General features: G+C 46.1%; 3 protein-coding genes across 7 annotated transcripts; 2 read left to right on the forward strand and 1 right to left on the reverse strand.

The window, feature by feature from the left end:
* The first annotated feature begins 6,165 nt into the window (after positions 1-6,165).
* Positions 6,166-74,210, forward strand: CAST (calpastatin). Of its 5 annotated transcripts, none has more exons than XM_074165849.1 (30): positions 6,166-6,312; positions 14,048-14,113; positions 24,379-24,450; positions 43,425-43,484; positions 48,396-48,446; positions 48,784-48,840; positions 49,639-49,755; positions 51,695-51,775; positions 52,292-52,393; positions 52,880-52,960; positions 53,058-53,111; positions 53,694-53,789; positions 53,937-54,032; positions 54,739-54,837; positions 56,032-56,115; positions 57,131-57,178; positions 60,109-60,213; positions 60,521-60,622; positions 61,437-61,538; positions 63,389-63,472; positions 64,271-64,318; positions 64,490-64,579; positions 65,104-65,202; positions 66,031-66,132; positions 67,229-67,321; positions 68,014-68,067; positions 68,478-68,567; positions 71,098-71,172; positions 72,685-72,747; positions 73,033-74,210. In XM_074165849.1, exons 1-29 carry the CDS (start codon positions 6,292-6,294, stop codon positions 72,733-72,735), a joined length of 2,280 nt encoding a protein of 759 aa, XP_074021950.1. In that variant the 5' UTR covers positions 6,166-6,291; the 3' UTR covers positions 72,736-72,747; positions 73,033-74,210. The 5 variants fall into 5 exon arrangements, with proteins under 5 accessions (XP_074021950.1, XP_074021948.1, XP_074021951.1 ...); XM_074165847.1 differs by having other exon boundaries at positions 71,093-71,172; positions 73,033-74,204; XM_074165850.1 differs by having other exon boundaries at positions 72,685-72,751; positions 73,033-73,437.
* Positions 74,211-75,285: 1,075 nt separating this feature from the next.
* On the reverse strand, positions 75,286-90,468 carry LOC141476914 (endoplasmic reticulum aminopeptidase 1-like). Its single transcript, XM_074165831.1, has 18 exons — positions 89,975-90,468; positions 89,263-89,401; positions 87,611-87,745; positions 86,941-87,061; positions 86,452-86,606; positions 86,098-86,211; positions 85,231-85,362; positions 84,546-84,677; positions 84,286-84,378; positions 83,715-83,872; positions 82,604-82,683; positions 82,062-82,245; positions 79,655-79,811; positions 79,380-79,564; positions 78,528-78,689; positions 77,522-77,662; positions 77,333-77,414; positions 75,286-76,154 (listed from the first exon to the last, which is right to left on the reverse strand). Exons 1-18 carry the CDS (start codon positions 90,466-90,468, stop codon positions 76,008-76,010), a joined length of 2,811 nt encoding a protein of 936 aa, XP_074021932.1. The 3' UTR covers positions 75,286-76,007.
* Positions 90,469-93,293: 2,825 nt separating this feature from the next.
* On the forward strand, positions 93,294-120,708 carry MELK (maternal embryonic leucine zipper kinase). The gene is made up of 17 exons (XM_074166217.1): positions 93,294-93,357; positions 93,604-93,689; positions 94,155-94,271; positions 94,779-94,922; positions 97,317-97,385; positions 98,467-98,559; positions 99,682-99,780; positions 102,901-102,969; positions 103,370-103,468; positions 104,448-104,534; positions 108,142-108,270; positions 113,878-114,024; positions 114,735-114,960; positions 117,311-117,404; positions 117,840-118,008; positions 118,544-118,647; positions 120,531-120,708. Exons 1-17 carry the CDS (start codon positions 93,294-93,296, stop codon positions 120,706-120,708), a joined length of 1,974 nt encoding a protein of 657 aa, XP_074022318.1.
* The last annotated feature ends 21,095 nt before the right edge of the window (positions 120,709-141,803 follow it).

The following is a 141,803-nucleotide window of genomic DNA, read 5'->3' on the forward strand; positions in this document are numbered from 1 at the left end:
GATATTTTACTTTTTTTCACCTCACACACAGCTCTACAAAGCTTTCCTTATCCGCAGTTTCTAGTTATAGATTGATCTAAGCCGACAGCTTGAGAATCTGAGAGAAATGGTATTTTCATTTTCACAGGTATAAATCTTGCATTCAGCAGAGTTCTTCCAGGTTTACAGAAATCAGCAATGTCTAGGGCATACGTTTTGCTGTAATTTGGTGTACGTGTGGGAGCTCTTTCCAGGCAAAGGCAGCAGAGAGAACGCAGCTGCAGGTCAGCCACTCCTGCATAGCTGCGATGTCTGACAGGGGCCGGGATAACGCCCAGCCCATGGCGCTGGGCTTCCTCTCCGACCTCGCCTGGCAGTCATCACCTCCTGCTGTTCACGCCTGGATCCAGGCCAGAGAAATGCCCGTGGTCTGCTAAAAGCTGTACTTATGCTGGAACAAATCAGTGACTCGAAGCACACACTCTGAACTGCTTCCAAATCACCAGCTTGAACTATTCTGGGGGTAGAGTGGTCTCACCTCTGCTGCCTTCAATCTCTGCTGACTCCCAAAGCTGATGGCATTCCTTGGCTTCCCCGGTAGAAATTGTAGAGAAAAGAGAGCAGAACATGAGGAAGTGGAACAGAGTCCTGCATGGTGAAGGCTACAACATACATACAGCATTCCGCTGATGGTTGCGTGTGATACTTTCTGCTGGAGCTTTGGGATTTGCCCTATTTCAGTGTAATGAAGTAGAACATCTAGATAAATACAAACTTGCATACATGCCACCCAAACTCAGCACCAGCAATTATCCAAAGTTAATTTAAAAGTTGGGGTGGTTTTGTTTCTGTTGTTTGTTTGGTTGGTTTTTTAATTAAGACCCAGTTCAGTATTTAGGGATGTACAAAATAACAAAAAATAACAAAAAAAAACCAAACCAAGGAAAAATGATTTTCTCTCGGTTGGTGTCAAAGCTTGGGACTTCTGTCCCTGGAAGGGAAATTTCCATTCAGCAGTGGGATGGAGTCCAACAGGAAATCTTTAAACCACACTAAACAAGCAAAAGACATATAATTTATATGATAAAAGAGAACATGTTTACATGTAAAAAAATATGGGTATCAATATATATGGAAATAAACCTTTCTTTTCAATAGCAAGGATCTGAATTATTGCTTTATAGAGCAAGGGAGGTTATCAGACCGTTTGCTGTTATCAACAAATAGGAGTTCTGTAACTGGAAATTCCAATTTCCATTTACTGAACATTTTGTGAACAAAAACAGTAGAAGAAGAAAGGAAATGTATTTGTCTGTTACTGTTGGTGTGTTAAAACTGGGTGGGACTGTAGGCATCAGGTCAAAAAAAAAAAAAAAGTAAATCCTGATGGTTTTGGTTTTGGGAGGAAGAGAACAGAACAAAAACTTGTTATGATTTTCTTGGTAGACCAGAAGAAGAGGAGGAAAGAGATTAAACAAAGAACTTGTTTGACTGGTTTTTATACTTTTAGACTTTTTTTTTGAACTACACTAGATAAAAATCCAATTACACAAGAGATTTTGTACTTTTATTTTGTAAATTTGGCGAATGACTCATAAGCCTGCAGTAGTACAATTATGCAAGTTATACTAATAAAATATGTATGCTTGGCAAAAATTTCATCCGATCCTGCCAGAATTTTGAGCACCTTTTTATTCAGAGGCATTTGACGTCAACTGGTGCCCTTTGGAGACAGAGCATGGTAGGGAAAAATGAGTCTGTGATTCTGGATTCCAATTTTAGACTCCCAATACCTTGAATTAAATGTAAATGTATCCGTGAAACGTATCTCTAAATGACTATTAGAAGCATACAACACGTTTTTTTAATACTTGTTTACATGACAGCATTATCACAGCAAAGAACCTGTGCTCCTGAGGAGGCTGCCTGCTGTTGCTCCAACCAATACTCACTGAACAAACCCTGTCTGTGGTCTATCCGTCGTCTCCAGCGCCCGTTTCCGATCAGCCCCGCGCAGAGCTCCACTGCCACGGCCACACAGACCCTCGGCCGGCTCCAGCGGGTCTGTTCCCTGGCAGAGGCTGGGAAGGAGTAAGCAGAACACGCAGCAGAAAACACAATGTGGCTTTGAAATTACACACCTGCACGCTACCGAAAGCTGCAGGAAAAAACTTGGGTTTTTCCTGATTAAAGATCGCAACTGTCAGACTGGCTTGGATAATTGCTGGCAACTCCTTCACTCAAATACCCAAATCTCTACCCGAATGAGCAGACTGCTGGGGGGGTGTTCAGGGCCTGCAGCAGCTCAGGAGCTGACTCAGGCACCCGCCGGCTGAGATCACTTGTATTAGAGGAACAAGTACCTGCTTTTCAATCCCCCCTGGTAAATGCGTGCTGTCTACATCCTTTACATACAAAAGTAATCTAAACCAGTTAAGAATAAATGTATGTAAAAGTTGCCAATAAACAATGGTTTCTTCAAGATGGCAAACCAGAGGAGCCTTCTAATAGAAACAAGTGCTAACCCCTTGGCCCCAAAGCAAGATTTCCTTGGAGCCCAGTCGGTTCCCAGAACATGGTAGCGGCTGCGGGAACTGGAGTGAGTGGCTGGATGGTGCCAGTCTGATGCCATCCACTGCTCAAACCTCACCTATATAAGCTCACTTCCGACCAGGAGAGCTTAGCGTGGATGACGTGCGATGACCAGAGGGCTGGAGCCCCTTCTGCTGTGAGGACAGGTCAGCCTGGAGAAGAGAAGGCTCCGGGGAGACCTTAGAGCCCCTTCCAGTCCCTCAAGGAGCTCCAGGAAAGCTGGGGAGGGACTCTGGATCAGGGAGGGGAGCCATAGAAGGAGGGGACAGGGTTTGACACTGGAAGAGGGGAGATGGAGATGAGATGTGGGGCAGAAGTTCTTTACTGTGAGGGTGGTGAGAGCCTGGCCCAGGTTGCCCAGAGAAGCTGTGGCTGCCCCATCCCTGGAGGGGTTCAAGGCCAGGTTGGAGGGGGCTTGGAGCAACCTGGTCTGGTGGGAGGTGTCCCTGCCCAGGGCAGGGGGTGGACGATGGAAGGACCAGAGATGGTCTTTAAGGTCCCTTCCCACCCAAACCATGCTATGACTCTACGATTCTGGGTCAGCAGAACCCTCGTCCACCCAGCATGATACAGACTGATGTCACCGAGGATTTAATGTCCTGCTGCCTTGTTACTGTGCAGCGCCGTGGTTTTAATTACCATCAGCTTGTCATCAGGCAGTCAGGCGGCAATGAGAGTGGTGAAGCAGAGCAAAGGCTTCCCACAGCAGCGTGTCAGCAGGGAGGGCCTGCCGCTGGCAGCCCAGGAATGCGGCGCAATCGGTTGGACCTGCCAGGGTGACCCCAGGTAGAACAATCCTCGTTATCAACACAGGCTGGGGGATAATGATGTGACAGAGAACAGACCTGTGGAAAAGGGCTTGGGGGTGTTGGTGGATGAGAAGCTGGACACGAGCCAACAAGGTGCACTGGCAGCCCAGAAAGCCCCCTGCATCCTGGGCTGCGTCCCCAGCAGCGTGGCCAGCAGGGCGAGAGGGGGATTCTGCCCCTCTGCTCCACTCTGGGGAGAAACCCCCTCCAGTGCTGCCTCCAGCCCTGGGGCCACCAACAGCAGAAGGACACGGAGATGTTGGAGCGGGGCCAGAGGAGGCCACGGAGATGCTGGGAGGGCTGGAGCCCCTCTGCTGTGAGGACAGGCTGAGAGAGTTGAGGTGTTCAGCCTGGAGAAGAGAAGGCTCTGGGGAGACCTTAGAGCCCCTTCCAGTCCCTCAAGGGGCTCCAGGAAAGCTGGGGAGGCACTGTTTGCAAGGGTGTGTAGCAATAGGACAAGGGGCAATGGTTTTAAACTAGAGCAGGGTAGGTTTAGATTAGACATTAGGAAGAAGTTCTTCGCAGTGAGGGTGGTGAGACACTGGAACAGGTTGCCCAGAGAGATGGTGGAGGCCCCATCACTGGAGACATTCAAGGTTAGGCTTGATGAGGCTTTGAGCAATCTGATCTAGTTAAAGATGTCCCTGCTCACTGCAGGGGGGTTGGACTAGATGACCTTTAAAGGTCCCTTCCAACCCAATACATTCTATGATTCTATGATTCTAACGGCACACAAGAGCCTCGTAGGAAGGTCAAGCATTAAGCGTGTCCCTGGCCTTCCTCTCCTCCAGAGCACTGTGCCCAGATCCACGGCCTGGTAAGCTGGTCCCATGCTCCACAATTCCATGGCCAGATGCAACACAGAGCTTGGGCAAAGGCTGGGTACGTAAGCTTTTAGGTAGGTCACCCATCAAGTGGAATGCAAAACCCATGCATGAAACACCTCAAAGGGCAGCCACACATCTGCATAGAGCTAATCAGAAAGGAAAAGCAGGGACAGCTTTAACCCGTCTTTCCTCTCTGGAGGTTAAAGCCATTCTCCAAGGCCTCGAGGAGTTCACCTTCGCCCACACGTCTCCTTCTCTCTGTCTGACAGGACAGGGCGTGAGCGCTAATTAGGTTTGTAGACTTCTCACTAAGTTACTTAGCCCTGCTGCCTCTTCCCTGGAGGAATCGGGAAGTAGATGCTTAGGTGGTGAGTGCTCCCGAAAGACTTGGACATTTTTGCTTCCTTCTGCTGACGGGCATGGCCTCCTCATACACGTCCGTGTCCAGGAACTGCTGCTGGGACCTCTTTGGAGTAACACAACCCATCCAACGGCTATTCCACCCAGCCAGCCCAGTCCGGGGATCCCCTGGCAGAAGACACCCCAAAGGCTTATTTTATTTAAGCTGTGCACAAGCGAGAGCTGGGCGAGACGAAGGTGATGAACGGCACCAGTTCTTGCACACAACCTGTGTGTGAGTGTGTGTGCACCTACACGCAGACAGGCAATGGGTGGGCTTTGAACCCCTTTCACTGCAGGTTGACTTCATGTTATTGATGACATTTTTCCTGCCATAATGCTTCAAGAAAACTCATCGCTCTACTTCTGTCACAGTTCGTTCCTTTACTGTTCCTTTACCGAGGTGGCCTCGGAGAACCGTTCTTGGTAAAAGGTGAATTTCTCATGCTAGGTGTACATCCACACGAACAGGAGGTCCTAACCAAACCATGCCTACTCATGGAGGAGTTTCCAGCTGTTGATCAGGGAGGTCTGGCCGTGCTGAACCTTCCTTCAGCTTTGACCAATCACTGTCTGTTTGGGGGTGTTTCGGAAGAGCCATCAGTCCATCCTGGGTGGCTCGTTTGTGTAAAGGCTCACACGGACGGGGAAATTCGGGACTCACTCTTAAAAAACCATTAGACCTTGAAAGCTTTCCCACTGAAGGACCCGAGCCGTGGTCAATCCTCTAGACACAAGGATTAGCACCACAGGATACGTGACTCTCTTCGAGACCGAGGGCGTTGGTGTGGCGGGATAGTGTCCCTTGCCTTCCGGGCCATTTCGGGCCCGGGTGACGGCCAAGGCCCAAGGCTGGTGGAGGACCCAGGGTCCCAGAGGAGCTGGAGAGCCAAAGGAGCTGCAGTGTTGGGGAGCTGGTGGAGTCAGGGAGCTGGAGGAGCTGGAGGCACTAGGGTCCTGGAGGAGCAAGGGATCCAGAGGAGCCAGGGAGCTGAGGGAGCAAGGATCACGGAGGAGCGGGGTTGTCAGAGGAACTGGGGTCCTGGAGGAGCTGGGATGTTGGGCTGTCAGAGGATCCGAGGTGCCAGAGGAGCTGGGGAGCTGAGGGAGCCACGGTCCCAGAGGAGCTGGGATGTCAGGGAGCCGGAGGAGTGGGGTGTTGGGGTATTGGAGGCGCCGGGGTCCCCTGAGGAGCCAGGGTGTCAGAGCAGCCGCTGCCACGGGGCTCCGTCGAGAGGGAAGCCCTGACAGGGCAGGATCCCCGGCACCACCTCCCTCAGCGCCAACCTGAGGGCCGTCCGTCCATCGCCAACACTTTTTCAAGGGGAAAGGCTCAGGGGCCGACTTCTGTGAGGAAAAGGAAAGCGTTTGTGCCTTTTTTTTCCCACAAAACTCCCTTTTTTTAAAGCAAAGCCACTCTTGTCTCGAGCGGGCGCCGTCCCGCCAGAGGCGCTGACAGGGAGAGCAGTGCCCGCCGCCTCACGCCCGGCCCCCGCCCGTCCGCCTCAGCCGGGGCCCCGCCGCCGGCCCCCCCGGCCCCGGCCCGGGCAGGAAGGGGAGGGACCGGCCGCCGAGCGGGACGGGAGGGCTGCGGCGCCGGGACCGCTGCTCGCCGCCACCGGCCGCCCCCCTCGCCCCCCTTCCTCGCAGCAGCGCCGAGGGCAGGCGGCGAGGAGCCCACCGCCATGTCGCAGCCTGGAGCGGCGGTAAGACTGGGGTGTGGGTGCGTGTGAGGGGGGGAGGGCAATGGCGGGCCGGCCCCGCCGCGCCACAGCCCCGGCGGGGAGGAGGCGGGTGCCGCCCTGGGGCGTGAGGCGGCTGCCGGGGCGCGGCCAGGCAGGGCCGGGCGGTGGCGGGCGGCGAAGAGCAGCGGGCAGCGCCATGGCCTTCGCACGGTGGTGGTACGCCATGGTAAATACGGGGGGGGGCCGCGGCCATGGGAGCGGGCCGGGGGGCGAGGCCGGGCCGGGAGGTACGGGGGGCGGCCGGGGACGGGGGGCTCCCCGGGACGGGGTGTTCCCCAGGCTCCCTCCCCGCTCCGGGGTGAGGGCTTAAGGAGGGACAAGGAATAGGATTTTGTGGTGACTGGCGGCAAATCAGCGCTTTTTTTAAACGCTGGCGCAGTAGAGTTTCGGGTCAGATGAGAACTTGGTGTTCTCTGGCTGCGCTTCCGTAATCCCTCCGCTGCCTTTTACCAGCTCTACTTGTAAAAAGCCCTGCTTTCTCGTGCTTTTGGTTGTTTTCGTAATCTTCTGAATAATGCAAGCTCGCTAGCTGACGAAACTACCGCACGGCAATTTGCGACATGAGGCAGAATTTATTTGGGATTGTTGCAGCTCCGGGAAAAACTCCGCAGTCTGCCTTTTTTTTCAGCAACATGTTTTTAACTGCAGGTGGGTGGTGGAGTTGCCAGGAATAGTCCTCGCTTGCCAGCGACTCCCTGAGTAAACCACAGCCCTCTGATGGCTCCGTGCGGTTTGGCTGGACTTAGGTCGGTCCTCGTTACTGTGACGAACCTGCAATTACCTTAAAAAGTGTTCTTTATAATTTATTAGTCATACGAGGAAATGGTTGGTCTCTCGATGGAGTGGTGAGGAAAAGTTTGCACACTGTTAAAGTTTTACAGAAAGTGTGCATTGTGTAAGGTGGCTTTCAGAGAAAGTACCACTTTAATGTGTTTCCTAAATAGATAATCAGGTAGGTTTAATCTGTTGAATTTATAACTGTACTTTTAAATGGCTCAGAGTAGCTTGGATCAGTGTTGAGTGATGTTTTCAGGTATCATTCCTTGTGTCAAGTCAGATCAGTGATAGAGTGTGGTGCAGGTGACACAAAGGTACAGGAAGGAAAGTTTAGAAACTGCTGCATTGAGTGATGACACGAACGGTAAAGGCCTCGGTAGTCCTGGTGCACCGAATCCAGGGTGAGAAAAGATGCTAAGACAACGTAACTACCTGTGATCGGCTAAGGAAACCGCTCCTCCGTGTGCTCCGTGGGAAGCCCGTTGTTGCAGTTGTTGGCAGCAGCAGAGGACCTATGGCCTCCGTGTGAGACACACATCCTCTCTTGACGCGTGCACGTGTCTCACACAGGGCAGTGTCTGCCTGGAGGACCTCACGGCCTAAAGGATGAGTAAGCAAAGCAGAAAAGGTGCAAGAGAGGAACAGACAGAAAAGAGATTCACTGCTCTACCAGGGTTTTTACTGGCTGGTGTATTTAAAGCAGAATGGGATGGCCGTAAGAAGAATCCATTTTTCAGCTTGCCATTCTTTATGTTGCTAGTTGTAGTTCCCCGGCACCTCTTTCTGCCTGGCAGTGTTCTTAGCAGCGTCAGAGAGCTCCTTCCCAATTTCAACCAAAACCAAAGGTCAGATTCCTATCCACATAAAATGACATGTCTCCTTTAATATCTGTGATGCCAAGCCGGTTGACTTCAGTGGAGAATCTCCCAAGGAGACTTCCCTCCTCACCCAGTTGCTGAGCGTGTCATCACTGCGGCCCTCCGAGGTGCTGCACAATGGCTTTGAACCAAAGGCTCATTAGTGCTGATGGGGCCCCTGAGGCTTGGAAGGAGTTTCTTGCAGCAAGACCTGTAGTTGAGGTCTGACTATTGCATGGGCAGGCTGAAAATGCAGTTGTTTGGTTGGTTGTTAGTATTTTGCTCTGTGCTTTTCACCTGGGGCAGTTACATTATGAATGCTCTTTGGCTCAGAAGTTAAAGGTGTGTCTATAAAACAATATATGAAGGACAAAGGAGTCCAGGAAAGCTGGAAATTCTTCGAGAAGGAAATCTTTAAGGCGCAGGAGCTGGCCATGCCCATGTGCTGTAGGATGAGCCAGTGGGGAAGACCAGCCTGGTTGAATCGAGAGCTCTGGCTGGAACTGGGGAAGAAAAGGAAAGTTTATAGCCTCTGGAAGACGGGGCACGGCACTCAGGAAGACTACAAAGATTGCCTGAGACTGTGCAGGGAGAACATTAGAAGGGCCAAAGCCCAACTGGAACTTAATCCAGCTGTTGCTGTAAAAGACAATAAAAAGGTTTCTATAAGGAAGACTGAGGAGAATCTCCATCATTTATCGGATGCGGAGGGAAACATAGTGACCAAAGATGAGGAAAAGGCTGACGTACTCAATGCCTTTTCTGCCTCAGACTTTAACGTAAGACCAGTTGTTCTCCAGGTACCCAGCCTGTGAGATGGGGAACAGAATGACCCCCCTAATTCAATGAGAAACGGTGAGGGGTCTGCTACGTCACTTAGACACACAAAAGCCTGTGGGGCTGGATGATATCCACCCCAGGGTGCCAAGGGAGCTGGTGGATGTGCTCACCAAGCCACTTGCCATCACTTACCAGCAGTCCTGGCCAACTGGGAAGGTCCCAGTGGACTGGAAAACAGCGAATGTGATGCCGGTCTACAAGGGGGGCCCCAAGGACGATCTGGGGACCTCCAGGCCTGTTGGTCTGACCTCAGTGCTAGGGAAGGATGTGGAGCAGATGATCTTGAGTGCCATCACGCGGCACTTGAAGGACAATCAGGCGATCAGGCCCAGTCAGCGTGGGTTTATGAAAGGCAGGTCCTGCTTGACAAACCTGATCTCCCTCTATGACGAGGTGACCCACTTGGTGGGTAAGGGAAACGCTGTGGATGTTGTCTCTCTAGACTCTAGTAAAGCTTTTAACACAATTTCCCACAGCATTCTCCTGGAGAAACTGGCTCATGGCTTGGATGGGCATGTGCTTCGCTGGGTGAAAAACTGGCTGGAGGGACGGGCTCAGAGAGTGGTGATGAATAGTCCTTCTATACCGGGCACTGGTGAGCCCCCACGTCGATGGCTGTGTCCAGTTTTGGGCCCCTCACGGCAGGAGGGACATTGAGGGGCTGGAGCGTGTCCAGAGAAAGGCAACAGAGCTGGTGAGGGGTCTGGAGCACAAGTCTTGTGAGGAGCAGCTGATGGAGCTGGGGGTGTTCAGCCTGGAGACAAGGAGGCTGAGGGGAGACCTTCTCGCTCTCTACAACTCCCTGAAAGGAGGGTGTAGCCAGGGGGGGTCGGCCTCTTCTCCCAAGGAACAGGCGATGGAACAAGAGGAAACGTCTTCAAGTTGCCCGAGGGGAGGTTTAGGATGGATATTGGGAACAATTTCTTCATGGAAAGGGTTGTGAAGCCTTGGCAGAGGCTGCCCAGGGCAGTGGTGGAGTCACCATCCCTGGAGGTATTTCAAAGCCGGGCAGACGTGGTGCTGAGGGACATGGGTCAGTGGTGGGTTTGTGTCGCGGACGGAGTGATTAACTTCACTAGTTAGAGTGAAGTAGTGAAATGTTTATTAAGGTGAAACAGTGATTTAACAAAATCAGTAGTAAGTGCGATAAAACCAGTAGTAAATGCTATAGTGTTTTACGAGATTCAATGTCAAGGCACACTCTACTATTTACTGCAGAGAGGACAGGGTCAAACAAGCTGTCAGGGAGACCCTCCCGTTAAGTCACGAGGTTCAGAAAGGACCCCCTTTCTTTCTAAATTCCTTCTCAGAGAGGAGTCTAGGTGCGGCTGGATCCAATCCTAGTCCCAGACTTGGTCAACGGTTTATGTCTAAAGGATTATATATGCACAATCAATCCTTTACATTACTTAGCTTAAGATTTCAAAGTTTAGCATGCTATTAGTCACTTACTGAGAATCTGTTGCGGCAAGGAATCTCTCAACCTTGAGGAGTAGAACCTTAAGCGAGCGTCCTCACAGAAGGGGAGATCCTGGCTTGCAGCCCGCTGCCGTACAGGAGAGTTCAGAGGGCTCTTGGGTTGTCCACTATTTATGCAGTAAGATAATTGACCTATAGTCATATTCTCATGGGAACAAAATATCTAGGTCCCCACTCCAGACAGTGTTTTGACTATGTTGCCAGCCATCCCCCAAAGTCCAAGTGCAAGTTATCACAACTGATGTTGTGATGGCCATGGTGGCCAAGGCCCGAGCCGGAGCTGGGGTGGGTGGGGAGGAAGCAAAATGGGGAGAGCACAACGCCACAGTTTGTCAGTGTTGGGTTGATGGTTGGACTTGATGACCTTAAAGGTCCCTTCCAACCTGGACAATTCTATAATTCTGTGAGTAGTGTCATCGTGTTTTTGTGCAGTGTAGAACAGGATGAAGATCTCAGGATAAACTTCCTTGTTCATGATACTTTATCTATTTTGTGAAGATGTCATTATGGGTGGGTTTGCATGTTTTGTTTTTAGTTAATAAAGTTTGAAAATTATTTGGACTGAGCTAGCAACTATAAGGAATGGTTGTTAGCTCGTTAGTTAAACTAGAAATGTAACTTCAACTGTACACCCACTGTTCATGTGACAGAGCTGGAGCTGCTCCTGTCCACTGGCTTGGTTATGGATGCGTTTCTTTGGCACTGCAAGGAAAGATGACCAGAAAAAGGAAATAGTGCCCAAAGGAAAAGTCAACTCTGTCATCCACTTGGGAATGTAAAGGAGCAGTGCACGCGTACTGCCTCAGAAAACCTGAGCTTAGTTTCTTGTGGACAGATCGATTTATTTGCTTTATTTTATTTTTATATTTAATTTTTATTTTCTAGAAGGTTCAGAGGTTGGAAATACAGAACAGAAAAGAGCTGTTGAAGGGCATGTTTGAAACAGGGTCCCTTCTCATGTCTTAAGCATCAGCTGTTCAGGGAACCAGCTTGGTCCTCTCAGGAGGTGTGTTAGGAAGTTGTGCTTTCCAAGGTCACCGCCTCAGGATGGCAGGCTTTCAAGTGAGGTAATACTTCCATAGGCTGCTTTATTATCTGAGGCCAGAGAGTATCAGCACTTGATGTGTACACACTGCATGATGCCAGCTTACTGCATCAAAAATTACTTTGGTTGGACTATATGTGCTTTGTTCTTGTGGTTAAAATAAATGTATTTGGCTTTTAAGTCCCATTATTACAGGTGCTGTTTGACAGAACCTTCTGGAGAGAAGATGGTATGCATTTAATCTCTCTGTAACTCAAGTTTAGGGGTGGAAAAATTGTGGTCCTTGGCCTGGTCCATTCCTTCTCCTCTCTGGCCAGTGAAGCCACCCTGGGATGTCCCTCAGGGACGTGGCGTTGATGTTTTGCTCGAAGGGTGGTGAGGAAATCCTGCCAGCCCTCTTATCTTTCCCTCTCCGCAAGCAGCGCAGACTCCCGTACCTGACCCCCTGCTCCGGGAAAACAGGAGCAGCGTCTGCCAAGGCTGGAGGGGACACTCTGAGCTCCGTCCTCCTGCTGGGACACCGCGTTTCCCCCTGCACAGTCCTGGGACGAGGGGCCCTATTGATGCTGTGTCCTGTCTGGTTCGGGTTTCCTTGGTGGGAAGGTGAGGAGATGGACTTAGGGAGGAAGGGTAACACCAGATCTGGCCCTGGTGAAAGCCTGGCACACTCAGTAGGAACCGAGTAAGGCTCCTGCATTCTGTGACTTGGTTTAATAAAAGAAAAAAGAAAATAAAGTCTAGGCTTTAACTGGTGTTGCTGCTCTTAAAGCGATGTCCAAATTTGAAGAATCAAATGAATATGAAGTGATATGGTTTAGTGATGTGTTTTTTCAGTGTTGGCTTGATGGTTGGACTGCATGATCTGAAAGGTCCCTTCCAACCTGGGCAATTCCATGATTCTGTGAATAAAAGCAATAAAATACATGCAGTGTACAGAAAGACATGCTTGCTTTATTAGCTGAAGTAGCTGGGGCAGCACTTGGCTTTTAGAGTGTTGTGATGCCAGGAGGATCCGTTTAGGAAGAGAGCCCGGTCTGCACAACTGAGTTTCTGGGCAGGAGCTGTATCCCCTCAGCCTTACAGCATTGCTGGCTCTGCGAGAGCATGCTCACTGACATTGCTTTTACTGGTATGTATGTGGTGTGCTTTTATGGTAGCAATATAAAGCACAGATAACTGGGTTAATTGTGTCTATACTGAAAGTGCTATTATGTGGCAGTGAGTCAATTCATCTTTTACCTGAAAAGGCAACCTTTGGGGCTTGTTTTCCCTCTGAAGAGGCACAACTGGAGTAGGAGAATAGCATTTTCAGTTTTAAAACTTGTCAAATATCTTAGTCATGCCCAGAGTCATTTTAGAAACTTGAATTATTAGAGGTTGTCCAAAACAATTTTTGAAATTTTTGTCATGTACCACCCACCATAATGGAAACAGTTTAGAGACATGCTATTTTTTTTTACATTTAGTTTTATTGTTCATTCAGCTATAGTATTTTCCCAGCCTGTCTGCTGATGTATTCGAGCACATTCCCGTTGAAGATAGTGCAGTGATACATGGATCATTACTTTCTCCCTATAGCCATGTAAAGAAAAATCTGCAGGAACTCATTACTTCCGTGAGTTAGCAAACTTTACCTCCTGCTGCTCAGTCCTCAAAACAGAAGGGAATAAATCGGTCTCAAATCATCTCCTGTCTTTACTTAACAAAACAAACCAGACGTGAATCCTCCTTCCCAGATGTCTCAGTTGCTGTGGGAAGTTACAGCAGCTGAGATATTAGCTATATTATGTTGCCATTTATATTCATGGTGAAATTTCTTGCTTTTTTAATTTTTTTTTTTTTTAAATTCTAAAAATACAGCAATATGCTTTTGAAAAAGATTTTTGAGGGACCTTATTCACCACTTCTCAGAGATACAGAGAGTAAAATGTTCTGGGTGCCAGTGTGCATGATGAACGTGTGCCTTTCTGTGTGTTGCCGCACGTGGGGAGCAAACGGGATGGCACATGAGGCTGGATGAAGGCAAGAGGTTTAAAGTCGTGGAGGGGATAAAAGAGGCATGGCGTTTGGGGAACCTGGAAGAACTGTGTTTCCTAATGTGCACCTGTGACTGAACTGTTAGAGCATTTATTTTTTTGTATATGAGCAGCAGAATTCTAGAAGTCATAGGAACAGCTCCCTCCCAGGTTAGGAGGGGTGGGCATAGTGAGCGTCTCAGTGTGTCTGAGGACAGTTGAGATGTTGGAGCGGATGCTCGTAGTTGCACACCTTGTGTTGGTTTCTCAGAGCTGTTCAGTTTCTGCTGGAGCCTGTGGGACTGACAGCATTTCTGAAGCAAGTACTGGAGAGCACTGTGGGGATGAGGAATGAGTGATAACCGTAATATCTTCTAGAACTTCTCACAAGCAGTACACATAACAGTCACGTTATGTGTACTGCCCTGGGAGTCATGACTTGCTGACTGTGATTTCACTTGAAGTTACCCAGCAGGTCATTTAGAAACCATAGAGTTGGAAGGGACTTTAAAGATCATCAAATCCTGTCCAATAGTGAGAAGGAAAACTTACAATGCTCCCTTCTGGTGTATTGTGGTAGGTGGAAGGAACCACACACGCACTAAGACTTTTGGGAAGTTCTCTACATAGAAAGTATAACTTAAGATCTTAATAACTACACATCTATTTTCTCTACTTTACAGCATGGTGACAAGAAGGCAAGTGGAGCTTCTTCCACATCAGGAGAGAATAAAGCAGAAGCAGAAGAGGTAAATTCAAGTGTTTAAACATATTAAGAAGAAAAGTTGGTAGTGAATTTCCTCCTATGCAGACTTTTGTCTTTTGATAACAAAGTGGTAGTTTTCAGATAATTAACTGGTGACAGTAGTCGCTCATTATTCCTTCCAGGAATATATAGTTTTGTCTTGTGCTGCTGAGCAGCCTGTTGAAAATATTTCTTTGCTCTACTCATCCTTTCACAAATCCTTCATGTTAGTACTGGTGGGAATGATCTCAGTGGATGCATCTGTTCTGCTGTACAGGTACACTTCGGGACACATCTGATGGTCCCAGTTTCAGAAGTATGGATGAAGTAAGTGCAGTGTGATGCTTTCCAACCTGTCTGCATCCTGGCTTTTCTTCCAAAAATATAAATCCAAATTCACACATACATGTTCCATGTCTGGGCCATCTCCTGGCACACGTGCAAATACGTAGTCAGTGCTGTATTTTAGAAAAAATACTTTTTTTTTCAAGATACTGCCTCTTCAGGAATCGGTATTTACAGTTCCAGAGTTCCTGCTGGGTTTTAACGTTGAGTTTACACAAGCAACTTAACAGCCTGATCGTAGCGGCTGTTACTAACAGTCAGAAGCCATATGGGTTGGGGGCAGCATTGAGGTCAGCACTTTGAAGGGTCTCCTCTCTCCCAGCAGCTCCAAGCGCTGTCAGCCACTCAGAGGTAGGTCCTTGTGTGTTACAGGGAGTCAGGCTGGTATCACATAGAGAAGGTGGTGTCCAAGTCAGGACCCAAGCAGGAGCAGTGATTCCCTGAGGAAGGCTAAAAGCAGATTCAGAAAGTAAGGAATTTGTAGAAACATCTGTTATTAGTTGTCTGCTTTTTGGCTTCAAACATCAATCTTTGATACAGGGATGCCAGAAATAGTTGTGCCTGATACTTAACTATTTCTAAGCTGTGGTGTGCTTAGCTGCCCTGCAGATCACCACCAGTGAACGCTGTTATTACGGTCCTCTGAAGGAGATGATTAAAGCAATTACCTTTCTTTCCTGTACATGTTCCTGTCTAGCCTGGGAACATGTTCCTCCTTTCCTCTCTATACATCTTAGAGTTCTCCTAAATAGCATTGTTCTTTTATACATTCTTATTTTTATGCCAAATTCTTTGACTGCAGGTTGTTGCTCTTGATATAGAAGTGCTGACTTCTTTGTGGGAAGGGTGGGCATTGAAGGCTGTGGTTTGGGTTGTGGAGTTAGAGTTTCTGACCTCTCACTGAGAGTATGTTTCTAGCAAAAGAAGGTTGTCACTAAGTTTATCGCCCTGATGCTTCTACCTTGTGAGTCCTTAGAATACTGCATGTGTGTCCTCTTGTGAATTTCTTTAGATATTTGACTTGTTCCATTGGCTTTATAACACTTAAAAGTGAAAGTAGATCAAAATACTTTTCCTTAGGCCCATTGAATGCCATTAGGTTCACCACGGTTCACACTGACCTCCAAAAAGCTCTGAATTTTTAAGCAGTTGAGGTAGCAACTCAAAATCTTTGTACAGATTTCCCAGGAGTCTGCAATGGTATATTCTTGTTTAAAAGTTGTAGGGTTTTCCTGTAGTCCAGTTTTTGAAGCAGAAATTCATAATCCATCTGTAGATAGCTGTGGACAGTCTTGCCTAGAATATTGAGTTTGTTCATCTCCCTGCTAGAAAAGATTTGGTAATGCATTATAAAAATGACAAGGAAATACAAAGGTCTCTGAAGAATTCATATTCATATTGAAGGGAAAATTGTAAAAGCCGCATATGCTCATTGTTTAGGTAAAAATAACAATAAATGACTGTCTCTCAGATTCTTTGGGGACATAGTCCTGAAGGAGTGACAGAAGAAGAGTAAAGCTTTTGAAAAGTAAAGGTAGGAAAGGTCTGACACAGGTTTGAATGGGAGATGCTAATTAGCCACAACATCAAGAACTCAAGATGAGTGCTGTTAAAGTGTAGAATAGGCTTCTTAGACCTTTCCTTCTTGGAGGCTTACAAGCGGATTGACAAAAACACAGCAGGTTTACTGTGAATAGAAGCCTGCTTGGTAAGACATGACTTGCACAGAGCTGCTGAGGAGATTATATGGCTCCATAAGATTTTTCCATTTCTAGTATCATCATACAATAAAATAAAATAGTACATTAAAAGAGTTAGGAGTTACCGGTGTGAAGATGACCTATTCAATGATGTGATAGTTTTGCAGTTACATGGAGTCACCGTAGGGAGTACATGCACTTTGTCTATGATGTATCAACAGACATTAATCAGTTCATAAAACTTTCAGTGGCCAGAAACGTAGACCTTACCGCAGTACTGAGGTTCCAACTGTTGCCTCTCTTCCTTCTAAAATACTAAATTTAGTCTCTTCAGTTTCTGAAAACAAAACCTAAGACGTGTCCTTAAGGCTATACACCCATTTTACTTTAACCCTTGTCCTTCACCGTAGCCTGTGGTAGTGACTTGGAAGCCCTTTGGTTGCACTAACACTTAGTGACACTGCCCCTAGCACAGGAGAGAGGTGTTGTGAAAGGGTTTTGGAAGGGGTACGACCATGATACCCTGCTTTACAGGGCCGTGCTGCTGTTGGAAAGATCTCCTCTGCTTCATTACTTAATGTGTGTTATCAAAGGAAAGATAGAATCAGTGTTTTGCCTCAATTCAGCAGTGCCTCTCAGGCTTCAGTTCTGGACAGACTGGTGGGGTCTACTTGCTACAGGAATGGTCAGCTTTAGGTTGAGATACAGATAATCTGTCAATCTAATGATGAGCAACTGGTGAGCAACAGGTTGTTTTGTAGAAATAGGTAAAAGATTTGCTGGAAGGACAGAACTGGAAACTGCATGTGTGTCAGAATATGTAATTGAAAGAAGATATAGGCAGTTCTTTATTGGCATAGTTGACAGTGATTTGTGCGTTGTTATGGTTGTATTGGGCACTACTCAAGGACAAAGGTTAGCGTCCCAGGGGATACACCTGAAATCTTCATGTCTTGGTTTTCAGAAGCTTATATTTGTTGAATTCACATTCTGAGGAGAATCAGACGCTTCTTGAGAATCGAAATCAGCTTTAATGAAATGTTTTCGTTCCTGGTGGATGTGTGTGTGGTAGATGTTGACAGAAGAGCAATGATGGTTGCTGGAATTGGTGGTTGCTCATGCACTTGAAGCTGTGGCGTGTGTTTGCAGCTGGGATGCACCTGCTGCCCATAGAAGTGGGTGATGTAAGTCAACATGTTTGCAGCACGCCATTGCAAAGTGTATGACATAGGAAATTTCCTTTTTTCTCCTTCCCTCCTGATGCTCCAAGGCTTTTAGGAATTTTGTATGTAAAACGTTAGCACGTGAGAGACAGCTGGTGTGGTTTTCCTTTACCTCGCACTTTGACATCATCTTCAGCTTACGTGTGCCCTTCCACCAATTTCAGATACATTCAGACCTTGTGTGCAATCAAGGCGTTAGTGCTCTAGACACTTTTGGATGCTAAAAGATACATCCTTTCAAGGGGAGACGGGACAAAATCACTGAAAAGAAACCCAAGACAGTTTATGAAATACACTGAAATGAAGAAGTCCCGGAGCCACAAACTGTTTGACTCTGTGAGAGTATGTGGAAGGGGTATTGGCATGTACCTGACCTACTTTTACATCACTGCTTTTGTTTTATTTTATGCCTGCTGTTGGCTGCTGCTCGGGATGGGGAAACGGGATGTGGGACGCTTTGGCGGGCCTCAGTGAGACAGGTCTGATCTTGTGATGAGTTGCATGGTCCTGTTCTTGATGGCTGTGTTCGGTATTGCCCCTTCCGAGGGCTGCCCTAGGGGGCACGGTATGCTTTAGTACATAACTGCATGTGTAATTCATAACATTGATGCAAACCAAACGCTCCCGTTCTCCTCTGAAAACCCCGCGCTCTGTTTTGAGTTGATTCATGCTTGTGTTGTTAATGGCATTCTGTAATAAGACCTGTTCTCTTTTTACTGTTGTAGAGGGAAATACCAAGGAGAGCTTCTGTATCACTCTAAAAATCTGGTCTGTGCATTGCTGGTGTCTGCATGTAAAAATGTGGTATTAAAAGGAAGATGGAGCCATATATTCTAGGAATTTGAAGCCTCAGCTTAGAGTGGGGCCGTGATTTACCAGATATGGTGTGAAACAAGGCCCTCCCTAACGAGTCCTGCTGTTTGGAGTCATACTTTACAGCTGTGTAGACAAAATATGTGCTGCTTGCTCAGCTCATTATTCTTTACTTAACAGGAAATACATTCTTTACTTTGAGATGATGATGGTGATAATTGGCACCAAAGCATTACTATCCTTTTAGAATTGATTCTTTGCTCTGACATCAGGATTTCTGTCATAGCTTTTAACCCTGATGCTTGTGCAGCGTTTCTCATCCAGAAAAAGCATTAATGTTATTCAGAGTCCAGTGGATAATGCTGAATAAAGACATCATGGCTGGTAAAAGTCGGTTGGAGTGCCCACTACTGGTCTGAAATTGCACTACAGGTGCAAAAGTAACTTTGCTTAGAGCCTTTGTGAGGTTTCTTTCTATTTTGCTACCAAATTATTTATTTTAAAGTGTATTGTTTGTTTTTTTCCCCCTGCACCGAGTGCCCGGGGTCTGAGTAGAGGGGTTCAAAGGAGTACGGCACCGGCTTGTTTGCCCGTCTTCCTTTTCTGTTTTGGTTCTTCTTTGGCTAAGATGCAACAGGTAGTTGAAAAATAACATTATTTCAGTTAAATTATGATACTTGTTGGGAGCTGTTGTGATGTGAAGCTCTTCCTGCCATAGGAAGAAATAGAGTGTGATTGCTGCTCAAGGAATTTTCAAATGAGAGATTGAAAGCTGGAGGCTGAAATGCTGCTTATGGTCGTTAAAAGCATTTACAGAACAGAGATTGCATCTTCTTTCCTCATGTGGTACTTTTTTCTTAACTGTACCATATGCATTCTCATTTCAATAGTATAATGAACACTTGAATGTTTTAGTCCAATATGAACATTTAATCCATATTTCTAGACACCACTCTTAAAGCATGTCTTCACTCGGAAAATCTTAATATCATAGGGATGTGTATTTTGTCTCCCCTTTGTTAAACATGGGGGAATTAATATTCCACTCTGAAACAGTGTTCTGGGTTTTTGTTTTGAAGCCACAGCTAATAATGGAGAGTAGATTATGAGTACCTGTGTGCCACAGCTTTTATTCCTTCACACGTGGTTCTGTACAGGCTCTTGATTCTTCTAATTAATTTCATAAAGAAGCTGTGCTATGATAATTGATTAGCTCTGTTATTACCAGGTTGGGAAGCGAGGTGTGAGTTCAGCTGTGAGGTGATTCTCCAGATGATTGTGTCTGAGACTGTCACAGAAAAAAAATGCTTATCTACTTCTTGGGGAGGAGGGGGGGAAGAATCTGTTCCCAAAGCTCTGATGGATCTGTTCATAAAGGGTGATGGAGCTGGTTTGCCTGCAGGGAGCTTTGTGTTGAGGGTGCTGGGAAGTACAAAACACCATTATTTTAATATGCTTAAAAGAAGGATGCACCCTATAGCCTGATGCGGCCAATTTTTATGCTTTTATGATTGTATTAAGGGGTAGATAGCAAAGAAGTTACTGTTGAAAGATGACCCTGGGAACTGAAAGGTATGACTCTACTTAGCCTGTCGTGGCCAGTATTTGGTAAAGAATACTGATGTGATGTTGTAGCTTAACTTTCCACGTAGCTTATCTCCGGGAAGCCTTTCTCTACTCCAGAAAAGCATTTGTTTGCTTCTTTTTATTCTCTGTCTCCTACCTATACCTGCTGTTCCACTTACTGTGAAACAGAGAAATGCTTGCATTAACATTTTTTCTTGTTTAATTGTTTAACATAAATCCTTGTTCTGAGCATGGACTTATTTCACTCTATTAGTTTTTTGTTCTAGTTCTTACGGGGAGGGGAGGTGGGTGGGAAGGCTAGTCTTGTGCCTGAAATTTTTGAATGTGTTGGTAGGTGTCATAAAAACTCCTACACAACAGTAGGTTATTTGTGGGTTTTCAGAGCTTCATAGTTATCTTAGACATAGTTTAGGTGCCAAGGGTGAGTCCTGAACACCGTGAGGTCCTGAACCAAGGGCTGAGCCTGGGGTGGAAATGGAGAGCTGTGATACTGAGGGCAGATCCAGAATACTGGTTGCTCTTTGGATGTCTGCTCGCTCTTGATAATTTTTTTTTCCTTTTCTTTTTGAAAATGGAAAGGTAGCACTTAAAATTTTGTGTTCCTTCAACAACCTAATAATTTATTTGTTAGTTATAAAGTTGAAGCATTTGTGGATAATGCCTACTACCGAGTCTTTAATACACTACATTCTTTAATGCACTGCGTCAGAGACAAAACCCAAAGTGTTCTGCATCTTGACATTGTCCCTACAAAACTGTAACAAGTCACACCTTTGTCACCTACCCTCAGGAGCATTGTCACCTGGGGCTGGAGACCATTGCTTGAATGAAAAATGTTCATTGTAATGGGGGTTGCGGGGTGTGCGAAAGGAGAGCGTCAGCTCTTTTAAGGGTGTCTGGTCAAAGGAGCCATAAGAAGAAACTACAGAGGCAGACCTGACCGATGTAGGATGAGGGAGGCTGTGAAAGGAGCACATCTGGTTGGTGGCACGAGTTGGACATGTGGAGCGTGAGGATGTTTATCATTTCAGCTGGGAGGGTAAGGAAAGGGAGGGAGACAGATGTGCAGAGACATAAAACCTGAGCAATTACTGTCAACAAAGGCAACAACCAGAAACAAACCTGGTTAGCCCCAGTAGTGGTCGTGCTCTCTGGAAGCTGCAGCAAACCAGAACCTTGCAGCTGGTGAGGCTGGAACCAAGGGTCCGGGGTGTTGGAGAGGGTCGATGGGATGGTGCCAGCTGATGGGACAATGTGCAGGGTCACAGGATGCCTGGTGCTGGCGGGGGCGAGTGTCTGTGTCCTCTCCAAACTGTATGTGTGTGTGTGTATTCACTGGCAAACCTGAAGCTGGACCAGCGAGACCTTGGTCTGGGCAGGGGTGTCAGGCGGGCAGAGGGTCTGTGCAGGTTTTGGGGGGACCCAGGAGTGTGGGGTGCCCGTGGGACATATATGCGAGCGCCGTGTGTTGGCATTGAGCAGCGAGTTGGGCCAGCCAGCGAGCAGGGGGCTCTGGGGTCCAGATGTTGTCCCAAATCTGGGCTCTTCATCTGGGGTGCAAAGAGCTTATCCCCCCCAGAGCCAAGAGGTGTGTTTATTGATGCCTGCGCAGAGCTGGGCGCTGGGTGGGAACTCCCCAAAGGCAGCTCACCTCGGCTTGTACACTGTAAGCTTTGAGACTGGAAAAAACCCACTCACTGCCACACTGCACTGCTCACTGGCGGCTCATCTTGTCACAAGAAGCTCCTCTTGGCTACTCGTATTCTCGTTTCGAATTAAAGATACAGAACATTCCTAAATCACTGCGCATGCTCTGTGAGTAGGGTCTCATTTAGGACGTGACTAGCCCAAGATGTGGAGGTGGGGCTTTCTCATCATAATGAGCTCTGTTCACCTACAGGACGCATACTTTTTATTTTCACCACTTTGTAACCGCCAGCAACCTTGCAGTTTTAAGGGATTGCTCCATTTTCCCTGAGTTTGGTTCCTTGTGCCTTTTTGCTGCTACAGCCTGGTACAGCTCAGCCGCTCCCTCTGATTGCAGGGTCCTGCACCTGGGACGTGGCAACCCCAGGCACAAATACAAGTTGGGTGGAGAATGGCTGGAGAGCAGCCCCGAGGAGAAGGACTTGGGAGTGCTTATGGATGAGAAGCTCAACATGAGCAGGCAGTGTGCACTGGCAGCCCAGAGAGCCAACCGTGTCCTGGGCTGCATCAGGAGAAGTGTGGCCAGCAGGTCTCGCGAGGTGATTCTGCCCCTCTACTCTGCGCTCGTGAGACCCCTCCTGGAGTAGTGTGTCCAGCTTTGGAGTCCTCAACACAGGAAGGACATGGACCTGTTGGAACGGGTCCAGCGGAGGGCCACGAGGATGATCAGAGGGATGGAGCACCTCTCCTATGAAGACAGACTGAGAGAGCTGGGGTTGTTCAGCCTGGAGAAGAGAAGGTTCCGGGGAGACCTTATAACAGCCTATCAATACCTGAAGGGAGCCTACAGAAGAGCTGAAGAGGGACTCTTTGTCAGGAAGAGCGGTGACAGGACAAGGGGCAATGGTTTTAAATTGGAAGAGAAGAGATTTAGATTAGATATAAGGAAGAAATTCTTTACAGTGAGGGTGGTGAGGCACTGGAACAGGTTGCCCAGGGAAGTTGTGGATGCCCCATCCCTGGAAGTGTTCAAGGCCAGGCTGGATGGGGCTTTAAGCAACCTGCTCTAGTGAGAGGTGTCCCTGCCCATGGCAGGGGGGTTGGAACTAGATGATCTTTAAGGTCCTTTCCAACTCTAGCCATTCTATGATTCTATGATTCTATGATTGCCCAAGGTCTTGTCTTCCTCAGCCACATCCCTTCTGCTCTGCCTTCACCACGGGCAGGGGTGCCGCGGGGACAGCGGGACCGTGCCGGTGCTGGGGGACCTGTGACTCTGCATCCACAGAGGAGGGGATGGGGCTGGGGGTGCTGCTCTGTGATGAGGGTCCTGCCTGTGGGTGCTGCTGTCAGCACAGGTGTCCATGTCCAGTCTGCCTGTCTGTCTGCCTCTGGAATATTGGCTTGGCTTTGCTGCTGGCTGAACCTGCAACCACATCCCTCAGCCTGGGCAGAGACCCCCTGGGCGATGGGCTGGGCTCCCGCAGCTGGGCAGGTCCCTACTGGGCAGTACTGGTCTGTATTGGGCAGCAATGGACTTGAGCAGCCATGCAGGAGGGTCCTGGGCCAGAGCGGCTGGAGGAGACAGCCACATTCCTAGCATCCCTTTAACAGGAAAAGTCACTAATACACTTTGGTTTTGCATCATACTGTGAAGTCTTAACTGGACATTTCCAGGGTGGCCAATGCTAAGTGGAAATCCTCGATGTAAATATCCCACTTTGTGTCATTCTGTGCCATAGGGCCACGTTTTTGTGACGTTAATCTTAGGTAAATGGCCACAGAGAGGGGATCCGATGCCCCAGAATCTGCCCAGGTGCTATACAGTTGTAAGTCCTATTTATTTTCCAAGCCACAGATTAAGCTGTATTGAGTGTAAGGATCCTTTTTGGAGTTCGTCCTTTTGGGAAGAAGAAACAGCCTGATTGTTTTTGGGGAGGGAGGCCAAGATGCCTCTTCAGTGAATTGTTTTTTTTTTAGGAAACCAACTGGGGGTTGGCTGTTGAATGTGCAGCTTTATTCTTGGGAGATACTCTCCTGGTGTTTGGAGATGAATCTGGAAGAGAACTGGAGGTGGGAATTACCTGAATGCCAGAGGTCTCCCAGTCTGTTCAGCAGCCAGTGTCCCGTCAGTTGGAAACTGGTGCTTCTGAGTTTGTGTCCAAGTGTGCTGGTTGTGTCTCTGATCATTCCCTGCTTGTGGAGAGTAATTAAAGTGTGAACACTTTAGTAGAGCTGTGAGTCTTGAGCTTCCACTTATTAGAGAAAATTAATAAGTCTTAAACATCTGCTGCCTCCAAAAATCTGATGCTTTTTGCTGTGTTCATTAATAATGGCTTATTTTCCCAGCATTCATTAGATGAGATTTCAGATATCGCTGCGGTACTTAGTGGTACTTGCTAATAATTACATTGCATTGGCTGAAAATTGGAAGTTCAACGGGGATGTCATGGTTTTGTTTCAGTTGCAAGGATATTTACTAACTAGAAAAGCCATCTTCTTGCCCTTAGCTTTGTATGTTTGCTTCCTTAACTGAGCTGTGATGTTACCTTCTGTGTTGTCATTCCCGTTATGTCTGTACATCCATCGCTCACCCATTTATTTTCATTGATACTTTTCATTAAAGTATATATGGTTACTGTTGCTTTAACTGTTGATTAAAACAGAGCCGTTCTGCCACAGGAAATAGCACAGATTTATATATCACGCATAAAACAGTACGAGAGAACTCAGCCTAGTCTGGGAGGGGCAAAACTGTCTGAAATGAGCCTGTGTGAATTAAAGTTACATAGGAGAATTTATTTTGTGGATGATTTGCCTTGTATAAAATGTCCTAATGGACTTTTTGGTGTACTTTTTTTTTTTTTTAGACTATTTTTTTGTTTACATTTTTACTTAGCTTTTCTTTTTCTTCATCAATATTTCTGATGTTTATTATGTTTTGTATTTTGTAGAAGAAACCAGGAGGTGCTAATGTCAGCCAGCCCCCCAAAACACAGACAAGTGGAGCACCTTCTGCTGTTAAGGTAATGCACGCTTAAGCACATGGTCTCTTTTAAAAGTGAAGAGAATATGGTATGACTTCATCCCCTGCAGTGGGACAGAATACGGTTTGTTTGCCAGCATTCAGCAGCACTGTGATGCTCTGGAATCATAGTGAATCGAAGTGAAAGAGGAACACACGTCTGCAGAATGCTTGCCTTGATTTATTGAGGAAATAGACTTGGTAACATTCTCCCCTGTCATGTGCTCTGTGTTAGTCTCCTAGATATTTTAAAAACCCTGGTCCCACTGATACCAGTGGCAAACTTCATTTGACTTAGGGGACTATGGTCCTTTTTTCACCTTTAGTTTTTATTTGTATGTTTGGATTGTGTTTACTTGGTGGGACCCGATGAGAGCGAAGCACTGGTGACTCTCTTTGCTTTCGTAGCCCCTGGAGCAGTTCAGTCGCTCAGGAATTTAGTGTAAGAGGCATTACAAAGATGGCTCGCACAGGAGTGCAGCTGATACCCCCTGAAGAGAAGCAGGGATCACATTAAGTGTGCTCAGGTCTTGCAGAATATTGAAAAAGGACATTGAAAATACCGTTTGTGATGGTGGTCACCCATGAACTGATGCCTGCAGTTGGTAATCGCTGTTTGGTACATATTTGCCATGGATGAGTGGAATGCACCTCACTCAAAAAGAGAGAAGCCACAATATGTTTTATTGAGGTAAAATAGTAATTTGACAGTTCAATAAGTTTGATGGAATTAAAAAAGTTTTAACAGTGTTTTGACAATGTTCAATAGGATTGATGGCTAGATTCACTTTATAATTACTGCATGGAAGGAACATAAAAAGGAAGATTGAGTTAGAGTCAAGGTAGAATGGCTCACACGTAGACCAGAGATGCAGAGTAAAGAGGGCCCACGAGGTTCAGGGTGGACTCCCCCTGCTTTCTAAACTCTTTTTGGAGCCTCGGTGCAACTGGATCCAGTCTTAATCTCAGACTTGAACAGCGGTTTATGTCCAGTGGAATTATCTGTACAATGCTTAATAATAATATTAACTATACGGATTAGTAATGTTTCATAGTGTTAATAGTCACTGATGGAGGACCTGTTGCAGGCGGGGGATCCCTTGTGGGTAAGGAAGGATCTCTGAGTCTCAAATCAGGAATCTCAAGCCTTGAGAGGATCCCTGTTCCAGGGGAGTCCCTTGGCCTGCAGAACTGCTGCCCTTCAGGGAGAGCTGCAACTCGGCCCATCCCCATGGCAATATTTGGAGTGAAATAGTTGGTTGCTGGTCAATAGTATAGACAAGATATATGTCTTGGAATCAGGGAATCACAGAATGGTTTGGGTGGGAAGGGACCTTAAAGCCCCCTCAGTGCCACCCCCTGCCCTGGGCAGGGACACCTCCCACCAGAGCAGGTTGCTCCAAGCCCCCTCCAACCTGGCCTTGAACCCCTCCAGGGATGGGGCAGCCACAGCTTCTCTGGGCAACCTGGGCCAGGCTCTCACCACTCTCACAGCAAAGAACTTCTTCCCCACATCTCATCTCCATCTCGCCTCTTTCAGTGTCAAACCCTTCCCCCTCCTCCTAGGGCTCCCCTCCCTCATCCAGAGTCCCTCCCCAGCTTTCCTGGAGCCCCTTGAGGGACTGAAGGGGCTCTAAGGTCTCCCTGAAGCCTTCTCTTCTCCAGGCTGAACCCCCCAACTCTCTCAGCCTGTCCTCCTAGCAGAGGGGCTCCAGCCCTCCCAGCATCTCCGTGGCCTCCTCTGGCCCCACTCCAACAGGTCCATGTCCCTCTGATGTTTGTGGCCCCAGAGCTGGAGGCAGCACTGGAGGGGGGTTCTCCCCAGAGCGGAGCAGAGGGGCAGAATCCCCCCCTTGCCCTGCTGGCCACACTGCTGGGGATGCAGCCCAGGATGCGGGGGGTTTCTGGGCTGCCAGCACACGTTGATGGGTCATGTTGAGCTTCTCACCTATCAACACCCCCAAGTCCTTCTCCTCAGGGCTGCCCTTTCTTTCTTTCAATGCTTTTGTCCATCATTAAAGACAGCCCAGCGTTTTTCTTGCTTTTCTCTCCATTCCTTGCAGTTTGCCAGGGCCTTTCACCTGCTGGTTTAGCTGGATGTAGTTGTCCATATGTAGTTCCTGTGACACCTGTACAGCGCGGTATGGTCTGGAGTATAATATTGCTGCATATCTGTCACCAGCTGCATAGTCCCAGGGAAGTTCACGTCTAATTTCCTAACTAAGACATCTTTAAGGCTTTTTTCTGTGTGGGCAAGATCCAATTTCTGCAGATGCTGTCAAGCATAAGAGCTGGAAGGTGGGGTCATGAAAATAATGCGAAGTAATGTAATCACCAGGAATTGCTTTCTATTAGGTTATGGCAACCTTGGCTACATATTTCATTCAGTACTTGGTGCTTCTCCAGCTTCTGTGACATTGCAAAATATTTGTTGGTAAAGATTACGTACTATGAAAATACTTACCTCATGCTGGCTGATTTTGACTCTTTATTAATAGCTATTTTAAGTTTAACCTTCTTACTTCTCACTTGGTCATGACTACCTTTCTTCAATTAGACTAAACTTTCTGTTAATTATATCTTCTAGTTTTAACAATCTCTTGCAATCCTGTAACGTTATTTAAAATAGAGCGAAACTTGGAGATTATTGTTCTGTTCTTGTAGTTTTTGCCACCTGTGCTTTTTTAAGCCGTTTGGCTATCTGTGTTCATTTCTGCCTTCCTTTTTGTCTCTAAACATACCTATTCAAAAGAAAACATTATCAGGGATTATTTTTTTTTTACAGCAATTTTACAGGAGAGGAAGTATTTCTTGAAAAGGCAAGGCAGACTTTTCTCTTTTGCTGCAAAAATAGACAAAAATCTTTTAATGAAGTCAAAAATATTCAACGAGTTTTTAGAGAACTTTGGAACTGCTGTTTCTTCCTCTATTTTTTCCCCTGCTGTAGCTTTAATGTCTGGTGTGAAAAATAACTTCTGATTCCTTAATCGTTTTGTTGACCGATGATACTTTTCATTAATGTACCTTATCCCCAATAAATTTCTAACCTCTTTGAGGAGTCGGGTGAGGTGGGGGCAGTTGAGCTGGGGCAGTTAGGCTGCCCAGCTGGAGCTGTTCCATTTTTTAACCTACTCTTACCCTATGGTGAAACCACTTACCCTAAATTGAAAGGCCAGAGGGGGTTTTGCTGCCCCCTATATTATGGCCTAAATAATTTTTTCTTCATTTAGCAAGTAATATGAACTGATGGTGTGTGCTCTGGTTGGGTTGCCTGTATTTCTGAGTTTAAGAGGCATGACCTTGTGTGTGATGAATGCTCCTCGTTGCCTCATGCCTGGCTAATGGGTGGGTAGTTTAATTTTCCCATGATGGTATCCTGCAGCGTGGGCTGCTCCTGGGAGCAAGCACTTACACAGTGCCAGGCAGGTATCCGAGATGCCCTTCTCTGCGCCTGAATTTTATCCCTGCGCTCTTTATGGTTTCTCTCCGAAGTTCCTGGTGTTGCAGCCAGCATTCACTCACCGCTGCTGCTCAGCGCTGTCTTACAGGCATTTTATCCAGCTGCACATGCGTCCCTATGGTATAAGGAGTAAGTGCCGCCTCTCCTGTCCCCTCGCTTTCGTATCTGTACGGCTTCTGCGTTCTCTGCGTTAAGGGAGTTTAATCAGCAATCTCAATGTGCCCGGTTTCTGCATGACTCAAATCCAAATGAGTAATTTAAAGATATTTAGCTGAAACAGATGTTCTGGCTTCTTTGTATCTATCTATCACAAGGTTGACTTTCCTTTTTTGATGTGAAATCCTGTTCAACTATTATTTTGTACCGGCGTCTTTTCAGTAAGCATGTGCCTTGAAGCCTGTTGGATAAACGGGTTGAGCAGTTAAGATTCGAGTAAGGTTATAATTAGCAGGAATATATAGTGGTTGCTCATGAGCAGCCTCTTCGGTGTATACGTTAACTGCACAAACACACACTTAATGTATACATTCAGGTGCACAGACCAGAAGGCGGTTGCTACTGTGACGCGCAGGCAGCAGCGAGGAGGAAAAGCTGAATTAACCTCCTTCCTCTGCAGGAGGTGTCCCAACAGCCCCGCTATGTTTTTTTTCACAGCCTTTTAAGTTGTTTTTGCCAGTTCCATGGCCAACAGGAAGGCCAATTTCTAGCTCAGTGTTCAATCATAGCTATTAATAGAAGGCACTAATACTTGGACACAGCTGGATGCAGCTATCTTCCTTGCATCTTTGTGTTCTTATATGGTAATTCTGTTGATACCAAATGAAGTTTTGCTGCTTTTTATGTAACAGGTTTTTTGACATTGCTCTTAATGTGTTCTTAATGAGTAATAATTTTCTTTTTGTTGCTGGCTGCTATAGCTTAGTGAAGTCAGAATGTTTGTCCATATTATTTTGATGGACAATTTATTGGAGCAGTGCTGGAAGAATTCAACAACAGTGGAAATTCAGTAAGAACTATTTTTATTCCAGACTTGGCTAGTTGCAAATATTTTCAGAGAAAACTGCTCGATCTTAATGATTTAAGAAATTTAAGGTTAGTTACTTTCAGCTGTTTCAACTGGCATCCAAATTAACAGTTTTAAAGGTGGATTTGATCTGCTTGAGCAGCAGACAGGAAAACAAGAAGGAAAAAAAAAAAAGACCAATTACTAAATATCTTTGAGTAAAGTCCCTACTATTTCTGCAGCAGGCTGGGAATTCTGTCACAAGTTTATCGAGAGTGTCATGAGGAGTAATTCCTGCTGTGAGTATATTTGCTGGGATGTTTTTTTCTGCTACATACCTTACTTTAGTTGTCCCTAAATTTTTATTTTGTGAGCTTTGCATTGACCCCTTACTGTGAAGGAAGGCATTTTTGAGTAGAAGGCATCTGAAGTCACAGTAATGATTGGGAATGTCCACGGAAATGCATAAATTTATTTCTGTGTTGCCAGTCATGTTGTGAAGGCTGGAAAGGCTATCTCTAGTTTTTGAGGTTATTCAGAAAAAATATTTAAATGAGCTGTCTGATAACCTCCTTTTCGTGCTCTCCTTAGAGTTAGTGTCTCTCTTGGTGCACAGATCCTCAATGTATCGGTGTTTTGCAACGAGACTGCAGCAAAGGACGGGGCTGTTCCTGCAAGTTGCCCCCAGAGCTGCTGCCAGCACGTGAAAACCACGAGAGCTGTGTCTGTGTGCAGAACAGTGTGGTTTTCTTGGTAGCCCAGGCATGCTAAAAATAGACCAAAACATGGGAAATTGGAAGCTGCAGGAGCATAGAAGCTGCCTCCTGGCCCCATCCTCTCGTTTGAAAAGTGGGGCTGTAGAAGAAGCCTCTGACCTGGAGCCCATTGCAAAAGTTAAAACTTATAAAGATATGCATCGGTCAAAATTACACGATCATTTAAAAAAAAGATAATTCTGTGCTTCACTCAAAAAATGGGATATTTTCCTCTTCAGTCTGTGTTGTATTTTTGGGTGTTTTCCCCTTTCTACTTCCCTTCTAGGGCCGCCTTTTGTTTCTTGTTCCCTGGAGATAAAGGGCGATCTGGAGGCTGTTACGAAAAAATGGCTGAAGGGTTTGTTAGTGCCATGGGGCTTTTCCTTAAAAAAGTAAAACATACTAACCCCCCTCCATACTGCAGCTTTTGATAATTTGATTCTATAGTAAAAAAAAAAATAAAAAATTTAGGATCAGGTCACTATTGGTATTTCAAGAAGCACCTTTTAATTTCTGAATTAATATGAAATATTTGGATTTGTTATGCTTCAAAATAGGCCTAATCAGTCAAGTTCCAGTGGCCTTGACTGGTCCAACCATCTCAATTTCTTCTGATTCATAACATTTATGTACTCGGGGAGCCTGGATGATCAGTCCAGATTCAGGGAGGGGGTGTCCCATGAACTTCTAATGAAAATGTCAGCCTTGTTGAGGGGAAATGGGCAGGTTCCTTCTACCCTACCAGTGCTCCCGACTGGAGAGGTGGGAGAGGAGCCGGAGGTGGGGCGTCCTTGCTGCCGGCTGGGGAGCGCCCAGGGCTGGGCCAGCACCTCCCCAAAGCCAAAACCGGGGCCAGGAACAGGCGCCTCCCGGCATTCCTGCTGGAAACAGGAGGCACACCTCTACCAAGTAAGTGATCTATTCCTGCTGGCTTTGCTTCCCTACTGCCTCTGCTTTGGGGTAATTTGCAGTGAGTTCAGTTTCTTTTTTCTCTCCCCCACCCCCCCGTCTCTCTTCCGGGAGTTTTGTGGGCTGAAATACCACAAGCTGCTGACTTCCGATGTGATCCTGTCATCGGCAGGCTCGGAGCATGCCAGAGCTAGCTGTGTGTAGTGAACTGGCTTTTAAAATTAATGTAACGTGGTGGGAACAGTCTCTTTGGGCACCGTGTAAGGCTGCGTGTTTTGCGCGTTACACAACGAGTGGTTTACATGACAAAAGCCGCCTTGAAGAAGAGAGGAATGAGGAAGAGCGGATTTTTAAAGTACTGTCTAAGTTGTTCTGTATTTATATTTTTTGTTTAAGTTTTTTGGGTTTTTTTTTTTTTTGTTTTGTTTTTGTTTTGTGTTGGTTTGGTTCTTTTTCCATTGCTCACAGCCCACGCTGTTCTTGCTTCAGAAACTCATGGAATATTTTTGGCAAACAAATGCAGAGCTTGTTATGCCTGTGTCACGTACAGAATATTGCGCAGTCAGGGTGTGGGGATCTGTAGGAGCGGTTTCGTGGTTGAAGTGTGCTTAGGTATCAATACCTTACCAACAGCAAGAGTTTATTATACCTGATACCTAAAATATGCTGAAATACCAGTTACACTAAACATATGGGAAAAGAATAATGCTTTTCAATAAATTGTATATTACTGTTCTTTCTGTAGTAGTAGAAACCAGATAGGTAGGTGTTGCTTAGGTTAGGCCACTGTTTGATTTTTGTTACTGGTATACTTACTCCTTCTCTTTTCTTCTCTGGAGAAAGTGGGAATAGTGTGTTAAATAACACAGAGTCCTTGGACTTTGCAGCGACCTCTGACGAGTTCTTGATCTGTTATCTTCTTTTGACAACTAATTTTCTCAATGTTTTATTTTTTTTAATTGACATAAAACACGCTGTGTAAAACAGTGCTTTCTTCTGCATAAGGCATTTTCTTTTGTGCACTAATATACTTGTTACTGTCAGCCTCTTGTATAAAACAGTGCTTTTTTTTTTTTTAATGGGAGCGATTAGATACATGAGGTATGTGGAGCTTGCAGAAAATTCTGCTGCTGGTCCGGGAGTGTCACAGACACATCCCTCGGCCTGTGTTTCTCACAGCTCTGGTTCTGCACCTTCAGAGGACGCTCCCAGCTTGAAATCCAGGCAAAGTTGTGTTTCCCCGAAGGTGGTGGCTCTTGGGGGACTGGGAACGGGGCTGGGGGAGAAATGTCCCTCCAGAAAGGAAAGAAATAGCTTTTTCCAGTGAGTTGGTCTTCCGTGTATTCATTCTCATTGTTTCCACGCCTGTTTTCTTTGGAGGGGGGGAGGAACCTGCACTCACGAAAGCTTGGGGCTTTGTCCAGAGTCTCTTCTCCCAAAGTAAGAACCTCGTAGCGAGGCAGGGAGGCCGGTGGCCTTGTGGGCTCCTCGGGAGCTCTTTCAGACTCGGAAACCTTCCCTCTTCTTGAGCCCTGTGCCTGCCCTTATCCCTTGCTTAGGAGAAGTGCTTGAACTGACTAGAAAACTCACATTTTTGATCCCCAGGAAGGAAGCCTCTGTGAGGCAGGACAAGGCCTCAGGAAGGTGGAGATTTTATATTTTTTAGTTGAACAATGATGTGCTTATTCCCCCAGAGCATGCAGAGGGCCCTTATGAATCAATTTTGAGAGATCCTGAGTTAAGAGTCAATGCCAAAGCAAGAAGTGTCCCAATCTGGCTCTTTTTAAGTGGGAATAGTAAAACAATGTTGGCTTTTCTAAAATTATCTAAGAAAAGGTTCCCACCACCCCTAGGTTATGCAGTGTTATGCCTAATTGAATTTTAACAGTAGAGTTCTGTTAAGATTCCTTGATTTGGTGATTCTTGTTTATCCTCCCATCTTATTTTCCATTCATTTTGGTAGCCAACACCCCTGTGACAATGTGTGTGCATCAAGTCATGTGGCTTCACGCATAATATTTTGTTTCTGTATCCTGGGGGTGAAAAATCCAATTTCTAATCCAGAGTATCACTCGTTAGCTCTTGTGGCTGCCAGCTGTCCATTTTCACTATTTTTTAGTTTGATTATTATCAGAAAAATAACCGAGCTCATAACTTTGGAGATCATTTGTCGCGGGGCGAAGTCCCCTCTTACAGAACATTTCTATCTTTTTAAACCCCTCTCTAAAGAGCACAGGTTCTGTTTTAGTTCGCTGTTGCGGTCCCAGCCCTGCCGGGGAGGGCTACGGGCTGTCCCCGCAGAGGAGGTGACACGAGTCCTGGCTGGGGGTGGCTCTGGGTGGCTGGCACCTAATCGCCCGTTTTCCTGGTGTTTCCTTATCAGCTGGCAGTTTGCTGCTGCAGAGAGCGCTTTGGAACCTTCTGGTGTTTAAAACAACAGGCAGTCAGCTGTAGTAATGACAGCTTAATACTGACCGTCTGCAGGGCGCGGGGCAGAAAAAGAGGATTTTGGAGCTATCTATAAAAAAAAAAGGAGAGCTGTGCTGCAGCCACCAGCTCGGGCTCCGCTGGGCAGAGTGGGAACCCGAGAAGAGTGGTGACAGCGCCGATGCCCCGCTGCTAATATTTGAACATGACTGAATGAAAATGAAATCCCAGCCTGTGCCAGCTCATAGGATTTATTGTTGGTGAAAGCAGAGCAGACGAGGTGTCTCTGAGGAAGACAAGACCTCGGGCAATCAGAGAAACCCGGGGTGAAGAGCCAGATTTGGGACAACGCAGTGAGGGGAACAGGAAGTTTCCAAAAGCAGGTAATCAAAGAGCCCATTTTTAGAAGAAATAAGAATGGAGAGTTTAAACAATTTATGAAGTCGGAACTCCTTTCGTGACACTTCTGTGCACCCAGTGAGGGGTTTTACCTGGTGCTCAAAAGTATGTTTTTTCTGAGTATTTTAGCTGAGGGAACTTTTACATTAGGTAACCCATTCTGTGCTCAAGAGGAAATACTGCCATGAATCCTTGTCAAAATGACAATAAAATTAACATTTTTGACAATAAAAAGTATGTTTGAAAATTAAATGGTTTTAATTGCCTAATGCTGTGAGTTGAAAAACTTTTTCCAGTGAAACAGAGCCTGCATTTGGTGCTGGAGAGGTGTAATCTGGACACAAAACTAGAGCTTTCTTACAGTCTTTTCTTTTAACTCCATTTAAAAGAAAGGAGTGTTTTGCCTGTGATACTGCAGTGTTGGTCTGTTTGCAAACAGGCAGGATCTGACAGCAGCAGATGAGCTCTGTTACCCTGCTCGGCGTGGCCTGGCTTTCTTTCCAGATCACTTGCAATATTCCCGAAAGGACATTAAAGAAGAGTTGTCCTTGTGTAGCAAAGGTTATAGAGCGGCAGTTGTGCTACATACTTTAATATAAATAATTTATTTGGCCCACAAATTGAACTGTGTGTATGTAAAGGCTCTTCGTGTTTGAGTATTTGCACGCTGTGTGGCCACCTAGCAACTCTTTTCCTCTGCTTCCAAATGAAGTAAAGAACCATAAAACCCCGCAGAAGCATTGGAGGTATTAACAAATGAATGCACAGCGCTTCTTACTGTCAGCTAGGGGATAGTCCTAAATATTTCTGCATATCCCTAACTTCCTGCGTATAAGTAAGCATAAACTCAGGTGTTGGAAGGTTAAGAAAAGAGTCAAGTGGTACAAAAACTATTTAAAGTCAGTTACAGTCACTGCCATTGGTTCCTTCTTGTTCAAGCATAAAGCTGTTTCAGAGTCTTAATTGTGATTTAATAGTTATTAAAATATAGAAGAATGAACACCAATATTAAGCTTTGGACTTGACGTAGGTTGCTGAAATCAGAAATCTTAAACCAGCCATCTAACCTAAAGGTGGTTTGACAGAGCAATTAGTTTCTAGGTGGTGTGAAGCCTTTCCTACACTGTGCTAAATAAAATACTGATCTTATTCACAGATTGTGCTTGATAACACATGATTTAGTGTGACCCAATTCAAATGCAAATAGGTTATCTCAAAAAACACTGCTTAAAAACCTGTTACTTTACATTTGAGTAGTATGGTTGGTCAGCTTTAGCTGATAGAAAAAAAAGTGCTGATGAGTTTCTTTTCTGTGCCAAAGTGGCAGAAATTTTATTTTAGTAATCAAACCAGAAGAAAACAGGAAGTGTGAGTCTGTGCTATGAAAGTTGCCTGGCTCGATATCCTGCTATCCTCAATAAATTCAGCAGCACTCGAGGCTGTGAGAACGGTTCGCAAGCTAATGAGCTTTTAGGTTTCATGGTTCAAACCTGTCTCTTTAAAAAAAGTCATGTTTTTGTTTCACGAGGAAATGGATTTGTTTATTTCCTGTGTGCTCTTTTAGCATCTCTAAATGATGGCTGATCTTGCTCCTGGGCACAGATTAATCTTTGTTGCAAATACTTATTCTGTGTGATGAGAAAATTGCAGAAGAATAAAATCTGAGGGTTAATCTTTTCCACAGCAGTAACCTTAATCATCTTCTGAGTTGGGTTTTGTCTCTCTGACTTATTGCCATTGACTTTCTGGTCTGGAAGAGAAGCACCAGCGCAGTCCTACTATTTGTTATTAGTTCTACTGTTGATGATAATACTTTAGCTCTACTTCAGTTTATTCTTCACATTTTCTCCGAACTGTGGATGCATATTTGAACACACAATATCTATTTCTAAGTTTCGTAGGTCTAAGGGGGGATGAGTTTATCCCTAAAATTGTTTTCCATATTACCATTGTCAAGTTGTGGGAATTTAAACTAGAATAATAGCAATAGTATTTACATATTTTTAGGCTATATTCACACCTGCTGAGTTCAAGAACAGTAAAAGCACAGGAAGCATCCCTAGAGACAGGGGTTTTGTTTGTTGTTTTTAATGGGTATTTAAAACCACATATATTGAAGAATTGAACCACAAAAGCATGAATTCAACAAACTGCCTCAAATGAATCTTAATACTTACATATTAAATCCCATTTGGTTTGGGTTTGTTTGCTTTATGGCAATCAGTGCAAAGTTGGGGCTTCGCTGAGTGAGGGCTCTAAGGATCTCTGTGCCATCACAACAACAATATTAGCAAAAATTTTACATTTAATTAGAATTTAGCTACAGAAAAGTAGCTGCCCCCCAAGGATTTTTTTCCCCCAGCCCCCTCAGTTGCTCTCATGGGCGTTGGGCTTTGTTTATAACTTGCAAAGTCTGTGAATTTCAATGCTGATAATAGGCTTTAGAAAGGAAAGAGGCAGCCAGTAGTCACATGTGGGAAGGTCACCCATCGGAATCATAGAATCATAGAATCGTCTAGGTTGGAAAAGACCCTTGGGATCATCGAGTCCAACCATCTACCCTACTCTACAAAGTTCTTCCCTACACCATATCCCCCAACACCACATCTAAGCGACTCTTAAACTCATCCAAGGATGGTGACTCAACCACCTCCCTGTGCAGCCCGTTCCAGTGTCTGACCACTCTTTCTGTGAAGAATTTCTTCCTAATGTCCAGTCTAAACCTACCCTGTCGCTATCTCATTCTTTCGCTATTTGCTTGTGAGAAGAGACCAGCACCAACCTCTCTACAATGTCCTTTCAAGTAGTTATAGAGGGTGATGAGGTCTTCCCTCAGTCTCCTCTTCCTCAAACTGAACAGTCCCAGCTCCCTCACTCATTCTTCGTACAATTTATTCTCCAGGCCCTTCACCAGCTTCGTTGCCCTCCTCTGCACTCGCTCCAGCACCTCGATATCTCTCTTGGATTGAGGTGCCCAAAACTGGACACAGTAGTCCAGGTGTGGCCTCACCAGTGCTGGGTACAGGGGCACAATCACCTCCCTACTTCTGCTGGTCACGCTATTTCTAATACAAGCCAGGATGCCGTTGGCTTTCGTGGCCACTTGGGCACACTGCCGGCTCATATGCAGCCGCTTGTCAATTAGAACCCCCAAGTCCTTTTCCGCCAGGCAGCTTTCCAGCCACACTTCCCCAAGCCTGTACCCATGTATGGGGTTGTTGTGGCCCAGGTGCAGGACCTGGCACTTGCCCTTGTTGAAGCTCATACCATTGATTTTGGCCCAATGATCCAACCTGTCTAGGTCTCTCTGTGGAGCCTCCCTGTCCTCATGCAGATCAACACTCCTGCTTAACTTGGTGTCATCTGCGAACTTACAGATGATACGCTCTGTGTCATTATCAAGATCATCAATGAAGATGTTAAACAGAAATGGTCCCAACACTGAGCCCTGGGGAACACCACTTGTGACCGGCCGCCAGCTGGATTTAAATCCATTGAGCACCACTTTTTGGGACCATCCGTACAGCCAGTGCTTGATCCAGCAGATCGTATGCTTGCCCAGGCCATGAGCAGCTAGTTTTTCCACTAGAATTCTATGGGGAACAGTGTCGAATGCTTTTTGAAAGTCCAGGTAGATAATATCCACAGCCTTTCACTCATCCAATATTGAGGATGGTTTAGGAAAGAAATCACGCTGATAACTTCTACAGAGAGATTAACCACAACAGGACAACGCAGCGGCATGCATAGCAGAAATGTTTTATGTAAATATGCCAGTGGCTGAATAATACACAGGTCCTAAGTGAAAACAGTTATTCTGCTATTCCATCTCATTACGTTTTTAATAATAAGCCTCCACAAAATTAACTGAAAGTCTGAAATCTTGGGAAAAAATACTGTTCTCTTGGTTGTGTGTGGTTTCTTTATCTTCCTCTTAAAAACCTGTTGTTTTTTTAACAACTTAATAGAGGAACTATGTATAAGAACAGTAATTATGAAGTAATAGGCTATTTCCAGAATTACTTGGGATGGAAAATGGCACAGAAGCACTCAAATTAGTAATTTTTAACTCAGCTATTACAGATACCATAATAGTAAAATTTATATAGAGAGGCAGTTTCAGTTGTACGTTTTTTTCCAGTTTTAAATTGCTGCATATCTTAGGTGCTGTGTAGCTTTAAATATAGATGTCTGTATATTTATATATCCCAATTTGCACACGCACACACACACACACACACACACACGTGGATATTGACTCAGAGGTGCTGGGGTGGCCTCTGTCTGTCTTCTCTGAGGGCTGCCAGGCCCTTACCAGAGATTTTACCTGCAACAGCTTGAGTGGTGTTTTACACTGAAGTGAAATAACCCGTTATTTTCCACCGTACTCCCCTAAAGAGCATTTGTTGCCCACATCTTACAAACATTGTTAATTAAAGCTTAGTAGCAGAGCCGTTCGTGTAACGAAGGCACCATTTGTAGTCAGGTAGGTTAGGTTTTGCCTTGCGTTACGCAGCTGTGTGGAAGTAACCCTGTAAATTAACAATACTGAAATAATGAAATTGCTGTTTGCTTTCAGGCTGAGAAGCAGCCTCAGCCCATTCGTGTGTGAGGTGTGTAAGCCCAAAAGAGCATGGAGGTGGCTCTTCAGTCCCCTGTTCTAGATCAGCACAGGTAGATCACTCAAAATATTTACCTAAACTGGCCCGAAGGCTACTGGGGCTGGAAGTGCCTGGTTCATCTGGGCACCCTCTGCCATGGAGCAGCTCTTCTCCCAGAAGAAAGGTCTTTGAGCTCTGACTTAAGGGATTTTTTGCTGTAGAATAAGCCAGTTTCTTCTTCTTTTGTCATTATCCTGGCTCAAAACATCAAGAGCCCCCTTGCTTTTCCTGCCACTAAGTCAGTTTTTCTTCCCTTTTTTTCCCCACCTAAAGCTGTCCTCAGATCTTCCTTTATCAACTCTATTGCAGTGTGATGGCCAGACCTGTCCTAGCACTTGACCTAGAGAGGCTCAAGCCAAAAAGATGAAAAGTTATTCCCATATTTTACATTTGTATTTATGTTCTCATGGTAACAAATTTTTTATCTTGAATTCCTCTTTCCTTGGTTGTTTTTGGCAAGAGTATCTCAGCCTGTGGCTTTGTAACCTTACATACTTCTCCCAGTACTGCTGCCTGCCTAGCTTTTGGGTTCTTACGGTGTTACATCCTTCAGCCTACCACCAGCCTGTTGGAAATGCCTTCAGGAGCTCCCTGACACGTTTAGGCTGGAAGCAGGCTGAAAGCAAGCTTTTAACCTAGTGTTAACTCCTAACTTCCCCATTTCATTCAAGAAACTGTCACCTCCAGTACGCTGAGAAGTTGTGATGACAGCACATCCTCCTTTGGGCGTTCACTTGTCCTTGCCCACCAGGCTTATTTCCATGTTTGAGTGCATTGAGTGTTGTGTTGCCTTTATGTGCTTTATTCTTGACCAGTCTGTGGATTCTTACTTATTCTTTTGTCATCTTCTAAGTGTTTCTGTATTGGTTGCTGGTTAAATGTTTTCAGCTTCTATTCTGGCTTTGAAGGAGACCAGCTGGTGTGTTGTGCTCCTTCTAAGGCTGGACAATAACCTTCCTCGCTCTGAAGAATCTTCTCCATGAACTTCCAAAATGTGTAGATTTTGTTGACAATAAGTTGCATATGGGGTAGTTTCAATGATTTCCAGCTTTCTGTAACTGAGAACTCTCATGGATTTCTTCATGAGCTGTTTTACTTTTCCAAATATGCATTTGCATCTAGTTCCCTGAATTGTTAAAATTATTTTCTTTTCATGTTTGTCACATTTACTTTATTTTTCTTTTCCTGTTGCACTTTTCCTTTTACTTCCACATTTCTGGTGTACGCACAGTGAGACCAGATAACCTATTTTTGATAGGCTTTTTTGTTTTGTTTTGTTTTACTAACCCACTTTTTGGCTTTTGTGACTGTTCTGTTTCAACAGCAGTGTGAGGACTGTCCCCCTAATTTGACAAATGAGTTTCTAAGGGTATTCCTTCTCTTACCAAGTTCGATCCTGTGGGGGTGTAACCCCCTTCCCACCCTGGGGCCTCTTGGTACTTGGCACAATTTCCTCCTCGTATAATAATACAATGGACCAGAGCGATCCATAATGGTCTAACGTGAAAGAAAGGTGGAGAGCAACGGACTAGAACACTGCGGCAGCCCCTTGGTGTGCCTGGTTCCCGTGGCTCCTACCCTTTGGAAATAATAACTCATCAATCACTCCTGACAACACATGGATCGTGGCCACGGAGTGCGGGATACCAGGACCTCAGGACCCAGCAAGTTCTGGGCTTGTGTAACCAGTGGAAAGTACCAGAATATTCCATTGTCCGAGCTGGAACAATAGTGGAAAGGTAGCTGGAGAAAGTTGGTGATCTTGGATGCTGTAAGTAGTGGTTCTAGTAAAGACCCTTTGATCTGTTCTGGACCGCAGTGGGCTGTGGCCAGTATCTCCGCTGGGTTGGGACGCTGCTCAGGCTGACGTCTTGAGGATTAGAAGGCCAGGGCAAGTCAACCCCTCTTGAGTCTCAGTCATCGCCTATTGAGGAATGCCAGTGCTGTGTGAATATTTACTCTAAATTTGGCAAAAGGGAAATTTTGACTATAGGCTCTCTTTGATCTGCCTCTCCGTCTATGTGTTTATGATACACACGTCAGCTTCATGGATGTGGATGTTCTTCCATTTGTCCGTTAAAAGGGGCACCTGCTGGCTCCTTAGAGTGGTGCTGTTACAGACCACGGGGGGTATGGGGGTGTGTGTGCTCACTTACAGTCTTTGCCCTTAGGTATAAGCGTTATTTTGAGATCTGTGCTTTTGGTCGCGTATATGTGTATTGATCTGGGATACCTTGTCGTAAGTTAGTGTGAATCTTGTAATCTTCGAACCAGTAGTTAAGTGGCTGTTCAGTTATTTTGTTGAATCAATTTGTAAGACTTTAAATCAGTTAATTATCAAGTGCTGCTAAAATTCAGCCTCTTGATCTACCTCAAATAAATATATTTTGAATCGCTGCTAAATCGTAACCATGTCAAGAATTTCCATCCGCAGCAGATCCTCAGTCTCTTCATCAGCCCATCCTGGAAGGGCATCTTCTAACCGGTGGCTAAGAGCCTTTGAGATCTGTGGGTGGGTTCCTGTGTCTGTCTGTCTGTCCATGCCTGTCCTCCCTGCTGGGTGGGCTGGTGAGAGCATGGGCTGTGATGCTGCTCTCACCCGTCAGCTCTGCGACAGGGTGAGGTAATTACCAGCTACTGATAATTACCTGCGCTTAATCACTGTCAACCTGTAACTCCTTCTCTGGTCTGCTGAGCTCCTTCTGTGGTTGTCATGGAGGATCCCATGCTGCTGATGGGTTCTTTCCTCTGCAGGGACCATCTCCATGTTAACCTGAAAGAGGGGAGATGGAGATGAGATGTGGGGAAGAACTTCTTTGCTGTGAGGGTGGTGAGAGCCTGGCCCAGGTTGCCCCGAGAAGCTGTGGCTGCCCCATCCCTGGAGGGGTTCAAGGCCAGGTTGGAGGGGGCTTGGAGCAACCTGGTCTGGTGGGAGGTGTCCCTGCCCAGGGCAGGGGGTGGCACTGGGGGAGCTTTAAGGTCCCTTCCAACCCAAACCATTCCATGATTCTAAGATTCTATGATTCTGTGTCTTCCCTGCTGTGGTCATAGAGTCATTTCAACTCTTAAACTGACACCGGTACATGAAAAATGCTTTGCCTCTTCTCCCAGCTTGCAGAGCCATGCAGCAGCTGTCCCCCGACCTGGACCCCTGGCTGCTCCCAGGGGAGCTTCCCTGTGGGCCAGGTCAGGACTGGGGCCATCCAGCACCCTCTGTCTGGGCAGGACCCGGGGTGCAGCCATAGGAGGAGCAGTCACTGCCCACGATGCTTGTTTTTCCATCCCGTGTTGTCTCTGCCCTTCGGGACGTCCCTGACAACACAACAAAACCTTCCCTCTCTCTGTGGGGGCACCTTCTCTGCCCACCCCCAGCCACTGGGGCAGGTCAGACTGTGCCCGTCCTGGCCGTTCTCCTTGCCAGGGGGTGTTTCACCACCCCGGGTGCCAGCAGGGTGTGCCGGCCCCGGTGCCTCATCATGCCGGTTGCTAAGCAGCCTTTTAATATTTACCGCCTGACACACGTCCGGGTGTTGCTTTGCCCCTCCTGCAGCCCGACGGTCGGAAGAGGAAAAACACAATGACCCGCAGTAAAAATGAGCCCCTGGAGCCAGGCTGGTGTTGCCCGGCTGCCTGGTGGCCACCAAACCAGGGGTTGGACCCTGGCAGCTTCGTGCAAAGCTCAGACCCTGGGCAGTAAAGGGCTGAAAAGGACAAGGACCCCCTTCCTCCTGGGGGAGGAAGTGGAAAACTCTTTTTGGGGAGAGAGTGGAAAATTGGAGGCCCTGAATAGTGGGGAATTCAGGCAAAATGAGAAGTGAGGCACCAGAGTAGAAGGAAGCATCGGTTGGTTTATTTGGGTGGTTTTCACTAATCTCTGCAAGTTGTAGCGGTGCTGCTCTGCTGGAACTTGGGAAAGAATTTTTCAGTGTAAGAAAAAGGCTTGGTGGGAGTTTTCAGAGGGGCAGAAGGGAGAAGGGCTCAGATAAATGTATTTTTATTAAATGGACAGGGACTGGGGTGACTAACGTGAAGGTGTAGAACAGGCACTTACTTCTTGGTCATGTAGAAGGAATTCAGATTAATTTCACAGAAAAGAAAGAAAAGGGAGGAAAAAACAATGGAAGGGCCCAAATGGAAGGGCCAGTGTGTTACGTACAGATTCCCTGATGGTGGCAGCGGCAATATATAAAAAGGTTGTTTAAAACCTTTTGTTCCCTGTCCTGAAGTAGGAGGCTCTGTACATTCCTGCGCACGCCTCCACCCGTACAGAAGTTCCCTTCTAGTATGTAGTCAGTCTATAGGTACATACGTATAAGGAAAAAGCAGATACTGTGTGCTTACGTTTCTGTAGTGTGACAATCACAGATCCTCCCTAGTATATATTTAGAACAGTCAAAGCTCTTACCAAGCTGTGCAAGGTACCAGGTATGCTGGCGGGGAGAGCACGCTGTCATCGCCACACGTACCTTCTAAATTGTCCACAACTTCTGTTGAGAGATGCTTGTGGTGTGAAAAGCTCTGGAAATAAGAGAATTTTCCAGGTGGAAGTAAGAAGTCACCCCAGGTATGGAACAGTGATACAGCTTCTGAGCTCATTCAGACAAGGCGTGTTTTCATACAGCAAGTGGCATGGAAAACATGAAGAAATCTAGAAAAAATGGATAACTTGTGGTGTTCATTTAAATATAAACTCTTAAGTTTGTTGCTGTGATCAAGGTGGCGAATACAGCCTTAGGGCAGAGGAACGTGGAGCAGGAGTAGAGAGGTGGTATTGCATCGGCATATTATCTCAACATATTTGAGTTTTCTAATTTAGTATTAAATATTTTGTGTGGAAAACTAGTAAAGCCAAAAAGTACAATTTTTGTTAAAAAAAGAAATGTGGAAGAATACTGCACAGTAAGTAAATATGGTTCAGTGTCAGACCAGGGTCTGAGTTTCTTTTGATGCTTGATTTGAAATTTGCCTTCAGTACATGTTAGAGGAAGAAAAATGCTCTAGGCATCTACATGCTCTGGGCAATCCTGCTTCAGCAGGGGAGTTGGACTAGATGATCTCTATGGTCTCTTCCAACTCTAAAAAATTCAGTGAAATTCAGTGAAAAAATGTTGTGAGAAGATCTATGGGCATCACACTATTGAAATCCTACATAGAATTCCATGAATTCTATGACTTCTATACACGTATTGTAGAAATATGGGCAAGAGAGAAGATCTGAAATGATAACTAATTTTCAGTAATAACTTCTTCTTAATTTTTAGCTGGATATCTAATGAATTCAGGTTGCTTATGCTTGCTTAGTAGTACTATATGTAACAAAGGTGAAATTAATCAATTTCCCTTTTTTTTTTTTTCTCTCAGAAGCAGTCCCCCTCTGCGGATGCACCAAAAACACAAATTATGAAGCCATCTGAGACAAAGGTATGAATTCTTGAGAAACTCAAGCTTGCAGTTAAGCACAAACATATGAAGCAATGGAGTTTCTTTTTTTAGTACTGATACTGAGTAATTTTATTGCATATTTCTTCTCTGCAGCTTAATTTCCTCTTCAAAAAATATCTAAAAAACGCTATACAAAGTGCTCGGAGGACTTTATGACAGCAGTACTAATTTTAATTTTAGCTCAGTCACACTTTGCAACATGTGTATGGCTCCCCCCAGTGTAGTTACGGGGTTATTTACCTCAGGATAATTTTTCACGTATTCAGAGAATTCAGGACAAATTTCAGCTTTTAGCATACGTAGGGTTGCGCCGTCTCGTTGATCTCCTGTCTCTGTCCGTCTGGCAGCTCCCTTGCCTTTGTCCTTTGTGCTTGTTGTGTCTTGCCTAATGACTTGCACCGCCTCAGCGTGGAAGCTGTGTCATCCCTCATGTTCTTCACTTGCCAGCTGAGAGTCATCATCCTCACCTACGCCTCTGTTGCCTAAGAGAATATATGTGTGTTATTTAAACAAATGATTAACAATTCTCTCCCTCCTTCATTTTCCGTAATTGTTAACATTGAAACTCAACAAAAATGCTGAAAACCAAACTGGACCAGCAGAGACTTGTGCAGTGGTAAAACCTGGGTCTGCCTGAACCTTGTGTAAATACAAATAAAGGAACACTGAAGAGTAGTGAGGTCAGGAGAAGACACTTAGTCCTGAGGCTCTGGAGGTCCTCCGGTCCAGTCCAGCCAGCTGGACAACAATTAAACCATCTCCATTTGTGCACCGTCACCGTCATCACTCGTGAATGAAGGTGTCCACAAGTCTCCATTTTCACCTTCCTGTTAAACTGATTAGTGCCACGTTCGTTACTGATGCTGTTCTCTGTATGGTCGCACCCAGCCAACGATTTACCTAAAAATGGTTATGGTCTCCCCCAGCTTGAAGCTTGAAATAACTTTAGAAGAACATGGTAAATTTCTGATCAGATCTTTAAGACTGGTGTTGCAAGGTGAGGCAAAAATAGAGTCTGAGAGGGATGTTTCAGTGCTGTGAGGCTGGTGAACAGCCCCCCCTTCCAACCAGCGCCCCGTACTTGCACAGACACATGTGCTGGTTGAGCCCCAGCCAGCAGCCCAGCACCCCACGGCTCACTGACCCTCTCCGTGGAGGATCAGGAGAGTGAGAGCGAGAAAAGTCGTGGGTTGACATGGGAACAGCTTAATAATTGAATTAAAATATAATAAAATAGAAATAGAAATAGAAATAGAAATAGAAATAGAAATAGAAATAGAAATAGAAATATAATAACAACAACAATAATAATTGGAAGAGTGAAAGTGAGAAAACCCATGGGTTGAGGTAAGAACAGTTTAATAATTGAATTAAAATATAATAACAATAATCAGAAGAGTGAAAGTGGGAGAACTCATGGGTTGAGATAAGAATAGTTTAATAATTATTAAATTAAAAATTAAATTAAATTAATAATTAAAATATAATATTAATAATTGGAAGACTGAAAGTGAGAAAACTCACAGGTTAAGGCCAGTTTAATAATGGAATCAAAATACGATGATGATGATAATAATAGTAGTAATGGAATGGAAAGGAAAACAAAACAACAAGAGAGAGAAATAAAGCCCACGGAAGAGGAGTGATGCAAATGAAACACAACTGCTTCCCACCACCCAGCCGATGCCCAGCCTGTTCCTGAGCAGGGGCAGCCGCCCCCCAGCCAAATCCCCCCAAATTGATACGCTGAACATGATGTCACATGTTACAGAATACGCCCTTGGCCGGTTTTGAGTAGGTGTCCTGGCTGTACCCCCTCCCATCTCCTTCTGCCCCCCAGACCCTGCGCTGGCAGGGCATGAGAAGCTGCAAAGTCCTTGGGAACAGCCAAGACATCAATCTGTGACCAATATCCTCATGCTACACCCAGGACGCAGCGCTGTACCAGCTGCCGAGAGGAAAATGGACTCCGTCCCAGCTGAAACCAGGGCAGTTCGCAAGACAATTAATTCTTTATTTCAGTGTCTGTTGCGTTATTAATGCCTTCCTCCCGCTGGATGCAGCAGAGTCATCTGTGTTTTGACAGCAGACTCCTTTGAAAAGAAATAAGGTTGCTGAGTCACTTTAATTTCTAGTCCTAAATTTCTTGCAAATTAACACCTCTTTTCTAATTGCCTGCTATAACCACGTCTCATTTGTTCGTTCTTGGAGTCTCCCTACTCTTGGACGCTCTTAACCCTCCTTTAGCTTTCAGGTCTGTGTACCTGAGTCCTTGGTCTCCCATTAACCATGGGTCTGGGAGAGCTGTGAGTTACTGCAGCGGAGGAGAAGGAATGTGGAACTTCTCGTTTGGTCAAGAAGCCCCAGGGCTGGGTGGGAGGTTGGAGAAGCTGGTGGAGAAGCAGGAGCCCTGTGGCTGATGCGGCCACTGCCACCACAATCACGTCCCATCTTTCTTCCTCTTGCACACATTTGTGCAACTGGGGAATGAGTTAAAAAGTACTCCTTTTCTAGATTATTATTCAGTGTGTTATGAGGAGTGACCAAGGGAGCTGGGGGGGTTCAGCCTGGAGACAAGGAGGCTGAGGGGAGACGTTCTTGCTCTCTCCAACTCCCTGAAAGGAGGGTGTAGCCAGGGGGGGTCAGTCTCTTCTCCCAAGGAACAGGCGATGGGACAAGAGGAAACAGCCTCAAGTTGCGTCAGGTAAGGTTTAGGATGGAGATTGGGAACAATTTCTTCATGGAAAGGGTTGTGAAGCCTTGGCAGAGGCTGCCCAGGGCAGTGGTGGAGTCACCATCCCTGGAGGTATTTAAAAGCTGGGCAGACGTGGGTTTGGGTCAGTGGTGGGTTTGTCAGTGTTGGGTTGGTGGTCGGCCTGGATGATCTGAAAGGTCCCTTCCAACCTTGACAATTCCATGACTCTGTGATGCCCGAGTGTTTCAGATGCAGCTCTGGGGTGGTGGCACAGTCGGGTGGGATCAGGCAGCAGAAGGGGAGGTGGGACATCTCTTTCCCTGCAGGAGCTCAGTGCTGGCTTTAAATGTGCCCTGGGTCCAGGCTGTAACTCCTCACGGCCAACTCTCTTTAAGGATGGCCAACTACTTGCCTTTGGAAGTATGGTCTCACACTAAAATGGATGGTTTGACTTGCCTGGTAATAATATTATTATTTTTTTTAAATTGTATTTGAACTTTGTTATTGCTGCAGGTGTATCTAAATAGATGTGTCTGCGTGCGTGTGAGAGCACGTGTGTGCTCGTGATCATGTATTTTAACGTGGCCTTATCATCCTCATGTGTGTTTAAGTCTTGAATGACAGCATTGCCCCATGAGTCCATACATTCCTCAGCATTGTCATAGAAAAACTTGTACTGTGAGCAATCAAAAGATACACGAGGATAATAAATAATGCATACACCGAAAAAAAGGCATTAAGCATTTAGTAAAACAATATTTACAATGTATAAAAAAGGCAAGCAGTTGGTAATAACTGGTTTGGCCAGCTGAGAATTTGAATTTATATTGCTGGGTGTTGACAGGAATGCAAGTAAATACATCTTATTGTCCTGCAAAAAAAGAAGGTGTGTTTACTTTTCTTCTGAAAAGCACATAAGAAAAACCTGGATTTGTATTCTCAACAGCAGGGTACTTAGCGTCCTGAGCAGGCGGCAGTCCTGCAGCAGGAAAAGTCAAATTTTGTGTTCCTTGAACCTCATGCCTGCACTTGTGTTACTTTTCTTTGCAGCCAAAGGACGTCTCGAGTCTGGTTGACACTTTGCTTTAGCTGTTACATAAATACGTTGAACCTTTTTTTAGCTTAAAAACTGTGAAACTGTGAAAAGGATTACCTTTTCAATGTAGGATTATTTAGTGTAGAGGTACACAAATGGATGTGTGTGTCTTTGAGTTCACTGTGTGGTAGTCATGTAACAGGGAGGTACAAGTGGGAGCGTGTAAAGTATGACTGAACCAGAGAAGTACTGTGATTTAATCAGGTTAGACGTCAAGAGAAAATACAAAGGGGGGAATCTGAGAGGCTAAGTGATTGTTTTGATTTTTTTTTTTTCTTTTAATTTTTGTCCCCACTTTGGAGTTTAGGAAATTTTTTTCACCCTCTATCTATAATTTTACCTTTTGTGGCGGACTTGATTGTTGTGTTGTGTTCTTCACTGTCATCTACAGATTCGTGGCCTTTGCCAAGCTTACTCCTGGGCATCTACGTTTTTATGCATGTTCAGGATTTCCCAGCCAAGTGTCTGTGGTTGAGTGTGTGGGTGTGAATAATTGCATAACAAATGGTAAAAAAAGGTAGCAAATTTCTCTGTGTGGTTGGCTAGCAAACAGAAGCTGGATATATCTAAATGGTAATTAATGTTTGGCAGCTAAAATGAATGGAAATACGGTCACAAGGCTGGCATTTTCATTTTTCTTTCTTCTTACCAGACATAAACTATTCCTTAATTTTTCAGTGTGTGTCCTTACATGTTTCTACTGGTAGTAATTTATTGCTTACTGCACTTTGTCTTGAGGTGAATCACAGAAGTCATTTTTGTGGCATGGTTGCAGAAAATTTTTAAGTGTAAATTGAATTGTTCATTGTATTTGTTTAATTTCTTCTTTCCCCCTCTTTTGAGTCCTTCATATGAGGAGTGCGTGTGTGTTGTGTGTGTGTTTGCAAACATTTGAGTGCTCTTCAATTGCTGGAATTAAGATCTGTGCCAGGACTTTGCAGCTGTTGTAAACCGCAAGATCAAAGCACTGTATATTAGTTAAATCGCATGTGTGCTCATGAGTGAAAACCTGTCTGATGTTCTTCTTTAAATGAGCTGACCCCTTAGAAATAGCCCCGCAGATTAATCTCTCTCTGAATGTCTGTTGCTTCTGTTCCAGCCCGCACCAACAACCAAAGCAGAACCTGGAATACCTGCAGAGTCAGCCAAGGTAAATACGTGTATTTCACCTTTGGGTAGTTGTTGTGCTTTGGTCTTTGACTAACTTTGGAAAAAGTCTTTGCTGCCGCTGTGCCAATGGAACTGCCGTGTGAATAGTGACATACCTGCATGCAAAAGAGCGAGGAGCTGGCAGGTGTGGGAATGCAGTGTTTTCGGGGAATGGGGTGCTTTACTACTTCACAGCAGCTCAAGAATTGTTCTGGTACCACCTTTAAATTCATCTTGTGCTGATTTGAACTGCTGTAGACCGTGTTCCATACCCATATGGTTCCAATTAATTGAATTAGCATAAGGTTGAATGATCTCCATTTTTTATTTTACGACAGCCAGCAGACTCTCAAAATAAACAGCTGTCTGAAGAGAGGCAGAAGGAGCCCGGTGATGTAAGTTGTGTGATTTCTCTCCCTCCCCCTCTTTCTCTCCTCCCTTTCCCCCCTGCCTGGGGCTTTTTTGCCCGAAAAGTCAGATCTGTTCCCTGGTGAGCGATCGCAGATCTCACACGCCAGGACGAGACAGGGATTATTTATTTCAGAATTGCACACAAGGCCGGGTGCTTGGTGGTTTCCACAAATCACACACTCCCATCAGAACTCTCTGCGCGATTTTTATACGCATTTTACATCATTATAATATTAGTACCTCCTAGTACTAGTATTTGATCAGTTATTAATTTACATACTATTACGCCATCAAGTTGTAGCTCCCACGCATGCTCAAGGGAAGGTCTTCACCTGGGCAAGGGTCTCCTTGACCAATGGGTGCCATTTTTACTCTTATAATGAAGGTAGTTCAGCTCAGGGCACTAAGAATTTTCACTTTCCTGCCAAGTTGGCAGAACTTCTGAAAACCTGTAGATTAGCACCATCCTCAAGGCCCTTGTGCTCAATGGGCCTCCTCGAGAATGATACAATACTCATCTCCCTTGATTAGGAGTTATTTTCATTAACTCATGCTTGATAAATTCAAGGACAGAATCCTCGCTATTCGTAAGAATACACATAAGTTGTATCACTTTCAACACTAGTCACTAATAATATTTCAAAGGTGTGCTTTGGTAACAATTATTTGTGTTATTTCTCTCTTTCATGTTTTTTTTTTAAATAAATTAAAAAAACACAAACCAAACAAAAGCAGCCCATATGTATTTCCTTATCGAATGATAATAGTTTATCTCTACGCAGGCAAAAAGCGAAACCTCACCTTCTGTGTCAACACCTTCTAAACCAAATAATGCAGGAAAAGAAACTACAACTCAGGCTGGCCAGCATCCACCAGCCTCCTCCACGGAGACAGCAAAGGTATAGTAGAAGTAGCCATCCAATTTTTATTACTTATGTTATTGTAGGGGTGAGAAATTCACATCAAGGTGGTATAGCAGCCTTCCAGTCCCCAAAGCAGCTCCAGGAAAGCTGGGGAGGGACTCTTGATGAGGGGGGGGAGCCATAGGAGGAGGGGGAAGGGTTTGACACTGAAAGAGGGGAGATGGAGATGAGCTGTGGGGAAGAAGTTCTTTGCTGTGAGGGTGGTGAGAGCCTGGCCCAGGTTGCCCCGAGAAGCTGTGGCTGCCCCATCCCTGGAGGGGTTCAAGGCCAGGTTGGAGGGGGCTTGGAGCAACCTGGTCTGGTGGGACTGGATGGGCTCTAATGTCCCTTCCAGCCCAAACCATTCTGTGATTTTATGATTCTTACACTGAATATTGTAAAGCAAGACTGGGCCCCCCAAAATCACAATGTAGAAAAGCTCAAAGGCTGTCTTGTGTCTAAAGATTTGTATGAAAAATGTCCTACTTTAAAAGCTGGGACTCAGAAACTGCACACTTTACCCACAAATTAATTTAAACAGCATCCTGAGTATAGCACTTCCAGCTAACCCATGACAGCGTTCATGGATAAGCACCAGCTGCTGATAGAGCGGCCCAGCCAGATGGTGTGGGTGGTTTGTACTGCTCCTTTGGTGACCCCGATGTGCCTCCACCTTTAGGTGTCCTCTTCATACATGCGTTTTCATTGTCCCCAGACTCTGTTGCTGTTACCTAAGCAAGAGGCATGAAGATTGTCACAATTGTAGGCCTGTTCCCACCTGTTAGGTGTTTGTCTGTCATTCGTGCAAGCTTTTTGCAAGTTCCTTGTGGCTATGTTGGGTGTAATTAGTTTTTTCTCAGTCTCTTCCCTTGTCCCTTCACTGCAGAAGGTGAACAGAAGGGGCTGTCTGGGCAGTCAAAAAAATGCCTTGTTCATTTGGCACGGGGGTTGGAATTTGATGATGTTTAAGGTCCCTGCCAACCTGTACCATTCTGTTATTCTATGAGCAGTGCCATCATGGAGCTCCTTCACCTGTGGACTTTGAGGTGTGTTGGCTCCAAAAGCAGCAGGTCAGCAGGTGACACATTCTCAGTAGAGCAGCCTGTATGCCCCGGTGGCAAGACTCCAAAAAGACCTAGGACGAGAAAGGTTGGGGAAAAAGCTGGGGAAGGGTCATTTCAGAGGGACAAGTGGAGAAAGAGCTGGAGCAAATGCGTGTAGTAGAGTCAGGGTCTGGATCTTTTTGGTCTCCTGGTCTGCACGTATCTGGGTGACAGGGCCAGAGTGACACGAAGGACTCCTGCAGCTCTACCACAACCCACTTTTTTTTTGCAGTAAGTGAGAATGTCAGCAGTGCAGAAGTCTGCATTTTTGTGTTGGTGTTGCTCCTGCACCAAACTCCCTGAAGCAGTTTCCACCCTGCCTGTTTGAGCAGCGTTTGCTGCTGATGCCGATAATGTATCGAGAATATGGGGTGCAAATTAAAGACTTGGAAGGGGCCTCGTAGTCTTTGTGCTCTGCAGATTTCTTTTACTGGCAAAGTAAAAGAAAGAGGTAAAGTACTTACAATGGCACACTTGCTTTCTCCCAGCAAAGTCACGCTGGCGTAGCGTTGCAGGTCGGTGGTATCTTGCTCTGCCCAGGTGTCTGGATGCTCTGCAGGTGTCTTAGCCATTTGCCAAGTCCAAAAGAACACGGGCAGCCTCAGAGTTGGGTGTTTTAGGCTTAGTACCATGCCAGCTGCAGCTGCTCTGCTCCCAGAGCACTCGGCCAGTGGGTAGAACCAGCTTTGCTTTTTTATTCAAAGCGTAGATGAAGAGGGACAATAAATGTGCATGCCTGAGTGGAACGTCTCTGTTTTTGTTCTGTCTCTAGAATTTTTAACATAGGGCCATATAATAAAGCTATCTCTTTAATTTTTCCCTTATTTCTCCAGCCAAAGACCGAGAAGATGTCCATAGTGGCTGGTCCAGCTGGTGCAAGTGTGGTTACTGTCGCTGATAAGTCAAGTACTGAGGTTGGTAAATACAGTCCCAGACAAATTCTGCCCTTGCAAAAATGTCTCAGAGAGTGTTTCTCTCACAGAAACACTTCAGTTTCAGAAAAAATTATTGGGTAACTGCTGAAGTATTGCTGTTGAGTAGTTACGTGTGGTGGTGAAGGACTCTCTGAAAGAATAGGCCACGAACTAGTGGTGTGTCATTGTGTGTTTTGTCAAGTAGGATTTAGAATCACTTTCCTACCTCAGCTAGCATAAAATTAATCACTCTTTATCTTCAGTTATGTTCATATGTGTATGCGTTATTACCAGCTGGTATATAAATGCAAATGATCTTGTTACTGATTTTGGGGAACGAGTTTAAGAGCAGTTCTCACTGAAAAATTTGGCAAGTGCAGGACCTACTGAAAGGAAGGTTTTGGTTTGGTTTCCAGGAGTTTTCTGCAGATTCACCACGTGATTCAGATGTTGGTGTTTTTTTTTTTTTTTCCCTTTAGACAGCGTGATAACTTTAATTGTCTGCTTAATTTTTAGGCTGCTATGGATGAGTCAGCACTGGATAGCCTAATAGACACCCTAGGGGGACCTGAAGAAGATGTGCCTCCTAGTCCTGTTTACACTGGTCCAGAAGTTACGGTATTTTACATTTTTTATTTTCACTTTTTAGAAGATTAATCTCTAAGTTGTTCATTACTGTATTGATTCTGTAATTGTGTCACTTGGATCTGCTAAGAGGTTAAATACAGTTTGTGCAGTTGCATTTTAGTGTTGTTTTCAGTGGTACAGAGATGATACAGTTCTGTATGTATTGCAGTAGAGAAAACAGTGAATTGTCAACAAAGAAGGTTTGCTGCTTTTTGAACTGATTTCCAAGCGTGGTTTGCACTGGATTTACAAAAGGCAGTAATGGAGCTGTAAGAGAGCGTAAACAACCTGGGAGACTTCATTTCTACTCGAGAAAGAGTAAAACATTGAGAATTTGGGGAAGAATGCGTACTTTTCTGAGCTAGAATGAGCCCTCACATTTTCTTTCCACAAGTGTCACTGTAGATAGCTCTACATTAGAGATTTATTTCAATAAACAGTAGTACAGAAACATTAATGTGTGCATTCTTTTCACAGGAAGATATATCTTCAAGATACTTGGAAGAAATGGGTAAACGGGAAGGTAGTCTCCCTCCAGAGTACGTCAAGTTGTTGAAGGTTAGTGAGTTTAAAAAAAGGTACTCTTCCTGCATGTTTTCTTTCATATTGTGTGGTTTCTGCTTCCCATTTACTACAAAATTAATTCTCATTTTAGAGCAAAGGGGATGGCAAAGATGGAGTCCCACCAAAAGTAGATGAACGAGATGAAGTAAGACTTTTTTTTTTTTTTTTATATTGAAAGGTGAAAATGACCCAGCTGGGGTCCAAGGAAAATTTAAGTGTTGCCCATCTTCCAAAAATCCCAGAAAGTGGGAGAGGGCGGTGGGGTACCAGATAACATAGATACTGATAAAAATAAATAGGACTTTGCACAGACGTTTTTAATTACGAAGTAGGAATTTTCGTGACACTGGCTGAAGCTGAAACAAGTCAAATAAATGCTCATAGAGACACTGTGGGTAATAATACCAATAGGAGGAAAGAGCAGCTGTGCATGCAGGAGTCTCTTCGCGATGCTTTTAGCAAAGATTACTTGAATTTCTATACTTAGCAAGAGAATTCTGTAAGCCAGCTTAATTTTACTGTTTAGCATATGAAAACATAAGTTTATCTGAAAAGTGAATCAACCAGTGAGGAGAAATACCGTTTTTTCTAACAGCAGCATGTGCTTCTGAGGTCATTGTGTGAGTAAGCGTGGAGCACACTCAGATTTCAAACCGAGTTTGACAGCACTGATATTTGAACTCTAATGATCTAATGATTGTAAACTCATTTGCAATGTCTTGCTCAGAAACCCATGACGGAGGATGAGCTTGCAGAGGCCCTGTCGTCTGACTTCACCTGCGCTGCTGCCTCTGCTGACAAAAAGAAGGCAAGCGCAACAGAGGTATTGATATCTTCCTTGCCATTGCATGCCTTCATTGCAATGAAATACTGCCATTATTATCTTAATATTTCACTTTAAAATTATCTTGACATTTTTCCCCTTCTTTTTGTTTTTTCAAACTTGCCTGTAATTCCATATTTCTCGCAGAAACCAAGCAAGGAAGGAGAAGTCGTGCAGGCACAAGCAGTGAGTGCAGTCAAGACCTCAGTTCCTCCAAAAGAGAAGAAAACAAAATCAAAGGAGGTATGTATACACAGTTGTTCTTTGACTAGTTAACTTCTAATTAAAACTCAATAGCACGTGTTGTATTTTATGTGTGCCTGATCTTGTAATGGTGCTCATCATCATCATTTTCTGTTGTAAATCCTGTTTATCTTAGAAATTATGGGAATAGTATGAATTGCCATTGCACAGACTTTGCTGTACCTTAAAGATCTGGCATTACTAGGTTGTATGATTTTCCTTTTGGATTCTTCTACAAAATAACTGTGGTTATTCTGGCTAGAGGCAAGAGAGTAGAAAAATGGATGTATTTTCTTAGCTATGTGAGGTGTGTTTAAAACTTCAATACCATGTAATTTTCTCATGTTTTACAAACTTTTTTCCTCTGTAGAGAGCAAGTGTGACCTTACACTTTCTGGGTTTGCCATGTCAAAGCATATGGCAATTGTGTTATGTGATACTGGCTTTTTTTTTTTTTTTTCTCTTTTTTTTTTTCCCAATTTTCCCCTCTCCTTAAGAGGAGACGTGTTGATGAAGCTGGGCTAATCTTTCGACATAATTTGCCGTATCCTCCAATGTGATGTTAAGGAAACCAGATAAAGCCAAACAAAAATGAGCAGTCTGGTGCTGGCTGTTTGCTTTATAAACAGCATAAAAGATGTGTAAGGTAAAATCTGTGTCAGTTTAAAGAAATAATGAAATTGCTTGCATATTTTCTTAAATGCAGGAAATTAAAGAAGATGCGGTGGAAGCTCTTCTTGATACTCTTGGTGGGCCTGAACCTGAGCCTGAAAAAGATCTTACCCCTGTTGTGGAGGTGTCTGAGGTACGATCTTACTTGGTTTTACAGCAGTTTTTGGACCCTCCTGTGGAGTCTTGAGTCCTCTTTGTTAGGTACTGTACAACCGTGTGAAAAAATGGTGTAAAACCATGTCAAAAAAAAAAAAGGAAAAAAAAAAAGGCAACAAAACGAGTTTCATATCAAAGGCGTAAGGAATGTCTGAGTCTTATATAATTAAGAAAAGTAAGAAATGATGAAATTCTGAGTGAATTCAGGTAGAACAGAATACAGTAAGGTGGTTTGCAAAATGATGAGCATTTCATTTGGCTGTAGAACCCTCCATACACACACCTTTCCCTGCATTAGCTGTAGCTGCTCTGTTTCTTTCCCCAAGCACTGGGTACAATTTATAGCAAGCTTTTGTTTTGCATTTGCTGTTTGATTTTTAATTAACTTTTTGGGTTTTGGTGCCTGTACTCCTTTTTTCCATCAGTCCCCATTATCTTTCTAATTTGGGTCTTGCCTTTCACTGCATCTTCTAAGTCTTTTGTTTTTCTTCAACAGTTAGATTTTAACAGTAGCCTGGTGTTTACATGTTAAGCTTTGACTTTTTAGTTTAGTTTTGCAAACTCTGCCTATAACCCCACTAATATCAGTTGTTTTCCCCTGACTTTGCTTACAGCTCAGAGCAAACAAATGACAGGGAAATATCAGAAAATCACTTGTTGCTGAGAGAAGATGCTGGAGCTCAATTTTGGCAATAAAAGAGCACCCTGTATTGCAGATCCACTCAGATAGCTTAGTGGATGCGTTGCTTCATGAGGGAGGTCCAGAGAAGTAAAAGCTGTGTTGCAGTAGCAGTGATGAAAAAGATACAGAATACAGCTTGTATAATCAGAGTATTGAAATCCAAGGAAACATGAGGATTTTGTACACCCCAAAAATTAAAAATTCTAAAATTTGAAAAGTGATGGCTCTGTATACTGTCTGAAGTTTTTTAGGATTTAAAATATTACAGCCATATTCACACATTACATTGATTCTTAAGCTGTGACAATTTTACCACAGAAATTTGATAGGAATAAATTGAGGAACTTTAATCTTGATATATGGAATAATTTTATCTGATGCTAGTACTTCTTCAAACAGGAGGCTGAAGAATCTTGATAGCGAAGTTGAGTGTACATTGGGTTTTTTTATTAATTTCTCTAATTGATATTTTTGTTCTTTCTTTTTAAGGTAAAAGCTAAGGAGAAAAAAGAAGAAAAGACTGGAGAACGTGATGATACCATACCTCCAGAATACAGGTTAACACCAGAGCTGGTAAGTTTTTCATCTCTCTATTGCTTTGTAAACAGGGCCCTGCCTCTGACACTTCCTTTCATCACAGACAGGCAAAGAACATGAGGAAAACAAGCAATAATAGTTATTCAGTCAGTGGCTTTCTCCCATTGGTGATTTCTGTATCTCTAGTTCCCTTCCTTTGCCGGCATGGCTTTTGCCAGTTTTTCAGGCATTCCAGGCAAAGATATGATTTTCCCAGGTCACTTTTTCCTTCTCCAAGGGTGGTGTTACTTTTAAAAATATATTTAATATGTTTAATATATTAAAACATATTTAATATACATAAATATTTAATATATTTAATGATATTAAATCTCAGTGCTGCTAAATCCATCCCTTTACAGAAGTGCTCGTGGGTGTCCTCCTGTAATGTAACCATGAAAACTTTATTATAAAATGGTATGAAAATTAACACGTTCTTTCAGATTTTTGCTTCAATTGATGGGGATTTGTCCAAGGTTAAGCAAAACAACAATAGAACTGAGATGTGTTTTCCATAAAGTTCAGAATTTAAAGTTTTTGCAATGGTTATTAGTACAACTGATGTTAATGAGGTTGCTACATAAACTGGCCTTGCTGGAGCTGAATGTTAACATTCTGTTCTGGAAAGAGTGGTTTTACCCTTCTTTTTAGAGATTTCAAGAGTGCTTGACTGCAGACCTGGGATTTAACCCCTCTTTGTTGAAGTGCAAAAGTTTGTCTTTTGAGGTCAAAGCTTGTTTTGCTAGTGGATGAATTCCTGCTGTTTTACTGTGGAATTAATTCCTGCAGCATATTGATACTGATAGGAATGGGCACTTTTCAGTCTCTGCCCATTTGCTTGTTTTATCCACTTACCTGGCCATGTAAGAATTCCCCCTGTCTATGGAAATTCCCATTACTGTGTCACTGATTTCATCTTGTGTGTATCATTTATATTATTTTGCTGGTGATTATGGAGTATGACACTTGTTATAACAATGGAAAATGTCAATAATACTTACTTTACTTTTAGGATAAAGATGGAAAACCGATATTGCCAAAGCCTGAAGAGAAACCTAAGGTTAGAAAACTGACAGTTTTGTAGGAGTGTGACTAGATACCCCGTTTTCTCCCCCTCTGTCATCACTTCTCTCTGTGCCGCTATGTAAGTCTCCTGGTCTGCTTGCCTGTTTACTTCCCTGCACAAAACCTGCTGATCTGAAGTGTCAAGTGAATGTTGATTTTATTGAAATTCACTGGCTCTGAATGTAGAGCTCACAGTAAGGAAAAGGTTTAGAGATGATGAAGGTAGGAGAGAATTACAGAAATAACCGCTGGCCCAAAGAAAAGCTGTCTGGGGAGTTAGTGTAAGGTATTCGGAGAAGGCTGTCGGAGCTGCTGAATGGCAGAGAGGGGCGAGGCAGGAAAACCTCTTTGTTCTCTTGGACAGTTTCCTCTCATTAGTCATCAAATATAAAGGAACACGACTGGGAAGAAGGAAAAAGCTGCTGTGGACATTTTCCTAATCACAAAAGAACAACTTGGACTTCACAAAAAGTATCCACCATGGCCTGGAGAGTGCAAGACAGAAAGAAAACATTGAAAGAGAAAGTTACAAACGGCACGGGAAGAAAGGAAAAAATTGGAAAAGGAAAGGAGCTGTGCACTGAAGAAACGGAGGGCTTCACTTTGGAAATACTGTGAGTTGAGGAGCGCTGCCAAAATTGAGAAAGTACAGGAAACCTCCATTCTTCTGAAACGAGTGTGAAAGTCAGGGCCAATTTGAGTGAGGACAACGCTGTGCCTTTTTAGCAGAAATGTGAAGTCATTTGTACCATTCAAGCCTGAATTATGGAGGAATGCAAAGCCGGCGATGAAAAGACTTTTATGTCTGCAAAAATCTGTGTGTCAGACCTTAGACATGAGAGGGAGCTGTGCGAGGGCTGCACAGAAGGGACACCCACCGAGATGCCACGAGGGAGAGAAGAGAGGAGCTATTGCTCTGCAGGAAGTAGGCACCAGTGGTGGGAGACGAGCCCTCCTGACTCACGGGGCGCACAAATGAGATGGAACACACATGGAAAAAAAATAGGAAAACTCCAGAAGTGGAATGTGGCGTGAGTTAAGGGAGGTTGGTTCATAGTTTGTCTAAAGTCCAGTACAAAACCAAAGCAGAAGATGAGCTCAGAACCATGAGGTCTTACGCCAAAAGGATCAAGTGGTTGGTAGAAGGGTAGGTGGTCCTGTCCTCTTCCACCCCTGTCAGTCAGAGACACGGATATGACTGAGTAGCTGTTCTGTAAGGGAATCACACCGGTGTTGAAGTCACACGTTGCAGCATTTTTCTGGGCATTACTTCACTCTTTATAATTTAAAGAAGGCGATTTTGAGCAACATGTGTTCACCAGTATTCACAGAATCACAGAATGTTATGGGGTTGGAAGGGACCTCTGGAGATCATCCAGTCCAGGCGGGTCTGAATGTCTCCAGAGAAGGAGACTCCACCACCTCCCTGGGCAGCCTCTTCCAGGGCTCTGCCACCCTCACAGCAAAGAAGTTCCTCCTCATGTTTAGATGGGACTTCTTATGTTCAAGTTTGTGCCCGTTCCCTCTTGTCCTGTCCCTGAGCACCACCGAAAAAAGACTGGCCCCATCCTCCTGACACCCACCCTTTGAGTATTTATAGGTGTTGATGAGATCCCGCCTCAGCCTTCTCTTCTCCAGACTAAACAGACCCAAGTCCCTCAGCCTTTCATCGTAAGAGAGATGTTCCAGTCCCTCATCATCTTTGTGGGGCCTGGAGCGTCTCTCTTAGGAGGAAAGGCTGAGGGACTTGGCTGGTATTATCAGTAACTTAGATATGGGAAACCAAAACCAGCAAAACAAAAAAGTTATGTCAGTAGCTGAAAAACCGTCAGTCACTTACAGTCCTTCAACAGTTCCTGCTGAATGCAAAGTTCTTCTTCCTTCATGATTCCAGCGAGGGCTTCTATTACTTTGGGCATTACTCTGTTCTGCATACCCTTAGGCACACGCAGTGGCATTGCTTGTGTGAAAAAAGTTGTTATTGCCCAAGTGCTTTTTTGATTTAGTGGCTGAAAGAGGAATTCGGTCGTTATGAAAAGTGGAGCCTTATGTGATGAGAGATTTTATAAAGACTTAGGGGCACTGATCTACAAAGGAGGGAAAGTGGGAGGGAAAATAAGAGACTCTTCCTTAGAAATGTTGTTTTACATATTATGAATTTGACCAAATGAGCTCTAACCAATAAAGTTCCACGGGGTGATCACTGCTAGCAAAGATTTAAACATTTAGGGGTAAACAGTAGTTTGAAGGATCCCAGGAGCATTAGTAATAGTTCACAGAAGTATGTAGGTCACATAGTACTAGATCACATTGTAGGGATTGTAATAGATCACACAGTAGGGAAATAAAAGTGCAGTTTATTCACTTTTCGCTAAAACGTGAGAGTGAAAACCACTGTGTGTCAGCAGTCAGTGCCCAAGCTGAGAGAGGTCCCAGGTGACGTTGCCTCTGAGGGAGCTCTCCTTCTGCTGGGAAAAAAAGAAAAAAGATTAAAATGGAAGAATCATAGTTGGATGGTGCTGCTTTCCACTACCTGTATGTAATTTATGCTTGAAGTATTACAACAACATGATGCTGTTATGTTAAATACCACCTAGTAAATATCAGCATTCTTTTTTTTTTCTTTCTAATTAAGAGGTTGCATTTTCCTTTCCAGTAGCCCTGTGAGCAGCATTGAACATAGTGTTCTCTACATTATATTGGCTTTTGATAACAAAGCAACTGATGCATTCTGAAAAGTGGTTTTCTTAATTTTAGGTACTGTGAAATTCACGCTGTTTTGTTGGATGTGAATGTGAAAGGTTGTTTTGGTGTAGACTACAAAAGTTTCTCTGCTTTCTGAGTAGCTGAAATACAATTCTTGAAAAAATAAATAAAAAACAGGCAGTGAGTCACCTGTAGCAATTATGTCTTTGTGTTTTGCAGCCTTTGAGTGAATTTGATCTTGTTGATGAATTTTCCAAGGACTTTGCCTGCCCGGCACAGCCTGTGGTACAGTCCAAACCGTCAAAGCCCAGCAGCACATCCAAAGTACGTCTGTCTTTCCAGCTCATCTGAGATGCTGACACTGGTGGCTTTGCTAAGACTGGATAGTGCTACTGTTCTTTCAAGAAAAATATTCTCCTCTGTTTCTGTTCCCCCCCCCTTCCAACCCCGTTGCCCTCAGTGGAACATGCAGTATGGGCACTGAGTCCTTAACTGAGGGGTTTCTGCCTTTAAATTTAGACTTTTCTTTCTTGTTTTGTGCTGCATTTGAAAAAAAAAAAGGCCACTTAACAGGTATGTTTGGGGTTTCTGAGCATCTTGGGTGAAATGTGGTGGAATTGTTCTGTTTCAGAAGCCTTCAGCTCCTGTGGCCACAAAACCCACTGCAGATGAAGCGGTCCCTCGGGCAGCAGCTTGCACCGTGCAGTCTGCGGCTCCCTCAGCTGCATCCTCGGTGAGTAGCCCCAGCTGGAGGTAAAGCAAAGCTTGGTGCTTCGTTGGGTCAGTGCTATGGCATATTTTCCAGACGCCTACTGCAGTATGGCATATGCTTCCTCCGCAGAGGCAAGCCACAAAGGCTGAGCGCTTCCCAAAACCAAAATCAAGTGAAGGACAAGCTGAACGGGGAAGGTCAGGGACCTTCTTAGTGGAGGAAAGTCAAACTGACAGTTCTTGGGGTCTGCTTCATCTCTGAATGCCCAAAAAAGGGTTCTGTTTGTGAATTTAACAGACACCGCAGGAAAAGACAAATTCTACAAAAAGTTATAACCGTCCTGCTGAATATTTGGGAGGATTTGCATTAATGGCTGATGTTCTTGCATCTCTTCAAGACCAGGTTGGACGGGGCTTTGAGCAACGTGCTCTAGTGGAGGTGTCCCTGCGCAGGGCAGGGGGGTTGGAACTGGATGATCTTTAAGGTCCCTTCCAACTCTAACCATTCTGTGATTCTGTGATTCTCAGAATACTTGTGCTTCTGCAAAAAAACAAACAGAGCAGCCCCCCTCTGGGACATTTTAGCAGTGACTAAGTCTTTGGGAAGGAGAAGCAGAGCAATCTCAATCAAAGTTTCCTTGTGCCCTGAGCGCAGCAGATTAAAGTGTGGGAAGACAATTAGGGAGAGAAGCATTACAGGTTTTTTAGTTTACTTCTCAATTTTTACCTTAAGTTTTGTGTGGCTGCTGGTGATAGTGTATGAGCAGGTTTCTTCAGCTGCAGCTGCACTCCAGAGTGAGAATTGTGGTTTTCTGTGTTTCTCAATACCCTTACAGGTGGGTCACGCAGCAGATGAAGCACTGGAAGCCTTGTCCAGTAGCCTGGGCAAGAGGGAGCCTGATCCAGTGGAAAAGAAACCTGTGGTGGACAAAGTTAAGGTAGAGAAACAACCAGACCTCAAAAAATAGACTGCTGATGGAAGTATCTTCGGCGTTGCTGTATGTCCTCAGGCTAGAAGCAATTTTGAAACAATAGTTTCACTTTTTTTAAAAACAAAATTTATATGTGAAACCGGTTACATTCTGCTTAGGAAGCAGTGGTAGGATTTCAACACAGTAAGTCCACTTTCCTAACCATTTTGCCTGTTGCAGTCCAGTAGTTCCCTCAGCTCTCTCTGTGTCTGACTGCTGAAGCAAAGCTGAATTAACATCCACATCAGAGGTGGCATCCAGTACCATCCTTTTCCAAAAGCAACCAAATTTGTGATGAGTTGTTCAAATTAGGAATGACACATAAAACTTGGGGTTTTATCACTATCTTATTTTAACAAGGAGCCTTAATTAAGTCACAGAAATGGGTGTATTCTCTCTAAGGGAACACCGTTCACAGTCACAGTCTGAATGTCCCCATTGGCCACCCCAACCCCAAACCGTGGACCAGATGGTGGTGACTGTTGACTGGGGCCAAAAATAGCACAGCCATGCAGCAGACCTGGACAGGCTGGAGAGCTGGGGAACTCAGATGAAGTTCAGCAAGGGCAAGTGTAGGGTGCTGCACCTGGGGAGGAATAACCCCCTGCACCAGTACAGGTTGGAGGTGACCTGCTGGAGAGCAGCTCTGAGGAGAAAGACCTGGGAGTCCTGGTGGACAACAGGATGACCATGAGCCAGCAATGTGCCCTTGTGGCCAAGAAGGCCAATGGCATCCTGGGGTGCATCAGGAAGAACGTGACCAGCAGGTGGAGGGAGGTCATCCTCCCCCTCTGCTCTGTCCTGGTGAGGCCCCATCTGGAGCACTGGGTCCAGTTCTGGGCTCCCCAGTTCCAGAAGGACAGGGAACTGCTGGAGAGGGTCCAGCAGAGGGCTACAAAGATGATGAGGGACTGGAACATCACTTATGAGGAGAGGCTGAGGGACTTGGGTCTGTTTAGTCTGGAGAAGAGAAGGCTGAGGGGGGATCTGATCAACACCTATAAATACTCAAAGGATGGGTGTCAGGAGGATGGGGCCAGTCTTTTTTCGGTGGTGCTCAGGGACAGGACAAAAGAAATGGGCACAAACTGGAACATAAGAAGTCCCATCTAAACATGAGGAGGAACTTCTTTGCTGTGAGGGTGTCAGAGCCCTGGAAGAGGCTGCCCAGGGAGGTGGTGGAGTCTCCTTCTCTGGAGATACTCAGACCCCGCCTGGACACGTTCCTATGGGACCTGCTCTGGGTGGACCTGCTCTGGCAGGGGGTCGGACTAGATGATCTCCAGAGGTCCTTTCCAACCCCTGCCAGCCTGGGATTCTGTGACAGCTCTTCTGGTAGTGCTGGAGCTCTCATCAAACAAAACTTCCCAAAGTTGGCTTTACTGCCTTTTCTTAGTTGTCATCTTCCAACATAACTTGTATGGGGGGAGGTCCTTTTTGAAGTTGGCCACCGATTTCTGTGTTCCCCCTTCCTCTGTGTGCAGCCCAGACGGCTGTTGGGTGGATTTCAAGGAAAAGTCAGGAATTAAGACCTGGAGGTATAATTCTCTTTTGTTATTGGTCCATGGTTGTCTCTGGATCTTCACTGAAACAGGTAGACCTACTTATGGTACACACAGGAAGAAACAGGCTGAGAAATTCAGGCTTTCTTAAGAGGAAAGGCTTTCTTTTAATCTGCATGAGATTTTTATCTGGTAGTTGGATTGAAAGACTAATTTGAATCAGTAGAGTGAAGACTTGAAAGCTTGCTCATATGCGTTTCTGTTGGGATGTAGTTATTTGGTGTCATTAATACTATTTTTATTTTGCCTTTGTAGGAGAAAACCAAACAAGAAGAACGTAAAAAACTGGGTGAAGATGAAGAGACGATTCCTCCAGAGTACAGATTAACAGGAGCAAAAGTAATTTATTTAATGTGCTGTTTCAGGCCTACTTTTCTTTCATTCCTCAGAATATATGGCTGCAACTGAAACTCCATTTCATTTTGAAATGTTGATGTTTAGTTTAGCCATTTTTATAGTATATAAAAATTCCAGTTAGAGTATATAAAAGTTCAGTTCCTGAATATGGGAGATCTCTCACCAGATGCCCACGTGGGCACAGACGTGGTTTGGAGAAAAGTACCTACACATGAGTAATTTGGGCTGAGATCAGTGCACTGGAGTCTTCCATTAGCTTTTTGAATTTTAGAACTTTATAAATTGTTACTGGTCACAGCTGTTAAAAAAACCCAGCATGTTAAGATGGTATTTTTCCAAACACGGCCAGAGAACTCCCTTGACATAAACGGGTTGCTCAGGTATGGCAGGATGTGAAGGACACCCCCCAGAGCTGCTAGTGCGAAGAGATACGGCCTCTCTGCGTCCAGGAGTACTGTTACCCCTCCGGAACTTCTTGGGGTTTTATTTCTTAATTGTGCAGTTTCCGTGGAAACCGAACCACAAAATAGGGAAGCTCAGAATCCCACATGCTGAGTCACTTCTCAGCACTCGGGTGTTTCTGAGTTACAGGAGCTGGATTTTTTAGATGACGCTTTGAGTGGCAGCAGAAGGTGCCGGAAGTGACCAGTTGGGTCATTTTCACGTGTGAGAGTTGCTGCCGCTCAGTGGACGCTCTCAGGGCGCTTGTATCGCACCGATGTTGAAGGACAGCTTGGTTTAATGCAAGGATAAAAAAGGAAAACTGCTTTTCTTTTGTAGGATAAAGATGGAAAACCACTCTTACCAAAACCTGAAGAAAAGTCTCAGGTAAAAAAGTCAATATTCAGATAAATGTTCCATTCGTTAATTAATTGCTCAAATGTCAGTAAGGTTTCCCATTCTTCAGTTTAAAAATGCAGACAGACTGTATTTCCTGCTCACTTTTTAATAGATGAAAAGGCTTACAAAAGCCTCTTTTTTTTTTCTTTTTGATGATAGCCTATGAGCGAAAATGAACTGCTAGAGGGTTTGACAGAAGGATTTTCCTGTTCCCCATCCACACCATTGCCTACACCAACTGTATCAAAGGTGATTATATTTGATTTCTGAAAATCCATTCTGTTTTCAAATTGTTTCAATAATCTTGATATTGATTTTGTTTCCCTTAAAGTTTATGTAAACTTTCTTAAAGTTCAAGAATTAAAAATTTAAACTATTTTTTGCAATAAGTTTATAACACAGCAGGACTTTAATAATAAGAAAAAAACTAAGTTAGTTGTCATATATTTTATCAACTGCTTGCGTAAGTAATGCTTTACAGTTGAGAATTTTAAGTGTTACTGGGGAACTTAGATGGGCTTGGTGAAATCTCAGCTCCTCTGAAGTCACACTGAACCCGCCTCTGACTTGAGATGTGCCAGGGCTTAACCCAGGAGTTGAGGGGGAAGAGTGAACGTGAACAAACTGCGATGCGGAGGGGTTTCAGTCTGAGATAAGTAGAGATTCTAAGAAAAGCAATAAACTCTGTGGATGTTTCTTTCAGATGGGTGGAATTTGATGCAGGTTCTTCCCTTGGTCCTCTGTGTTTTTAATGATGCTGTGTCTCGTTTCAGAAAACCAAGGAGGGCGGAAAGCCCCTGGATTCCTCAGAGGTTATCTCTGCTGCTACGGTTTCTTCGGTGCACTCATCGGCTCCTGCGGCGGCTGCCTCGGTAAGAACCTCCTCTGTGCGTCCTTTCCTCAAACTAAGGACTGACGATGGGGGGAGAGGGGGGCACCATCCAGTTTTACCAGTATGGGCTGTTGCAAAGTTAAATAATGTGTTGCCAATACTGGCTACTGGGGGGAAGGAGAATGTTCCCGAGCAGCAGTTGAGGTTAGTGGAGGAACGGGCAGTGCCACGACCCCCTTTTAATACCAGGAGAACTTCCCTTCCTGTCATTCCTGGTAGTGTTCCTGCCGCCTCCTTTCTCCCATCTGATCCGTGCAGCGGGAGCTCCCTCTAATGTTTCCAGCCTAATTTGAAAGGGGAATATAAAGCTCCTCCCACTTGGGTTCTAGCTGGTTTTAAGGACTTTTTTTTTTCTCAGCAGTGTCTGAATAAAATTGGCATGAATTAGCCCAAGGCCATACGTATTGTGACGATAAAGCGTTAGTAAGTTTTAATTCGGATTGACGCTTCCTTAGCAGCTGATCTGCAGCAATCGTGATGTTTGCAAAATGAATGGCATTGCCAAAACCCAATCTTTTCATAGAGCTGTTCTCATTACATCCAGTAGTATTATTTTTTGTTATGTGTAACAAAAAAAAGCTGTCAAAATAAATTGCATAACCCCTTCTTGAAATTATGTTTACTGTAGGTCTAAATACTCCATAATCTTTTCCCCCAGCTATTGCACTATGTTATAATTACAGAGGGAGAGCTGATTGTTCATTGTTCACTGAGGTTGACGGTTCATTAGTCAGTACTTACTTCAGCTTGATGAATTAAATTATTTTCAAGCTAGTTTGTGTTCACGAATGTGTTTATACTTTGTCAGGGAGGAAAAGAGATGGACGAGGCCTTGGATCTCCTCTCGGATTCCCTGGGACAGAGGGAGCCGGACCCTGATGAGAACAAACCAATGGTGGATAAAGTAAAGGTGAGAAAAGACATTCTGAAACTTGTGCCATCTGGGGGGAAAAACAAACAAAACACCAAAACCCCAAAATTGAGATACTTAACTTACTCCTCACAGATTTCTTTAAAATGGCATACTGCAACACTTCTTATGTTCTTATAGAAGCACATGGCTCGTGATTTTCAGATGTAGGTTTAAGATTACTAGAAAATTAGACTAAAAACTAGACTACTTGTCCTACACATAAGGCATATCAACCAGTTCACTTTTGCTTCTAAGGGCGTACCCGTCAATCAGCTGGATTACTTGTGGTTTCGGTGAAAAATGTGCAATTAGTTAATATACTTTAGCCATTTGAGGGTGTTGAAATACTACAGGAAATTTGCAATACTTTGATTTCAGTGCCTTTTATTGTCATTATTCTAATTATTTTTCAGGTGCCTTCTCTGGCCTCTTTCTAAAATTAATTTTGTGGCCTTCTTTTTGTTAAACTTTGACTTTTATAAACCCCACAGGTACCGAGTTCATCAGAAGACCTGTTCATTTAATCAGTCCCATTTTTGTACTTGCTTGTTTCTGTTTGTTTTGACTTCATTCAGTCTTTCTTCCTATGATTGTATGAAGACCTTTCTACTAATAAGAAAATCAGACGCATTTTTGCATAACGATAGTAGTAATAGCAAATTGTAAACTGAAATATTTAAGGTAAAGGACATTACCGGGGAAAAAAAACCCACCATAAACTGCCTGTGAATAAATTCAGGCTGGAATGTAGAAGGAGATCACAGTGGATGCATGAGATTTGGTGCAGAAGCATGGAGTGACTCCTTTCAGTCATATCGGTGAAAAGCAGAATTGAAAGGTGACATAATTGGGTTTTTATGCTGCTGTGTATATATATATTTAACTTAGTAAATGCGTACACTTATTGATGGCTACTAAATTTAGAACTTTCAGGCATGAGACATAGTGGAATAAATATATGGGTTTTTTTTCTGGTCGTTTTGAGATTTTAAATTCTAAAAAGGCAGCTGTCCTGAGTTTAACGTGCGCTCTGACTGACTGCTAATGTTTCTAGCACAAGTATTAAAGTTGTTAAAAAATTAAATGCTTTCAGGAAAAAGCTGAATCTGAACACAGAGACAAACTTGGAGAAAGAGATGATACCATCCCACCTGACTATCGGAAGCTTCTGGAGTCGGGTGAGCAGGTAAGAAAAAGCTTCGTTTTTATTTAGCAACTTATGGCAATCTTATGGCAGCACCAGAAACGCGTGCGTATGAGCCAGCCTGTCCTCTGGAATTCGGGGGAGAACAGGGGAGCTGAGTAGCTAAGTGTGTGTACTGTATTTATGTGTTAGGATTAAACATGTAAATATCGTGTACTTAGAGTAGCTCTGTGTATCCTCGCACATGTTTAATTCAGAAACCAAACAAACGATCAATTAGTATGTTTTTCTTTTTTTAAATTGGGCGATCTGAACAAATAGATCACATGGAACCACCCCGTAGCAACCAGCATCCTGGAAATTTATCAGTTTAGGTTCCAGTCATGCTGGCCGAGTGTTTTAGGTGCTCCAGAAAACCAGGTGAAAAAAGAGGGAGTCTCCCTTGAAACAGCTTGGCTTTAGCGTCCCCTTCTAAACAGGAGAAACTTGCGAACTGTGGATAACAGACAAGCGTTCTGAGTACCTTTGCTCCAAGTTTGGGGACAAAGTGTGTATTTGGATATTGTTGTGGTGGGACCCCTAAATCCCTGAGAAACTGCCATTCGCTGGAGGAAGTGACTGCTCTGGCAGTGACTGGGTCTTCTTGGTACCCTGTAAACTCTCGGTGACCAACTTGTACCGTAAAACTCCTCTGACCAGCTCAAAATTAAGATGTAATTTTTCTTCTTCCCAAGGGCAAACCAGCGAAGCCGACAGCGAAGGGTGACGTGAAACACAAGGAACAAAAGGTAACGTTTGTGGTGGTTTTGTTCTGTGTTGGTTCTGTGTTGTGTGCTCTGATCTTCTCAAAGTAGCGTCCTGGTAGCATCAAGTCACGATTCATCGCAAACTCTCATAAAGGCTAATGAATGCAGTAGGGAACAGTAACAGCATGGAGAGTAAAACTTCTGTGAAGAGTAACTCTTCATAATAAATACAGTCTTTATGCACAGCTGTGAATGTTCAGGTCCAGTATTCAAAGAAATTCTGTATCTTGGAAACGTCAAATAGACGTCTCTGTTCTAACATATGTGTACAGTTCAGGTATGGGGGTTTTTTTAAGAAAGGGATAATTAAAGCAGACGTAAATTCCTGAAATGTTAATTTGGCTGTGGGAAGTATTGCACATCGTGTGACTTCAGAACTGAAATCATTGCAGAAGCCCCGTGATGACTCTGCTGCTATCGATGCCCTGTCTGGTGACTTTGATACTTGTGCAAAGCCTCCTGCCACACCGCAGCACTCAAAGGTAGGACATTTTCTGCTAATAACTTGCAAAATAAACAGTTTTTCACTGCTTTGGGAAAGTTCCTCACTTGTCTTTGCTGCAGCTTGGTTTAGGGTTAGAGCCTCTTTGGAAGACTCTCTCCAGATGCAGTGATTGTCTTAGGGCTTTAATGGGAGTTTGATGCATCTTGCTGTTTACTAAATATCTGGAAGAAGGGAGGTTTGTGGAATTCGGGGTCTTCTAGAGACTTAAGACAGGTTTGGAGAAGTAAGTTGAGCAGAGAGGATTGTTGTGACAGTTCTTATACAGATTGGAGGCAGAGAAATCCTGCTCCAGTGACCGCATGTGCTACCCATCAGTAGCTGTAGGAGCTGAGAGACAGTTCAGAGAGAAATGCTAGGGGTAGGAAAGATTTGTAGGTGTGTTGGGGAAAACAGCAGAGCTGACAAGAAAGGTGAAGGAGGAATGGATTGGGGAGGTCCTGGAATCATAGAATCATAGAATTGTCTAGGTTGGAAGAGACCCTTGGGATCATCGAGTCCAACCATCTACCCTACACTACAAAGTTCTCCCCTACACCATATCCCCCAACACCACATCTAAACGTCTCTTAAACACATCCAGGGATGGTGACTCCACCCCCTCCCTGGGTAGCCTGTTCCAATGCCCGACCACTCTTTCTGTGAAAAATTCTTTCCTAATGTTCAGTCTAAACCTACCCTGTTGGAGCTTGAAGCCATTCCCTCTCGTTCTGTCATTAATTACCTGTGCCAAGAGACCAGCACCAACCTCTCTACAGTGTCCTTTCAAGTAGTTGTAGAGAGTGATGAGGTCTCCCCTCAGCCTCCTCTTCCTCATACTAAACAGTCCCAGCTCCTTCAACCGCTCTTCATATGATTTGTTTTCCAGGCCCTAAATGAGAGATAGAGCATTAATTTCTCGCATAATCATCTTAAACAGCTGGCAAACAGCTGTCAGACTTTTCCCAGCAATGTGCTGCCCCTGCAAGGCTGTGTGAAGTGAACTTTCAGGGGAAGCAGCGTAAATCTGGAGGTCACCAACCTGAGAGTGGTGTTTGAGGAGGGATGGTTGTGCTGGAAAAGCACATGAATAAGGGGGCGGAGGTTTGGTCCCCGTGTGAGGAGCATCATGCTCAGACCTGCTCTCTGCCTGCCCGGAACCCAGTGCTCAGTACCCTGAGCTTGGGCAGAGGGAGAGGTCCTGCAGGGCTTTGGGACATCCACCGCGCCCCTGCAGCCACCTCTTGGGCTTCCTTGGCAGAGGAGCCATCTGGGGACATCGGTGTGAGAATCATGGACTCCTTTTGCTTTTTACAAGAGCTCAAACTAGTTAATAACTTGTAACTCACTCTTGTTACCCATTTCCTCTTTCACCCTGTATCTGACGTGGTCCGTCCTGTGCCCTGGTCCCTCACCTACAGGCAGAGGGAATGGAGCACGTTTTTTTGAATAGTGAATGGTTTTTGTACTCAGCTGGATTAAGGAGATATCGTTGTCTCTCATCTGCCGCGGGATCCTGCCAGCCCGTCCTTGCCTTTTCCTGCAGCTGTGCCCTGTGTCCTGCAAGGAGGAAGGAAAAACAAAGCTGAAATTTATTAGCTCTTTGATCTTTGACCAAATGAGATATTAGCAAAGATTAAAGCCCTTGGGCAGACACGGCTGTGGACGGGTGACCAGCTCCCCAGTGAAATCCTGCAGTAGCTTCCCCGAGCTTTAACCTCACGGCTCCCACTTACCCAGAGCCAGTCATAAGTTTGTCCTGATGATTCTCTGTGCTTTCTTGCTGTGTCTGCTCCTCTCCTGGAGCGGCAGAGAAGAAGCAGCTTTGAAACTAAAGCTGAAATCAGGTGTAATTCCTGGGAGGGAAATAGCTGTGTTCCCAAGTAGCTCTTCTGATGGCTGCAAGTGCTTCCCAAGCGCTCCCCTTGACACCAATCCTTGGGTGGTTTAAGACAAACTATGGGCGCTTTAAGAGCTGTTTTATTGGGTTATGAGCTTTGGAGCTAAATCTGCTGCTGCAACATTATTACTTTGAAGGAAATAGGAGCTCCAGCTGTGTACACCATCTTTTTCACCTGTGTATGCTTCCCAGTGCCCTGGTCTCCCCCTGCATCAAACCAGGCCCCAGGTTCCAGCTTACGGTGGGTTAAGGGCAGTGATGATTTTAGACTGAACATTAGGAAAGAATTTTTCACAGAACGAGTGGTCGGGCATTGGAACAGGCTGCCCAGGGAGGTGGTTGAGTCACCATCCCTGGATGTGTTTAAGAACCGTTGAGATGTGGTGTTGGGGGATATGGTGTAGGGGAGAACTTTGTAGAGTAGGGTAGATGGTTGGACTCGATGATCCCAAGGGTCTCTTCCAACCTGGATGATTCTATGATTCTATGAGACGCAGGTGTCCTGCCGTGGCTCCTCTCCCGCCTTTACCATCCACAGCGACAGTGGTGTTACGGCAGGTGTCCAAGTGGGAGCCACCAATTCTCCCTTCTGTTTGTAACTGTAATTATTTTTTTTTTCTTTGGAGTGTAGGACAAAAGCGGGAAGGAAACCGTCACCACTAAACCAGCCCCAAAGGATAAAGGAAAACCCAAAGACCCCAAAAAGGTAGAAACCTATGTATTATAATATGGATGGTTACCACGCACTATAAACACCGAAGATGGGCAACTGGGTTTTGGATTCATATCACGTGGATGTTTCTTTGGGGAGAATTTTACATCAATGGGTTGAACTTGGTCCATTTTAGTAAGAGAAAAACACCTTTCTGTTTCAAGGGAAATTTTCAATATCGGGGGCTAAAATATGTTGCTTTCAGAGAGCGTGTTCTTCTCCAGGGTCTCAGTGCTCCACAGGCTTCTCCTTCCCATATTTGCTGGTCTGAGTCACACTTCACTCCTACAGTTGCCTCAGGACCCCCATCGCTCCTCTCTGTCCTTAATTAAAATTAAGTAACAGCATTCTAAAAGTGATTAGAATGTACTCCTTCAACCACACATCCGTTTCTCAAGTTACTATTATAATTAATTTTAAAAACATGAATGAAGACCTACATATATTCATAAATAAGTATGTAGAATGAATCTGGTGAGAAAAGGAAAGCAGTCGTTTCTATATTAAAAAATAAAATTAAAAAAGGTTGCTTGGCTGAGGCGCTCTCCCTCCATCTTCAAGCTCAAGCCAGGATTTCCTGCAGCAGTGTCTCACGTGTCAGATTTCGTAAAAATAAGCAATTTTATTGAAAAGTCCAGCAGCAGGGTCAGCCTGGGCCTGGTGCCGCCACGGAGGGACGTTGAATGAAGAAATCCCTGGGCCATTAGACCCCTGCGATCTCCTCACGCTTCTTTTAGCCCAGTGGTGATGTTTGGTCTGGGGTCCTCAAAAACCTTCGAGTATTTTTCTGTGTCCAGGCCGGCCGTTGGCTGCTCTGATCATGTTGATTTGCAGCCTCTGGCGGAGGGTTGTCACCTCCTTCTCTTCTGGTTTATGTTCTTGTGCACCTGTGCTCCCTGGCAGAACTGAAAAGTCCTAGACTTGGGGAAAAAACACTACCAAAACATATTTTTCTTGTGCTGAAAAACTAAATCCAGCTCTGTACCCGTTGTTAGGAAAACAACTGAGAAAATTAAGTATATTGCAGCCTAAAGGCTTCAGCAAATCTAACTGCTCATCCTGAGTAAAGCGAGGAAACAGCATAAATCACACGTTATAACCCTAAGAAATTTACTCTAATTAAAACGTACTTTTTTAAGCTAAACAACTAGTATCTCTCAACACTTAAAATTTTCAATGTAAAATTGGAAGGGATGCCATAAGTCCTCTTCAGAAGGATGTATTTTTAACCTGGATCGGTAGCACAGGCAAAACAACATTGGCAGCAGGATATGAGGAATTGTGGCTGAAAAACTTGGAATTCGTGAACTTTAGCTGAAACTGAATAAGGGATGGAGAAAAACAAAAATACACAGGACAAGTTACAAATGCGGTTGCTAAACTTTGTGTATTTCAAGTGCAGACGGTGTTTATGTCTGAACCATGACTCCTGGTGACTGTCACCCTTTTATTTCAGATTTTAGCTAGTTCAGAGTTTCTTACTCTGGTGCTTCTCTTGCTCCGCAGGCAAAGGGACAGTCCTCCGGCGGCAAATCTGAGAAGCAGAAAACGAGCTAAACGTTAATGTCGGTGGGTGAGAGTCCTCCCTCCCTTCCTCTCTGCTCCCTGAGCCGCTGCAAACACAGCTCACGGGGGGTTACAGAAGCCGGGGTTTGTTGACAGTCCTTTAACTGCCCCGAGACACTTGGGATGGCCTTGGACTTCTCTGTCCCGGGGCAGAAAAGGCCTTTCTGTCTGTCACCGGAGACGTCGTTTCCCACAATTCTTCCCAGATCTCCTTTGCGAGTATTTTTCCCCAAGTTAAAGAAGAAAAGCACCCTTTAACTTTCTTTTTCTTCTTTTTCTTGCCCCCAGGATCCTGGTGCATGATGTAAAACATCTTCTTTCCTGTTGGTGGATAATGATTCCTGAGCAACAAAAGCTGATGCAAAAACCCTGTGGTTAATTCTGGGTGGTTTTTGCACAGCGATACTTGTTGGACTTTTTTTTCATATTTTCTTTTTTTCCCACTAGTAGACTAAGGTGGTTTGGTGGTTTTTTTCCCCCCCCTAGCCATTCATTTTATTATACTCATATACTTTGACTTTTTTTTTTGTAATTTTCTTTGGTTTTCAGAGGGACAGAATGCTTTATATTTGCAAGAAATATATTTCAGAAATGAATAGCAACGCCAAAAAAAAAAAGTTATATCTGCAGACTTTTGCACATAATTTCCACATAGTGCCTGTAAATCTCAGAAAAAAAAAAAATTGTATATGCTATAGCATTTTTAACGTTGCAGTGAGTGCGTTGAGTGTTGCGGAACGTCTCGAGCTTTGGTCAGCCCCGGCCTGCGCGTGGGAAGCCACAGGGAGGCTGCGGGTGGCCAAAGGGCGAGAAACTGGGGATTAACCGCTTTGTGGAGCGCGTCCAGTAATGAGGCAGGTATTCTGGATGCTGCCTTACCTGTAGTTAGAACAAAAAAAACACACCACATAAGGATTTTAGGTTTTTTCTTTTTTTTCCATTTCCAATCCTATCTGTACCATTACTGCGGAATTTCAGGAGTCTCTTGGACTGAGCAAACGCAAATCCTGGTGTAACGCCGCCGCCGTCGCAGAACAGCAAATAAAGGAGGTGCCTGAGCCTTCAGCAGAGACCGCGGGGAAGTTCAGCTCAACAGGCGGACCTTTTGTTGTTTTTTTTTTTAAAATTTTGCACTGTTTCTAGTCCTTGCTTCCGCTCCTGGCGCCCCAGAGGGGGATGCAGGAACAGGGCAGAAGCCGCTGCTGCACGGAGCGACTTCGCGTTTGGCTGCTCTGGGGGAGAAGGGGCCGGAGCCCGGTCGGGGCCGTGGGAGCGGGGTTTGCCCGGTGCCTCTGCGCGTTTCCCTCGGCTCTGGACGCAGAGGAAGGTCCCTTGTGCCCGCAGCGGGAGCTGTGGACAGGGAGAGCCCGGAGGCTTCACTTGGGGATATTGAGACTTTAGGCTGCGCTCGCAGTCCCTGCCGGGAACCTGTGTCACACTAATAAAGTTTTTAAGAACGCATTTTGACGTTCATGGCTTGCACCTTATTGCTGCTGTTGCCTGAACAGCTGCTAAAAAGGCAAAAGAAACCCTAGAACTAAAATGAATATAATGTTTTTTAAAAAAAAAAAAACATAAAATACTTGTCAGAGATGCTTCACGAACGCCCTCACAATCTCGCCAAGACCCAGCTGCAGTTTTTTCCCCCTTTCCTTTGGTTTTCAGGTCTCTACGGCAGGTAGAGAATGTACCGTGTGGGCGCCCCTGCTGCAGGGAGGCGGCTGAGGGATCTAAGGCACAAGCGTTTCAGGAACGAAAAGAAAGTCACAGTTTTTCCTCAGTGAGAATTTCTGTTCGAGTTTTGTTCGAGACGCCAGGGGTATAAAAGGATACGGCGAGTGAAAGGAAATGGTATTTTCTACCACATTTTGGCCCCCAGCAGCAGAACTCGGCTGCTTTTCCAAGTCCTGATGACATGGGTTCAGCTCCCGGGGCTGAGAATTTCTGACAATTTCTGGCTGAGAACAGAGCAGGTGAGGCACAGGCAAAACCTTACAATTAGTTCCAGATTACACGTTTTTTTTCCCGAAGTCTTTACTTTTGTTAAAGTTTCTGGCTGTTTCAGCAGATCGGTGAGGAAACCGAGATGGGTCAGAGCCACAGAGGGAAAAAACATGATGAGTCAAGGCAAGGGCACGGCTGGAGGAGCAGAGAAATCAAGTGCATTTAAGCATGTGTGGTGATTAATTGGATTTAACTAAAAAAACCACCACCAGTTTAGTACAGAAATAGAAGTTTTCTGTAGGTAAAGAGAAGGCCATTCACAACTGACTGTTAAAAAACACAGCCCTCCACCAAAAAAGCCCCCACCGCCAAGATTTCAACTTGGCTTTCTTGAGGAACTGTCCCTTCTGAGCCGAGGGTGTCGACAGCCTCTCTCCTTACAGCAACGTGCTGACAATGCTTGCATCACCTTACTGTGCGCCCGTCTGTCCTAACGTCCCCAAGCACGTGTGACCTCAGCTGCGTTTCGATCGGGTGAAAAAGGGATAACAAAAAGCAAAAATTACTCCTAAAACCGATGGTTAATCATCTGAAGAACAGTTAATCAACTTTTTATTATTTTTGCACACAAAATGTTACGTGTTATTTCCTGAATGTTACCTAAAGGCACAAGAGTATTTCGGGCACAGGTGAAGTATCCCCATCATCATCACCAGCAGCAGCAGCAGCAGCAGCAGCAGCAGGAGTCGGGCGGAGCTGGAGGTGGCGTCTGGGGACTGCAGCGTCGCAGCGTCGGCACCACCAGCCCCAAGAGATGGCCCTGGTCGTTTTCACCTTGAGATGCAATTTTAATTACGGTTGGTGCTTGGGGTGTTTTTTTAAATCCGTGATGCCTGATCCAAGGTGCATGTTTGTACAAATCGCTCCCCAGGGGACACAACCCCCGAGGACAGGGACGCGGTGATGGCGGCGATGGAGTGATGGCGGGGGTGACGCCACAGGGTCAGGGCGGGCGGGTGGAAAAGCTCCTCCAGGCTGTTTGTCTCCAGAACCTCCCACTCTGTCAGAAGCAAAGCATCTCACGTTTCCAGAGGTCACCTCTCCACAGGCCTGAGTTCACAACATCCCCCGTCCCTCTGAAGTGTCACCGGGAGAGGGATCAGCAGAGGGTCCGGGCCTGTTCCCAGAGACCCCCAGCCCCTGAGCGTTGTCGTCGGGCTTCTCCCAGCGCCCCCCAAACCAACCCAGTTACACCATCCAGCCGACCCTCCCTTCTCACAGCTGCTCGGTTCTGACAAAAACAAGCGAAGCGCATTAATTCACAGAGGGTTGTTTTGCAGCCACGTTTTGAGTTTCTCCATATTTCTGTCCATCCATCGTATGTTGTCCTCAATGGTTTCCAGAGCCTGCTGGACGCAGCGAAGCCGCGCACTTTTTTCATCCAGAGAACTGAAGAATTCTTTCACCTGTTGACAAAAACGAGAACAGTTGATGAAGAAGCAGTAATGACCTGTGGTTGCATGGGAAGACCAGGAAGAAACCTGTGATACTCAAAACTGGCCTTGGGTCTTCCACCTCCCTCTTCTCCCCCACCCTCCACCCCAAGAACCGCTTTTTAAAGAGATTTCATATTGGCTCAATCTCACCAAGTGAGGAAGAGTGACAGGCTGAGAGTTGGGGGGGTTCAGCCTGGAGAAGAGAAGGCTCCAGGGAGACCTTGGAACCCCTTCCAGTCCCTCAAGGGGCTCCAGGAAAGCTGGGGAGGGACTCTGGATGAGGGAGGGGAGCCATAGGAGGAGGGGGAAGGGTTTGACACTGAAAGAGGGGAGATGGAGATGAGATGTGGGGAGGAACTTCTTTGCTGTGAGGGTGGTGAGAGCCTGGCCCAGGTTGCCCCGAGAAGCTGTGGCTGCCCCATCCCTGGAGGGGTTCAAGGCCAGGTTGGAGGGGGCTTGGAGCAACCTGCTCTGGTGGGAGGTGTCCCTGCCCAGGGCAGGGGGTGGCACTGGAGGGGGCTTTAAGGTCCCTTCTAACCCAAACCAGTCTGTGATTCTGTGATTGCAAATTAGACCATAAGAACAGGCAGCTGAAGGAACCGTGTGGAGGATCCACCTAGTTTCTGCTCATTCATCAAACCCTTGTGGCTGTTTCCATGGGGACGTCACTGGGGAGACTGAGTGTCCCCTGCTCTGCCCAGGGGCTGCCCCCGAAGCCGGGCCCTTGGTGGGGGCTGCTGCTGACCCGGGCAACGCGGAGGGACAGACGGGAGACCTCACGGCTGGTTTTAGAACGACCAGGGGAGAGGCCCCTACATTTGCTGGCCTCCAGCCCATTCGGAGGAGCAGCAGAGTAACTCACTGGTAGCTCACTAGTTCCCAGAGTGGGTAGAAAGCACGAAGAGGAGCGGGTAAAGCGCGACAGGCAGACGGATGTTCACACTCTGCTCAAACACCGAACATCCCCCTCCTCGCACCAACCTCCTGCTCTCCCCTCGGTGACCGAACTCATCTCCGCCACATCCTTTTCCGAGGGAAAGGCAGGGAAACCCTCGCGCTTCACAACCCGTCACGCTTCTGCCATGTTGAGATTTAATCCAAGTTTTCATTTCCATTATACTACAACTATTTTTTAAAAAACATCTCACCTGTGTGAGCTGAGACCTTGTCGAGTACTGACCCGTCACTCCAGCGACGATGGCTGCTATGGAATTCGAACCCAGTTCAAATCTGGCAAAAAGAATCACCCATACTCAGAAAACACCTATTTTTGCAGACAGCAGAGTTTTGAAGTGAAATTGGATAGAGAGGGCAGTAAAACAACTCCTGTTCCTTACTTTTCCACTAATTTCTCCCAGTTCTCTTTCAAAAACGTCCAGGCTAGATGATAGCCAGCTGGGTTTTTGGAAACATACACAATAATATGAGGAAGATCCTGAGTTCTTAGGATGTCACCACGCAGACCTTGATCCATCAACCTAAGAATTAACAACAGAAACGGGAGTTGTGTGGTTAAAGCTGACAAATTCGTGATCAGGTACTTAGTGTCTGGGTGAGGATTCCCATTTCTAAAGGTCCCCACACGTCACTTCTTCTCACAACCTGCTCCTCGGCCACATCCATCTTTCCCGTTTGTTGTTTTCACAGTTACAGTTACTTGGCAGACCAGTATTCTGAATATAGAGCATAAAAACGAGGCTACATTTTGCTCCAACTCAGAATCTCCAAATTAATATGACCTGCGCTCCTCCCCATTAAGAAAGGTATTTATTTCTTCTACACTGTGTCAGTGGAAAATCCAGACCTGCAGGTGCTGCTCAGGACTAAGGTGACCGAACAGCAGTGCAAGGCAAAGAATAACGAATAATAACACCACGGAACAGCTGCAGTGCACCTGCAGGGACCTCTGGACACTCTACATCCATGTCCCATCCTGCCACCCCCACCAATGGCAGAAATCACAGAACCTGTGGTTTGAAGCAAACACCTGAAAACCTCAGTGGGGCTCAGCTCGCCTAAGAGCAGCAAAACTCAAATTTTGGTGAGAAATGTACAGCCTGTCATCAAAGTCACCAGTAAGGTAAATGAAGAAGCGTCTGTCAAGCAAAGAGAAGGCATCCTGTATTTTGTCCTCATTTGTTACTGCCAATTCCAGGCGCGTTAACACCAAAACACAGCAGTGAAGAGGAGCAGCCGCTCCCTCCCACCGTATTAACTCCGCAAAGCACTTCATACACCGTGAAATTCAACAGCTGTGAAACAGGTCCCTGAACAACCCTATTTCCTGCTCCAACATCAGTAAATCCTCCCCAAACGCACTTCTGCTCCCGAGTGACCACTCACCACCGCAGCTTGTCCGTGCCCCCGCTGAGGCCGAGGGCCAACTCGATGCTGTGTCTCTCGGCGCTGAAGGAGGGCAGCCCGTATTTACCCAGGAGGAAATCCCAGCCCCGGGGTGTCTGTGCCCCGACAGTGTACACCGCTGTCTTCACGTCCGCCGGCAGGCTGCGAGGGCAACACCGGGTTATTCTCTGCCTCGTGTTTGGGTAGAAACACAACCACGTTGCCATCACGCAGCAATTAGCGTGGTAGACAGCTCATTAAAAAGTACCAGATCCTCAGGGGGATCATAAAGTGATCCCCGTGGCTGGGAAACAGCTAAATACATCAGGCTGTATCCTGGTATTGCTCCTGCCTTGGAAATGGCTTCCAGGAATTCTGGGCTCATCATTCCTTTTTTTTCCCCCCGTTATTTTTGTATATTCCTTTCATGGCTGTGCCCCTCAGGTCCCCTTTGGGCTGCCCAGAACAACCTCTCAAATATTCTGGAGGGTGTTTTAGGGAGTTCTTACGTCGTGACAAGACACAAAAATCAGGGGAAGCTGATGAACAGCAGATAGCTATTTTTACAGCAGGGATAGGTCAATCTGCAGACATGGAAATGAAGGAATACGTGTTATTTGCACTTTTCTGAACATTTTTAACAACGCAAGCTGTGCAGTTCCACACGATGTATGCGCTAGTTCGGGGACATATTTTGCACCAAACAGTGCAGGCACCGTGAAGCTGAAGTACAAGGTACAAAACTACCAAGGTTCAACTTACAAAAGGACTGAAATTTAGCTCTTTTTATAAATTAACTCTAGTGCAATTAAAGAGAGTATCAGAAAAATCAGTAACAATCACAGAACAGACCTCAGGCTGCCGTTGGATTTCTGCCACTCTGTGAAATACGCTCCGGCTTTCTCCAGGCAGGGCCGGTGCTGGTGCCGGCAGGCGAAGAGCAGGAGCGAGTGCCTGAGCAGCCTCTCCGACACCGAGCCCTCGTCGCTCCAGGACTGCGCCTCAATCAGCTCTTCGAACAGATGGACTATATACTCCTAAAACAGGGAAGCAACAAAGACACGTTTTAAGGCGCGTTTTACAGGGTGCAGGCAGAGTTTGAACGTTCTAGATGCTTAAAATGTTACCTTTAGCTGTTTTTCTGTACCATCCATCCCGCCCCTCTCCATGAGCCTGTGTATAGGAATCAGCTCGCTTAAACCTTGGAGTACAGGCATGATTTCCCTTTCATGTTTCAGGTACAAGGTTAAATCAAAAGCTTTGGAAATCGGCAATTTGTTTATGCTGGGGAAGTAGAAGACAGGAGATAAAACAAGTTATGATTAAAACTTAAAAGCAAAATCCATGACAAATTTTTTTTCAGAAAATTACACAAACAGGAAAGCCTGGAGGGTATTTTCAAATCTCTTTCTAACTTTGCTTTTTGAAATGAAATGTGGCTCAGTGGCCTCCCAAGCTACAAAACCTAACGTTTAATCTTGGAACTAAGAAATGGACTGTCGGTGAACAATTTAGAATCATAGAACCATAGAATTGTCTGGGTTGGAAGGGACCTTCAAGATCATCAACTCCAACCATCAACCTAACTCTGGTAAGAACCATCACTAAACCATGTCTCTAAGCACTACATCAACCCGTCTTTTAATATTTCCAGGGATGGTGCCTCAACCACTTCCCTGTGCGTCCCAGAAAGACGGACGTTTTGCCAGGGTTATCCCAGGGCAGCCTCTCCCTCCTGCTCTCTCCCACTGCTGCTTTTCTTCTGCAAACCCTGCGCAGACAGAGGGAATCCCACCACCAATACCATCTCCTCGGCAACAGCTCGACAGGCGGGTATTTATCCTGCAGTAAAGCTCAGAGCCACAGTCTCAGCGGCTCCTTCCCCGTCCTTACCTCACTTGGCGAACTCCCTGCCGCGACACCCCTCAGCGGTTCCTTCCAAGAGCAAACAGAGAAGACACAAGGTCTTTTCCCGCTCTCCCTGATTGTTTGTGCATCCTCCTGTGAGCCCTTTTTCCTGCTTCCTTTCCATGTCAGCTCCCTCCACACAGTCCCATGTTGTCCTTACTCACCTGCCTCCTCTGCCTCAAAAAACAAGTATCTTCCAGCTGTCATAAAACAAACCCTGCTTGACTCAATTAGCATCCCTAATTACAGAATCACAGAATCACAGAATGATATGGGGTTGGAAAGGACCTCTGGAGATCATCTTGTCCCACCAGAGCAGGGTCACCCAGAGCAGGTTGCACAGGAACGTGTCCAGGTGGGGTTTGAATGTCTCCAGAGAAGGAGACTCCACCACCTCCCTGGGCAACCTGTTCCAGGGCTCTGCCACCCTCACAGGAAAGAAGTTCCTCCTCATGTTTAGATGGAACTTCTTATGTTCAAGTTTGTGCCCGTTGCCTCTTGTCCTGTCCCTGGGCACCACTGAAAAAAGACCGGCTCCATCCTCCTGACACCCTCCCATTAAGTATTTATAGGCCTTGACCAGATCCCCCCCTCAGTCTTCTCTTCTCCAGACTAAACAGACCCAAGTCCCTCAGCCTCTCCGCATAAGAGATGTTCCAGTCCCTCATCATCTTTGTAGCCCTCTGCTGGACCCTCTCCAGCAGTTCCCTGTCCTTCTGGAACTGGGGAGCCCAGAACTGGACCCAGTGCTCCAGATGGGGCCTCTCCAGGGCAGAGCAGAGGGGGAGGATGACCTCCCTCCACCTGCTGGTCACACTCTTCTTGATGCACCCCAGGATGCCATTGGCCTTCTTGGCCACAAGGGCACAGTGCTGGCTCATGGTCATCCTGTTGTCCACCAGGACTCCCAGGCCTTTTTCCTCAGAGCTGCTCTCCAGCAGGTCAGCCCCCAACCTGTCCTCCCCAGGTGCAGCACCCTACACTTGCCCTTGTTGAATTGCCCCTTCCTCCTTCCCTCTCTGAGGAACATGCTGAAAATCTTCCTTCTCTCTCCTCTTTTCAGACTAGAAGGGCCTTTCCTCTGTCACCTAAATGACAATCATGACCAGCCCTGCCGATGTCCCCTTGAACTGATCTTAATTCACTGCCCTCTCTCTGCGGCAATGTAGGCTCGGACCAGGAGTTAATTGTGCCAGCTCGTTAGCTCTCTGTGCCAGGCTATGCACGGGTGCTGGCAACGTGCCTCCAGGACACAGCCTTTTCCCATGTGTCCACAGGAGCCAGCAGTAACCCCCATCGTAACCACGTCACATTTCCGTGACCGTCACTGCCTTGTTCCCAACAATGGCTGTATTTTACAGGTGAAAAACCATTATCCTAGTCCATTGCCTCACACCAGCGTCCTCCCTGTTACCACGTCTTGATTGAACTAATAAAGGCTGAGATAAATCCATCCCAACCAAGAGAAACCCCGGGCTTACACCACCGTAAGCAAGGAAAGAACATGCTCTCCCTCTAATAACAGATTTAGCGAATATTACAGCCATTATCAACACTTCCTTCCTCACTGCAACGTGCTCATAAACAGAGTTTGCATTTTTTTTGGACTCAAGCAGGAGGCCGTACCTCACCAGCTGGAACACGTTGTTAATGAGACTTGCTCTGTCATTGCTGCTAATTGCTGTGTGGTTCTCCTTCAAAAGGTCAATCAGAGGATCCCATCCGTCCTCCTCATAGTGCACGATGTAATACCCATTCATGTCCACGTTGAATTTCACCCACTCCACCTCTTCCGGAAGGATAATGACATCTGGGAACAAAAAAATGTAACTCCTTTTTTTCTCAGTGATTCAAACACACCCTCGTGCGACACCCAATAATTCTGTTATTCTCATTTTGGCGATTTAAAGAACACAGTTACACGGTTTCTAAATATCTTAAGAGATCAATCCAGTGATATTGTACAGCAGGGGGTGGCACCGGATGGTCTTTAAGGTCCCTTGCAACCCAAACCATTCTATGATTCTGTGATTATTGAGCTGACAAAAAATTGCTTCTTTGGCACCAGTAGTTCCAGTTCCCCCTTCTGAAAAAAAAGCCCACGCAAAACCAAAAGGCCTGCAAACAAACTCTGAATTAATTAATCACCTTTTAATTAAATAAATTACCTGCTTTGGTTGTCATCAGAAACCTCTGAACAGTGTTGGATTTACTGGTGATGTAGGTGAGTGGGATGTGCCACAAGTACCTTTTGCAAAGGAGAGGGCTTTGTTTAATGGAAGAACTTTACAAAATCTTCTCCAGCATGTCCCAGTCCCCACCCCTGACCTCAGTGGCAAGCCACAGGCACCTACACAGCTTCTACTTCCCTTGCTCTGGGGGGGACTGACACTGAAGCCGCAACAACACAAACCTCCCAGCCCGGTCCCACTGCATCTCTGCAGCTTCTGGCATCTTGTCCAGGCATGCAGGGTCCAAGGGCAGCTACCAACCATCAGATACACCCAGAAGGACTCCTGGGCAAAGAGCTTGGTCAGTGGCTCCTCAAGGAACAACCATAAAATCCAGGCTGGGCAGAGAATGGCGGGACAGCAGCCCTGAGGAGGACTTGGGGCTGTTGGCGGGTGAGAAGCTCAACAGGAGCCTACGGTGTGCACTGGTAGCCCAGAACCCCCCCCAAATCCTGAGCTGCATCCCCAGCAGCGAGGCCAGCAGAGCGAGGGCAGGGGTTCTGCCCCTCTGCTCCACTCTGGGGAGACACCACCCAGGTGCTGCCTCCAGCTCTGGGGCCACTATCAGAAGGACATGGAGCTGTTGGAGCGGGGCCAGAGGAGGCCACGGAGATGCTGGGAGGGCTGGAGCCCCTCTGCTGTGAGGACAGGCTGAGAGAGTTGGGGGGGTTCAGCCTGGAGAAGAGAAGGCTCCAGGGAGACCTTGGAACCCCTTCCAGTCCCTCAAGGGGCTCCAGGAAAGCTGGGGAGGGACTCTGGATCAGGGAGGGGAGCCCTAGGAAGAGGGGGAAGGGTTTGACACTGAAAGAGGGGAGATGGAGATGAGATGTGGGGAAGAAGTTCTTTGCTGTGAGGGTGGTGAGAGCCTGGCCCAGGTTGCCCAGAGAAGCTGTGGCTGCCCCATCCCTGGAGGGGTTCAAGGCCAGGTTGGAGGGGGCTTGGAGCAACCTGCTCTGGTGGGAGGTGTCCCTGCCCAGGGCAGGGGGTAGCACTGGGGGAGCTTTAAGGTCCCTTCCAACCCAAACCATTCTGTGATTCTATGATTTACCCTGTGGGTGAGGGAGCATCTGCTCCCTTCAGGTAGCGCTCCTGCTGCAGGTGGACATTCTTCCCTCTCACCACCACAGTCACCAGGGGAAAGCCCTTCTGCAGTGTCCAGGTGTCCATCATTGCTCTCACATCAAGAGTCTCTCCTTTAGTCCAGTGCTGCTTTTCAGCACAGGAAAGAGACAACAGGTAAGGAGAGGAGGAAGAGGGGAATACACAGACAGGGACGGAGAAATGGGTACATGAGAACTCTAAAAGCTCCTCAGTATTTGTGAGCTCTACATAGGTGTGTTTAGACTGGGTAACTGGGGTTTTTTGCAGACATTTTCATGTTAGTTAATGACTTCTCTCTAAGTGCTGCTGTTTTTCAGTCAGCCCCACGCACAGTCTCAGAGAAAACAGATTTCCAGTGGGACCGAAGGAACTCCACCCTGTCCCCAGGACTGTGCTCCAGTGGTGGAGAGTGCTTTCGGGAGGCGCACGTGTCATCGCCACGGCACATAACAGCAACGAGAGGGGGCACAGGGATGTGTCAGTCCTACATACTGGCAGGAAGGAAAGCAGAGGCTTACCGCGCTTGAGGATGACTGAGCAGCTTGTTGGCTGCTCCTGCAAAAACCATCACCTTGTAAGTCGTTTTTATCATTATCTATTGTAGGGCAAATCTGGAAGGAAAAAAAAACCAAAACAACAAAGTTTTGGGTCATCTAGCTTTGATGTCATAATCCTAAGAGCTGGTCACAGACTTCAGTAATATATTAAAGAGACAAAACATTGGTAAGAAGTTACAAAATTTAAACAAAAAAAATAAAAAGGAGTAAGGAATACTTGCATTTGTCATGCTGTTCCACAAATCTTCATTTTTTGTATTCTGATAGCTGTACTTCTGCAGGTACTGGACAAGCCCAGCTTTAAACACGTCAGCGGTCAGGTAGTCCCTCAGCATATTTAATATACAGGATCCCTGAAAAAAAGAGTGACAAAGTGTTTACAAAACTACCCCTTTGCTGCCAGGGTGCTTGTTTCAGAAAAATTTCAGCTTACCACCGATCTACACAGCAGTTCACTTTCGTATGTCTCTCTGATTAAAAAATAATTGGGTTTTATGTATATCGAAACAGTACTTTGGTTTTCTGTGATCATTACTCTCAAAAATATCACTGACTGAGTAAGCTGTTATTATTTTTTTAATTACTATACAAGCCAGCACCACATAATGCTCCAGTGAAAAATGCTCCTTGGGTTAAGAAGCTAAAAAAATGGTTTAAGACTAAATTGATACAGAGCAGATAGAAGAAGTAAAGGCTTCCTTGTTTTAGAAAGGGAAAAGGCAACTGCCATTTGAACCCACCCAGGTGCTTTGGACGAGGAATTATTCAAGTCATATAACAATTAACATTGTGTCTCAGGGACATCGCATATGTGGGGGTGAAATCAGTAAAATGAATTGTCTATAGTACAGTCTATAGTACTGTCTACATAGTACAACTGAAATCAACAGCAGTTACGTATTTTACCTTCTCATAAGAAACATTATCAAACATTTCTAAAATTTGAGCTGGGTCTTCAACAGGAGTAGAAATGGGGTGTGAGGAATTTAAGGCATCCACTGCCATGGCATCGAAACATCTCCGTAAGAAATAGTCTTCCTAATGGAGGCAAAACCAAATATTACAACTCGCTCAGTGACTACTGAAACCCTACTCATTCACTTTTCAGGCCATTCCACATGATCTTTTAAATCACACAAAGAAAACATATATTTCTTTTTATTCCAGAGCAAACCCCAAAACAGTAATACAGACAGCCAAATGACTTCCAGTGTTTCAAACTAACTTAAACAGTCGAGACAGCGAGACTTAAAAATAACTCCAAAAAGACATCTGCACATTCCAGTGGTTTGAGGACAGAGTGGTCAGTAACCACCAAACAAACTTAAAAAAAAAAAAAGGTGAATTTCCCTATTATCACGCCACTGTAATGCTATGGCAAAATTCTGCCCAGATGCACTGTCCATCTCACTTTGGTAGAAAATTTCACGTATCGGACCCCTGCAAAAGCCTGTGGAAGGATTGTAATGTTTTCAGGTCTGATCTGATTTGATGAAATAAGATAAAATAATTTCTTTACATTTTTGGAAGTCTAAATGTCTTTTAAAAAAACAGAATACACTTTCCCTGCAATCATTAACTTCCATCATCAGTTCCTGAAAATATGTACATGCAGTTAAATCAACATTCCTATCCTTCCCATTAATATCAGATAATCCCATCACACAGAAATGTGAAAGTGGTTCACAGCACAAATCAGCTTGATCTTTATCCTTGCTAATTAGTGGACTTAGGAGGCAGTTATAAAGCAAAAGAGCAGTAGCAGCTGCTTACGACTCTCAGCTCTGGATGGGTAACGCTGACTGAGACGAACTCCATAAACTTTGCAAACCCTTCGTTTAGCCACAGGTCGTTCCACCACTCCATGGTGACTAGGTTGCCAAACCACTGGGGGAGAAAAAAAACAGCGCTTCTGAAATTAAATGCACAATTTATCACAAGGGTTGCTCCTGACCTGTAGGAAGCTGCATTTATAGTATGTTACTGACTGCTACAGAACTTTTTTTTAGTGGTACAGTGTGCTCTGGCCTCAGCTTCAGCTCCAAAAGCCCCCTACCCACGTGGGATCCATCAACCCCGACCCCTATGCAGTTCCACCTGAACTCCTTATTCTTCCCCAAATCTCACCTGATGAGCCAGCTCATGGGCTATTATCATAGTAATCCCAAGTTTAGAAGACGCCGAGGACCTTTCAGGGTCATACAACAAGGCAGATTCCCGGTATGTGGTCAGTCCCCAGTTCTCCATAGCACCCGACTGAAAATCGGGAAGAGCTGCTAAATCTAGAAAAAACATTAAAAATACTACTAGTACCATTTTAGTCAATCAAGAACTCGCTTACCCATTCATCCCACTTCACAACTGCTCCTGCACAGGCACATGTACCACACATACTTCTCAGGGCTCTCTTAAATGTAATTGCAAACACATACTTTTAAGAAAAAAGCTCTACACAGAAGAGAAGGATCTTCAGTTCCCAGTGGAGCTTTTCAACCATCCTGAAGCTTTAAAAGCCAAACTGGGCCCTGTCTTAAGACTCTAAATTAATGATTTTGTGGTATTTTACTCTCTGTGCTTAATAACGTTCTCAAATACATTAAATTGTTTAGCACTTACCTTGTTTAGGTAAAGGATATGGAATGCTGAAGTAATCCTCATAGAAGTCCAGAAGTTTCACCGCCGCATCCAAGGCATAACCCGCTTGGCTGATCTTGTCTGGCACCGAATACACAGAAACCTACAGGGGACGAGCAGGCAGCACGTCAACACCAGCACCAAAAGCTTACTCAAGCTGTTCTTTATTACTTGAGTGACCAGAAAAGGGACACCAGAGCACATGCCTAACGCCTCTCCCACAAGGGCAACCAAAACACTTGCAGAAAAACATTATCAGAATTGGGAATACAAGTTTTAAAACTACCGCACCCCCACAAAGGTTTCTACTATTTCCAGCTTAGAGTCGTCCAGCTGATACAGGTTTATTTTAGGGCTGATTCTTGGCAAAAACTGTATTTCACTTGCCTTTAACTATATAATCCTAGATCAAACAATGTTGCCAATACATATAATTATACAAAGAGTAAGCCCATTACCAAAAACTTGTGAAACTCATAAAGCTCAGAAAGCAAACTAACCATCCAATTACAAAACTTATTTCTTTCTCTCCTTTCATTCTTGCAAAATGTTGAGATATATAAATCTGGTGATTTAACTGAAAAGTAAACCACTATGTATTCATACAGACTTAAATACAAAAAAAGACTCTTAGAAAATGAGACAGAGTTACCTTAACTCCGTGACGGGTTATTTTGCTGATGGATTTAAAATCCGACACGATGAAGGCCACGAGGTACGTGCTCATCTTGACAGTGGTGTCAAAGTGGTCCTCAACGAGCCAGGGAGTGATACGGACAGACTTCACCTGAAAAACGAGGGCAGCGCGTCACCTGTGAGGACCCTGGCACCAACTACTGTCATTGGTAGTTTCTCCTCAGTTTAAAGATACTACATTTTAAAGACAGGTGCCACGTTACAGTTTAAAGATATTACATTTTAAAGGTATTATACTGCATCACAAAGGTACACTGGAGAGAAGTCGTCCCCACTCTTACCCTTCCCCACAGAGAGAAGGAAAACACAGCAGTATGTATACATATGGGAGAACTTTCATTCGTTATCATCACTTCTACACCAGTAAAACCAGACAAAATGAAAACCCTGCTCCGTGCCTCAGTTTTCTGCCGGCACTGATGAAATTAACATCACACTACTACAGCTGACCAGAAGCTGTATAAATCTCAGCAGCTGTTGTTATGCAGGAGAGAAGGGAACTCCTCCAAATCATGACTCAATTACCTCAGATACCTAATTTGGCATAAAATGAGTCACGTGCTGGAGGTATCCATGTCCCCTCTGGGTCACAGATCACCTCAGCTAATGGACTTAGACCTGCAACACGTTTAGCCTCAGTGAACTCTAACTCTGGCACTCACTCCTTACTCATTATTTTATCTATTTCTCTACAAAAGAACTGGGGTTTTTTTATACCAACTTTCAAAATTTTTCATTTTTGAAAGGCTGAGGGGTGGGAAGTGCTGTTCCCTCTTATAAGGGTTAGTTTCCTTGCAAACCAGCAACTAATAGAACAGAAGAACTTATGAAGAATCTCTTCACCCAAAGCAAGATCAAACATACAAAACAAAGTTAACCCTATATATGCGTACGTATTTATAATCACAAATAATATTTGTAGCTACTACACGTACGGCACTTTCACTCCGAGATGTTTTTTTGAAGTCCAAAGTAATGTTGTTGGTTTTTTTTCACAGAGAAGGTCCTACTTAGCTGACAATTAAGTTAATACACTTCAATCATGTACTTATCCAGATATATTTCATCACTAATCTTGAAAGCTAAGAGGAACATGCATTTTGTGAGTTAAGGAAAGCTTTTGGAGACTATGTTGTGCTGATCATTCCTGCACTTCCACTGAGAAGTGGGAACCCATAACGATGCATGATTTTCTTCATTCCTTTTTAACCTTGTGTCAAGACTCCTGGCAATAGCACCATACTGTCCTGTAAAAGAACTGAGGTAATGGCAATGGAATGGAATGGAATGGAATGGAATGGAATGGAATGGAATGATTTGGGTGGGAAGGGTGGCCTTCGTTAAAAGGCCATCCAGTCCAAACCCCTGCCACAGGCAAGAACATCCTCAACTGGACCAGGTTGCTCAGAGCCCCATCCAACTTGTCCTGGAATGTTTCCAGGGATGGGGTATATCCTACCTATCTGGGCAACCTGGGCCAGTGTCTCACCAAACGCATTCAGGTCACCATTCCCACTAACAGCAATTGCCTGGATATTCTGCTCTCCTTTTGCTTTTGTGTTTACGAGATCATCAGTCAACAGCACATCATTAGAAGAGTCCACCTACAATTGGCATATTGGACAGCGCGAGGTGCTCTGGGTCCCTCCTGATCTTAATTGAAAACCTGGCTTTGAAGGCTGGTTCATCGAAACATGGGAAGGCCATTCGCGCAGCCGTCGGCTCAAACTGCGTTGCTGCAAGCACTCTGAGTGGGGCAAAAAATAAAGGTCGAACACCATCATAAACACAAGTGATGTGTGAAAACAGAATAATTCACATTTCACATAATTTCACATCATTTCAATTTTACACAGGAACTACAGGTACTACCGAAAGCTTTTGCGTATCGTCACGGAACGGTTTGGGTGGGAAGGGTCCTTAAAGCCCCCCCAGTGCCACCCCCTGCCCTGGGCAGGGACACCTCCCACCACACCAGGTTGCTCCAAGCCCCCTCCAACCTGGCCTTGAACCCCTCCAGGGATGGGGCAGCCACAGCTTCTCGGGGCAACCTGGGCCAGGCTCTCACCACCCTCACAGCAAAGAAGTTCTTCCCCACATCTCAGCTCCATCTCCCCTCTTTCAGTGTCAAACCCTTCCCCCTCCTCCTAGGGCTCCCCTCCCTGATCCAGAGTCCCTCCCCAGCTTTCCTGGAGCCCCTTGAGGGACTGGAAGGGGCTCTAAGGTCTCCCCGGAGCCTTCTCTTCTCCAGGCTGAACCCCCCCAACTCTCTCAGCCTGTCCTCCCAGCAGAGGGGCTCCAGCCCTTCAAAAAGGGTTACCTGAGTTCTCCTTCCCGGGTCCTGTAGGTGCTTTTATAAAAGCCTTGGAAAGACTGGGAGAGGTTTGCCATGTACTGGATGTGGAGGGTGTAGCTGTGCCCGGCCCGCAGGGGCTCGGGGATGAGAAGTGCCACCTGCTCCAAGGCTTCGTGCTCCAGCACCCGCGCCTCCAGCGCCGGGTGGCCATGGCCAGCCTCGACGGTGGCCCTGGCGATCTGCAGGCGCTTGCTGTGCAGAACCACCGCGCCGGTCTGCCGGGCCACCTTCACCTCGATGGCGGCGGTGCCGGCGAAGGTCAGGGTGGTGAGATTGGGATGGATGAGGAGGCGGTAATGCAGCGGGACGACGTCCTTGGGCAGCCTCACCGCCTGCCAGGGGAAGGGCCCGCTGTCCCCCCCGCCGAGAGCCAGGGCCGCGCTCAGCAGCCCCGCCAGCCCCGCCGCCAGGGCCGCCCACGGGCCCGGGGAGGGCCGCTCCCGCCGCCGCGCCGCCATCGACCCCCGCGGCCTGAGGGAGCGGGCAAGACAGGGCGGGAATTGCCCCCCGAGCACGGCCCTGAGGCGGGCGGTGTGAAGGGCGCTGTGAGGGGCGACCCGCCGCCGGACCCGCCGCCGGGGGGAGCAAAGCGAAAGCGAAAGCGGCGGCGCTGAGCGGCGGCCCCGCCCGGCCCCCGCCCCGGCCCGGCCTCCGCCGCGGGGGGGGGGCCCGGCCCCGGCGCTGCGGCTCGGTGGCCGAACCGGATCCGGCTGGGGGAGAGGGCGAGAGGGGCTGGACGCGGTGACACCCGTAGGGGACCGGCCCCGCCGCCCCCCCCGGCAGCCGGAGGGGCCGCCCCGGGTCCCGCTTGCCCCCCCGCCCCCGGGGAGCCCCGCCGTTCCCCGGGCGGCTGGAGGGGCTCTGCCGGGCGCCGCGGGGAGCCCCCGGGAGCCGTGGCTGCTCCCCAAACCCCGCAGCGCCTTCCAGGGGGGGGCCCGGGGTCTGCCGGGGTGATGCCGGAGACACGAGCTCCGGGAACCAGCAGCGGTTCAGAGGGGAGACCCTGTTTCGTTGGAGGTCGGGTGGGAATCCACGGGGCCAGCGCACCTTCCCGGGGACGTTCACCCGCTGTTTGGTACCTCGAGCAGGCTCCGTGTATTGCGTTAAGGGTTAAACTGTAGGGAATGTTCTCTTAGAGAAGAAATGTAGCTGTTTTAGTAACCATCCCAAGCGGTTTCAAGGACTCGGTAAGATAAGAAAGGGCTTCTGTGGCCCTGAGAACATGGTGACCTAAGACAGGGATGCAATAAATATGGACGTTGTCTGATGAACAGAGGGTAGCAGGAAGTTTTAATGTTTTAATGTCTAATTAAATTATGTTTAGTTAGTTTTAATGTCTAATTAAGCAGTTAGAATGTTTTTCCAACATGAAAAGTGAGCCAAAGGAGGGATGGAGAAGATGAAGATTGAGGAAGAACTCTTACTCAGGATGAGGACCACCAGAGGGCACGACTACGCAGGCCCAAAAGCTCGTTATAATATGTAAATGAATTCTCAGAAATGTAATGAACATGCTAATGTTTTCTTGGAACTACACTGAATATGTAGACCTGTTGTGTATCAATTTGGCTTGACGACAGCATGCGGGGTGCACAAAGGGAGGAGCGATCCCCTGTGCTCCTGGCGCCACAATAAAGAATGCCTGCTTTCCGAAACTTTAAATTGAGTCTTGGGAAGTTTTATCGGCCGGTTTGCGGTAACATATTTATACATAAAAGATTCTCATAATTCCACCTACCTAATCCATAACTCCACCTGGGCTGACATATTCATTAGGATGACCGAATAGCTCCTTTTCACACACGCATATTAAATTTTGCAGCATCAGTAAAACACTTCTGCGCAGGCGTGAGCTCCTCGGTGGCCGTTTGGGTAGGGATACCCTTCCTCAGGTATGGAGCCATCTCAGGACAGTAAGAGTCTACTGTAAGTTTGCCAGCTTTCTTGAGGATGGTGTTCCTTGAAGTAGCCCCAGCTCTGTCCTGACTGGTCCAGGGGTACACTGACATCTGAGAGAACCCTGAAGTGATGAACTGATTCCAGCCACCTCCTCACTATCAGCTCGGTGACTATTTTCTCACACACTGAGGTTAGAAGCAAACATTTAATTAGCACATGGTTATAAACAAAGCAGAGGCCTGTCTTTGGCCCCGGGGGTGCCCCTGAGAGGGCTGGAGAAGCCCCGGGGTTCCCTGGAGGGTAGCGGGGCCCTGCCCGCGCCCGGGCAAGCCCGGCAGCCGTGTCCATGCTCATGTCCCGTGTTTTTTTTTTTTATTTTTCCTCTGCTAGCGGCTCTAGGCCGAGACGCCCGCACGCAGACAGGCCAAAAGCCTGGCAGGAGGACGGCCGGCCGTGCCGTGAGCGGAGCGGGACGGGGCTCCCCTCAGGCAATGCCGGGCCCGTGGAGCATTCTGGGAAACGTAGTCTCCCTGGGGCGGCCATCTTGTGCGCGGCCTCAGGCCCGGCCGCGCGGCTCCCGTGCCAGCCCCCACCGGATGAAGGGGGCGGTGGGATCTCCCGGGGGAGCGGGCGCTGTTTCCCGTCCCCTGTCGGGATCGGGTGCGTGGGCAGCGGGACGGCAGCGGAGACCCTCCCGCCATGGCGGCGCCCGCGCCGCCATCTCCGTCTCGACCTCCCTCCCGTCATACACCGCGCGTCCGCGCCTGTTCCGGTCAAGAGCTGCGCGCTGATTGGCTCCTCGGGTGTCCTACCCGGAAGCGGGCGCCGCGGCAGGAGATTTGAACGGCAACGGCCGCGCTGGGAAGCGGCTGCCGCGCCGGTGAGTGCACCTTCTGTGCCCCGCTCCCCCGCAGCCCGACAGCGGAGGGACCGGCTGGCCCCTCGCCGGTCCGCTGGCGGCAGGGCTCTGGGGAGGCCGGAGGCGCTGGGTGCTTCTCGCCAGTCCGCGCAGGCGGGCCCGTGAAAGGAGGCTGTTGCCGCGGCGTCTCCTTGGGTCTCGTTCTTTGCCCCGCAGAGGAGACTGCCGGGGCGGGCGTGATTGCCCCTTCGCTAGCGCAGTCGCCCACTCTCGCTGGCCAGAGCCCCCGAGAGACGGTAGCCGCCTCTTCCCGTGGCCTGCGGGCTCTCGGGCTGACCCGTTTGGTGGATTTTACTGCTGGCTGCGTAGCACTGGGCCATGAGAGCAGGTCGCTTACCCCCCGCCGAGCTGCAGTAAACGTGTTTTCTGTTCCTAGAGCCCGCTCAGCCTGGAAAGCCCAAAGGCTGGCTACCATTTCTCCTTGCAGGGTCTGAGAAGAATTGCCAGGTCCCCGGCCCTCCCAGGATGGCTCTAGGGGAGTATGAGGAAATTCTCAAGTACTATGAATTGCATGAAACGATCGGAACAGGTAGGCTTTGATGGGTGGGTGCAAACAGGCGGGTGGGACCTACCGGACCCCTCTGGTGTTTGCCCGGGTTCCATTAACTGTGGCTGCCGAATCCCCAGGGCATGTTTCACATGTGTGTTTTGGGGGGGCAGAGCTCTGGAAGTGTCAGTGATCACTTCTGGCTCTAACGAAGGCGCTGCCCCCCCATAAGGGCGAGAAAGTGTGGCTTCGCACCGAGCTTTCACTCTCTCTTTTTCCCAATTCTAGGTGGGTTTGCAAAGGTGAAACTCGCCCGGCACCTCCTCACTGGTGAAAAAGTGGCAATAAAAATCATGGACAAGCTTGCTCTGGGGGTAAGCCAGGAGACACGTAAAAGTTGGGAGCGTCTTCTGCTGTTCTTGTGGGGTTCTTGAGAACGTTGGGCTGAGAGGTGTGAAAATGCTGCCCCCTTGTCCCCTGGGCTATTGGTGGGTGCTCTAGACTAGCAAGAATATTAGCAGAACTCCACGAACCTTGTGCCCTCTTGTGGGGAGGGCAACATTCTCTGGCTGTAGAATTGAGAAAGTCAAAGTTTATTACAGTAATTTGAGGAGAACGCTGATGGGAATATTTTTACACCTATTTTACACTTGCCCCTGTGGGTTTGGCTGAGCGATGTTCCCGAATTGCAGGGGAATGATGGCAGAGCTGCTGCTGGGGGTGGATGGGAGCAGTCGAATTGTTTGCTGTCATGTACGTGCTGTGAAGTGTTGTGTCGCGCATCGGTTTGGCGCTGGCTGTGATGGACGATTTCACAGCTTGCTGTTGTGGTCCCTTAGGATGACTTGCCTCGTGTGAAGACAGAGATTGATGCCATGAAGAACTTAAGCCACCAGCACATTTGCCAGCTGTATCACGTGATAGAGACCTCCACCAAAGTGTTCGTAGTCTTAGAGGTAAGCAACGGTGTTCCTGGTTTTGGCTGCAGCAGTAGGTGATAACAGAGCTCAACTGAAACCATTTGTAAAAAGTTATCTCAATGATGAGTGCGCTCAAGATGCTTTGGTTTAAAACCGAAGCTGGTAACACATGTGTTCTCTCCTCTTGGAAAAGCCGCTCTTCACTGTTGACAGTAAGTGAAATAACTTTACTTCCTGCCTCACCTTTGAGTTATTTTAAAATAGCTTTGGGGGGATACGTGGGGCCCTGGGACTCCGACGTGGCTGCCACCCTGGGGCAGTTTGTGTCACTGTGCCCTGACAGTGACGTGTCCATCTCAGCATGTCAGGTAGGAGCCAGACTCCTCAGCCCCTTTGGCGGCCGCAGGGCTGGCTGAGGGCACACCGGGGGGCACTTGGGCACTGCTGGGGTAACACAGAGGGGATGGGAGAGCGTCCTCTCATCGCCGTTTGGGTTTCAATGCCGTATTCTCAATGTCTTCTCTTTCTCCCATCTCCACGCAGTACTGTCCTGGGGGAGAGCTGTTTGATTACATCATTTCTAAGGACCGCCTTTCGGAAGAGGAAGCCCGTGTGTTTTTTCGGCAGATCGTTTCAGCAATTGCTTACGTTCACAGCCAGGGATATGCCCACAGGGATCTCAAACCAGTAAGCCTGAACAGAAGTCAGATTTGCTTGAATAGTGATGGACACCCCTTTTTATTTCTCCCTTGGCAGCCAGAATAAGTTCTGCCTTCTCTGTTCTCTCGTGCTTAGAGCTCTTTATCTAACATCTTCTGGAAGAGCGTTATTTTTACTTGTTGCTGCATTCCTCAGCTGAGCTGGAGCTTGGAGCTTGCTCTGAAAGAGAAACAGAATGACACACTCCAGCTGGGAGTGGGGCAGAAACATGGATCTGACTCTGAACATTGCTGAGGCTTTTTTGTTACCCCCTTTATTCCAGCCTGTACCTGGAGAGAGACTTTATGATGCCGCTTTCTTGTGTTTTCATGCCCAAAGGGAAAAGCAAGAGGGGTGATTCAAACAAGTGGTAGCTGGACAGAAGGTGTAAGGGTAGATGCGGGCTACTGGATCCATCCTGCGGCTTTGCAGTTGGTGCAGGGTTTAAGCACAAGTTTAGGGAATGGAAGGCTTGAGTCTGTTTCTCCTTGAAAGGAGTTACTGAATTTCACTGAATTTTTAGAGTTGGAAGGGACCATAGAGATCATCTAGTCCAACTCCCCTGCCGAAGCAGGGTTGCCCAGAGCATGTCAGAGCATGTTACTCAGGGCTGCATCCAGGCGGGGCTTGAAAATCTCCAAAGAAGGGGACTCCACACCCTCCCTGGGCAGCCTGTTCCAGGGCTCTGTCACCCTCACCGGAAAGAAGTTTCTTCTCATATTTGAGTGGAACCTCCTATGTTCCAGCTTGTGCCCATTGCCCCTCGTCCTGTCACTGGGAACCACTGAAAAGAGTCTGGCTCCCTCCTCCTTCAACCCACCCTTCAGATACTTATAAGTTAGAAATTTGCATTTTCCGAGGTGCTGTCATCTCTGAGAAAAGCCAATTCTTAGTATGCAAGCGTTTTCATAGACAGCTCCTGAAATCTTTGTCTGCAAATAAGTTTTCCTCGAAGGAAGCATGGTGTGTACCTTTGGGAAGGAGTTGGCTGTAGCTGGAGAGCTGAGGGATTCATAGGCTCGTGTGATAACATGATTGGGAAGTGACTTCCAGGGGCTTCTGCTTGAACCTCCTGCTTCAAGCAGTGTCAGACCAAGCTTCTTGAGGCTTTATGCTGTCCCATCTTCCACCTCTCCTGAGGATGAGGCAGCACAGTCTCTTGGGGCAACCTCTTCAGCTCCTCACTGTCCTTATGAGGAGAAAGGCTTTTCCTTATTTCCAGTCGGAACCTCTCTTGATGCCTGTTGTTAGTCATTATTCCACCATGCACTGCTGGGAAGAGACGAGCTCTGTCAGGGAGGTGATTCTGACCCTCTGCTCTTGTGAGACCCACCTGGAGCACTGCATCCAGCTCTGGAGTCCTCAGCACAGGAAGGACATGGACCTATTCTAGTGGGGCCAGAGCAGGCCACGGAGATGCTGGGAGGGCTGGAGCCCCTCTGCTGGGAGGACAGGCTGAGAGAGTTGGGGGGGGTTCAGCCTGGAGAAGAGAAGGCTCCGGGGAGACCTTAGAGCCCCTTCCAGTCCCTCAAGGGGCTCCAGGAAAGCTGGGGAGGGACTCTGGATGAGGGAGGGGAGCCCTAGGAGGAGGGGACAGGGTTTGACACTGAAAGAGGGGAGATGGAGATGAGATGTGGGGAAGAACTTCTTTGCTGTGAGGGTGGTGAGAGCCTGGCCCAGGTTGCCCCGAGAAGCTGTGGCTGCCCCATCCCTGGAGGGGTTCAAGGCCAGGTTGGAGGGGGCTTGGAGCAACGTGGTCTGGTGGGAGGTGTCCCTGCCCAGGGCAGGGGGTGGCACTGGATAGACTTTAAGGTCCCTTCCAACCCAAACCATTCTATGATTCATGCCCTCCTTGGAGGTATTCCAAGGCTGCCACAAGGTCTCCACTGAAGCTTTCTTGTCTATGGGCTGAAGGAAAACCTTTCCCTCAGCCTCTCTTCCTGGAGCGAGTGCTCCAGCCCTCTGAGCAGGCTGGTGGCCATCTGTGGAGCTTTCTTCAGTTGGATATCGATGCTGTGCTGGGGGGGCAGAAGCTGGTGGGGATCTGATAGCTGTGCTGAAGAGAGGACTGGAGGAACTTACCCCAGTCGCCTCACCATGCTCCGGTTTGCACAGCCCGTGACATTGCTGGCTGCCTTTTCTGCCTCACATCCAGCTTGTGTCTGTCAACCCCACCTCTCCCAGGCCCTTCTCAACAGGTAGGAACTAGGGTTTCTCAGCTGGAATATGGGATAGATTTGATAATGACTGATCAAAATCTCCCTGGGACAGAAAGAGGTGAATTCTAGCTGCTAATGACAAGCAGAAATGAGGCGAGAGAAAATGTGGTCTCTTGGATACTTGGGTTCTGGAAGCATTCATTCCCACTTTCTCTTTTGCCAGGAAAATCTGCTAATTGACAAGGAGCATAATTTGAAGCTGATAGACTTTGGACTTTGTGCAAAGCCAAAGGTAAGAGCATCAGCTGCTTCACATGCATAAAAACTGCATGTTTGACTTCAGAGTGCAATGCAGAAAGTTGCCCAAAGACCCTCGATTCAAACTGCATCGTAATCACCCTGTCATTAATTACTGGGGGAGGGGCTGGGTTGTGTGAGAGAGCAGCGAGCTGCCTGTTATGGCCAGGCTGGTAGATCATTTTCTCCTCTTACACCTCACCTTTGGCCATCAACAAGGCAGAGATCATCGTGTGTAGAGCACCTGCTGTCACCTGGAAAGGCCTGGAATAGAAAGCTGATGTTGGGGTGCATTTTTCCCTAATAAGTTTCAGTGGTGTGTGTCCTTTTCAAGAGATTTGTGTGTATGTGGAGATTGTGGATCAACTCAAATAGCTTATTCCAGTTACTTTTACAAAACCTCTGGTTCCACATGCTTGTCCTGAGTTGTCTCCTGAGTTTCAAATTCATTTCTGGGAGCCATTTCTATTTGTCAGCTTAACGTGCCAGCTGGGTGCTGTTCAGCAACAATTTAATGGAAAGAAGATCTTACAGATCCAAAGACAGTTCCTTGTCCTCAGATTGTTTTACTTAAGTCAGTCTTAATTGCCTGCAAGATGCTCTCTTAGACCATCAGCTTGGTGGTATCATGTCATTCTGGTTTGCTTAGAGCAAAGCTCAGGCAAAATAATAATGTGCTTTGGGTAAGGAAGTCTTTTTAGTTGTTCTTCATGAAGTTGTTGTGTTCAATATTGGTATAAATAACCAGCCAGCCTCGTGCCTGGTAGCTCTTGGATCACTTCTTCCCAAGTTCCATCCCTATTCCCTTCACAGTGTCAAAGTATTCTTATCAGAGAAAGAGCTGCAGGAAAGACTGCTGGGATTGTAGGGGAAGGGGCAGCTTGGGATCTGAACCTTTACAGGAGACTCATGGGCTTAGGCTTTTCTGCCTATTGAAGCCATATATAGCACCCGGGCAAAATCCGAGGTGGATGTAGATGCACGGCAGAGGGAGATGAAGCCTCTGAGGCCTCTGGCATTGCCAGAGCTATGTTAAAGCCAATACTTTCTGTGATGACTTTTCTGTCGTCTTCTAGGGTGGCCTTGACAACCGCCTGAGCACGTTCTGCGGAAGCCCAGCGTATGCAGCGCCGGAGCTGATCCAAGGCAAAGCATACATCGGATCAGAGGTACAGAGCAGGGCTTGGGGCAGGGGCTTTCCCCCCGTGTGTTTACAGCTGGTGAGGTTCAGTCACAATCGCTTGGTTCCTCTCTCCAACACTGCTGGTTGCCATCCCCTGGGTCATTCTCCAAAGGCTGTGACTGGCCTTGACAAGTCCCAGCCTGGAGCAGCACCGGGTGCTCTTGGCCATGTCATGGAGTGGCTGGTTCCTCTCTGACCCGTCCTTCCCCGTCTCCATTTGTTGCTCTGTACGGTATCACCCTATGAAACAGCAGCTTCACTATGTTCCTTCTGCTGCATGTTCTATCACGCAGTGATTTGCTCTGTGAATTTTCCAGCTCTTGTGGCAAATTTTTGTGCAGTCCCAGGATCTTGTACAGGCTTTACTGGGCCTGTCTTTGGCTTGAAATTCACATATAAAAACTTGGTCCCTTGTGTTTCTTGTAGAGAAGAAAAACCATGGAGTTTATCCAGCTCTGGTTCCATGTCTATAACGTGCTACTTGCCTTTGTCAGTCAATCCAAACTGCTGTCGTTGCCATCCCTTCAAAATTCCTATGTTGTAGTGTGGTCAGATTCCCTTTTCCGCACCTTTGCACCACTGTCCTTGGCCTCTGACTCCCCTTTCCTTTCTGTTTTGGTTTGGTTTTCCATGAAGCCCAGTGCTTCTCAAGCCTCCCTCTTCTTTCTGACCGATGTGGGAACAGCATGAGGTGGTACGAGGTGCATGGACCTTGTCATGCCTCTACAAGCAGGGAAGAAGCAGTAGAGCTTTCGAGTCGATTGCTGTGCCGGCAGCAGTTGTGATCAGTAACACGTTCCCATAGGAAATCCTGTGTCATTCCAAGTGTGATTCCATTTTTGCCAGTGAAATCCATGTAGATGGAGGGTAGCGCAGCGATTTGGTGCCCTCAGGGGAGGATATTGGTTTTACTTGTGCTTGAGTGAATTAAAAATGGAATGTGGGTTGTGTGCTTTCCCTGGGAATGTAAGAGTTCTGCCCAGAATTAAGGAGTCTGCTTTTCACCAGTCGTGTGTGGGCTTTGCCGGAAGGGGGACAATATTAACCTGTCTCTGAGCCGGTTTCGATCGATCCGGTTGGTGATCTTCCCCTCGCCTGTGTTTTTTAGGCGGATATTTGGAGCATGGGAGTGCTGCTGTACGCTCTGCTGTGTGGCTTCCTCCCCTTTGACGACAACAGCCTCATGGCTGTCTACAGGAAGATCACGGTAAGTGTTGGTGGTGGAATACACTGGGAACAGCCATCGTGAAGCGTTAGGAGAGGCCTTTGCTTTTCCCGTGGCAGAACCGGCTGAATTTTGATACATTTTGCTGCTTTTCCTATCAATATTTTGGGGGTTTGTTTCCATCTCCAATCAGCCTTTGCAGGGCTCCAGGTTGGTCCTATAATAGGAGAGGAAATTGAGTTTCAGGAGAAGCGTTTTCTTGCTGGTGGGCTGGATTTTTGTATCAGAGCCTTGATCTGGCTTCTCCCTGTATTGTATGGAATAGAACTGCAAATACGTCATTTGATTTGCCCAAAAATAACATTCTGAAATGTCAGCTGTTCTCATGTCTACCCAAAGCAGGGTTCTGCATCTGCTGTTGTGATTTCCTCCTCCAAAATGAGGAGGAAAGGTAAGACACAATAATCAACAGAAAGTTGAATAAACAGTAATGGAATTTAGCAATTGGTTCCGTTTCCCCTGTAAACTCCTCCTGCTGCAGCCAAAGATCATACACTCACCTCCACCAACCACTTCTCAACTGCCAGAACATTGAGGTCGCTAAAGCTGCCAGGGAGTGAGTGGGATGAGGAGTAGCCATGTCGGGTGAGGGCTTTGCCTTCCTCTGCCTCTCTCTCCTTCTCCAACCCACAGTCTGATACGTCTTAAAAAAAAAAAAACCAAAAAAAAAAACCCCAAAACCCCCTCAAAACTCCTTGAGGGTGTCAAAGGGCTGCTCTGGCAGGAGGCCACTGGCAGCTGATCTGCACAGGGGGGTGTTTTCAGGGGGCAGAACCATCAGGGGCAGGATGAGTTCATCAAACGGTGTGGCTTTTGAGTCTGGAATTGGAGTGGACTCAAGTACCTTGGCAGAAGATCCATAGGAAGCTTGGTAGGAGTCTTTGTAAAGAACTTAAACAAAAAAAAAAAGACCCCAAAAACCAAACCCCAACAAACCAACTAAAAATAACCCACCAAAACCAACAAAACAAAAAAAGGCAATAACTAACTGATCCAAAGAGATCATGTAAAGTGCTGATATTCAGATGAGTCACCCTTAAAAATGATAGGGCTTTCCTACTTGAATAATCTAAAGTGTCTCAAGTAGGAAGGGACCCGTAAGGGCCATTGAGTCCAACTCCCTGCTCCTCGCAGGACTACCTAAAACTAAACTGTGTGACCAAGAGCCTTCTCGGAGAATATCAGCAAACAGTTGCAATTTCCCAGTAAAATCACTAAAGGGGTACCATCTGGGGCATCAGAGAGGCTTGAACTGCCTTTCCCTCTCTACTCGGGGTGCGGATGGTGGTGTTGACCCATAAGGTCACTGGGCATTGAGAACTTGGCCGTTTCTGAGCATACTTTTGTAGGACAATCCTTTCTGGTTGCTGTGCCCAGGTGCAGCACACGGTGAATGGTCTTGGTGCTTGGGGTTTAATTCTCTGACACCGGTCTGTAGTCGAGGGGTGATTAGGGAGCTCAGATGTGGAATGGAGATCTCCAGATCATCAGGGATGGTTTCTGCACCGTTGCCGTTGTCTGATGAGCACAGGAGCTGGGAGATGAGTGCTTTGGATGGACAGGATTTGGGCAGTGAAATGTGTTTGCATGAACTGAGACACAAGTTTTAAACCTCCTTCTGGGGGTGGTTGGGGACCAATAATGTCACAGGGGCTGAGGTGCAGCTTTGTTTTTCCACCCTAGATTTGTTTCAATTTTACCTGTTTGAGAACTGAAAATTGCCTGAAACGAGGGCACTTAGGCACTATTGCGGAATTTATTTTCACACGTTATAAAACCTGAAATTTCTGGTAATCTCAGAACTGTTGTTCCTGGGCAACAGAATAATCTGCTGCTTGAATCTAATTAGGATCGTGTGACTGACACACGATGTTCCCTTCCCTGGGTTGTTCCATGTCTCTTCATTTGGGAATACTTTAATGAATACCTTTACTTTTTGAATGAAAAATCGAGCATGTGACATAACTACTGTTAAAAAACAAACAATCAAGAAAACCAAAAACCCCAAACCAACGTATTTCTGGTATGACTTTCTGCATCTGGTAGCTATTGCAAGCTTTTTACCTTCCAGCATCGCCCTCAGTCAAGTAGATGCTGGTTTTGTTTTAACTTGTCCCGTGTTCTATAGCAATATGTTAAAAACAAAAAGCAGATGATGTGTTTTACTTGATTTGCCTTAGTTTCAGGGTAAAGCTGTGAAACTTCCTACAGACTAGTTACGAACAGCATATTAGCAGTGTCTCTAAAGGTGTAACTGAAATCCTTTAACCTGTAATGCTCTGCTTAGAAATGCGTGTTGCTTGTAAAGCCAACGGGTTTGTTATTGATGCATTGATTTGTAGGGGGAAAACTGCCATGAAGAATTGATAGTGACGTTACTTCACAGCGGCTGGTTACTGATTTTCATTTATTGGGGTGTTTTTTTCCTCTGCTTTCATTGACAAGTAAATGATCTCTGATGGTGAATTTGGTTTGTTTTTTTAGGTACTGCTGTTGTACCTCAAATCTGAAAGCCATTTTCACTTTTCTAATCCAGAATTAAAAAAAAAAAAAGGAAATAACTTGAAAGAAACTTACCTGTTAGATCCGTAACCTTTTTGCTGTCTGCGGTATGAGCCAAGGTGGAAACTGTAGCACTAGGTGTAACTATTTAAAAAAAAATAAAATAGCTAATTTCTGAGGATGGATTACTTTTAGTGCCTGAAAAGTAGTGATTTCAACGATTATTCACATTTCCAAGTGCTAATATCAATCGTTCATGCTCCAATGTGTTTGTGCTTGTGAAACTCAGTCTCAATTTGATGCGATGAATCGATACGGTGGATCAGGAGGGGTTCAGGGGCAGAAGTGCCTGAGATGGAGATGTCACACAGGCTGAGTGGGTGAAAAAAGCAGCTGAAAACTCAAACATGGCATTTTCCTTACTAATAACAGCTGGGTTTTGGTACTACCTTTACATTTATTCAGGTCATTCTAAAAGCTACGTTTGTGTGTGCCTGCTGTCCTTCCTTTTTGACTAAATGCAGATGTTGTATCTGAGTAATTCATCGGTTCCTTTTGAGCTACCTGTTCAAGGTTCATTCTGCATCTTCTTTGCTGCAGAGGGGAAAATACAGTATTCCAAAGTGGCTCTCTCCTGGAAGTACGCTACTAATCAACCAAATGCTGCAGGTAAAGCTATTGCTTCTCTTCAGCAGGTCTATAAAGTACTATTGCGTAGGTCAAAATGCTACATCGGTGAAATATTTTTAAAATATTCAGTGTTTAAACATGAAGTTTAATTCTTACAATTCTTTGAAGAGAAAATGAATATTGCCTTCTGCTGAAAATTTTTTTGAGGGGGATGATTTGGTATAGAAATAATTAAGCAAAGCTTAAATTAAGATTGAACAAAGTATTCAAGCAGCCTGCATTTGGTTGTTCTTAATTGTGCTATATAAATAAGAGCTGATTTAGAAATGAAGTTAAACATCCTGGATATGCCTTTGGGCTATGTAAGTGATCTAGCAAACTGTTTCTTCAGTCTTTCTCACCGATTTGGGCATCAGCTTGATTTTTCGTTGCCCACTAGGTGGACCCAAAGAAGCGGATCACGGTGAAACACCTACTGAGTCACCCCTGGCTCATGCAAGGCTATTCTGATGCTGTGCAGTGGCAAAGTAAATACTCAGTAAGTACACTTGTCTTACTTTAAGATTGCATTAAATACTTTAGTTTTTAACTGGCTTGGTACCATCCTCGCAGTGTGGAGACATTTCTCCAAAGGTGACCTTTGAGGTGGCCACAGTTCCTTCCAGATTCTTCTTGCCGTCAAAATGCTGCTGCCTCTCGATTTCTCTTGAGAAGGAATTTCAAATGTGTTTTTACTGTGTTCTGATGCTTAATTTGCAAAATAACTGCCTTCTCATCAAGATGTGCCGTGTTTCCGCACAGGAGTGGCCAGTTGATTCTCCAGGCTGCTTGGTCAATACTTTGTTTAAGGGGCAAAACGCAAATGTTCTTGAGAGTGTGATAGTTGTGATTACAGCTTATCCTGTATCTAGTCCTCACTGAAAATTGCTAGATTGGATAAAAACTTGAACCTTGACCTTATTTAAAGTGTGTTCATCCTGTCTATTGCTTGTTTTACTTGTGTGAGAGACTGAGTGTGGAGAGGGAAAAAATGAGGTAATTCAGCTGTCGGTAGTGAGTACTGAGAAATTCCTGCGTGTTTGAGGCAAATGCCTCCCTTTGACCACCGGATGCCACTGTTTCTCCACCTAAAGAAGAGCTTTCCTGCGCTTGCAGCGTTGGCTCTAACTGGCAGTGGAAAAGATGTGCCTGTCTGATGGCTGGGAATATTTAAGGAGAGAGAAAAGCGTAGCTTCCATTCTACTAATAAAATCCCATCTGCTGTCAGGGTTCCTTATCTGAATTCACAGCCTCTCACCAAGGAGGGGCCAGACCGTGGAGTTGTTGAACTTGTGTGACTTTTTCCAGTCTGTTCCCTGAGATATTCAGCTGTGACGCTAACTGTTGAAAACACGAGGTCTGAAATCAGGGCGGGTTGTTGACTCAGCCCACTGAGTTTCACCACGGTGTCACAGTCAGATACGGGTTACGAGACAACCCGAACGCCTCACGCTTCGCTCTCCATCGTGTTCTTGCAGCTGAGACATCTTGACGAAGACTGCGTAACAGAGCTTTCTGTGTTCCACAAACAGAGCAGGGAGGACATATCCAAGTTAATATCAGAGGTAAGAAGCCTATATCGGTAATTTACAGTAATTAAACACAGTGATACAGCAAATAAACTTACTGTATTAACAGACTAATGCTCACTTATTCCCAATTATGAAATTTTTAATACTTTTCAGAATTAAGGAGCCCCCGCAGAACTCCAGAATCTCACTGTAGCTTATAATTATAGTTCTGAAGTTCAAACTTACAGAATCATAGAATTGTCTGGGTTGGAAGGGACCTTCCCGATCGAGTCCAACCATCAACCCAATACTGACAACACCATCACTAAACCTTCACACTCCTTGCAGGGATCCCTGCAAGGTATCAGGAACAGGGTGTTAACCCTTTTTTCCTTTTCCTCCTTTAATTGGTGTTTCATAAACCTTACAGTTATTTCCCACCATGGTAAAATCCTTCTGAATCTCTTAAAGTCAAAAGAGACTTAAAGAAATTTGTAGTTGAACAACAGATGCCATTTACTGGGTTAACTTTTGCTTTGAAATGGTTCAATAAGTAAGAGGAGAGAAAAAAAAAGAAATATCAGAGCATCACCCAGGCAGACTCTAAAATACATTATTGAGAGTTACTGTTCACAGTTTTTAAAGCAAGTGAATGTGTTTAGTCACTTTTGAATATAAATAACAAGTTGAACTGACTTCTAGGAGAGTTGTATGGAGGTAAGAAACAACAACACTGCAAGCTGTGGAAGAGACTTAAAACATGATGCATACTCCAGCTTTACCCCAAATCTGAAAATTCTCCCATGAAATTGAATTTTTTTTTTTGCTTTTTTTATGCATGGTAGCAGTGACATGGTTCTTCATTTTGGAAAATTGTCAGTGTTTCCACATAAGTGTAGTAGAAACAGACTTTAAATATGTGCAATACTTAAGATGGATTTGTGGAGCTAATGCTCCTTGTTCTTCAGTTATAGGGAATAACCTGTCTACAAGGGGAAAAGTCCTTCCAAGTAGGTTTCTGTTATTTGTATAGTCATAGAATCGTAGAATTTTCTAGGTTGGAAGAGTCCTTTAGAGCAGTACTTCTAATCCCTTATAATGAATTCAAACTAGTTGTGTGATGCTGCAAACCTGTCAAGCCTTGTACCCATGTTTCTGACACAAGTAGAGTTGCTGAAAATCATGCAAAAAGTTGGTGCCACTCATGGGGGAAGAATGGGGAGGGACTTCCCAAAAATGGAGACTCTGGTGGGAAAGTCTTGAAGGGCATAGGTGCCCAGGAAGGCTGGTCATACTTCAAGGATGAACTCTCAAAAACGCAGGAGAAGACCATCCCCAGGTCCCATAAAACAAGCCAATGGGGAAGACGACCGGCCTGGCTAAATAGAGGACTTTGGCTGGACCTCAGGGAGAAAATGAAAGTCTACGATCTCTGGAAAAGGGGGTTGGTTACTTATGAGCAGTATCAAGGTGTAGTGAAGATACACAGGGGAAAAATTAGAATGGCAAAAGCCCAAGCACAACTTAACTTGGCTACCACAGTTAAAGATAACAAGAAGAGTTTTTTTCAGTATATCAATAAAAAAAGGAAGGCTAGGGAAAATGTAGGCCCACTGAAGAATGAGGTGGGTGTATTGGTGGTGGAAGACACAGAGAAGGCGGAGTTGCTGAATGCCTTCTTTGCTTCAGTCTTCACTGCCAAAGCTGCCTCTCATGAATCCCAGCCCCTGGAGACAAGGGGGAAGGTCTGGAGAGAGGAAGACTTTCCCTCTTTTGGAGAGGACTGGGTTAGAGACCACTTGGCCAAACTAAACATCCATAAGTCCATGGGCCCTGATGGGATGCACCCACGAGTGCTCAGAGAACTGGCAGATGTTACTGCCAAGCCACTCTCCATTTTTGAGAGATCTTCGAGAACAGGTGAAGTGCCTGAGGACTGGAGGAAGGCAAATATCACACCAGTCTACAAAAAGGGCAAGAAGGAGGACCCAGGGAACTACAGGTCAATTAGTCTCACCTCTGTCCCTGGGAAAATAATGGAGAGACTAGTTCTAGATGTCATCTCCAAACACACTGAAGATCAAGAAGTTATTGGAAGTGGTCAACATGGATTTACCAAGGGTAAATCATGCTTGACATATCTGATAGCCTTCTGTGGCGTTATAACTGGATGGCTGGATGAGGGGAGAGCAGCAGATGTCATCTACCTTGACTTCAGCAAGGCTTTTGACACTCTCCCATAACACCCTCATTAGAAAATTAAGGAAGTGTGGGCTAGATGAGGGGGCAGTGAGGTGGGTGGAGAGCTGGCTGTGTGACAGAACTCAGAGGGTTGTAATTAATGGAGCAGGGTCAAGTTGGAGGCCTGTAACCAGCGGTGTCCCCCAGGGGTCAATACTCGGCCCAGTCCCCTTCAACATATTCATCAATGACCTGGATGAGGGGACAGAGTGTACCCTCAGCAAGTTCGCTGATGATACCGAACTAGGAGGGCTGGCTGACACTCCAGAGGGCTGTGCCGCCATCCAGCGTGACCTGGACAGGCTGGAGAACTGGGCAGAGAAGAACCTAATGAGGTTCAACAAGGGCAAATGCAGGGTCCTGCACCTGGGGAGGGAGAACCCCAGGCACCAATGTAGGTTAGGGATGGATCTTCTGCAAAGCACTACTGAGGAGAAGGATCTGGGAGTCCTTCTCCCAGCAAGATAGCAAACTTTCCGTGAGCCAGCAATGTGCTCTTGTTGCCAAGAGGGGCAACGGGATCCTGGGCTGCACAGGGAAGAGTGTGGCCAGTAGGTCGAGGGAGGCCATTCTCCCCCTCTACTCTGCACTGGTGAGGCCACAACTGGAATACTGCGGCCAGTTCTGGGCTCCCCAGTTCAAGAGAGACAGGGAACTACTGGAGAGAGTCCAACATAGGGCAACAGAGATGATTAAGGGATTGGAGCATCTCCCTTACGAGGAAAGGCTGAAAGAGCTGGGGCTCTTTAGCCTGGAGAAGAGAAGGCTGAGGGGAGACCTTATCTATGTTTACAAGTACCTAAAGGGTGGGTTGAAGGAGGATGGATCTGGACTCTTTTCAGTGGTTCCCAGTGACAGGACAAGGGGCAACAGGCACAAGCTGGAACATGGGAAGTTCCATTTAAATATGAGGAGAAACTTCTTTCCGGTGAGGGTGCCAGAGCCCTGGAACAGGCTGCCCGGGGAGGTCGTGGAGTCCCCTTCTCTGGAGATCTTCAAGACCTACCTTGATGCAGTCCTGAGTGATGTGCTCTGGGCAACCCTGCTTTAGCAGGGGAGTTGGACTGGATGATCTCTAGAGGTCCCTTCCAACTCTGACAATTCCGTGAATATTGGCTAAACTGGATGAATAGCTGTGCCATTGACTTCAGTAGATTGACTCTGGCCTCAGCAGTAGTTTTCACGCTGGTGAGCGTACTACGAACTAATGTGCAAAGAGCAACAACCATAGTCTGTTTCTGGATCTCAGACACATAAGGAGAATCAGCTGAAGTCTGAAATTCCACTCAGGTGATCAAACATTAGCGACGCACATCAGGTAGAAAAACTTGCAGAAATTTTTCAGAAGGCTGAGCTTGCTTTGTACTTACAATGTTTCCAAAGAGGACATTAAAATACTTTTTTTGTTTTCTTTTTCTAGTGGAAATATGACCAGGTGTCAGCAACGTACCTCATGCTTCAGTCCAAGAAGGCTCGTGGGAAGTGTATTCGCTTAAGTGTTCCACGCCTAGCAGAATATGATAGTAAATCACAAGAAGCAGGCCTCGAGGTGAGTTTTTGAATTTAACAGGACGACATACTGGTTAAAACACTGCTCTGCACTAACAAAGCTCTGCCTGGAAAAACAGGCTGGTGCCCTAAACCTATGTCCTGGTTTCAGCTGGGAAAGAGTTAATTCCTTTCTGGTGATTGCCATGAGAGGAATGTCAACAATGCATATTGCTTTAGCTGTTGCTGAGCGATGTTTATGTTTTTTGAGGACTCGCTTCAGCTTCCCATGGAAGCTGAGAAGGGAATACAGACAGAACAAGGGAGTGGCCCATGGAATATTCCGTGCCACAGATGGTGTGATCCGTGTATAAATGGGGTTTGGCTGGGATGGGGGATCTGCGATCACTGCTCAGGATGGTGCCAGTTCACCAGGACCTGACAGTGACTTTTGTCATTATTCTTCTTATTTTTACTGTTGTTTTTTTTTCCCTTTTTCTGATATTGTTCTATTTAACTGTCTTCATCTCAGTCCATGAGTGTGGGGTTTGCTTGTTTTTTTTTTTCCTTTTCCCTTTCCCCTCCTTTTCACCTTCTTCTCCCTGCCATTTTCTGGGGAGAAGGATGGGTGAGCGAGTGGCTGCCTGGTCCTACAACGTCAGTAGGAGAGTGTGTGCACAGTCAGCCAAAGTCTTGGTCATTAAACGGTTCAGTTTCCTCATTAACGTGTTTCAGCAAGCTGGGCTGCTGCTTGAATTGATATTACTGCAATAACTGCCTGTGAGAACATGGTGCCCTATGAGTCCTGTGCAGAATGTCCATGTGCCTACTCACAGAAATGGACTAAAGTTCCCCAGTGTCTGGCCCACGCGATCGTTCCAGGTTTTCTTCTGTGATGCCAAACTTCTTACTGCACTTTTTCACATTCGTGTCTAGATATTTTTGTACCTTGCTGGTTGCTTTTAGTGTGGCTTAGTAAGGAAAGTCTTGTGGAACATCCTAGCGTGTCGCCTGGGCAAGCCTGCTTTGAGGTGACATGAACCCTATGTGAGCTGATGGTCAAAGGGGAGAGATCTCTTCCTTCCTCTTCTGTTTCCTTTCAGAACACAATCCCAGGGAGGATTCTGTTTATTTTTAATAAAGGAAACGTGTTGCTGATGTTTTTCTGATTAATTAAATTCTCAAGTCGTTTTTTTGTATATCTTAAGAGTAATTTCTGTTCCTGTGGTTTGGTAGCAAAGTGCAGATAGGGCACTTGAGAACTTAGAAGCATAGAATCGTAGAATGGTTTGGGTTGGAAGGGACCTCAAAGCCCCCCCAGTGCCACCCCCTGCCCTGGGCAGGGACACCTCCCACCAGCCCAGGTTGCTCCAAGCCCCCTCCAACCTGGCCTTGAACCCCTCCAGGGATGGGGCAGCCACAGCTTCTCGGGGCAACCTGGGCCAGGCTCTCACCACCCTCACAGCAAAGAACTTCTTCCCCACATCTCATCTCAATCTCCCCTCTTCCAGTGTCAAACCCTGTCCCCTCCTCCCGTGGCTCCCTTCCCTGATCAAGAGTCCCTCCTCAACTTGTCTAAAGTTGCTAAATTGCTTGCAAGACCATATACAACATGCTGCTATATGTGACATTGGTGATGCTGGTTTGTGTTTGACAAACTCAAAACCATTCGGTAAAATTTTAGACTTACAATTAACCATTCCCCCTCGAGCTGTAGACATTGGTGTGAAATTGTGAGCTTGCTGTTGGGATGTGCTGTTCTCCGCGCTCAGAATAAATACTTCCTTATGCATCTGATTCAACAGCACGTAAATCCCTTCAGCTCACTTGTATGACTCCTTGGAAACTGCTTCAAGGCCAGGCTGGTTGGGGCTTTGAGCAACCTGGTCTGGTGGGAGGTGTCCCTGCCCATGGCAGGGGGGTTGGAACTTGATGATCTTTAAGGTCCCTTCCAACTCTAACCATTCTATGGTTCTGTGAAACGCAGAGGGGAACTCTACGATTACTGGTGCTGCGTAACAGTTCACGAATCATAAGTGTTGCCCAATATGTGTGATGTGCTGTCCATAACCATGGTGGGTTGATCTTCTGATTCATAGGAAAGCGAGGAGGGTGAGCAGCAAGCTCGCTACCCTGAGCTTCAGAAGAGCAGACTTTGGTCTCCTGAGAGATCTGATTGGCAGGGTAGCGTGGGAGAAAGAACTGGAGGGGAAAGGGGCCCAAGAAAACTGGTTGGCATTCAAGGATCGCCTCCTCCAAGCTCAAGAGAGGTGCATCCCAAAAAAGAAGTCAGGCAAAATAGCCAGCAGACCTGTGTGGATGAACAAGGAGATACTGGACAAGCTCAAGACCAAAAGGGAGGCCTATAGAGGGTAGAAGCAGGGACGGGTAGAAGGGACAGAATATAAAGAAACTGTCTGAGTGGGCAGGAACCAGATCAGGCAAGCGAATGTCCAGGCAGAACTAAATCTAGCCAGGGACATAAAAAACAATAAGAAAAACTTCTACAGATATGTCAGGGACAAAGGCAAGACTAGGGAAGTTGTGGGCCCTCTCCGGAAGGAAACGGGAGACCTGGCCTCCCAGGATATGGATAAGGCTGAGCTACTGAACAACTTTTTTGCTTCAGTCTTCACTGGCAAGGGCTCTAACCACACTGCCCAAGTCACAGAAGGCAAAAACAAGGGCTCTGCGAATGAAGAACTGCCCACAGTAGGAGAAGATCAGGTTCGAGACCTATTAAGGAACCTGAAGGTGCATAAGTCCATGGGACCTGATGAAATCCACCCACGGGTCCTGAGGGAGCTGGCGGACGAAGTTGCTAAGCTGCTTTCCATCATATTTGAGAAATCGTGGCAATCTGGCAAAGTTCCCACTGACTGGAAAAAGGGGAACATAACCCCAATATTTAAAAAAGGAAAAAAGGAAGACCCAGGGAACTATAGGCCAGTCAGCCTCACCTCTGTGCCCGGCAAGATCATGGAGCAGATCCTCCTGGAATCTCTGCTAAGGCACATGGAAAATAAAGAGGTGATTGGAGACAGCCAGCATGGCTTCACCAAGGGCAAATCATGCCTGACAAATTTGGCGGCCTTTTACGATACTGCCACAGGCTTGGTGGACAAGGGCAGAGCAACAGACGTCATCTACCTGGACTTATGCAAAGCATTTGACACTGTCCCACACGACATCCTGGTCTCAAAGTTGGAAAGTCATGGATTCGATGGATGGACCACTCGGTGGATCAGGAACTGGCTGAATGGCTGCACTCAAAGGGTTGTGGTCAATGGTTCAATGTCCAATTGGCGGCCAGTGACGAGTGGTGTTCCTCAGGGGTCAGTACTGGGACCAGTGCTGTTCAACATCTTTGTCAGAGACATGGACAGTGGGATTGAGTGCACCCTCAGCAAGTTTGCCGACGACACCAAGCTCGGTGGCACGGTCGACATGCTGGAGGGAAGGGATGCCGTCCAGAGGGACCTGGACCCAGAGGCTGGAGAGATGGGCTGGTGCAAATCGCATGAAGTTCAACCAGGCCAAGTGCAGGGTCCTGCACCTGGGACGTGGCAATCCCAGGCACAAATACAGGTTGGGTGGAGAATGGCTGGAGAGCAGCCCTGAGGAGAAGGACTTGGGGGTGTTGGTGGATGAGAAGCTCAACATGAGCCGGCAGTGCGCACTGGCAGCCCAGAAAGCCAACCGCATCCTGGGCTGCATCAAGAGAAATGTGGCCAGCAGGTCACGGGAGGTGATTCTACCCCTCTACTCTGCGCTCGTGAGACCCCACCTGGAGTAGTGTGTCCAGCTTTGGAGTCCTCAACACAGGAAGGACATGGACCTGTTGGAACGGGTCCAGCGGAGGGCCACGAAGATGATCAGGGGGATGGAGCACCTCCCCTAGGAAGACAGGCTGAGAGAGCTGGGGTTGTTCAGCCTGGAGAAGAGAAGGTTCCGGGGAGACCTCATAGCAGCCTTCCAATATCTGAAGGGAGCCTACAGGAGAGCCGGAGAGGGACTCGTTGTCAGGAGATGTAGTGACAGGACAAGGGGTAATTGTTTTAAATTGGAAGAGGGGAGATTTAGATTAGATATTAGGAGGAAATTCTTTACTGTGAGGGTGGTGAAGCACTGGAACAGGTTTCCTGGGGAAGTTGTGGATGCCCCATCCCTGGAAGTGTTTAAGGCTAGGCTGGATGGGGCTTTGAGCAACCTGGTCTGGTGGAGGTGTCCCTGCCCATGGCAGGGGGGTTGGAACTCGATGATCTTTAAGGTCCCTTCCAACTCTAACCATTCTATGATTCTATATGCAGATGATGGTGGAGGTTCTCCAGGTTCGGTAGTGCTTATGCCATGAAGGCACTTCATCCCTAGGGGCGTCCAAGGTGAATTGATCTGGCTAATACTAACCTTTAACGTGGGCATTATGCCTTCACAGATGATTGTGAAAACCATGTCTATGCAACACAACAATCCGTTAGTCCACCTGCAGCTCTCGGGACATGTTTAAGTTAACCACATGTAGGTAGCATGAGTGAGAATCAACTGGATTTGCTGAAATGCCCAGCTATCCAAGTTCTCTACCTAGAGCTGGTCTAAAGTGAAGGCAACCAAGCAAAGAGAACTTTAACTTGGCCAGTTTCTGTATCTGGTGGCACAAGCCTGTACATAATACTGCCTTATTTCAAGCAGTTTGATGGAGAAGGATATTCCGAAAAAATTCACCATGGCCTGAAGTTCATCTGGAGAATGGTCGCCAAGGAATTCAGGCATTCCTGTTGTAATGGAACGTGTTTTCAACTACAATATTGGGCAGTTTGCTTGTCAGCTGTAGCTACCAGCACTCTGGTAAGGGCTTCTTAGTAAGTCATCCCAGTATGTCTGGTTACACACCAGGAAGCTCTGTTTCTTTTCCAATGGTAATGAGAGACCTGATCATTGCAATATCATTGATCATAGATCGAGAAGAAATTTACCTGCTTCCTAAAATGGGATCCGTTCCAACTGAGGACTGGCAATTTAGAATAACTGTGCAATTTCACTGAAGTGATATGAAACAGGTCCTTGGGAAGAGTGTCCTGAAAATAACAAAAGGTGTTAGAAACAAAGGACATACTGTGGGACAGATCTGACTGTATGTGGTGTGAGCAGTCTTGGCTGCAGTTATGAATCCTCTGATTTAATAAATAACAACTTTTTTTCAGAGCTAGAAATTATATGAAGGCTCTGAATGCTAGTTCGAGTCGCAGCTTCCATCATCATGTGCTTTGGTTGTAATGCATTTACCTTTATCTGGCCCCTTTCAGACTTTACTGCGTTCTTTTCTTGGGTTCTTTCCAGCTTGTTATTTGGTTTTTGGTAAAAAGAACTTGTGGTCCAAGTCTTGAAATCAAAGGAAGGTATTTTTTGTGAGTCGCTTCTCTTCTCAACGCAGGTCTCAAAAGATGACTTGGTAATGCTTGAGGATAATTTCACATCTGCTTTTGATACAAACGGTAAATCCACAGTGACAATGTTAAAGTCATAGTATAAGACTTAGGTCACTGGCATGGTAACTTCCATTGGCTGTTAACCATAGTTAGGAACTTAGAAATAAGATTTAGTGATAACTTTCTGATGAAATCTTCCTTGCAGTAGTGGAGTGGGATCTAAAGTGAGTCTTTCTTTCCAGTCTGGAAAAGCTGTGACGAATGAAGATGTGCCAGACTGCAGCGGAGTGCCACACGCCTTTGGGTCCGTGGAATTTCCTGATGCAGCTTCACCGTTTCCACAGTCTCCATTAGAAGAATTTATTCTGAATACTCGCAGAAAAAAGCAGGTATTTTGAAGAATAAATACTAGTTCTTTAAAAAAAAATTATACACTATTCTTAATCCAAAAAATCTTATTTTCATTGTACCTAAAACTTATATTTAAATGTTTGGTGGACCCTCACCAAGGGGAGTTACAAACTGAGTGAAGAAATGTTTTAAATATATAGCTGAAAATAAATTGCGGCTTCCTCCAGCTGTAGGCCATGACTCATTTGGGAACTTGAGCTTTGACTTTGGGTTTGCATAAAAACAGCAGGCAGTGAATGAGTAAATGAGGATTTTAAAACTCACGGGAAGACAGTAAGGTCCAGCAAACAAGACCTCGGAGCCAGGCTAGAGCTGGACAGGTCTTTGAAGAAGTTCAACCTGTCTGATTGGGACAAGAAAATCCAATGAAGCAATCGTAATTATACAATTAAACCAAGTGGAAGTTCTTGTCTGTGTTTAGATGAGCTGGTGAGGAATAGTCTTAAATGTCTGAGCTGGAGAACGTGAAAGAGCAGAAAAAGAATTGGCAAATGACTTGAGATGTTTATTAGCAGGTCATAGGTGGAATCAGAAGTATTGAAGAGTTTTCAACTGTTTTGCTCCGTAGACAAGCCTTGTATGGTATTTTTAAGCTGCTTTGATTTTATAATTTCCTTGTCTGTAACATTCCTGAATGTGATCAGAATACAGCAAAGGATGTATTTTTTTTTTTTGTTAAATCTTGCAGCATTCAAGGCATGATGCTCAACTGCACGGTACAGAATTCACACTGTCAACTCCAGTGACAAGAAAAGTGGCATCAAAGAAGCGCGAAAACAAAGAGAATGTTGATACAGAGTCAGCTGTAAGAGATGAAGTGCCCTTTGCGCTTCCTGCTCCAGCGACTTCCTCGGCAAAGAGTCAGATTGAGACGCGAGTGCTGTCCGTAGCCTTTCAGGGACCTGCCTTCAAAGGTACGTTGAAGGTAACGAATGAAAACTTATGTGTTACTTGGAAATTATTGTAAATTAAAATATGATCACAATACTTGTGTATCCAACACATCTGTTTCTGGAAGACTGAACTCTTTTTGCCCTACTCCTCATCCTGGTGGTTCTAGTACCTGGGTAAGGTGCTGGAAGAGGTTTAACCGTCCATCAGGGCAGGTTACTTGTGTGTTAATTACAGAAGTCACAGCTGCTTATGGTATCGCAGGTGCACGTTGCTAAAACTTGATCTGCTTCCACTCTTCCATGAAGTCTGAGAACACAATTTCCTCAATACTCTGTTTTTCCTTTGTTATTACTTTTCACTCAACGTATACTTTTAGTCAAGTCTGCTTTTATGGCTTCTTCTAAAAGTTTTTTGATATTTTTATGGTTGTGTATCAGCATTTTCGCATTAACAGCCCAGTGTGTCAGTGAAAACACTTGCGTGAACACTGTGTAGATCTTACAGTTATGTGATAGAGCACAAAAATATGGCTAAATTGAGCACAAAAATATGGCTAAATTATGTCAGGTTTTGAGTTACCAGGAATTTCTGTCCTCAGCCTGTCCAGCCCATCCTTATGAAAACTGATGGATCCTGAATGCACGTTACCATTTTTTTCACACAATCACAGAATGATATGGGGTTGGAAGGGACCTCTGGAGATCATCTAGTCCAACCCCCTGCCAAAGTAGGTCCACCCAGAGCAGGTCCCACAGGAATGTGTCCAGGTGGGGTTTGAATGTCTCCAGAGAAGGAGACCCCACATAAGAGAGACGTTATAGTCCCCTCATCATCTTATTTCAACCATTAACATAAAAGTTTTGGTGTTGATGATACTGTAAATGCTAACTCTGTCCTTCAAACACCAAGGACTCTTTACGGCAGGAGACTCTTGGAACGTTGTTCAGAAACAGTAAATCTTTGCAGGCTGATTCCAGTTATCAGGGATTTTGGACATACTCCTGTTCAATGACATCCTTAATAAAGCGGATGTCCATTTGTACAAAGACCCTTTGTAAATGATTAGGGGCCTAGAACATCTCTCTGCTGAGGAACTTGGGTCTTTTTAGTCTGGAAAAGAGAAGGCTGAGGGGGGATCTGATCAACACCTATACATACTGAAAGGGTGGGTGTCAGGAGGATGGGGCCAGTCTTTTTTCAGTGGTGCCCAGGGACAGGACAAGAGGGAATGGGCACAAACTTGAACATAAGAAGTTCCATCTAAACATGAGGAGGAACTTTTTGCTCTGAGGGTGTCAGAGCCCTGGAAGAGGCTGCCCAGGGAGGTGGTGGAGTCTCCATCTCTGGAGACATTCAAAACCCGCCTGGACACGTTCCTGTGGGACCTGCTCTGGGTGGACCTGCTTTGGCAGGGGGTTGGACTGGATGATCTCCAGAGGTCCCTTCCAACCTGTGGTGATTCTGTGGTGGTTTTAGCAAGTGCACTACAAAGACTAGTTGTTTATACGAGTTTGATTTCTTTTGCCTTAAGACTGTGTGTGAAGAACTTGTGGAGTTTGACTTCACGGTCAGTTTAAAAAGCAGAAGTAGATACTCTTTCTGAAATGGGAAATGCAGAAACACTCTTTCAGCTCATTTTAGTGAGGTATTTCTGAGGGTAAAACAATTAAAAGCTAATTCTTCATTTCACTGGAAGACTTTTGATTCAGGAGAGGTAGCATATTTTTTTAAAGCATACTTTAATATTTTCTTAGAGACAGAAAAGTGGAAGTATCATTGGAAATCTTGGGATTTTCATTGTCTGTGGCCAGGTGCGATTCTCCGGAGAGCCGAAACTCCAAAGGCTGGCGTTGAGTTTAGTTTTACTTGGTGTTTTGCTTCTGCACAATCAAACCCATGCTCTGCAGAACTCTGTCAGTGCGTGCTCAGCAGAACTTGTTGGGCTTCTATGTGGTGTGTGTTATTAAATACAGCTATAGAAACTCACACTCTTCTTATAGGGGAAATGGCTTGGAGAAGAACGTGACTGTTCGGCGGCAGGAATTGCTCGGTGTTTGTTCTGGGAGCAGTGGCAGAGCAAGAAAGCGATTCTAATCCTCTTCCTTTCCAAATTTCTGATACCAAACGGCATTGGTCACTCTTGGGCTTGGCTTGTGGAGCCCTGGGGAAATCAGTCGCGGTTTGTCTCTGTAGAGTAGGGGTAGCACTGTTACATTAAAAACATGTTTTATCATTCTGGAGATACAGACCTGAGGTAGAAAAGCAGGGTGTTTTTAGAAATAAATTATTAATCATGAGAAATCCTTGCTGAAGAAGAGAAAATCCTTTATGCAAAAACCTACCTGCGTTGGCTTGGGCACTTTCTTTCAGAGAGGCAGTTTGCTGCCGTCACCCCAATTAAGAAACCCACAAACCCAACGAACAGAGATGAACTGACAGCAGCTGAGGTTCTTCCTGAACGAAGGTAAATGTCCAGTTATTTGTGTACGCTTCTGATTTAAAGCAGGACTACCTTAATCCATTCACTGCCTCGGGAGCCTTGTTACGACAGCAAGCGGTTATTTCCATTCTTCTGGTAAGAACCTTCCTAAAACCTCTTTCTGCATTCACTGCAAAACTCTGAAGGCAGAGAAAAGTTTTTAAAACTATGTAACTCGGCTGTCTTCAGAATATATTCTTATTTTCCATAATGTAAGTTCCTTCTTATTCCAGTTCCCCAGAGAGCTGCAGTTTCTATAGGCATCTCTGGGTCTAAACCTCAGCTGACTTTCAAACAGAAACTCTCATAATGCACCGCACTTGCTTTGGTTTTCTTCAGTCTGGTAATATTTTAGTGACATATTTGAAATGACTAATTTCTAAACGCTGAGGAAAAATAACTAATTAATTTTTTTTACAGGTGTCATTCCGGGGAGTTAGATCTCAACGTTGCTCAGGCAAACAGCAGCCAAAAGAAGAGGAAAGCCAAAATATTCGGAAATCTGGAAAGAGGACTAGATAAAGTGATCACAATGCTTACGCCCAGCAAAAAGAAACGATGCACTAGGGACTGTCCAAGGAAACTTAAGGTAAGGCTGCAAAAAATAGAATCAACAGTATAACAGTAAACATATGAGTAGTAAGTTACACTTTCTTTTTAAAAGTGATGGTTTAGTCCTAGAAAAGCCTCACAGCACCATATACCTGTTCAGAAATGCTCTGTCTCAGCTCGGTGATGTGCTGTGGGCGATCTCCTGGCTGCGGAGGGTGCAGGAGGTGCCCAGTCATGTGGCCACCTTTGTAGTCCTCTGTGGCAACCGCCTCTGGCTACAAACAAGACTTCTGAGAGCCTCTGTGCTGCCCCAGCCCATTTTATAGTTTTGGATTCAATTTGGATTTTAATCCATTTTGGATTTGCTTTAATATTAATTGTCCAGCAGTTGTTGTTTAGTGTTCTCTGTTGCAATGTCTTAATTATGGTGATATTGGGAAGTTGAAGCATTTTTCACTATAGTTAGCTATTCTGAAGCTTTCATTACAAAAACTTTTCGTAGTGTCTTCAGTTTTAGGAGAGACACTTTTTTTTTTCCTTGACTCTTATTTTAATGAGCTGACTGCTTTTAGGCACACTATAATGTTACCACCACTCAGCTGCTGAATCCAGACCAACTGCTGAACGAAATAATGGCCGTTCTTTCCAAGAAGCATGTGGAATACGTTCAGAAGGGGTAAGTGTCCAACATGATGAACTTCAACTTGTGCTTACGTAAATAGTCAGTACTCCAATCCTTGAAAAAGCAAAGTATTTAAACCTTCTCAGCCTCACTCTGTAAAATACAGTGACACTATAGAGAGTGCACTAAATGAACGTGTACCATAAAACTTCTCCCCCCAGCACAAAACAATGTTAAGTGAGCTCTGATAGAGCGCGGTGACTGGTAGATGGGAACAGTGAGGTCGCTCTTAAAGGCTGATGGAAATTTATCGGTCTCTTGTGAAATTGTCAGTGCAAAAGGTTTGTTAGGGTATGGTCACATGAGCAAATCAAGCGATTTTGGGAGGTAATGCGGATACCCCTAACCCTCACTCTTGGCAGTTAAAACACACACAAGAGATCAGGATATTTTAAAAGCTGCACAGAATCTACACCTTTGTGTCACCCTGTTTTGTAGGATTTACTAACTAAAGTACTGAGAGTAGGGTTGGTTCCTAGTTCTGATCAAAGCTTAATGCCTGTTTCCTAATTTCCCAATGCATGAAAGAGATGTGCTCATTTATGAATATGCATTTTTCTTAAGTTCTTGACTATTTAAATGGTAGGCACTGTAGAATGTCAGAGTGTACTTCAACCTTTCTAAGCTCAAAACCTGGAGGAAGGATGCTGAAGTCCACAGAGGCACCCGGGGGTCTGTGGCCAGCAGGGGCTCTTGTGGCTGGGGGGAGACATCGGTACTCAGGCCTTACGATAGTCTTCTGGGACTGAAGCACTCGAAGCTCTTGGTTCACTAAATTCTGCTTTGTTCCCCAATATTCATAGAATTACGGAATTGCCTAGGTTGGAAGGGACCTTAAGTTCATCTAGTCCAACCATCAACCTAACACTGATAAAAATCATCACTAAACCACATTACAGAATCACATGGTGTTGGAAGGGACCTCTGGAGATGGTCTAGTCCAACAACCCTGCCAAAGCAGGTCCACCCAGAGCAGGTTGCATAGGAACTTGTCCAGGTGGGTTTTGAATGTCTCCAGAGATGGAGACTCCACCACCTCTCCGGGCAGCCTGTTCCAGGGCTCTGCCACCCTCAAAGTAAAGAAGTTCCTCCTCATGTTTAGGTGGAACTTCTTATGTTCAAGTTTGTGTCCATTTCCTCTTGTCCTGTCACTGGGCACCACTGAAAAAAGACTGGCCCATCCTCCTGACACCCACCCTTTAAGTATTTGTAAGCATTGATCAGATTCCCCCCTCAGTCTTCTCTTCTCTAGAAGTCACTAAGCACTATATCAACCCGGCTTTTGAATACCACCAGGGATGGTGATTCCACCACTGCCCTGGGCAGCCCATTCCAATGCTTAATGACCCTTTCCATGTAAAAAAATTTTCCTAATATCCGATCTGAACCTCCCCTGATGCAACTTGAGGCCGTTTCCTCTTGTCCCATCGCCTGTTCCTTGGGAGAAGAGACCGACCCCCCCTGGCTACACCCTCCTTTCAGGGAGTTGTAGAGAGCGAGAAGGTCTCCCCTCAGCCTCCTTTTCTCCAGGCTGAACACCCCCAGCTCCCTCAGCCGCTCCTCACAAGACTTGTGCTCCAGACCCCTCACCAGCTCCGTTGCCTTTCTCTGGACACGCTCCAGCACCTCAATGTCCCTCCTGTTGTGAGAGGCCAAAACTGGACACAGCCATTGAGGTGGGGCCTCACCAGAACAGGGGCACGATCATCTCCCGAGTCCTACTCACCACGCTGTTCCTGATGCTATATTCTATAGCAACAGGATAATTTCTTTAAAGTGCTTCTATTACTTCAAAACTTATCACAAAACAAACATTAAGCGGTTCAATGAGTATTCTGGTTTTTCTTTTTTTTTTTTTCTTTTTGTTTTTGCTACAGTTACACCCTGAAATGTCAAATGCGGTCGGACTTTGGTGAAGTTGCTCTGAAGTTTGAGTTAGAAGTGTGTCAGCTCAGTAAAACTGAGCTGCTGGGTCTGCGGCGGCAGCGGCTGAAGGGTGACGCCTGGGCCTACAAGAGGCTGGTGGAGGAGGTTTTATCGAGCTGCGGGCTCTGAGGGGCTGGTGCCCCTCCTGAGGAAGCAGCAGTTTTGTATCCAGGTTTTAATCATTGTGTTTCAGAAGAGTTGGTTCAGAAAGGTAATTCTTCATCACGTTCACAGCTGCGTTTGAAAAATCTGTCAGCTTTCTTGAGTTTTTTGTTTTTTTACCATTTCTCCTTGTATGTCTGCATTTTTTATGTTTACATGACTTTGTAATAAATGTTGTGCAACTGCAACTCTTCTGAAATAAAATTTTATAAACTGTTCCTCCTCTTGTGTGTTTTTCACATATGGGGGTTAAAGTGTGGGTGTTTGTGTGCTGAAGCTTATTTTGTTATGTCTTCAGTTACCCATACATGTGGTACAGGAATAGTCATTTGCATAATTCGCTTCTTGTCTCTGCTTAAGTAGGATTTATTGAGATCATTAACTAAGTCACAGCTGTGGTTCCCAGAGTTGCACTGTGCGCTCAGTGTCGTACAAAATGGGACTGTCTTCAATAAATGTGAAGTCAAGAGGGCCAGGATTTAAATGGCCGTCCCATGTAAAGCATTGCTGTGTCTCATTACGAAGCCTCAGTGATCCTTAACCAAGTACATGTGCTTCCTCATGCTCTGGTGTTAAACCATCATCAGAACCTCGTGTGAAGAACCAGAGCACCTTTGAACTGATGGTGGGTGGAGAAGCCATTTGTAACCCCGGCTGCCTATGAGGAGTCCAGGGTGACACCTTTAGCAGTGCTGGGTGCACGATGAGAGGTGAAATTTGAAATACGGAGAACTAACAAGTGCATGTAAGAGTTGGCTGGGGTGTTAGAGGTATCCCCTTGGAAAAAGAGAGAAGTTGTGGCTGCCCCAGAGAAGCTGTGGCTGCCCCATCCCTGGAGGGGTTCAAGGCCAGGTTGGAGGGGGCTTGGAGCAACCTGGTCTGGTGGGAGGTGTCCCTGCTCAGGGCAGGGGGTGGCACTCGATGGGCTTTAAGGTCCCTTCCAACCCAAATCATTCTGTGCTCTATGAAAAAGTGTGCGACTCATGTATTCATGACTTTCACCTTGCTTCAGCAGCGGCCACACTGGGATAAATCCAAGCAGCAGCAGGGGGATGACATATGTTGAAGCCTTTCTCTATGTGAAGATGTTCAGTAGCACCTAGACGAGTTCATAATGTGCTGGAGGTTCTTCTGAAGGTACCTGAAGGCAGCTGTGACATGCTGTATATAAGCCCCATGTTATTGCCCCATAACTAAAGCTGAACGCTCACCCATCAGAGGGTTGGGTAGGTGAAGAGTTGGGGATTGTTGGAAGTTTTCATTGACAGACACAGATAGTTTTGGTTGGAAGGGACCTTCAGATCATGGAGTCCAACCATCAACCCAACACTGACCCATGTCCCTCAGCACCATGTCTGCCCGGCTTTGAAATATCTCCAGGGATGGTGACTCCACCACTGCCCTGGGCAGCCTCTGCCAAGGCTTCACAACCCTTTCTGTGAAGAAATTGTTCCCAATCTCCATCCTGAACCTCCCCTGACGCAACTTGAGGCCATTTCCTCTTGTCCCATCACCCGTTCCTTGGGAGAAGAGACTGACCTTCACTCTGCTAATTAAAACTCTTTGCTCACTATCCGTGACCCTTAATGCAGTAACTACAGGGATTTCTTTTTGTTAAAGCAGTTACTGGCCAAGGTAGACATGTCCCTCATTGTTTTCCCAGTGCCAAGTTGTCCCTTTGCTGCTCTTTAGACAGGTAAAGGAATTGGGAATTTTTTAGTGAATGTCATGAAACGGCAGAAATGTTTGCAGGAGTTTGTGGAAGGAGAGTCTTAAAAGTGTGTAGAAATGTCTTAAAAGTGTGTGTGACCAGCGTGTGAGTTAAGGGTTCGTGTTGATAAAAGCACACCTAAACTATTTTTCTAACAAATTAGTGCTCAAATCCTCCTGTCTGCACTTAAATACTCTCTGTACCCAGCTCCTCTAGCCGCAATATTACACTCCCGTTTGGTTTTTTGCACATTGAAATTTGAAATACGGGTTGGAAATGGGCTGGACCTGCTGGCCATGCCGCCGAGGGCTGTAGCCGAAGCCTGTCTGTACTGCCGTGGAATTGCGTGGGTTTTCAGCCACTTCCTTCTTGTTTGAACGCAAACTTTTCCCTGAGAATGTGGCTTCTGTCCAGAACTTGATCTGCGTTGGAACAAGGATCGAAGAGGCCAGGCTGATCGAACCAGGCACGTTGATAACGGTCTGGCTGATGAGTACCACGACGTGTTTTAGATCCCCAGTCACAACTGCAAAGCCCAAGGGCTGAAGAATTTGGAGCATTCACTCGCTTTTGTGTTCCTTGAGTTTAAATATCAGGAGTGACTGCAGAAATATGCTGAAGTACCTGGACTGCCAGCATTCCGAAGCACATTCTGTGCGAGTCACTGTCTCCTCCCTACAGTTGACAGGACTGATGCTATGAAAGGACAAACAGTAATTAAGACGTCTTGTTCCTTCCTTGTTTTTAAGCTAAAAACAACTGGGAGATAATTGATTCAAGTTGTCGTACAAGCTCTGATGTGTGAAATAAGGTTCCTCTTCATAGGCTACCGTCCTGACTGGTTTTTTTGCTAATATTCCTTGCTGCGTATGAATGACATCTGGTGATAGGAATCGGAGAATGGGCCAGAAGGAAGATTCATTTGTGCTTTTGCTGAACCCAAGCTGGTGCTACACTATCAGTAATTCTTTTTTCTGAGATTGCTGGAAGTCTGTTTCAGCTGATCTTCATGTGGAACTCGAGGGGAAGCAAAGCCAAGGGTTAACAAGGGAAGGAGCTGTGTGGGCAATGAGGAGCAGGGGTGGTTGTTCCAAGCTTGTGGAAGCCCCCACACAGAGGGACACAGGACCAGGGGGTTCTCTTGCTTCCCTGTGTTCAGACCCCCTCCTCTCGCAGGCAGCCAGGTTGTATAGAGTCATACATATCAGTCAGTCAGATACCCAGGAGGCTGTCCTCACTTCATTCCCTTGGCCAGGAACCTCTTCTAGACTCTAAACTTAAATTAAGTTCCTTGTATGTGAATGTGCTCTTGGTGTTACCACTGAACTTCTGTCTTCTCTCTCCATGGCCCTGCCATTTGTCCAAGTGGAGTTGTGGAATGGTTTGGGTTGGAAGGGACCTTAAAGTTCTGGTGGAAAGAGGACAAAGAGTGTTGCTATTGCTTGATGTCCATAACAGGATGTAAGTACCTTTATAAGCAAAGGTACGTTTTGACCAGCTGCTTTCAAAGGAAGATGAAATGAGATCAGCCAGGGGAGTCCTGGACACCAGAGTGATGAAATGGAAAGCCAAGAGGAGGCCCCAAGAGCTCAGCCAATTCAGCTTCAGAAAGCACGTGTTGGTAAGTCGTGGTTACTCCTGTACTGTGAGGGTGGTGAGACCCTGGCCCAGGTTTCCCCGAGAAGCTGTGGCTGCCCCAGGGCAGGGGGTGGCACTGGATGGGCTTTAAGGTCCCTTCCAACCCAAACTATTCTGTGATTCTATTTGGACAAATGGCAGAGCCATGGAGAGAGAAGACGGGAGCTCAGTGGTAATACCAAGAGCACATTCATGTACAATGAACTTAATAAGTTCAGACTCTAGAAGAGGTTCCTGGCCAAGGCAACCTCATGTGACTGCAGGTGTCGCACAGGACTTGTTTGTGGTTGGTCCACCAATGATGGTACAAGAAGAGACACCTCCCTGGCTAGTGTTGAGCTTGGTCTGGCAGCTTTGGAGGCACTTACACTTAGTTGGGTAGATTCCTTCACATTTTGAGCAGGGGAGCAGGAGGCAGATCCTTCTCTTTGGGAGCACGAGTGGGCAGAATCTCTCTCTGGGCTGTGCTCCAAGGAGCAGGTCAAGGGAGGCATTTTTCCCATCCCTGAGGCCCCACCTGGAATGCTGAGGGTCGGATGGGGCGAGATCCAGGCTCCTTGTGTTCCTCTGAAATCCAGGTATGGAGCTGCTGAGCAAAGCAGGCAAAACACATTGTCCTCTTCCTTCTTAAACCTGGCTTTCACTTCCAGCAGAGCAGTGCACCACTTCCAGATCTCACGTACCTTCTGAACTGCAAAAACCATCCAGGTCCACACGAAAGCTGGTTTTGACTTGGTCCACAGGTGCATTTTGTTCTGTCAGATCTTTGTCTTTAAGTAGACTTGAATAAAATGACTCACTAAAACACTTTATTTCTGAGAACATGTTCTGCAGTCGTTACAACTTGGACTGAGCCAGAGTTCCTGATATCAGGGATATGGGATAGACAAGAGCATATTGTAGGAGAAGGAGGAGAGAAGATGGCACCGTTAGGTAACACTGTCATAGTCTGTGAACAACGAACGCAGAATAATCCACACAGGGGTTCGTCAAGTTAAAAAAAAACACACGTCAGCCAGACTTTTAATTTTTGTCAGTCAGCTCGGGCAAACCCATGTAGACTCAGACATCCCGTGAACTGTTTCTTGGGTTTAATGCCAGGGCTGCACTTCGTTAGAGAAAATAGAATAATCCGCTGTCATTTTTGTTTTTATCATATTAGGTTTTTGGCAGAGAATTTATTCAGTTTCCAATATATAGTTATTTATGTGCTACTAACTAGCTTTTCTGCATTCCCTGGAGAAAGCTCCATTAAAACTCTTAATGTGACACCACATATTTTTAGTAGACTAGAAAATAGTTACAATTTTAATTTAAATTGAAATGACTGTGTAATGGCTGGACAAATCATTCTCAGATCCCTAGAGCTCTTAATTGTAATTCTCCATTGTTTCTATGCATAAATTTTCTTTTCAAGTGCTCATTCTGAAATACTTACTAATTTTTTTAATGTTCTGTACTCATTTAATAGTTTTTTATGGTTAACAACTTCATGATTAAACTTTAATGTTAAATATAAATGGTGGAAACAATAAGCCTGCTCAAGTGTTGGGAAAATAATGTTTATATTTTGAGATTACTTTAATTCAAGGAACTCCTTTTTGTGGAAGGAAAGGGAAGGAAGAAAACGTCTGACTGAGAGTAACGGGCAGAATTCATTGTGTTCCCACAGCAGAGCAGCAAAAATCATGTTTTAATGAGATGTTCTTCTTTAGGCCTTTGTTTCCGCCTTGAGTCACTGTGACCTAAAATAAAGCTTTACCCAACGACACCTCCCCATGGAATTTGCTCTTGTCCTCCCTTCACCGGGTGCTCCTGGCACCCCCCACCCCCTCCGTGTCCTCTGCCGCTCCCCATGGATTTCAGTTTCCCAGGGTGCCCTTCTCCCTTTCCCTAGCTCCCTGGTCCAGGCTTTGAGTCTTCTGGAGTAATTGCCACCTTTCCTGCAGACAACACAAACAAAGCGAGACAGTGACCATCCTTCCTGAGGAACTGACCATCTCAGTTTTATCTGCTGACAGGAAGAGAATTTGCTGTCTCAGACAGACTGTTGGCTTCAACAGTAAGGTGAGGTTGAACCTTCACATCACCTTCAGATCATCTTCCCAAGGAAGAACTTCCCATGTTCCATCCTTGGAAGTGTTCAAGGCCAGGCTGGATGTGGCTTTGAACAACCTGATCTAGGGGGAGATGTCCCTGCCCTCCCAGGTGTCCCTGCCCATGGTAGGGGAGTTGGAACTTAATGATCTTTAAGGTCCCTTCCAACTCTAACCATTCTATGACTCTATGAACTTGGGATCATGAGTCATGAGAAGCTGTAAAAAGAAAACCAGCTGCCCTGAGATTCCCTACAGGAGGCAATTCCCATGTGACACTGGAGATGTTGGGCCGTGCCACAGCTTTATTTTATGGGACGTGCCACCATGCTTATAAAACCATGTGTCAATAGCCCTGTCTGTCCGGTGGCTGGACACAGCCTGCTCGTACATACGGGAAGTGAATGCGTGTGGAACTGGAGAGGTGATGGCAGCAGGAGGTTGGGGACCTCCAGGAATGAGAGCTCTCCTGACCTCTACCACCCCTTTCCTTGGAGTGGGGGAGCTGGATCTCCCCAGGAAGGTCTGGCCAGAGGGAGGATGCCCCATGTTTGGGGCTTGCAGAAGGTGCCTGTCAGCGCTGGGCTTGGGGAACACCAGGAAAGTTCTGAGGAGCTTCACGGGTTTGAGGAGGAGTTCAGGAACAAGCACAGAAACTGGTGCAAACTGGCCCCTGCAGCAGAAGGAAAAGCAACACACTTTCTCTGAGGGTGGAAAGATGATTTGCCCTGGAAAATGCTGCTAGCAGTCACGAAAATTAAATTTTCATGTCAAATTCCCCATCAAAACTGGTTTTCTTGAAAAACTTCAGCTATCCAGGGAAAGAGGAAGTAACGGGAAACATCCAGCCTTGGCTCCAATCGTCATTTTCAGGGTTGGGGCTTCACAGGGAGGTTGGGAAAACGCAACTGAGTGGCTTGATGTGTCAGCCTTGAGAGCTCACAAGGGGAAATTTAGCTAAGATAAGGCAAAGCTCCCAAACGGGGAGCAGTAAAGCGGCTTCCTGTTGTTGGCAGCAGCATCTTCGTTTTGCAAGGTGGAGATCTGCAGTGAAATCTCCCAAACTCTCTCAGCGTCACCGCGCAGGGACACTTCGCAGCCTCCTCACGTGAATGTACAGGGTAAAACAGGTTTTCCTTTAATTCAAAGCTCAGCAGTTAGAAACTCATCCATTTTTAATTAATTGTGTAGTAATAGATTTTTTCAGTTTTGTTTAACTTATGGGATAAAGAGAGGTTTAGCCTCAGGACCTGGGTTGCTTGGATAAAGTGCTGCTCAGTTCACACCTGCACAGCATAACTGTAAAGCAAAATAAACAACAGAATTCTGCCTTAGAGACTTACTGATTTTAGAGAAACACTCCGGGATGCACTTGGGTGTAGGATGCTGGACCCAGGGGCAGCAGCGGGCTCCCCTGTCCCTTGGTCCTCTGCAGGAGCTCATGCTAGAGAGGTGGTCTGGGGAGGTTCCCCTCGCTTGGGGGTGATGGGAATTTTAGGAAATTTGGGAGGAGAAGAGGGTGGTGGGGGTATCGCATTAAAAGGAATGTAGTTTCAATGTTTGTCTGTCAGAATCTGAGGACTTTCACTGATTTGTCTGTCAGAGACCCAGCAAAGGATTTTTCACTGAGTCAGATTCACAAATAATCGAAATTAGTTATTTTATTGAGAGCAATAGAACAGATTTGAGATTGCTGTTGACAAATTCATTGACTACAATAGTGCTACTAATTACGGTTAATATTGCTAGCAAAAATAATAATAACAGTACAACAGTCCGGGGGTAACATTTATCAGAGGGTGAAGGCGCAGCGCTCACCCAGAAAGGTATCCCTGCCTGGGGTGGAGGGAGAGAAAGTGTCAGATTCTGGTCCATCAGGTATCAAAGTTCTTCTCTCTCAAATTAACAGGCATTTCCTCCGTCTTTTTATCCTGAAAATTACCAGATTTCCTTGCCCTGGGTAATGTGTATTCGGTGGTTCGGGTGATTCGGGTGGAGAGACAGGTGCTGGAGTCATGGGAAGGCTCTGGGAAGGGACTGGTGTTTCCTCTGGCAGCGACGGCGCTTCAGGACAACAGGGTCCTGCAAGAGGCTCAGGAGCTGTGTGTGAATGGGAAGACAGGGGATAAGCTGTGACAAAGCCATCGAGGTGCAGAGCGGGAAGTTTTGGTGTCCCTCAACCCCAAATCCATGGTCCCCAATGCCGTCAACCCACGGGCTGCAGCCATTGGAGCTGCTGACAGCAAGCATGAAGGTGGGCTCCAGGGCGGTGGTCAACACCAAGTTCACACCCGTCCCCACTGAGCTGGGGACTAGCTAAAGAGGGGGCTTCAGGAAAGCTGGGGAGGGACTCTTGATCAGGGAGGGGAGCCATAGGAGGAGGGGGAAGGGTTTGACACCGAAAGAGGGGAGATGGAGATGAGATGTGGGGAAGAACTTCTTTGCTGTGAGGGTGGTAAGAGCCTGGCCCAGGTTGCCCAGAGAAGCTGTGGCTGCCCCATCCCTGGAGGGGTTCAAGGCCAGGTTGGAGGGGGCTCGGAGCAACCTGGTCTGGTGGGAGGTGTCCCTGCCCAGGGCAGGGGGTGAGACTGGGTGATCTTTAAGGTCCCTGCCCACCCAAACCATTCTATGATTCTATGGTGGCAGCAGCAGGGAACATAGCCTGCACGCTGGTCCCTTGGGCTCTGGTGGGATGGAGGGTGACCATGTGGTGGTGCAAACAGCAGTGAGTGGGTCTGGAGGTCACTGGGCTCCTCTGGTGTCATCACAGTTTTCCCTGAGCCCTGGTGTGGACTGAGCCCGTCCTCCCTGGGGCAGGAGCAGCTCCAGGCAGCTAATGCCAGTGCTGGGTCTGCTGGTGTCCCCAACCCATGAAAAGCTCACCAGGAGCCATCGCAGATCATTCTGGGTGGAAGCAGAATGTGATTCTTATTGACTTTGTTTTCAGAGTCAGAGGTGGACATTTTCACAGAATCACAGAATCCTTTTGGTTGGAAGGGACCTTTGAGATCATTGAGTCCAACAAACAAACAAACAAAAAAACCCCACAACACCAAACACCAAAACCAAAACCAAACCCAAACAAACACCCACAACCACACCCACCCATAAACAGACGCAAACAAACAATCTCGGGCAATCTCTTCAGGTTTTGTTCAACCTGAAGCCAAACGTGTCTTGGCTTTGAGACAGATCTCCCTCTGCAAGGAGCTGACGTAGTACCAAGGGAGAGAAATCATCTCAATGCACCTGCAGAGGGTGATTTAAAAAAAACAACAAGTCAAACTACCCTAACACTAAAAAGAACCCCACTCTGTGACAGCACGCCTTGCAGACCTGCGTCGGCCCCATGGAGGGTGGGGGGTGGCAGGTTGCCCTCCTGGAGATGCTGCTGTGACACCCTGGGACCAATGTGTCGCGCTGCCGGGAATGGGCCCTCCATCGCCCAGGGGGCTGTCATGTCCCACGTCCCTCTGCATGGAGTTTTTTTCTAATGTGCTGTGACTTCGCAGTTTTGCCCAGATGTTAACCTTGCTTTTTCTTTCCTTCTTCCTTTTTTCCTATGAGTTTTCCTGCAACCAGTTGATAAACTCAAGGATCAGTGGGGTATCCCCACTCCCATGTCGTGTCCCTGAGTTGGAGCTCTCATTGAAAACAAAGTGGCTGAAGCTCATGAGCTTCATTACTTAGTGGGAATATTCAGATAAAATCTCAATAAAGTGATTGCCATCTTGTTACACTCTTCCTTGGACATCCCCTGCTGGTCACAGCCAGATGGGCTGGATGGACCTTCCTCTCTTCCTTTGCTGGGAGAAGTTATTCTAACTCCTCCTCATGCATGTGGTTTCACTTAGCAATGGTCTTAGAGAAAAAGCTAATTCCTTCTTAAAAAGACAAACTTAACAGCTTTCACAAGCCCCATGCAAAGAGTAACAAGAATGGCCAGTGAGTTTTTCGTGTATCAAATGGAATTGATTAAACTTGATATCAAGGACTGTGTAAGGTAAATTAATTAAATTGATTAAGGAGGGCTCAGGTGGTCATGGGCAGGTCACGATGATCTCCGGGTTGCTGCTGGCATGCCAAGGTTTATTAAAATGATAAAGTTACAAAAGGAGAAGATCCTGCTTACTATGCACAGAACAGAAAGAAAGGAAGAAAAAAAAAAAAAGGTTAATCAACAAATCATAATCATATAAATGAGCACAAGCTCATCCTGAAAAGCAATTACTTTTCTGGGCAATTTCATTCAGCAATGGTAGGCTGTGCTCTTGAATCATGTCTCTAGCAGAGACACAATTAGCACCAAGATGGCCTCATTATGTCCTATCAAATGTAAACAAAATAAAAAAAAAATCCCTTGCAAATACATCCTGTTTGGTGATTTCCATGTATTAATACATTTTATGTTAATTTAATCATAGAATGGATCTTTAAGGATATGGCTTGTAAATAATTAGTAGAACTCCATTTAACAGCAGTGCGCCAAACCTTTCCCCCAAAGGATGCCGAGCAAGATGTTGTGTTTTCCTCAAACCAGCTCTCTGGATATTCCTTCGGACGCTGCTTCTCTAATCTCAGCGCCGCACTCGCTGCCGGAAGCAGCCAACCAGGATTTTGTCACATCTGAAGTTACCATGGATTTAATGTTGGTTTTTTTGGTTTTGGTTTTTTGTTTTGTTTTGTTTTTTCTGGTCAAGTTTTGCATTTTCTGCAGGAGAATATCAGCATCCCCAGGTGCTCTGTCCCTCCCTGTCCAGTTGGACCACACACGTGCTGGGGACAACAGAGGCTGGAGGCTCCTGGTCACCTGGGGACCACCGCAGTTGGCAGGGAGACAAGGGACCACCACTGGCACCTCCTGCTTCTCTGAGAGGCCTTCACTGCTCTGCTGGCTGTGGTTGTCCCAAAAGAACCTCCATCACCACTGGCTCTTTTCTAACCTCTCACAGCAGCCCATGGCTTGTGATTTCTCATGAGACTGAGGGCCCAGAACCATGGAGGATCCCAGGGACTCACTGGGGAAGAGGCTGGTGGCCCTGGGGGGCTGAGATCTGATCCCGGGCCATGGGCAGGGTCTGGGGTGAGCTTCAAGGGGGATGCTCAGAGCCAGAAGTTCCTTCAGCATCCTGACACTGAGCAGGACCACACGTGCCCAAAATTCCCTTTCAGAGCTTTTCTCCTGCCTGTACTAATTCTCTCCTTTTGTCTTTTGTCTCCACATTCCCCCTCAACGCATCTCTCTCTCCTGGTGCTGTGGGAAGCTCTCCACAGGCTTGTGAAAACCTTTCCACTCTTCCCACCCGTCTCGCCCTCAGCACGAAGACAGGGAGCTTCTCGGACTCCATGTCCCCTCTGCATGTTGGCTGGAGGAGGAACAGGAGAGCAAAAGCCCACAGCGGCCAGAAGGGAAGGAGTTGCAGTTTTTCTCCATTTCTCCAAACAGTTTTGCCTCTAGGAGCCCTGTCTGTGCCAGAATCCAAAAGGCAATGCAACTCCTACATCCTTTGCAAACTCTTCTCCTGGACCATAACTTTTATTTTTGTCCTGGTTTGTAGTAAAACAGAACCAACTTTCTCTTCTATAGTTTTACATCCTAGCTAGGCCTCTTCTAACTCTCTGAAATTAACAGCGTATTGTGGAGAAAACTGCTCGTTCTCAGAGTGATAAGACCAATGTTTGTGCTACATACCAAGGAACGGTGTGCAGAGAGGCTCTTGCTTATACTTATTGCTGTAACAACCAAGGTCAGCCAATTTCGTTATTTGCCCCATTAGGGGGTCGGAAATGGAAAAAAGCATAGAGGGGTCATACCTCTGGGGAGGAGTGGGCAGGACAGGTGACCCAAACCTGACCAACTGGGGTATTCCATCCCATCTGCCCCACGCTCAGTATAAAAGCTGAGGGATCAAAGGGTCAGCTCTTCCTTCAATGGCCGACGCCCAAAGAGGACTCTGTCTGTTCGTCTGCCTTTGATCCTGATCCGTGTGTTCCTGACTCCAGAGCTGGAACCCAGTTCCCATCCGTCGCTGAGTCCAGTCTGGGACTTTCCCCAGTGCCTGCCGGTGACATGACTGTCATCCTGGGAGCTTGATATGGTTTTGTGTATATGTATCCATTTTCATTATTTTCTTCTTTATTTTATTTTATATTTTATTTTATTTTATTTTATTTTAATATTAAATATCTTCATTAAAGTAGTTTAGTTCATGCTAAACTTCTAAATCTCCTTATCTCTTCCTCTCCTCTCTTTTGGGGGGTGGGGGAGAAGGACCATATGTCAGTCTGGTTTTGGTAAATTTGGCCAAAACCACAACAATTTTTGGTATACTTTTGTGTACATTTTTGCTGTTTCTTTCATGTTCAGTAGGGGCTGGTATGAGTTTCTCTTGCACCACAGACCAGCCTTCTTAGAATCATAGAATCGTTTAGGTTGGAGAAGACCTTTAAGGTCATCAAGTCCAGCTCTAAACCTAACAGTGCCTAGTGTTTGGTTGGTCCTTAGCATTTCCTGGCACCAGGAACTGGCTCCGGTTTTACCTCTGAACATGCAAAGCAGAGAGGATTTGAGCACAGGTTGGTGGATGGAGACCACAGCCAAGGTCCGTTTGGGAGAGGACACTTCTCCACCCATGTCAGTTGTTGGGAAATGCGTATGTCTGGGACCCGTCTTGGTGCTAAGGGTAGAAAAATGCTGAAGCCACCTGTTCCACACGCTGCTGGTAGTACACACATGCCAGAAGAGGAGGTCTGGTTTCTCCTCTGGTTCCCAGGTGGTCAGAGGGACACTTCTCAACCCCCTCAGCCTTGACTTCCCACCCAGACTATAGCACCAGCACCTCCTGACCCCTTCCTGTGGAGCTGGGCAGACTCACTTGACGTTCGGCACTGACAGAGGAGAGAGGACACCCATGGAGCATGTGTCACAACATGCCCATGAGGCGTTGTGACAAGGTGCTGATCCTACACTGTCCATACAGGAGCACACACAGGTACCTGCTCAGAGCCTGTTTTACTGAGCGTGCAAACTTCTTGTCTCATCCTCAGGGTGTTGCACGTAAGACCATCTCTGGCTGGCTGGGTTCTGCAAACACAGGTTCCAGTTATTAAATACTTCTGTAGAGATTTTTTTAAAACTCTTTTTAGATGTCAACAAGCCAGACAAATGGGTGGAGAGGAACCTCGTGAAGTTCAACAAAGGAAAATGTCAAGCATTGCCTTTGGGGAGGAACAACCCCAGGCACCAGGGTGGAAAACAGACATCAGAAATAGTCCTGGGAGTCCTGGTGGACACCAAGTTGACTGGGAGCCAACAAAGAAGGTCAACATCATCCTGGGCAGAATGTCTCCAGAAGGTCAAGGGAGGTGAACCTTCGTCATTCAGTGCTGGTGAGATACATCTGGAGTGTTGCGTCCAGTGTTGTGCCTCCCAGAACCACAGAGGTGATAAAAGACTGGAGCATCTCTCCTACGAGCACAGACTGAGAGAGATGGGACTGCTCAGGCTGGAGAAGAGAAGGTTTAGGTAGAATCATATCCATGGGTATAAATACCTGATGGGAGGAATGAAGATGAGGGAGCCATGGTCTCTTCAGTGGTGCCCAGTGACAGGACCAGAGGCAGTGGTCACACATGGAAACACAGGAGGTTATTCCTGAACATCAGCAAACACTTTTTCACTGTGAGGGTGACCAAGCAGCAGCCCACTGTGGTTGTGAAGTTCTCCATCCTTCAGATGTCCAAAACCCAACTGGTCACCACCTCTAGGTGACTCTGCTTGAGCTGGGAGGTTGCATTGGGTGATCTCCAGGGGTCCCCTCCAACCTCCAGTGTTCTGAGGTCCTGCCTTGGAATTTCATGGAAAGAGCTTTAGGGAAACTTTTACCTTTTTCTACAAGAAAGGCCCTAACAGGACTGGGATTTCTGAGTTGATGGAAAAACCTTGATTCAGGAGGGAATGGGGCATCTTGTGGGTAACAGACTGCTGACAGAAAGCATGTGTGTATGACACTTGGTAGCTCTATGAGAAGAATGGTTTTTTCCCCTGAAATGAAGTAAGACCAAGCATCATGAAAAACCTGAAAATGTGTGACAGAAACCAGGAGCAGCTCCATGTCCTGGGTTCCTCATACACACACAGATTTGTGCTGGAAAAATGGGGCTGCTGACACTTTTTATCTTTTATTATCATTATGGCCCTTTTTTGGAAGGTGTTCAAGCACTCTTAGTGAGGTCTAGGTGGGAATTTGTTTCTGTCCCCTGGCCAAGCGTGCCAAATCCAGAGTGTCCATTTCTGTCACGATGTTCCTTTTTCTTTCCCTATTCTGGTGCAGCACGAAGGAGTGTTTGATATTTCAGGGGGACCCAACAGTGGATATGTATTAAACAGTGGGGGTTTTTTCCCCCTAAAAGTGTTTGGTACATTCTTGGTGAGTAAATTACCAGTCCATGCTGACATGGATAATTGTGCGTCAGAATTGCTCTTCAGCCAGTATCATTGCCACATACAGCTGCTAAAATCTTTCAGAAAAAGACCCAAAAGACCTCTCAAAAGAGGGTTCAGTTCACGATGTCACCCTACAGCGCTGGAGGAGATATAAAATCTGCATTCATGCATGGCTGTAGCCAGGTATAAAGAAGTCCGTACTTGTTACCCTGTCAGCAATTCCTGTGAAAATTAAACATAATAGGTTTAAGATGAGTTAATCTAGATTTGGAATACTGCGTAGATCTTGTAAGCTTGTGGTGGGTGCAGGTAGGAAGGGCTGGTCAACCGGGGTCACAGGATTAAGCCTGAGTCCCCCAACAACACCAACAGAAATTTTCTCAGACACGGCCAGAGATTAAAAGAATTTGGTTCTAATGGAATTGAAGGAGAAAAAAAAAACCCACAACCCAAAAAACCACAGCAAACAAGACTGAACTGCACAATGTTACGGAGAGAGATGTCCTTGGCTTTTAAAACTGTTCTAGAAGAGGGATATAATTATCTGGCAAAACCTATTGGTTATCATTTTCTATTAGTTCTATAGGACACTTCCATTATGGAAGGTCACTTTTCTCCAGCTACTATATTGCATTTTGTACAACAAAGTACTCATAGGATGTGACATTTGGTGTTCTGCAAAATAAATTACGGTTCTTGTCCTGAGAGAGCAGCTAAAAATAGGCAGGGGAGAGCAGGCAGTTACCTTGCAGCATATGCCACCTCTAAACGCCGGCGAAGACCCCGGCTTCATGGGGGTGGGAGTCTGAATGCTCCTGTGTACGGCCAGCGCTTTTGGAGCTGCTGATGCGTGGCTTTAACTCATGACAGTGCCACAGCTCTGAGGTCAATAAATACTGGTCTCCACATGTCGTAGCAGCTTTGCCTGCCTGCCTCTTGCCCACCAATGAGAGATCATAGAATCACATAATGATTCAAGTTGGAAGGGACCTTAAAGCCCACTCAGTCCAACCCCCTGCCCTGGGCAGGGACATCTCCCACCAGACCAGGTAGCTCCAAGCCCCCTCCAACCTGGCCTTGAACCCCTCCAGGGATGGGGCAGCCACAGCTTCTTGGGGCAACCTGGGCCAGGCTCTCACCACCCTCACAGCAAAGAACTTCTTCCCCACATCTCATCTCCATCTCCCCTCTTTCAGTGTCAAACCCTTCCCCCTCCTCCCGTGGCTCCCTTCCCTGATCAAGAGTCCCTCATAAAGATGGAGGGTTCTGTCCTGTTTTATAGCACTGGTAACATAAGGCAAATTTTTTTTTATTTTATTTTGATGACAGTTGGTTTTTGTTTGGCTGATTGCTTGCATTAGGAAGAAGGTTCCTAAAACTGCTGTGATTACTGGACTGTGCCATGCCCATGCCTTGGATGCCTTGAAGGCCATGGTGGGACCTGGCTCCATTTCACACCCAACGTCTGCGTGAGGTCGCAGGGGTCCGGTGTTGAGCTCCACACTGAAATCCCACTTCACAGAACAGAGGACATGCCAGGAGCTCCCGACTTTCTGCTTCTCACCTCTAGGAGAGACACTTCAAATATCTTTCCCTAATAAGTAGGTAATTGAAGGACTTCCCCTGACACCTACTCTTATCTCCTTGCCTAGAAAGAGCCTGATAAAAAGAAGAAGCAGCAGCTCGCTCTCAAGCCAGAATGGAGCATTTCCTAGGCAGATCTCTTGTTATCTTTGAAGTGGTGGCTGTTCTCGCCTTCGCTCCTCTTTGTTTGCGTTCTCCCCCCAGTTTTCAGGTCTGGGTTTGTTTCATGGCAGTGGTGCTGGGCCCACGCCATTTGTCAGCCCTTGCACAACATCACCATGCTGCACAGAGGAGATATTCATTTCTGACTTATTACAGATGAATAAAAACTTGCATTAATAGTTAAAAGTAGAGTATTAAAGCTGTGCTTTACGCAGGGGTGATTGATGGCTTCCATTACACTCCATTAGATATTTTATTCTTGTTAAATGAAGAGCAGCCAACTTTGTCAAGTATTTTTAGTTCCCTCTGGTCTTATTGGCTCCATCTATTCTCAGGGATGTCCTGTAAATGGCCACATATGGCTTTGTGTCTGTAGGAGTGATGACCGTACAGCTGGCTTTCATTGCCCACCAATTTACCGGAGCCCCCTTTATTGTGAGCCTGACAGCACCAGGGAGCTTTGTAGAACTAACAAAATATATCTATTTTCTAATTGTCTATTTATCACCTTCCAGGGATTGGTGGGCCTCTCATCTGAAAGCAAAGGGGGGACGGCCTTGAACAATGATCCTTGTCAGGGCAGTTGCTCACTTTAAATTAGGGTCTCATTGCTAAATAACTAATTTAGTCCTGCTATCAGACTGAAAAAGTGGGTATTCAGTGCAAAGTGCCAACTGGGGAATTGATTATGTCTCCTCTTAGTGTGCATGATAAAAGCGCCAGACCTGCAGGCGGTAGGTAGCTCCCCGGAGGCCGGCAGCTTCCCAGCACGGAGGGTCTGTGACGGACCACCGGGCTGGGGCTCCACGGGGTGGATGGATCCCAGGAGCCTCCGCATGTGCCTTGGCTGCCCAGGACTCCCACGTGGTCCAGGAGCCGCTTCCTGCTCCTTGGGCAGGGGATGGTGGAGGCAGAGAAGGATGGGGAGGGAGGCAGAGAATGGAGGGGGCTTGGGAAGAGTGAGAGAGGCTCCGAGGGATGGAGCCTGCTTGTGGTGACCCCAGGTTTTCTCCCTCAGAAGGAATTTGCCCAAAGTCCCTGTCTGTTGCTTGACCTCTCCCATCAGCATCCTGTGAGAACAACCTCAGAAACTCTCATTATCAGCAAAATCTCTCCCGTGTGCCCGGGCTGCCCTTCCCCGTCAGGTTCAGCCCCACCACAGAGCTGTGGCTGGACTAGAGTTTGTCACCACAGATGAACAGAGCAGACAGCCAGGTCTAAGTGCCGAGGAGCCTTTTCCCCGGCTGTAGCACAGGTCTGGACTCACTCCGGAGCCAACTGGAGGATGTCAGGGAGCCCCTCTGAGAGCTGCTCTGGCAGTGACTTCTCTCTGCTGCGGGACAGGGCAGGGTGTGCTGCTGGCTCCAGGGATTCTCAGGCAGCAGGGAGAGTGCTGGAAAATTTTGTTGTAGGAAACAAAACCAGCATAAAGTATTGATTATCAAAATAATTTTAACAAGAGGAGAATGTGTTTTGCCTGTGTGTTGGAAAACACACTCACACACAAATATTAACACATAAATGTTTTTTAAAAGAAATATGTATATAGTTTATATTATAATATCATACATTACTTATCTATAAAACATAAATACTCATGTTAAATAACAAATACCTGGTTAGGGGTCTTGTAACTTTCTCCCACATGCCCCTTTTCATGTGCAGCCTGAGCTGCCCTGTGCCCACCTGCAAGTTTTGGGGACAGTTTGTGAATTCCCTATGGTACAGGTGCACAAATCCATGAGCACTTTAAAATGCACTTAGGGAACCTGTTTTTGAGCACGCACCACCACCACCACCACCCCCATCCCAGCTAAAGTCTAAAACCCAGCATTGGCCTCGTTGGAAGGGGGGTTGAGGAACAAAGGCGTGCAGGGAAATTGCCAGCCTCTGCCAGAGACTGAACTGGGTAATTCTGCAAAAAACCGCTGGCCTTTGCAGATAATGGAAGGGTAAAGCCTGGTCTGCTCCAGCTGGGGGCTAGAGTAGCCAGGAAAAAGACAGCAGAAGCCAGTGGGGATGATGGAGGGTGCAAGGGTGGCAAGGGGATCTCCCCTCTGGGGGAAGAGACCAAAAGGGAGTTGTGGCACCCCAGAGCCATTTGGGCCAAAATGACCAAACTAGGGTATAAAATCAGCAAAAGAGGCACTGACATGGGAAGAGTGAATGGGGATAAACTGTTTATTTGGGAGGGGGACAGAAAGGCTGTACAAGATGCAGCAAAGCCTGTACTCGGGGCTGCCTGGCTGAGAATCCCAGTGCGGTGCATACTGCCGCAGAGACCCTGCGGTCCCCTGTGTCTGAGCATCGCCTGGGGCAGCAGGTGAGCCCCGAGCACCCTGCAAGAAGAGAGAGGACAGAGGAGAATGGGGTGACACCAAGCTGACAGCCACGAGGTCTGTGCGTCCCCATCTGCATCACTGGTGGCATTGAGAGGACAGATTTCCAATGCTTTCTCCTGGGGAAAAGTCCTCTAACACACACACTGAACAAGATGCGGGAGAGACCTCTTCCATGCCCAAGGGACTTGGCAAAGAAAACCCATCAGCTTTATTCCAGCTACAGTTTAAGCTTCAGCATAGGTGAGGAAACAAAAGGGTTTAAGATCTGTTCCTGATCAATATTATAAAAAGGGAAGAAACACTCATGCTTATTCCTTTTCAGATATGAGTCTTGGAAACTATTTTCCTGGCACTGCAGGCTGAACTCTGAGCATCCTGCATAACCCCAGTGCCAAAGAGAGGAACCTGCAGTCCCACAGTAAGTGCAACAAGCTGTTTCCAGCCCAAAACAGAGATTCCAACATATCCCTGGGACCTGCACACAGTGGCACTGAAAGATGGAAACTCCTCTCCCCCTCCACTAAAACACTGGCTTTGGATATAAATTTTGCAAACCTGCCTCCCATGGAAGGCTCGGTTCCTTTCAGGATCCAGGCTGTGTAAGGTCAGATTAGCAGAACACAGAGTGTAAGTTTCCCACTGTCCTTGTTTGAGGTAAAACAGAACCAATTTTCTGTTTTGTAATTTTACTTTTTGGCTAAGCCTCTTCTAACCAAACTCTCTGATATTAACAGCGTATTGTGCAGAAACTGTTTGCTCCCAGAGTAGTAAGACCTGATTATGCCAAGGAACGGTGTGCAGGGAGGCTCCTGCTTATACTTATTGCTATAACAACCATGGTCAGCTAATTTCTTATTTGCCCTGTTGGGGTGTGGGAAGCAGAAAAGCGTAGAGGGGTCCCACCTTCGGTGAGGAGGGGACAGGAGAGGTGACCCAAACCTGACCAACAGCGTATTCCATCCCATCTGCCCCACACTCAGTATGAAAGTTGAGGGATGAAAGTGTCAGTGCTCTCTTCAGTGGCCAATTCTGTCTGTTCATCTGCCTTTGAGCCTGTGTGTTCTGGAATCCGGATTCAGAATCCAGTTCCCATCCATCGCTGTGTCCAGTCTGGGACTTCCCCAGTGCCTGCCGGTGACACCATCCTGGGAGCTTGGTACGGTTTTGTATATATTGTATATGTTTACATATTTAATATATTTTTAAAAAACTATTATTGTTTTATTAATTTATGAATATTTTCATTAAAGTAGTTTAGTTTTTTCTAAACTCATAAATCTATTTATTTATTTCTCTCTCTCTCTCTCCTCTCTTTGGAAAGAGAGGTGGGGGAGAGCATCTGTTGTTCTCAGTGGTCAACCCAGCCTAAACCACGTTTAAACACCCATTAAAACAGGCGCCTGTTGCAGCACAGTGGAGTCTCAGCCTCACGGACGGACAGCAAGGCACCAGCTCTCCTGCCCTGCCAGTGGGCACAGGAATGCTGCTGAGCTGCAGAGATCTCCACAGGGAAAAAAATGCAGAAGTTTTACCTGCATTTTCTGCTGGGGTTGCTGTCAAGTGGCTGGAGTGTGCTCAGATGTGAAACAGTTCATTTTCAGTCTTTCAAGAATGCCTGTGTCCATCTGAAGGCTTTAGGTATTTAGTAATTAAAACCAATAACCAACAATGTGTATATCTGATACACATTAGAAACGAGCGAAGGGACTTGTGCAGATGAGTCAAACTGTTATTGGAGGCATTTGCACGTGTGCAGGTCCGTTTGGGTGTAACAGCCAAGGATGACCCTGCCACGCCAGAGCCAGAACAGCCAGGGGAAGGTCATGGGGATAATGGCTCTTTGTCCTTAAATGTGATGTATCTGCAGACACAGTGGATCGTCTGCCTCCCTCCTGGATCGTTGCTGGGTGGATGTCCAGCGTTCAACGGCAAGTGCAGCAAACAGGCACGGTTCATCTAAGAATGGACACAGAAGGACCTGACAGACATATGAGTTGTATGGCTGTTATGTTTTGAGGAACTGACAACACTTTATTTTCATTTGGACAATTATTCTATCACCCCATGACCCTTCCCTACCTGGGAAGGGCAATTGGGAAAAAAATAAACAAACCTGAGGATTGAAATATAAACAGATTTAATAGAATAAGACTAAATAATTGACATTAATAATACTAAAGATCAATATTGATACCAATACTGATATAAAATACACAAGGACTATCCCCAGCCCATTTCATCAGGGGAAGCTGGTCCCTCCCCACAGGGACAGCCCATGTGGGACCCTGCGAGCGCTGCGGCTTCGGGAGGAAGGGAAGGGCTCAGGGCTCCAGCACCGGGGCAAGGAGTTCTCAGGGTGGCAGCCATCAGGAGAGAGTGAGGTAACTCCTCAGCACACTTTCTGATTTATAAGGAATGTGATGTTCATGGAATGAAATAACCGTGTTGGCAGCTTTGGTCAAGTGCCTGGGTCTCACTCCTCCTCATCCCGGCACCTGGTGGGCTCAAAAACACCGAGACCTTGAAACCCACACCCCAGAGCTGGCTGTAAAGTAAATATTTTCACAAATTCAGAGACTGGGGTCTTCTAAAAGTGTAGTTTTCTTAGTCCTGTGTTGCTCAAACTAGGACATCAACTCTTCCAGGAGGGTCCGAGAGGTGCCTGTGTAGGCCTCAACAATTCTCCTATGGGGAAAAACAACTGCATTTCTCCATTTCTCTTGTTAATTTGGCACCTGACTCTTTGAAGGAATCCCCCTTCTTGGTGAATGCCTGGCTCACAAAAGGCAAACAGTAACATCCATGGATTTTGAGGTTCCCGCTTGACCAAAGGATGATCTGACCACAAAGGGAGTCCGGGGAGGAGAGATAAAACCCAACACTGGCACATTCCCGGTGCCGCATCCCTCCGTGCTGTGGGAGAGATTTACAGATGCCCTCTGTGCCTTGACATACTCTCAAACCCTCTGGAGGGAGAATGTGCTTATGGGATTACATCAAAATGTCAGTGATGATGAAGTTTTATAGCATCTGTATTAATATTAACTAATAAACAAGACATACATAAATATTTATAAAATTCA

The sequence above is a fragment of the Numenius arquata genome, chromosome Z (genome assembly GCF_964106895.1).
Source record: "Numenius arquata chromosome Z, bNumArq3.hap1.1, whole genome shotgun sequence".
Taxonomy (NCBI): Eukaryota; Metazoa; Chordata; class Aves; order Charadriiformes; family Scolopacidae; genus Numenius; species Numenius arquata.

Coding starts and splice junctions, on each gene's coding strand:
- CAST (XM_074165847.1), top strand. CDS start 6,292: ATGTCGCAGCCTGGAGCGGCG. Junction 54,838..56,031: donor CTGTTGTGGAGGTGTCTGAG/GTACGATCTTAC, acceptor TTTCTTTTTAAG/GTAAAAGCTAAGGAGAAAAA. Junction 67,322..68,013: donor TTCTGGAGTCGGGTGAGCAG/GTAAGAAAAAGC, acceptor CTTCTTCCCAAG/GGCAAACCAGCGAAGCCGAC.
- LOC141476914 (XM_074165831.1), bottom strand. CDS start 90,468: ATGGCGGCGCGGCGGCGGGAGCGGCCCTCCCCGGGCCCGTGGGCGGCC. Junction 87,746..89,262: donor CGCTGTCCAATATGCCAATT/GTAGGTGGACTC, acceptor CTCGTTTTTCAG/GTGAAGTCTGTCCGTATCAC. Junction 77,663..78,527: donor GGCACGGACAAGCTGCGGTG/GTGAGTGGTCAC, acceptor GTTAATTCTTAG/GTTGATGGATCAAGGTCTGC.
- MELK (XM_074166217.1), top strand. CDS start 93,294: ATGGCTCTAGGGGAGTATGAGGAAATTCTCAAGTACTATGAATTGCAT. Junction 94,272..94,778: donor AAGTGTTCGTAGTCTTAGAG/GTAAGCAACGGT, acceptor ATCTCCACGCAG/TACTGTCCTGGGGGAGAGCT. Junction 94,923..97,316: donor CCCACAGGGATCTCAAACCA/GTAAGCCTGAAC, acceptor CTCTTTTGCCAG/GAAAATCTGCTAATTGACAA.